Raw genomic sequence first — 144179 nt, 5'->3', positions numbered from 1 at the left:
TAAAAACTAATCAATCAAAGTAAATTCTCAATTGATTATAGTTGAAATTATTACTAACAATCAAAGTACATTATCAATTGATAGTAAAAACCATTTAATCATATGAAAGTTCCTAAATTAAATCAAAGTAGATTCTCAATTAAACCTAGAAACCCTAAAACTCATATAATCAATATGCATGTAGATTCAAACACATTATGATGCAAAAATATTTACTTTTAACAAGATAGAGAGATGAAAGACATAGAGAGAGAACAACTTAAATCAATAATCAAAATAAACAATTGCATTAACTTAACGTAACCTCATAATCCATCATGGAATTATAGCATAATAGCCCTAGATGCCTAGCTCTCCATGAATGGAGTTGAATACAAGATGAAATAAGAGAGAGAAGTAGTGAATGAATGAATGAAGTGAAGTTTCCTGGGTCTCTTTATATAGGGCTTGAATGGGCTTGGACTCTGAATATTCAGTTGACAGAATCTTTTATCTCATCTTCCAAACAACTAAAGGATTTAGATAATTATAACATTATTTGGAAGATATTTTCTGTTGATATTCTCAAATTAAATTAATTCAACAACTGAATTTTATCTTTTAGCTTTTCTAAATTTTCCAAAATTACACATAAGCCCTGAAATTTCTTCTATCTGTACTTTAGCCCCATTTTAATTTCTGAAATTGCAAGAAAGCCCCTTAGTTGACCACCCTTGACCAGATTCAAACAACATTGACCAGTTTTGACCAGAGAAAGGACGCGCCAATGAGTGCTCGCCATGTGTCAGCTCCCTTTCCACCCAAAAGTAGGGTTCTGTAGATTGGGGAAAAGGAGCTTTAGCTGTTTTGGCGCAATGCATGCTGGTTCCTGATTCGTTTTTTGTTTGCAGGTTTGGGGTTGGAGATGACGGCCTGTGCTCCGGCGAGATTTGCACGCGAGGAAGATGTTGGTGGCCGTGGAAGATTCTCGCGACGAGGGTGGTTTGTATCTACGACATGGTGGCGCGATGATAGCTGCCATGGGAGATGCGTGTTGACGGTCTGGTGCGTGGAGGCTTCTCTCGATGGTTGGGGCGATGAAGAAAAGGGAGTCGCGGTCAGGCAAGGGCTTGCATTACTGGAAGAGCGAGATGGTGTGATTGTGTTTCGCGAGTGGAGAAGATGAACGGTGGTGATGGTTGATGGTGGTTGTTCGGCGAGAAAGGAGGACGATTTGGTGGTGGCGGCATGGTTGAAGTAGCGCGGCTAGGTCTCGCGATTGACAAAGGAGACGAACGAGACTCCGACGATGGTGGTCGTGGTGGCGGGCGTGACTGATGCGCTGTGATGGTGGATGACGGTCCTTACGGCGGTGGTTGTGGATGGCACGACAGAACTCGTGGTAGAACGGCGGCTAAGGATCTGCGATTTCTGTGGAGATGCAAAGACGAACTCGCGATTCTAGTAGAGCGAGGAAGATGGTGATGTGCGTTGTCATGACGAGGATGAGAATGGTGGCCTCTTGCGGATGGCGGCTTCGCGATGAAGAAGGAGATGACAGCGAGGGAGAAACTGCCATGGTTGAGGCGCTGTGGTGGCCGGATTAGGGGGTTTCGAAAGCGGCGACCATTTCGCAAATGTAGGAGGAGCTCGCGGGTTTGCGACGGCGCCTTGCGGCATGGTGATGACGGCGGCACGGTAATGGCAGCTAGGGTTAGGTTAGGATGATGAAATTAGGGTTTCTGTTTGGAGAAGATGATGATGTGTCAAGGGTGGTGACGTGGCAACAACTGATTGGTTAATTTGGAGTGTAGAGGATTAATGACATGGCAACTTCTTGATGGTCAGATGTGTGGGTATTAGATTGTCATCTGGCATAATATGGTGGAGTCTAGTTTAGGAGGGGTGTGTATAGGAAACTTAGGGAGGTGTAATAGAAAAGGCTTAGTGTTTGGGCTTGGTTGTTGGTCTGTTTCAGAAATAGGAGTGTATGTAGGGATTTTAGGAGGTGTAAGGGTAAAGTCGGTCTGTTTGGCCCATCTATACATTATTTTCCAAATAAAACCTGATTTTGGGCCTTGAATCTGCCCATCTGTACTTATAATTTCAGCTGCACAAATAAACGTAAGAACATCCAAGAATATTTTATGCGCTAAAACTCACTTTTTACGTCTATTTAATTCCCAAATCCAACAATTCCAATCATCACAAATCCTCTTTAAATCAATCATTCAAGCACATGAATTTCATCAAAAATTTAATTTTAAAGCATAAATGTGGGCATAAATATGCACTCATCAACGACCTTGTATGGCGCAAAAGAGGGGAAGTTGGGAAAAACCGCGCACATGAAAAATTGGATCCTAACTGGGACGGACCCTTTCGCATCATAGAAGATCTGATGAATGAGGCTTATCGAGTCGAGTTGTTGAATGGGAAAGTCATCCCAAACACTTGGAATGCAACTCATCTCAAGTTTTACTTTAGTTGAATTCTGTTGTCATACTTTATTTCAATTGAACTCCTCTGTCAACATTTAATTCATTTGAATTCTTGTGTCTACATTATGCTATTTATAAAGCAAAAACAAATTTCAATCGATTGTGTCTTGCATCTCCATCTCGTGAAGTCTAGGGAACATTCTACGTAAACTCCTAGCATCAATCGTGTAGTGAAGAACGATTCCTAGTGAACTCTCACTTTCCCATGAAGTATAGGGAACGTTCTACATGAACTCCTAGCATCAACCTAGTAGTGAGGAATGATTCATAGTGAACTCTCACTCTCTCATGAAGTCTAGGAAACGTTCTATGTGAACTCCTAACGTCAACCAAGTAATGAGGAACGTTCTCCATGAACTCTCACTTTCGTTCAAGAAATTTAGGGAATGTTCTAAAAAAACTCGTAGCAACAACCGAGCAATGAAGAACGTTCCCAAGGAACGTTCATATCCTTATCAAGTCTAAGGAACGTCCTCTGTTAATTCCTAGCATCAACCAATAGGTGATGAAGGCTCTCAACGAGTCCTCCTTCTTTCACTAAGTCTAAGAAACGTTCTTAGTGAACGCTTGTCAACACAGATAATTGTTTTCACTAACAATCATGCATTTTAAGTTTCCCAATACTAAGAGTGCAAATTTCATAACCAATGTTCCCCAAATCAAAGAGTTTAAACCACACTTTCAAGATGCAACAACAATAGACACCATTGTTAGGGGCCATAAATTAGTTTATTATGTTAATCTCTTCTACAACTGCGCCCTCTACTGATGGATCCACTCCTTCTGGATCACCTGCCACGTCTACTCCTTCATCGCCTTCTTCACAACCCCTTCCTTAGTTGGTTATACTGTAATTTTTGCCTCAAGCTCGTCATTTGGAATGTCCTTTAGAGGCACCAACTGTCCTTTATATATGTCCTTCATGATATCAAAATCAGCTCCATCAGTGGACACATCGAGAAGGTATGGGATCTGCCTCATTGCCTTTTCAAAACCTAGGGAATGCTCTGCATAGATCTCCTTTTTCATTTCCTCAATTTGTATTGTTGAAAATATAATGGCTTAGTTTCAATACCAAGAGGAAGGTGAATTGGTGAAACACAACAATCAGAGTCTTTTAAAAATCTCTTTCACAAAAGGATGATCTTTCAAAAGTTTCTTGAAACGCAAGAAAAAAGACTTTGTAGTGCAGCGGAATATAATCGAATGAGTAAAGTACAAATTCGATTAAATATAACAGAGTAGGGATAGAAAGATCAAACACTGAGTTTTTATACTGGTTCGGCCAAGCCTACATCCAGTGTCCTTCCACCATAGGAAGCAAATGCACTATAATGATCAAGGTTTTTACAACAAGGCTTTTATAGAGACCTCCACGTCCAAAATATAAAATACCTCTCTAACCCTCTAATCAAAATATAGGCAGTATACAAACAGACTAGCAGAAAGAATCCCCTCTCCTACAGTCCAAACCCTTTGAGCCACCCTCAAAGTCAAGAACGCAGGACACTCTTCTTTTCCTGTAATCACAACAGGGAACCTCAATCCAATCTTCCCAAGATTATAGTCTCTGATCTCTCAGTTACACCCAATGTGCATATGTGATCAACCTTTGTACGTGCAGTTAACTTACTCTTCAAGAATCCTCAAGTAGATGATCACCACGGTCACTTCTTGTTTCTTGGAGTTCTTTCTCTCTTTTTGTAAGAATGCACTTTCTGCAAAAGATATCACAAACTGTTAGATTCACAAAAGTTCTTACAGAAATCAAATTCGCGTCAATTTATAGATAAACACAACTCTAACGCATTTTAATCGACTCAGCTACTAATGCAGTCGAATATAGCAATTCTGTTATTGTAGTTAGTAGCAATCAATGTAGTTAATTGAATGTACAATTAATGCAGTCGAATTTCATTTAATGCTTGGTCACATATTTAAAAATATAGTTGTTGTAACATTTAATACAAGCATTAATAGAATTTCAAAACTGTAACAAACTTAGTTGAATGCAGGTTGCATGTAATCGACTATATAACACAGTTAAACAAAGTTTTGAAAAACTTTCACTTTGAAAATCTCACAGCACACTTTGAAAATGGTTTGTGCAAAGACATAAGTTTTAATCGACTTACTTCATAATCAAGTCGACTTAAAACTGTTGTTTTACCACATATTATAAGTTCAACAAAAATGCATGTGGTTTTCCTTTTCTAAAACATATGTCATGCATTCACAGATAAAATCTCATGTAAAACACAGTGAATTGTAGTAATGACAGAATCAACACAAACATGTTCTCATATAATCATAATCATGAAAGTAATGAACATGTAACACATAAACAACACATAACAACACGTGTTATTAATTATGTTGTCATCATAAAAGACCAAAAGATCTGAGATTGTAGGTTCAACTAAACCAATGCTCCCCTATCAACAATCTCAACATGTATGTCTTGGGCTTGCAATTTGGAAATTAGGGCATCCCTCTCACGTCTAACGTCATGTCCAGATGTACTAAGCTTTTGCTTGAAGGAAAGTAATTTGTTCATTTGCTCCTTGATAACGGTTGAAAATACCGTTATCTGTGATGTGATTTTGATACTAAATGCACCATTTTCTACTTAGAAACTTGTTTGAAATCATGTTTTTCTGTTAAGTTGTGTGAATAAGAGAGTTAAGGTTGAACTTGATGATTTTATGACTAAATTCCCTTGTTTTGGTAGGAAATGAGATAATGTGGAAGCAGAGCTGAAGTGCCAAGGAGATGGAGTTCAGAAAGAGCTGAAAAAGCACCAGAAAGTAGGAAGGTCCGAAGCTTGAGCGCCCTTTTTGAGCCCTCAGTGCCAAAGCCTACCACACACCGCCTGGGCACCCTTTTTGGGGCGTTGAGCGCCACTTTTCCTGAAGAACCACGCCTGCTTGCCCTCCTAGTGAAGCTGAGCGCCAATTTTAGTATCGTAGCACGCCCAGGTGCCCTTTCTGAGGTGCTAAGCGCCACTTTTCCTGAACCACGCCTGCTTGCCCTCCAAGTGAAACTGAGCGCCAGTTTTAGTATCGCAGCACGCCTGGGCGCCCTAAGTGGGGCGCTGAGCGCTAGCGAGATGGGCCTGGGCTTTGTTTCTATTTTGATTCTGCTCTATTTAAAGGACCCAAATGCCCTAGGTTTTGTATCTTTGGCAGAGGAGGCGCAACAACACACTCTTCCACGCTCTGAAGGCGGATTTGGATGCTAGAGCCTCCGTCTTCAACTTTTAGGGTTTTTCTATCTCATTCTTCTCCATTGTACATCTAGTTTCACCATGACAATGGGGAACTAACTTCTATTTGTTGTTGGAGGATGATGTAACCTTGTGAACTCTCATGTATTTGAATTGATTCTTAATAATTTATGCTTTTTTCAATAACTATTAGGGTAATTCTTCTGCGATCAATGCTCGCTTTGTTTAACTCATTCATAGCGTGATGTATGAATTGCATGAGTGCCGGGAGGTTCCTTACAATTCAAGTTCTTGTAGAATTATTCCCAAGAGCAGTATTTCTCAAGGATGGGGTTTGAGTCTTGGTCGTCTTAAGCTCCTGATCTTCAGAATTAATTATTAGGAATGCTAGGAATCGTATGAACTAGTAATTAGGGATAGACTTTCTTCACCGAGGGATCGGGTTTTAAGTTATTTAGAAAGTGACGTTGACTTTAATGAAAGAAGAAGAATTCTTATATACATGAGAGTAAACTTGGTGAAATCTAACCCCAACAACATATTCATCTCATAACGTAAACATCATCTGTTCATAGTTGTGCTACTCTCCAATTGATCAAAACTACATTCATATTTAATTTTCCTTATTTGCATTCTAAACCAATGATTTCGTTCCTTTTAAGTCTTAATTAATCGAGTTATCACACGACTGTCTATTGCCGAGAGTCTCTTGGGACACGATACTTGGTCTTAGCATTTTATATTACTTGTACGATCCGGTACACTTGCCGGTGACTCAACAAGCTTTTGGCGCCGTTGTCGGGGACTCACCAATATATAAAAGAATAACTTAATGGAATCAACAACATATAAAGCCCTATACATAAAACTACTCATTACAAAAGCTTTAACACAAAAAAACAAGTCTTCATGAAGGTCTTTTTGCAAGGTGAGCACTTGATACTTCATTTAGGCATTATCAAAACTTCTATACTTCACGATTTTGCTAACAATCTCCTCCTTTTTTATGATGATCAGAACTCCTTTGATTTAAAGATTTTTGTAACCTATACTCATAATCTATAATTCATACATAACTTCAAGACGAGAAGGCATTAGTAGATAATGTAGGTGTCGGTTTTTTCTGTTTGGGTTTCTCACATGAAATTAAGATAGAATGGGTAATATTTTTTCGGCCATGCAGCATATAGAAGAGGGAAATCTTAACGGGAATTTTTGGAGGAGATAAGGGGTGGCTTTGAGACCGTATGAGAGTTTAGGATTGGTAGTATATTAGGGTGTTTTAGGAAGGGGGTTTTAGATCAAGTTTGGTAGAAAATATACCTGTAACAGAGAGGGTGGAGGCGCAAAGGAACATCTTATCAGGGAAGAGATTTTATGGTAGGCTTGGAGTTTTTGGAATATCAGGTAAGGGGAGTGGCTATAAACTATCATGTGTGTTAGTGTTGGGCGATGCTTTTGGGGTTACTCTTTGTGCTATGATTCCATTTGTGTGTGTATATATATATATATATATATATATATATATATATATATATATATATATATATATATATATATATATATATATATATATATATATATATATATATATATATATATATATATATATATATATATATATATATATATATATATATTGAGAAGCATTTTATTTGCATGGAAGTGTGTTGTCAGTAAGAGAGGAAGATGTTAGGTGAAAAGGTGTTTCAAGGTTGACCTCTGTTGAAGCGTTTACGCATAGTCTGGTGGGGTAAGTGTGGGTTTAAATATCTCATGACTTAGTATGTGAAACAGCACGTGGAGAAGGGAAAAATTTGTTATAATTTGGGATATAGCTAGGTATTTAGTTTTGTTGTTCTCGCCAGGATAGTTACATGGTATAAGTGGGCTAGGTTTTATGAATAATAAAAGTTAAGATTAGATTAAGCTAATATAAAAGGCTTATAAGATTGGGTGGTTGAGCACGACGACAAGATGAGAGGAACTTGCAGATCATCTATGAATTTCATATTGTGAGAAGTGGGTTGTTGTAGAAGTAAGGATTTGGTTTTGAGTAAGGGAGTAGTATGTTCATGCAAGGGTCCTTTTAGATATTCAGTGGGATACGTTGGAGTTATAAAGAGTTGCATGGGAGGGAGTATTAGTGTCAGACCGATGAAGTGAAGAGCAAGGGGAAAATAGGTGTGAGTTTTAGTATTATATGGAGAATAGAAAGAGAGAGTGTGTGTGATAGGGTAGCAGTGGGAAGATTAGTCATGAAAGCTGTGAGGGATGGGTAGCTAGATGTGTCTTGTGTAAGTTGTAGGTTTTGATTAAGGTGATTTGGATAAATGTATTGTAGTAAACTAAACTACCATAACTGTCTCATAACAGTTACATATATTATTTTCTTCATTCAATAATACACTTACTTTTTTGTTGTTTACCACTCTCTATGTTTACATTCTCTTTCTCTGCATAACTCCCTCACATCTTTTACAGCTCTGCATAACCCATTGCAATCCAACAGTGGTATTAAGAGCAAGGTTCTAAAACCTAGTGGCTAAGGACAAGTCGATCAAGAAAAGATGGTTGGCATGATACATAACAATCTACCTGTGTTTGACGGAAAGGGGTTCGATGATTGGTGTGTAAAAATTGATGATATTCTTGGATTTCAAGAAGTGGACGAGATAGTCAAGAAAGGCTTCAAAGAACCGTTCAAAGGATATACAGAAGAAGCAAAGCGACAACACAAGGAGAATAAAATATTGGACTGCACGGCTCGAATGCTATTGCATCAGTGTATGTCAGCTGCTATCTTCCAGAAGGTTTCGAAGGCAGTCACGACGAAGGAGGCCTGGGACATCCTACAAGAGGGCTACGACAATACGGGAAAAGTCAAGAAGATCAGGCTACAATCCCTTCAGAGACAATATGAACTCCTAGGCATGGGAGAGCAAGAACCAGTTGTTGAGTACATCGGAAGGATACAAGTGGTGGTGAACGCCATGAGAGCGTGCGACAAAGTTGTGAAAGATAAGAAAATTGTGAAGAAAATCCTCAGAATGTTAACTCCGCAGTATGACCATATAGTTGTGGCCATAAAAGAATGTAAAGATATTGAGAATATGAGAGTCGAAGAATTGCAAAACTCTCTGGAGGCACATGAACAGAGACTGATCGAAAGAGGAAATGCTGAAAAAGAGGTAAGTCAGAATTCGAATCAAGCCCTACACACTAGAAGTAATTACAAACCCAGAGGACGAGGAACTGGAAGAGGTAGAGGCCGATCACGGGGAGGTCGAACTAGAGGTAGAAATACAACTGTCCATGATCAAAGTGTTGAAGAAATTGGTAGCGAGCACAAAGATGGAAACAAGGAAGGTGGAAGACAGTCAAGAGGTAGAGGCAAGAAAGGTTTTAACAAGAAAAATGTTCAGTGTTACACATGCAATAAGTTTGGGCATTACTCTACGGAGTGTTGGCACAATAAAGTGGCAAAGAAAGATGAGGCAAAAAATCTTGCTCAAGACTCATGTGACTCAGAGTCTGATCATGTATTGTTGATGAACATTACCGAACGGGTGCTGACAGATGAGACCGAACGGGTGTTGACAGATAATGAGACCGAACGGGTGCTGACAGATGATGAGATCGAACGGGTGCTGATAGATGATGAGACCGAACGGGTGCTGATGGATGATGAGACCGAACGAGTGTTGTTTTTAAATGCAGCGGATGAACAAACTAGACGGCTGTTGAACCGAACGGGTGTTGATAAAGAAACCAGACGACTATTGAACCAAACGGGTGTTAAAGAAACCGGACGACAAATGTTGAACCAAACGGGTATTAGTAAAGAAACTAGACAAGAGTTGCACAGGTGTCAAGAAGCGGACCACGTGTTGATGTCTGTCGATGCGAGCCATGCAGAAGACGATAACTACTGGTATTTAGATACATGATGCTCTAACCACATGACAGGCAAGAGGGAATGACTGATAGACCTGGATACGAGTGTCAGAAGTAGCCTGAGATTTACCGACAACAGCGTGATCATGGTTGAAGGGGCTGGAAAGATCCTGAGCACACGCAAGGATGGCTGATCGGCTTACATGAACAACGTGATGTATGTTCCAAATATGAAGAACAATTTACTGAGTCTGGGATAGCTCTTGGAGAAAGGATACACAATGACTATGCATCAAAAGCATATAGAGGTGTTTGATGGAAGAAAACGTCTCGTGCTTAAAGCACCGCTGGCCAGAAATAGAACCTTCAAGGTGAACCTTAGTGCCACAGTTGTTTAGTGTTTATTTGCTGTTAATACCGAGGAAGAAGTGTGGTTATGGCACTATCGTTATGGCATCTAAACTTTAGAAGCTTGGGTCAATTGAAGGATAAAGAGTTGGTGAAAGGTGTTCCTGAGATTCTTCCACCGAAGAAGGTTTGTGAAGGATGTGTTGTTGGGAAGCAGACCAGGAAGCAATTCAAGAAGTCAGCACACAAGAGAGTAAAGCAATCTCTGGAAGTGGTTTATTCTGACGTTTGCAGACCCTTCGAACAAGAATCAATCGAAGGTAATAAATACTTTCTTATCTTTGTTGATGAATGGACCAGAAAGATCTGGATTCATTTGATTAAGGAAAAGAAGGATGTTTACTCGTGTTTTGTCAAATTTGGTGCTATGGTGGAGAGACAATCCGGTCTGCATATCAAGACCCTCAGAACTGATGGTGGAGGAGATTTCAACTCCCACGAAATGAATAGGTTTTGTAGTGATAATGGTATAGTGCATGAGGTGATAGCTCCGTATACGCCCCAACACAGTGGTCTGGCCGAATGGAGGAACAGGACGCTGCTCGACATGACCAAATGCATGATAAAGGGCAAGAGGTTGTATCAACAACAACATATCTTCTAAACAGAAGTCCCACGAGAGCTTTAGCAAACTGCACACCAGAAGAAGCCTGGTTAGGTATTAAGCCATCTATAAATCACTTGAAAATTTTTGGTTCAGTATGTTACAGGCACATTCCAGACGCAAGAAGGAAGAAGTTGGATGACAAAAGTGAATCCTTTATCTTCATCGGGTATCACCCCACAGGCGCGTACAGGTTATACAATCCTGAGAATAAGCAAATTTTGATAAGTAGAGATGTGATTGTGGACGAGGAAGCCACATTCGAATGGAGAAAGACTGAGACAGATCAGAAATCTGAAGTTGAGACAAACAAGAAGTCTGTAATTGTTCCAAGCTGGCTTGAAGATAGTATTTCTGGTGGTGTTGAACAGGCTGAGAAACGTGATGAGGTCAATAACAGAAGATCACAGAGGATGAGATTTCCTTCCTCATGACTAGCTAAGTATTTGTTGACAGTGACGATGCAGATCTTGGTGGTCAAGCACATCTCACATTCCTAGCCGATGCAGAAGCTATTCCCTGGAAGCAAGCGCTTGATAGAAATATCAAGAATACTCTTAAGCTTCAAAGAATCATAAGCTTATTATTGCAAGATGAGAGAAAATTGTAAGAGTCTATTAGATTGAATTGTTTTGTAAGCAAATTCTCTTTATGAGAGTAATCGTCTGATGTTTTGTAAGCAATATGATTGATTGTATATTCTAAAGGGAATTCAAACACCTAACGCTTAACTCACTCGGTTAAACGATAACTAAATGGGTTTTCCTAATAGAAACCATGAGTGGTTTAAACTCAACTAGACAGTGTATTGGGAAGATACTAGGAATGTCTAAGGATAATAGGAGTTGTGAAGAATACTGCACAACTAGGAGTGGGTGAAGCTCATTTAATAGTCACGGTAATAGGGGTTACCAAGTTGACTAGGACAATCAAGAGTGGGTCAAACTCAACTAGATAGTGTATTGGGAAGATATCGGGAGTGTTTAAGGATACCAAGAGTGGTGAAGAATATTGCACAACTAGGAGTAGATGAAACTCGGTTCTAGTCATGGTAACATGCATTACTAGGTTGATTAGGAAAATCAGGATTGGGTTAAACTCAACTAGACAATGTATCAGGAAGATACCATGAGTATTTAGGGATATTAGAAGTGGTGAAGAATACTACACAACCAGGAGTGGGTGAAACACAGTTCTATTCATAGTAACGATGGTTATTGGGTATGATTAGGGTAACCAAGAGTGGTGAGAATAAGCATATGTACGTCATTGAAAATCTAGTAGAATCCTCTAAGATATCTTAGAGGAGAACTGAATGTAGCTCAGTTGAGTGAACAAGTATAAAATATAGGTGTGCCTAGTATTTTAAATCTACATTCTTTCTAGTCTCAATTGTAGCTTATACTTGCAAAGCAGCAAACAACTAACACACACATTCATCATTAGACGCAACTTAAGAGTTACTTCCTCTAAATGCTACAAAATAATAGCTAAATAATCAAGCTATAAATGCTTTTGTAAAGATGGTGTCTTAGGAATCAGGGGATTAGCAACTCATGAGGATCAACCAATCTCTATCAAAGGTTGTCGAATATCAGTGCCGAAAATATTTCCAGAAATTCTATTCAACGCCCTCTTTCTAGTGTTTCTTATTACTTCACTAGTGGTGCTAAGAGTGACGGTAGTAGTGTCTCTAACGACGACAACGACAATTGTAGTGGGTAGGGGCGACGAAATATTTTTCCAAAAAACCTTAGGCGCTAGATACCATGTTAAGTTTATAGAGGATGAGGTTCACTACGGAGACACAACACCAACAACATCTGAGCTCAACTGCAAAAGGGATTGACACCACTCTCTACCCAAAATCTAAAGACAATGAGTTAATGGGTCTTCACCTTTATATAGTGCTCCACTTTCTCATTTCTACCTAATGTGGGACTTAGACTCACACTTGGAATTCTAACAATCACCACTTATTAGGTTTATAGAGGAGGAGGTTCACGCAGCAGACACAACACCAATGAGACCTAAACTCAACCCCGTAAGGGAATGACATCACTCTCTACCTGAAACATTAAGGCAATGGGTTAATAGGTCTTCACCTTTACATAGTGCTTCACTTTCTCATTTCTACCCAATTTTGCACTTAGACTCACACTTGGAATTCTAACAATCTCCCCATTCAAGGGTAAGTCCCTTCCACATTAGTACACTCCCCCTCCAACGGAAACATTCTCAACTAGGAGTACCCGTTATCATACCATTATTCATCTTAATGGGACACACTTACCTATAACCCTTTACTTGGAAGACTTTTGATATAGAGACCATTGTACTTGTGTGAGCACTGATACCACTTGTTAAATATAGTGAAAACTATGCATGAGATTAATCTCTTTTATGTTGAATATAAACATAGGGTACTCTATTTATAATAGAAAAAATTTAGGCTAAGCCTAAAATACAAATAAGGAATAATAAACAACTAACTAAAGATAAGATAAAGATAATATATTTAACACTGATCTTTTGTTCATTAATCTTCCATTGCTTGATTAAAGCATTAAGGATTATTTGTGTGTATAGTTCTTCATAAATCATAAGACTTCATTTAAGTTTAGTTTCAACACTTTCATATTTAAGATCAATATGAACATTTATGGCGAAATGATTTTCCTAAGAGTTTTCAATGTTCAAATGTCTCTATGAAAACGAAACTTTGCAAGCTACATCTGTTAGGACTAAATTCAGATAGGATTAATCTTATATAAGTGATGTTTGCACATTTCTATATTGAGAATAAAATTTGATCATTTATGATTTAAATAATTTTTGATAAAAAATATTTGGTTATCTGAAATAATATTTAATCTACATGTTTGCGATCCTAGAGGAAACTTTGATAGGTATAGTTTTGATTAGATTTGATTTATTCCAATATTAATCAAAATGATATAACCAATGAACATGTTAAAAAACTTATTTTAACATGTTTTCATACTCAAAGCTCATTTTACCTTGTTGGAACAAATCATAGTTAAAACAACATCTTAAAAAACAATAATCAACCAATAAAGCCAAACGTAAATACTTAATGAGTGCATAAAATCAGACTCATCAAGCCACCACCAACTCTCAATATTTTCCTAGCCTATGCACATAGTGCCACCATCCAAATCCAAATAGCATAATAAAAAAATTAATAAGAATATAATAATAATACTAGTTGATAATAATATTCCACTGTATTAGTATATTGTTAGTTTTAAAGCATAAGGGATATTACATTACTTAGTGTTATAACAAATGTAATATATATATTTCTTTTTTTCTCTTTTTTATCCACTCGACATGCTATTGTAAATCATTGTAATTGTTTTCACATTTTACACAAGTAGCATTTACATCAGCTTTTTAACTATTGTATCAACTTATAAACAACGAATGTGAATTTTTTTTATCATTAGTTATCTAAGGATTTATCATTCGTTTATTTTCTAAACGGATCTTGAACTAAGTAATTACATGTCAGTTAATTTCTTATGGTCTCACTCATTTCAAATATATGCAAGTGAGATTTTTATTTATACTTCAGTCATTTTCGTGCTTATATAACTAAAGTTTTATTCTTTTGCCTCTTGGAATAATATAAAAAGTACATAGGTCTTAATTAACCAAATAAGCGTCAATTAATTCATTTAGTATTTAGTTTCTCAATTGTTTCAAATATATAAAAGTGAAATTCTATTTATACCTCACTCGTTCCAAACATATAGACTTGAAGTTTTTTTATTTTATATCGCACATATTCCAAGAATATACATATGAAGTTTTACTCTTTTACCTAAACAAGTGGTTATGAGAATTAAGAAAACTCACAACAAATATAATTAGAAAATAAGATTTAATTATCAATAAGTGTTCTAAAATAATCCAAAGAACAAAAATTAAAACTAAAAAATAATAGGTAAAATAAACTGTATTGAAAAAAATAAAAAATAACACTTTAACGACACATAATCTCATAATTAACTACAAAATCAACCTAGAAGGTTTAGCCTTCCATGTGAAAGACAACATAAGAAAATAATATAAATGATGAAATATGTTTTTCAAATATTGTTGTCAACTTTATGTATTTTTCTTTTATGAGTTTGTAGTACTTTATAAATGATGAATGGGTAGTTGATATGATTAAAAGTTTTGATAATATTTCTTTTCTTTTGTGTGCTGTGGCTCTCTTGCAATGATACATTTCAATACGAGTATAGATGAGTAAGGTGTTGAACTACCTTTAGTAGAAGGCAAGGACACTGCAGAGTGATTGTTTATGTTTTAGATAGTTGATTGTTTAGTAGTTTCTCGTCTATTGACAAACTTGTATAATTTCTTTGTGTTCTTGCACATGTACCATGTTAATATGGTTATTACACTGGAGAACTATATCAATATTTTTTTTCTTTCTATTTATCTATTTATTATGCATTATCAAAATTTTTAATAATTTTATATTATTAAATGAGATATTACAGCAAAAAGTATTATAATATGCCTCACAAGAAATTTCTAAATTAATTATAATAAAAAATAAAAAATTATTATTATTTTATGTTAAAATTAGTTTATACAAAATTAATTTAGACTTTTTACTAAATTTTCCAAAATTTTATTTTTATACTACTAAGAAGTTAATCTTCACCTATAAAATAATTAACTTTATTTATTTTTTAATTTAAAAATGTTCACGAGTTTATCAATGCTTGTTTTTGGTTTCTAGGTATTCAATATTACATTATTTTAGCTTATAATAATCTTTTACTTGTTAGCTTTGTAGTGTGTTTAGTTTTGTTTGCAAAACGCCAAGTTGGATATATATTTTTAAACAACAATTATTCTATTATGTCTAATAACTTGCAGAAACCTCTCATTTTAGTTGTCTCCAGTACACAGTCCGAAGAAGCTTAACATTGGAGTGAGTAAATAAACTGATGATAGCATCACATAACAAAATAAGAACTAATGATATTTTAACTAACATTAATTATAATTTTTCAATTAATATTAATAAAAATATTTTTTATGTATTAGAATTAAGATTCATTTATTCTGTTATTTTACTAATGTAAATTAAAGCTTTAAATTCATGTTAAAATAAATTATTTTATAGCTCTTGGAAACATATAGGTTAAAGTGAATCAATGTTAGATGAATTTGAATATTAAATAGAATTAGATTATATGGAATGAGGAGAGACATTGGGAGTTGCACAGCGGATGATTTTCTTCGGGATTTTCTTGTACTTTCTATAAGATGGGAAAAGATTGTACTGCTCTGATTTTCCACGCCATCATCAACTGTACAACCAAATCAAAACCTTCGTACTATTTAGTTCAACAAATCTTACCATTAAATTTTAGCTAAAATTATGTTAAATGATTGACTGTTTTATTGTTAAAATATATATTTGTGACACTTTTGATATGCTTCGTCTTTTTTTTTTTTAATTTCAAAGCTCAATTTATAATTATTTAATTATTTTAAGATTATAATTAGTTTCAATATTAGAATATATATATATATATATATAATTACTTTTTTTATTACTTAACGATTAAATATTGCTTTTTTATTATGTAAATTTGAGTATTTTTAAAAGTATTTATTCAGATAAATTTGTATTAATAATTGAAATTTATTCTTAAATTTATTTACTATAAAAATATACACTTTTGATATGGTGTATGTTAGGAATTTGCTTTTTAATTAAAAATATTTCTTTTAAATTAGTATCACAAACTAAATGGAGTGATGATAAATATCCATCTAAATTGGAGTTGGGATATGAGAAATAGAGTAAAAGATTTTGTCTCTGATTAGGAATAAACAACCAATTAAGAGCATGCTGATGAACTTCCTGAACGAGTTTCAATCAGCACAAAAATGTATTTTTTTACTATTGAACAAGCCTTTCAATATGAGTTATATGTTGATATAGATCATTCGTGTCTGGTTGCAATAGGACGACAAATGAAATAAGGTTAACCATTTATGGTGTTCCTATACAACAAGATTTATAACATTTTATTTGTGTTTCCCAAAAGATACAATAAAATATTGGGTAGATGGCGGGAAACGATGAAGCCTGGTTGCTTTATAGATTGAGTAGTTGCATAATGGACAAACACACCGCCACCTTTTACTCCAACAGCTCCCAAACCCTTTCTCACGGTTACTTCTTTTGCCTTTTTCTCTCTTTTCATTTTTGCATTTTCTCAGACTTTGGTTTAACTTTAGTAATCTCAGGAAAATTTTAGGAGAATGGAGTACGTTTTAGTTCTCCCTGCCCAGAAAGAAGGAAATGTGATCGCATCGGAAAAGAAGAGAAGATCCAACAAGCGTGAGTTTCACGGTGGAAGAGAACTCTCCCTCGGTTCTGTTGAAAATAATTTCACGGTGGATGGAATTATTAAGTCCAAGAGGAAGAAGAAAGTGGATGATAATAAGATGCAGAAGTCTGCCAAAGCCAGGAACTTCTTATTCAAGAAGAAGCGTGAGCCAAAAGGTGACATCAAAGAGATTATTAATCCTTATTCACATTTTTATCGCTCTCAACTTGGATTTATTGAAAATAATTTGCTGGTACATGAAAAGATTAAGATGTGTGAGCCTCAGAGTGATTGCATGGAGATTATTGATCCAGAAAATATGAATGCAAATGATATTAATGCTTGTGTTAATTCCAAGAAATTAGAAAAAAATCTTTCTGCCTCTGAGAAGTGGAATGAGGCTTACAAAAGAGTGTCTCCTGATTGTATATGGAAGCCTCCACGGTCTGAGACGATTCTCATTCAAGAGGATCATGCTCATGATCCTTGGAGAGTTTTGGTGATTTGTATGCTTCTCAACCGGACTTCTGGTAGACAGGTATCAATTATTTGCGTAATATTTCACAGCATCTGTAATCTTAGATTTTTTGTATATTTAGTTTTCATTTTAGCCCTTTGTTTTATTCTTGGCCTGAGGCAGGCACGATATACCATGCTTTTATATCTATCTATTTGGTGGAACAAAAATGTTTCCAGCTCTTATATCAGTAGTTGTTATATGGTATCAGTGTCATTCATGCTATTGCCTTTCTATGATTTTTCTCTGTGGGGTTACTATTACCATGAAAATTGCCATTAGAACCAGTGGTTATTGGCTGAGATGAACTGCTGCTTTTGTTGTAAACAACCTCATGCATTTGAGGTTTCGTTTCAATTAAGAAGGACCATTAGGTGTAGAGTAAATGTTGAAATTAGATCTATATATACTGATGGATTATTTCTGCAAAATGTAGACAAGAGAGATTGTGTCAGACTTCTTCAAGTTATGTCCGGATGCGAAATCTTGCACACAAGTTGCAAGAAAGGAAATAGAAGAGACAATAAAGACTCTAGGTTTTCAACACAAAAGAGCAAAAATGGTACAACGTCTCTCTAGGGAATACTTGGACGAAAGCTGGACTCACGTAACTCAATTGCATGGAGTTGGAAAGTAAGTCATCTTTGAGTGCACTAGTTTTTTCATTATTTAGGGAGTGAGTATTTTATATGTAGTAATTACATACTACCTTGATTGTGTGTCAAATTTTAGAATGATTATATGAATGCATCATAGTAAGTGTAATTTGTATCGGTGATTTGATCTCTGTGTGTGTGTATATATATATATATATATATATATATATATATATATATATATATATATATATATGTGTGTGTGTTTTATTGCTTGTGTTGTTGATGATACTCTGGCTCTTTCTTAATCAGGTATGCAGCAGATGCATATGCTATATTTGTTAATGGGAAGTGGGATAGAGTGAAACCTGCAGATCACATGTTGAACTATTATTGGGAATTCCTCCATAAAATCTATCAAGCATGAATGGGAAAGACTTGGGATCATGGAATGAAATTTCTAATTTTTCTGCCTTTTCTTTTGGTACAAGTTAGAAGAGGGTTTTCCCTGTCTTGAGGAACAATGTGCTAAACATGCCCTACGACATTTTGCATAGGACTTTTTATTTTACAGATAACTATGTATGCACATCACTGTAACTAAACTGATCAAATTCAGTTTCTTTTTGGATCAAGTTATTTTTCATTTTAAAATGTACAAAATTATGCTTCTTAATCGTACTAAATCTTTATCTATAATAATATATATATATATATATATATATATATATATATATATATATATATATATATATATATATATATCTTTATGTAATATGATATTTTAGTCAAACTGAAATCTTAAGACACTTTTATCATTTGTTGTAATTTAATGTAAATTATTTTCTTAATTTAATTAAAAAGAAACCTTTTTTAAAGAGAAATAGGAGTTTCTTTAAATTGTTCCTATTAGAATATTGAACTAGGTAGTTTCTTTCTGCTTCCCATGTTTTCGACATGCACCTCAGTTTTGATAATACCAAACTTAATCATGTGGTAATAGTTTTAGGAAGCGAAAATACTTACAGTGTTGTTATTGTGTTTTGGTAGTGCTGTATTTATGGTGATTGTTGGTGGTTGGTGTTTTCTGGTGTCCTGTTCTTGGTGGTGATTAGTGGTGAGAGCGGATAATGATGTACATGTGAGTTTTGGTTGCTTTTTTTATTTTCTGTTTTACTTCCGGAAGTGCATTTTGAAACCTTCCAATTTATAGAATCTAGAAGTTTTTAATTTTGTTTTTACATGTTCTGAATTGCAGAATCCAAAATATAAAACATATTATGAATTGTATTGATGTCGTAGTACTTTGTCTTCATTTGAGTATTAATTTCTCTATGCATCACACGAGTATTTTAGCTATCAACTTAATTTCTCTTGAGATTAAGAACTCTCAGTTTGAATAACGATGAGAATAGCACTCTCAATGCAAAATAATACAATTTAAGCCAACAAGATAAACTTTAGGCTTGTGAAGGATATTATAATGGTGAAGCGCTCAATGTGGTGTATTTTAGATTTTACCGTATAAGTTCAATATTTTCTTTCTTTCTCTTTTATATTTTATTATCGTGGTCCTTTCTTTCAGAGTAATAAGGATATTTGGTATAGTTCTTATGAATTTCACCATTGAGTGCTTTGTTGATTGTTGAATATAGTGAAAACTATTTACGAAATTTATCTTCTTTGTGTTGAATATACACACAGAGTACTATCTTTATAGTAGAAGAAATATGGGCTAAGTCCAAAATACAAATAAGGAATAATAACGAACTAAAGATAAAATAAAGATAATATATATAATACTCTCCCTCAAGTTCATGTATACAAATCTTATGTACCAAACTTGTTACAAATATAATTAATTCTCAATCCCGTAAAGATTTAGTGAAAATATCTACTAACTGATCATTTGAAGTAACAAACTCAGTCTTGATATCTCTAGATACAATCCTCTCTCGAATGAAAGGACAGTTCATCTTAATGTATTTGGTTCTCTCATGAAAGATGAGATTAGAACTAATATAAGCGTCATTTGAGTGACATTTCCAAATTATAACTCTCTAAACAAGTGTTTAAGACAAACAAACTCACAAGTACTTGAGAACAACATTTCTAATACACTCCCACTTTTTATACACCCCCACTTTTTACTAATAACACAACACTAAGGAAGACACCTATTTTTAATATATCCATTTTTTCCTCTAAGTACACTTCCTTTCTAACAACTTGTCCAAATAAGATCCATTGTACCACTTTAACTAAAAAAACATATTTTCTCTCACCTAGGTGGGCCCCACGCGGGTCCACCTCCAAACTCATCTTCATTCTCTTTTTTACAAAATTTCCTCTTTTACGTAACATCCACCTAATAGGTTGTAACCCGCGAGTTAACTCGGCTCACCACGGATTTGAGCCGAGTTGGGTTTGAAAAAAATGTAATTTTTTTTATGCGGGCTAGTATTCAACCCGGTTCACTTAGAACCTGCCTCACCGGGTTGAACCCGTGGTGAGCCGGGTTGGCTCACCAACCCACCTAATTTAATTTAACTATTTATTATTTTGTGTTTCACTATTATTAATTAACATTTTTTTTATTATATTGTAGACAGTGATAAAGAAAGAAGATGTTTAAAGAGAGAAAAATATTATAGATTTATCTATTTAAGACTCTAATATTATAAAGGACAAGTGAGACAAAAATTAACAATATTAAAAACTTATTTGTTCGCCTTTTGTACATGTTTCTGGATTACGCTTGGATTGTATAATACTTTTTTTGTTTTTGAATTGTCTTTGGAGTTTAACATCGTTTTAGAGTAACATTTATTTAGATTTGAATTAATTTTTTTTTAATTTTTTTATTTTAAAAAAACTTATAATTAAATGAGTTAGTGAGCCAACCCGTTTAACCCACCAACCCGTGGTGGGGAGAGGCGGGTTTGAATTTTTTCAGCTTACTAATAAGTGAGCCGGGTTGAGTTGACTCACTAAATGACCAACCCATGGTGGACCGGGTCGAGTCGGGTCGAGCTAGTTACCTGTTTTGACAGCTCTACATCCACCTTTCTTCCTCTTTATTCTTCTTTTTTTTTAAAACAAATTTACAACGAAAACACTCTCTCTCCAATATTTTCTTTTACGTATCCACTCTCTCTCGTCTTCCCCTCACATCTTTTTTTTTTCATCATTCATAAAGCTAATTCACTCATTACTCTATCTTATTTATTTTAACTTTGGAAACACTTCTTTAACAATGTTTTCTTGACACAGTTTTGACAACGCCACGTAGCGGTTGTCCATTGGCTGACGTTTAAAAAAATAAAATTGATCAGGCAAGGGTATTATGGGAAGAAAAAATACGAAATTTCATTTCGCGCTTTCGCTTTTTCTTTCATTTACATTTCGCAGTTTCGCTTTCGCCTGACCTCTCGTGTTCCCTCATCTCTCTCAGTTCTCTTATCTTTCTGGTGTTCAAAGACTAACCTTCCCGCTAAACCCTAAAGACTCACATTCTCATTATCTTGTACGTCCGTCTTCTCCAGCATTGACGTTTTCTTCTTTCGCGCGAAGCGTAACCATCTTCTCCAGCATTGACGTTTTCTTCTTTCGTGAACCCTAACCATCTTCTCGACCCTTGTTGTTTTGTTGATGTTATAACTGCAGGTCCAATGGAAACCCTCTTCTTCGTCTCCCTCCACCATTTTCACTTTGTCTAGAGCATTGCTTTCACTCTCACGGGGCTTCCTCTTGATTGAAAGAAATTTTTCACTCGAGTTGCAACTTGTACATGTTTTTTATATACAAAAGATCATGATTATAAATGTTGGGTAATATGTACTGATAATATATTATATGAATAAAATTTCAATTTTGATCTAGTACCATTCTCTACTAGTATTGTTCGACCATATATATTGAAACTTTTCTTTGGTTATGGGTGTTTGGTACAAAAATCGATTTTGTAAGCGACTTTGATAGGCCTAAGTGTTGGTGCCTAAAAAAAGGATCCAATTCAATTGAGTGTTGGTGCCTAAAAAAAGAATCACATCACACAGGTGCCTAAAAAAACATCAAATTCAATTACGTAAAATTTCTTTAGCTACTTATGTGCCCACAATAGGCTCCTACAGGACAAGTTTTTTGTACAAAACCAGATTTTTGTTCGTGTAATCATTTACAGGATCCTTGTAATCGATTACAATGCCCAAAAAGGCCTACACATGATTACCAAGGCATAATTTGAAAGCTCTTTGAGTCTAGATTCCAACAAAACAAGAATCAACTCATTTGGAGTTCGGTGGAGAAAATTATGAGCAAAACAACCGGCAAATATCAGATTTGGCAGAAATATATAAAGCGTTAACTTTAAGGAATAAACTGTACCTACTCAGATGTCCAAAAATTACAAAGTAGTAGTCATTTTAAAGGTTGTTTATTCTATTTTCTAATAAAAAAAGAGTCACATCATTTGGAGGTCGGTGGGAAAAGTTATCATTAAAATAGCGAGCAAAGGTCAAAGTTGACAACATGTTAACTTGGTCATGACACCAACATTGGGTCTTTCCTCTACCAAAGACTGCCCAAAACCCAATTTTCAGGCTCTACTCACACTTAAACATTAAAAAGAACTCTCATCCATTCAAGAAATATGAAAAAATAATGTAAACTTTTTTTGGCTACTTATGTGCTCACAGCTGGCTCCTACAACACAAGTTTTTGTACAAAACCAGATTTTTTGTTCGTGTAATAGTTTACAGGGTCCTTGTAATCGATTACAATGCCCAAAAAGGCCTACACTTGATTACCAAACCATAATTTGAAAGCTCTTTGAGTCTAGATTCCAACAAAACAAGAATCAACTCATTTGGAGCTCGGTGGAGAAACTTATGAGCAAAAACAACCAACAAAGGTTAGAGTTGGCAGGAATATATAAAGAGTTAACTTTAAGGAATAAACTGTACCTACTCAGATATCCAAAAATTACAAATTAGTAGTCATTGGAAAGTGTTTTGAGTCTAGTTTCTTATACAAAAAGAATCACATCATTTGGAGGTCGGTGGGAAAAGTTATCATTAAAATAGCCAACAAAGGTCAAAGTTGACATCATCTTAACTTGGTCATGACACCAACATTGGGTCTGTCCTCCACCAAGGACTACCCAAAACCTAGTTTTTAGGCTCTACTCACACTTAAACGTTAAGAAGAACTCTCATACATTCAAGAAATATTAAAAAATTACGTAAAATGTCTTTTACTACTTATGTGCCCACAGCTGACTCCTGCAGTTCACCTACCTTGGTTCAAAAACATATATGGGCTTTGACCTTTGCTAACTATTTTAATCATAACTTTTCCCACAGACCACCAAATGATGTGATTCTTTTTTTATTAGAAAGTAGACTCACAAAGCTTTCAAATGACTACAAATTTGTAATTTTTGGACATATGAGTAGGTACAGTTAATTCCCTAAAGTTAAAGTTTTATATATTCTTACCACCTCTCACCTTTGCTGGTTGTTTTGCTTTTAACTTTCTTCACCGAACTCAAAATGACTTGATTCTTTTTTCATTACAAAATAAACTCAAAAATATTTCGAATGACTAATAATTTGTAATTTTCGCTTCTAAACTAAGAAAATGAAACAACACTTGAAAGTAAACTCATTTAAGAAGCTTACGAAAACGTTTTTTTTTTGGGAAATTAACTATATCTAGTACAGTGGTCTAAGAATCAACTCATTTGAAGTTTTGTGAAGAAAGTTATGAGCAAAATTATCAACAAAGGTCAGAGTTGGAAGGAATATGTAAAATGTTAACTTTAAGGAATTAACTGCACCTACTCAGATGTCCAAAAATCACAAATTAGTAGTCATTGTAAATAGTTTTAAGTCTATTTTCTAATAAAAAAAGAATCACATCATTTGGAGGTCTGTGGGAAAAGTTATGATTAAAATAATCAGCAAAGGTCAAAGTTGACAGCATGTTATCTTAGTCAAATTGCCTTTGGTTACTTATGTGCCCACAGTTGGCTCTTGCAGCACAAGTTTTTGTACAAAACCGGATTTTTGTTCGTGTAATCGTTTACAAGGCCCTTGTAGTCGATTACAAGGCACAAAATGGCCTACACTTGTTTCAGGACTTGAACCAACTTGGCCTTGATACCAACATTGGGTCTTTCCTTCACCATGGACGGCCAAAACCTCAGTTTTCTTCCCCTAGTCACACTTAAACACTAAAAACAACTCTCATCCACTGAAGAATTATGAAAAAATAACATAAAATGTCTTTGGCTACCTGTGTAGCAACAATTGGCTCCTGCAACATAGGATTTTGTACAAAACCAAAACTTTATTCGTGTAATCGTTTACCTCATTGTAATTTATTACAAGAGGCAAAATAGGCAATGCATGCCATAGATGCAATGAAAATTGGTGATATCATTATTCATGGATGGTAGTCAATTGCATTGGCTACTTTGTTTACTCACATTCCAAACAACGACATATCTGACAATGACAATAACAAAGACATTAAAACTTCAATTAACATTAACAATAACCAACTGAAGTAAAGTTTCATCTTTTATTTCATTAAAAAAATGGGGTACAATAAACTTATTTGTTCATCTATGTACAATTTTGTATTCCTTTCTATAACAATTCAATACAAAAATCACTCGTGTTTCTTTATATTTCCTGTGTATGGGGTTCTAAGCGCCTTGTTCTTGTAAAACGAAACTGGAAAACGAAACTCAATGCAGAAAACGAAACTCAACTTAGAAACGAAATTCAAATTGGAAAACGAAATCAAAACAGAAACGCAAAAGCTCATAGAAACGAAATGGGGTAAAACTAAATGCGGAAAATGTAATGGCAACACCACAAAGACAATCCAGAACAGTAAAATGAAATTCCATCAATCTGAAAATGAGTTCATAAACAAGATGAAATGAGGAAAAGAGAGAAAACAAAAACCTAATGAAGAGCTCTCTATTGTTCACATCCAAGCTTCTAAAACAAAAAGTGATAGAATGAAAATGCTTAGGGTGGCTACTGCTCCATGGGCAAAAGACTCTAGATCAGCCCCCAAAAATAGGCCCTTCCAAATCTACCAAAAAATGGGCCCAAAACTTAAATTTGGTCCAATAATTAAAATCTGGTCCAGAAAATACATTAAAATAAAATAAAATCTGATAAACAAATCTGAGGTGGATAAATGACGTGGCCACTCTCTTTATGTTCCAAAATGATTTCTTAAAATTTCCCTAAAAATAATAATGGAAATAAAAAAGTCCACATATTAAAATTAATTAAAATATTAATTACTCGTCAAATTAAGCCTAAATATCAAAATTGAGGAAATATTGATCAAATTAAGCACAATTTCCTAATTAAATCTAGTACAAGAAGCTAAGTAAATAGGAGAAAATATGGACTCATCACTCCTTCTTTTGGCCTGAACCTTGTTTTAATTTTCAAACCAGGAAAAAACAGATCATTTAGGTCGCACAAGAGAAATTTTCCCAAACTCTTCTCTGTTCCATTTATCTCAAGTGAATTAGAAGCTTCAAGCTTCTTTCTTCTCTTTTCCTCGCAACAACGCACTTGGAGGATCATCGATGGCGTTGCGAGCACGGCGAGAGGGTGGCGAGGCCATTCTTCCTTTCTTTTTTTTTTATGTGTGGCGGAGTTTCGCAGGATCGAGAGTGAACTCCTTTCTCGTGGCGCGGGAGGGCGCGACAGTTGTAGATTGGTGGTGATGATAGTTGTAGATTGGTGGTGATAAGGCGCTGGAATTTCGATTCACAATGCTTCCTCCTTGACGACGAGTGCTCCAACATCTTCACGGTGAATTGAAATCGCATCTGGTTCGCAACCTTCAGGTGTTGTTTGAATGGGGTTTTTGTTTCTTATTTGCAGGTTTTGGTGTCGTGATGGGGTTAGGGGTTGAAATGGGGATTTTGGGTTTTTCGGTTAGGAAATTTTGTGTTCTTGATTATTTAGCATTTTGCGATTGAGGTTGATTGTGGTGTTTGGGGTTTTCCTTTTCTTGTGATTCAATTTTGTAATTTGGGGGTTTAAATGGTGGATTCTGATTTGGAGAATTTATCGATCGAGAGTTTTGTTCTTATGTTCTTGGTCATTTTGAGGTTGGGTTGGAATAGTTGGTTGCGTTGGGGTCCAATTCAAAGCATCAAGGTGGGTGGTGGGCGTGGGCAACAAAACTGGTCCAATTGAAGTGGAGGCCTCTTTATTGTGGAGCTCTCTTGTAACCGTGGTAGTGAGTTGTGTTGGTTTAGGTAGTAGCGAGGAGAGGTTTGGGCCTGGTTGTACTTTCAATTAGGGCCTTGCTTTGCAAAAAATGAAATAGTGGAACAAGCTTAAATAAAATTAATTAAAAACAAAAAATAATTATAATAATAAGAGTTTAATTGGGCTAGCATAACATGGCCTGTAGACCTAAATTAATTTGAGATGATAACACCTTTCCCTATTTAAGTCTGAAGAGACTTAACACAAGAGTGAGGTAAAGAAACAGATGATAACACCTTTCCCTATTTAAGTATTCTTTGATGCAAACTGCACTTACATTCTTAAATTTTTGCAATAATATTAATTTGTTTGCTTGTTCCCCAAGAAAGGGTTGTGCAGCTTTTTCTAGCGGCAGTCCATTTGATCCTTTTGAATAGAACGACAAAGTTTATGCCTTTTATGAGGTTTTAAAATCTTCAGATTCACTATTGCTCTCTTTTCATTTGTTAACAGTGTAACATCATATCATATCAGATTCCTTTCTTGTTAACACAGGCTTGCATTTTCTTAGGCTTTGGTTTGACTTTAGTAATCTCAATAAAATTTTAAAGAATTGAGTACGTTTTACCTCTGCCTACCCAGAAAGAACCAAATGTGATCGAATCGGAAAGGAAGAAAGGGTCCAACAAGCGTGAGCCTCATCAAGGTGACATCGAGGAGAAGTTGCAGGAAAATGAGTGAGTGTTGGGGTGTACCTGAGTGTGTGGTTGATGAGCATGAGAGTGGGAGGATAGGTCTATTCGCTGTACCTAGTAAATCCTAGTTTTAATCTACGAATAGGTTTTGGTTGTTCGGGTATTGAACCCTCCTTGTGTAGGGTGATTGTGGTTTCCTTATCCTTGTATGACATGATGACATGTTCCTTAGCTGGATTGTAGGACTACTCGAACATATCTATACAAATTGGGCTATAGGAGCAGCTACAATCGGTGAGGTAGGGTACAAGGGTGTGACTAATTCTTTCCACTATGGTGTTATGGTATCTAAGCAGGCTCATGGTGGTGATCATGATGGGGTTAATCATGATGGAGATACACATGTTGATGAGTATGGTGATGATAGAGCTTCAGGGAAATACTATGTTGGTAGTAATGATATGATGTGGTATAGTTGGCATAAATACTACTGAGTATATACTGTTAATTTTGGTATGTGATGTTAGTGAAATTGAGGATCAAGGATAGAGTATTAAGTATTCAGATATGTTTGATTTGTTATGTTTTGAGGATTAAGAATCGTGTTGTAATTACTTATGTGTATGAGGGTGTTTGATTATGGTTGATATAATAAAAATGTTTGTAACTTGTGTGATTTATTATGGTGGAAATAATCAGTATATATGAATATTGTTCTTATGATTGTCTTACCGGTAGTTTACCCCATACGTGTTTGTGTTTGTGTTTGTGAATGAAATTATCAACGATGATCGTATAATGTGTTATATGTGAGTAGATAATGTTATAAATGTTCTAGAGGTGTGATTGACTTGAGAGAGGATGGGGAAAAACCTTGGAATTCAATTAAAACTATTTTGTTTTACATGTTAAGACAATATAATTGGAGTATTTCCTTCATTATTATATTACTCGAATGTAATTGGATAAGTTTTTTTTAACTACGTTTCCACGTTATGATATATTACTCCTTAGGCATTTGTGTCTAGGCTATCCAACATCTTATGTGACTAAATTTTCACTTTCAGGCCCAATATTTTAATGAATTTACCACATTTATATGTCATATAACTGGCCACCAAAGTTAGTACTTTAAGAGATCAAACATCTTTTTATATCATTTTTTAATGAATGTAACACAAACATGACATTAGGGAAGTCTAATGTAAAAAAAGGTATATAATGTGGGGGTTATATATATCTAACAACAAGAAGACAATTTTATTTATGATAAAGTCACCAATCATTTTTTTTACGTTGGTTGATTTGTGGCCTGACGTTGAACATAGAAAAGCACATTTCACACTATTAAAATGTGATACTTTTTTATATTGGTTTTGGAACTACTATACTTTCTATACCGTTTATATCTATTTCAATTTTAAAAATGGCATAAAATGTCTTTTTAACCTATATAAAAGATCATCTAATGGCTACATGGGAATAAATTAAAAGAATCATAATAAAGTGACTAAGACATTTCTCCCTTATATATATATATATATATATATATATATATATAGGCTTAATAGCATTGATGGTCCATATTTTCATCAGGTTTGTTCGAAATGGTCCTAGTTTTTCTTTTTTGTTCAATGTTATCCTAAAGAATGTAATTTATGTTCAATTTAGTTTTTTTTGCAGACGACGTTTAAATCGTTAATGGCCCACTGTCCAGCTCTGCAAAACCCAAATGAGATGACATTTAATTGCTACGGTGGACACTTTAAGACGTAGTGAGGTGGATTTTATGTTTTTTGAAAGTGTATTTCTGATATTTAATGAAACCCATCACTCTTCTTCTCTCCCCTATATTAACCAGACCCCAATCCTCTTGTCTCTTCCGCTTCAGCTTCTCAAACTCGAGCTCACCACCTCAAACACTGGCAAAATGCTCCCTCAATCGCCACAACCCAAGTCTACCCCAAAAGCTATGGTGGTTACTCCATAGATCTCAACTTTGGAATCCCACCCCAAACCTCCCCCTTCATTCTCAACATAGGAAGTAGCCTCATCTGGTTCCCCTACACTCCCTGCTACATCTACTCCTACTTTCTCTTCCCAAACATTGACCCACCAAAAATTTCCTCCACCGCCAAACTCCTCGGTTGTAAAACCCCAAAAACTGAGATTAAAAGCCTTCAAATGCACATTTTTTTCAATGTTTTGATATATGGGTATTGGTCTAACGTTTTTCCTAGAAGTTCCAAAACAAGAACTGGGTTTTGTGAGGATCCTGGTGATTTTTTAATTGAAGAAACAAAGTCCTGTAACTTGGGAAATTAGTGAATCAAGAAAACAATTGGTTATTTAATTTTTTTTTGTATTTTAATAATTGGTTATTTATTTTTTTATATTAATTAATAATAAGATTGGTCTTTCAATTTTTCTTCATATATTTTTTTTTACTTCTTTTACTTTTACCTAAATCATTGTTAACTTGATTTTAATAAATTAATTGATATACTTTGATCATTTCAGCCATTAAAAAAATACGATACATTAATGTTAATAAATAATAGTTTGAATTATACTATTTATTTTTCAACACATATTTTATATTCGGTATGTATAAAAGTCCTCGAAACATTATTTGCTAAACACTTGCAATGATCATAGTTTACTTATCGTGTTTAAATAAATAATTAAAATTATTTAATAGCTAAAATTTTAGTAATAATTTATTTTCATATACATTTTCTTTTTAGATAGTTAACTATAAATAATTCTAAAATTTTCAGAGTAAGGTTATCCTGTTATATTTTTTTTTTCTAATTAATTAAAAAATGTAGTTTATCATTAGTTATAAACAAAATAAATTGTAGAAGAAAATAAAAAAGAATTCTAACGTTTTATATAAAATTTGGTTCCCACCAGTTTCCTTATACCAAAATCACCCTTTTGACAATTACACGCGCAAAAAATAATGGCCCAATTTGTTAACTTTCCTGGAAACTTCACATCTTTCATCAATCTTTATTTAACAACTCTCTCATCTGTCTTCTGCTTCAACCATCATCTCCTCTCTCTCAACAACAACACTTGTTCAGTCTTCCTTTTCTTCTCTCTTTGCTAGGGTGTTATTGACCATGGACAACATGACTTCTGGAAATTCAGTGACCAGTTGAGGCTTGTATCTGGTTTGGCCAATCTGTCTCTCAATGATTTTTCCATTTGGAGCAACAACTATAGCTCTAAGAGGCTCGATCAGAGGAGAAACTTTGATGTGAGTGCCACTTATTTCATCAACAACAACTCCTCAATGTCTCATGATTGAAGTTACAAGGTTAAAAACAAGAGTTTTCTATCTTATTAGGAGAAGAATGATGGTATGTATTTTAAGAAGGAAAATGTTGTGTTGACAGCATGAAAGATGAAAAACCTTGGCAACAGCGAGTTGGGAACGACCATTTGAAGGTGTCGAAACCTTGGCAGCGGCATTAAAAAAACCTTAATATCAGAAATACAATTTTAAAAAACCAAAAATCCACCTCACTATGGCTTAAAGTGTCCAGATCATCAGTTAAATGACATGTCATTCACTGATTGCACAGTTGGACACTGTGCCGTTAACGATTTAAACGCCGTCTACAAAAAGGACTAAATTGAACATAAATTACAATCTTTAGGACAAATTTGAACAAAAAAAAACTAGGACCATTTCGAATAAACTTGACGATCATCAGTGCTATTTAGCCTATATATATATATATATATATATATATATATGAGTCTAGTAGCTTCTTTATCTTAATAAAAATTTCATATTTGAGAAAATACATACTCTTTTCATTCCTATACTGCTTCATTGTTGGATCTAAGTTTTTTTTTTATCCGTAACATATTACAAACCCAAAGAACTTAAAATTTCAAAATTTTTTCACACTATTAGTTAAATATGAAAAAATAACACATTGGACGAATACAAGAGAATAATATAAAATCTTCCAAATACAAGATACCATTATTTTTCCAATGAAAACACTTACATTCAATTGAAAGTACATAATCACACAATAATATAAATAGCAGAAACAATCATCAAATAGAAATCCTTATTCATGAATATTATTTATAACATTGACCAATACTATTGTTTTCCATCAAATGGCAGAGCTTCCTTGGAAACATTGTCCAAATGTCCAACCTATTGAAACACTCAAATAGCACCATGGTGATGAACTTCCTTGAGTAACCGATAGAAATCATTATAAGATGATCCTCCCAAACCAGTGGCTTGTATTGCTTTCTTTTTCCATTCTACACACTTTTGCCTCATCTTGTTCCCCTTTTCTCCCATTATCATTTCTTTCACAAGTGTTGTCACCTCCTCTCTTTTCACATCATCTTTAAGATCCATTCCTATTCCCCAATCTGTGCATATGTACCTGCAATTTGTTTGTTGTTCAGCAAAGAATGGCCAACCGATCATAGGCACACCCCCACATATGCCTTCAACCGTAGAATTCCAGCCACAATGAGTTAGAAAAACCCCAACTGATGGATGAGAAAGCACTTCATCTTGTGCGCACCAACTTGTTATGTATACTCTACCCTTCACCTCATCTAACAAATCTTCTGGCAAAGGTGTAGACTCACCCATTACAAGATCTGGTCTTTTGATCCACAAAACTGGTAGATTACTATTTGCTAATCCCCAAGCAAATTCTTTCAGGTGATTCTCTGACATTACAGTGATACTTCCATAATTCACATAAATCACTGATGAAGGCTGCCATTGATCCAACCATTTGATACATTCTAAGTCGTGTTTCCACAGATTTGACCCACTGGCCGTAAAGCCATTATCTTTATCAGGAAAATGCCTTCCTAACAACTGAAGTGGACCGATGTTGTATATGTTTGGGTTAATGGCCATTAGAGCATTAAGGACTTCGTCTTCCAATTCTTGGAATGTGTTAATTATGATTGAAGATGACCTCATACATGTTTTTGCCTCTAAACCAAAGCAAACGAAATTGGTTTCATCAAGAGTTGTAGTTCTCACAAAACTTGGAAGATCTCTTATTCTCATATTTTTCATTCCAGCTATCCAATCCAGATTTTTGTCCAAAGACCCATCCCTGGTGAAACTTTCGTCTGAAACATTCAAAACAGAATTAGCTTTCGTCTCAAACATTTTAACTCTTTACAATTCACTTTCTTTTTTTTATGGGAAATATTTTTTTATACTAGATACACCATTCACAATTTACTTTTAAAATTATTTTCATCATTAAAAAAATTAACTTTATATTTATAAAAAAAGAAAGAAATTAAAAAGTAAAATAGTAAATGTAAATTGTGTCTAAAAATTTATTAGATGTAGGTTTTTTATATATACATCAAAGAGATCAAAATAATAGTATTTTTTTTATATTTATTCATCATCTTTTTGTGTAAATATATTTTTGGGTAAAGAGATCAAAATTGAGAGTACTACTTCTACTAACTACATATCATAAAAGAAATCTTTTAAAATATTATATATAGGGTTATCTGTGACATTATCTAAAGAAGTAAGAAAAAGTAAAATGAAATACCGTTTTATAATGTTAAAAAGTTAACTTATTCATGAGATAAAAATAAAACGATAAATTACAAATGAATTTATCTATAAAATATTCTTTTTGTAATTTTTTTTCCTCTTCAAGTTGTTATTATCCAAAACCAACGTATGGAGTAAATCATGTATAAAGTTCATTGAGATTGACCGTATGAACTAATAGTATAATGGTATTTTACCGTTTATCATACCTTGAAATTACTCTGACTGTTGAAAAAGTGTGACATTATATTTTTTTTTTAACTTTAATATATTTTTGTTGCTTTGAAAATCATTTTCTTTTTTGTATCCTTATTTGATAAAGACAAATATGCTTTCCAATGTCTGTATGTCATTACAAACATATCACTGTCAAAAACTCATAATAAAAGATTTTCTTTGTAAGAAAATAAATACCGAGTACATAAGAGAACATGTCTTAAAGTACAACTATAATGAAAATTATATATTGCTCATGTTTTAAACACGCTAGAACCAGTTGGACAAATAGCTTATTTAATTATTTAAAAATATCATATTTTTATCTAAATATTGTTGCTATAGTTTATGTGTATAAATATATTTATATTTAAACATTAAGATAATGTAATTAAGTTTATCCAATATTATTTTATATGTTTTTCTTTTGTAAAGAAAATGTTATACTCTTGTTAAGAGTTGAAAAAAAACACATAAAATAAAAATATTTTAATTTTAATTTTTCAATTTTCCCTATTCTCACACTACATAAAAAAAGAATAGAAACTCGATATTATGTAAAAACAAATATAGTATTCCAATGATATACTTATAAAATATACATAGAAGATATATGTTATCAAATATTTTTTTAAATCTTTAATTAAATTTTATTTATTCATCAAATCATATTTTTAAATCCTTAATTAATTTTTATTTGAATAAATGATATTTGCTGACTACACAGAGTTTCACATTAAAAACATTTTATACAAAATATCTTAAATCTTTTATTTTTTAATTATATCATATTATTTATTATTGAGCTGAATAAAGTATGGTGCCTATTAAATCTACTTTTATCACTAATTTTATATTAATTCTGAAAAAAATACGATTTGAAAATCGATGCAAAATTAATTAATAAATATTCAAGTTACCAAAAAAGAATTTAAATTCCAGTTTAATATATAAATTTTTGATTTTTTTATCTAAAATTAATTATAATTTTAATTATCTAAATTTATAATGCATTTTAATTGATTCCATCATTCCAATTTTATAGATTTGCTCATTTTTTGGCAAGATGGGACAATTACTAATATGGAGGGAAAAATCCATCAATTTCAATGGATTTTCATTATCTATGTTAAAAAGATATATCGCTATATGAATAAAACATAAATGAATAACCAAATACAATTTGTAAGAACAAAAGTAATTATTAAAAACAGAATACAAAAGTTATAAAAATAAATTAGAATTAAGGAACGTGTATTGTTGTATATATTATAAATCGAGAAATAAATATTGTAAGAATGTAATTATTAAAAACAAAATACATATATATATTTTTTAAGAATTAAGAAACATATTTGTCGTGTATATTTTAAATCCGGCGTACAGTATCACTATATAGAGTGATTTGTTTGTTTTGTTAGAATGATAATCAGAAAATTTTAGTCAAATAATATCAATAAAATATAAATGAATAACAAAATACAGCATGGATGAATATTGTAAGAACAAAAAGTAATTATTAAACAAAAATACAAAATTTATAATTTTTTTAAGAATTAAGAAACATACCTTGTGGTGAATATATATTAAAAAAAAAGTAATTATTAAATTTTTTTCTTAAGAATTAAGATTCATATATTGTCCTGTATATTTTACATATCTAGGATAGAATAGCACGTGATAAAAGAATTAGTTTGTTTGTTAGTCAAAAGAGGAAAAGAAAGAGACACAATGACCTTGGAAAGGAATGATGCCTCTCTTGACAACCTCATCAAACTGCAAGTAGCCAAGTAAGCCACAAGCTGAGGCTGTCCAAAACTGTTGCTCAGCGATGTCGAGTTCCTTTGCCACCTTCCCAGCAAACCCCATCAGTCCATCATACATAATAGAGGTAACCAAGGGCACTTCGTGTGAAGCATTGAGTCTCTTCACAAGCTCTTTCAGAGGCTCAAAACAATGTTTAGCAGTCGAATCACACAGTGCTGCGATGCTTTGTGTTGCATCTTTCTCAGATGGGGACAAGCCATCTGGTATTGTCTCAAATTGAAAACCAGGTTGTCCCTTCACGAATTCTTCTCCAAGAGACTTTACCAAACGCTTGTGATTGAACTCGGTGTTCACAAAGGTTATGTGAAAACCAGAGCAAAGAAGAAGTTTGCTTAGTTGCATGAAAGGGATCACGTGGCCCTGTGCTGGGAACGGCACGCAGACCACATGGCCCTTTTCAGAATTTGAAATGCTCATTTTTTCCTTCTCTTTTCTAAGCTCAAAACTAGAGAAGATGAGACTTGGCTGTGCTGATCACTCCTTGAGCTACCTTATTTATATGTGAGGAAAATGTATGAATTGTTAAATTAAACTTTAAAATTTATTTAAGAAAACTTTAATTTGTATCAGTGTAGCTTTGTCGAAGTACTTTCTAACTATCCTAACAATCCTACCTATTTATAATTATAATGATGTCAATAACTAACTAGTACACACCTTTTCTCAATTATTTGAATGGGACATTCTCCAAACAGTAACAGAAAAGGTTCTTTCAATTATTGATTCTAATATCATGTGATGTTTATGATTTTCTTTTTCATTTTCCTATAAAATGTTATTCTCGTCTAAAGATTTCCTTTTAATCTATACTATTTTCACTTTTCTTTTACCTGGAGATAGAGCATGAACTTTTGGATAAGTAACGAGATATTAATAATGGCTTGATTATTTCTTTTATATGAAAAAAACCTTCTTATGTGGAGAGAGAAGATCCACCTATAAAAGTGTAAAAACTATAATAAAATAAAATATATGATAAAATAAAATAAATTAGTTTGGTGTGGATTTGTGATAAAATTATTGGTAGATAAATATCAATGCAAAATTTGTAGCTTAGTGGTAGAAGTGTGAGATTTTAAGTTAAAAGCCTGGGGTTTGATCGAGTGGGGGCACATGGAGTTAAGCATGTTTTTATTTTATTTATTAATTGAACGGGTAGAGCCCATAGGGTTTAAGTTTTTTTTACCCACGCATGGTGGTGCCCACGGTGTAAATGAGTCCAGAGAAGTGTTATTTAAAAGCTAGACAAACTTAAATTGGGTCTTAAAAAAAAAGGAGAGTGGCTTACAAAAAGGTATGTAGTAGGCAGTATGGTTAAACATGAAAACAAAAAACGAAAAACAAAAGTGAGTGTAAATCTGTATATGTAACAGGTTTTTTTAAAGATAAAGGAGCAGAGATTATTGTTGAAATATCTGAAAAACTCTAGAAGGGAGGATTCAATAGTGTTAATGGAAAACGTTTTTGCAATCCTTTTTATGTAGCACGCTGTTGAGTTCTTGAAATATTCTTTTTAAAAGCTTAGATGTTTGACTTGAGATATATGTATAAAATAAGTTTGTCGTACTATTCAGAACACTAGTACAGTCAGGGGAAACGACAGCGGTTATTTTTGTCTATAGGCAGCGGTTTTCGAACCGAGACATATTCAGGCGAGGCAAAAAGTCTAATACTTTTGGCCTCGGTTGAGAACCGAGGCATAAAAAGAGAGGATTTTGCCTCGGTTCAGCCTTAACCGAAGCAGTAAAGTTTTTGGTTTTTTTAATTTTTTTTTCGTAGGACTTTATGCCTCGGTTCCCTTGAACCGAGGCAGTATGTCCCACTCTACTGTCTCGGTTGTAGCTGGAACCGAGGCAGTAGACTTTTTTTTCTCATTCGCAAGACTTTCTGCTTCGGGTGTGACCATAACCGAGGCCATAAGGGGTCTTTTTACTTCGGTTATGACCTGAACCGAGGCATATATCCTTGTTTTTTTTAAAAAAATGAGGTCTGTTTCTGCAACATTCCCAACCACAAAAACAGACCTGCATATATTTTTATAGGCAGAACAATCCAAAATAATGCAGAAACGTATATTTTAAATGAAAATTATATTAAAACATAAATATATTGAATGGAATCATAAATCAACTTCTTAGAAGCATAAATCAATCCAATGTAATCATAAATCAAGTTTCCAACATAAATCAATGCAATGTACAAAGTTAAACTTATAATAATGTAGAAAAGCATAAAACAACTTAGAAACATAAACTTAGAACTTACTATATTCTAATATCTACTACATACTATTATATAAATGAATTACATATTTCGCAAGTGTTTTCCTCACAAGTTGAATTGACTTCTCTGGAATTGGAGCAGTCCTATTAAATCTCTGCATAAAACACAATGATTTCAATTAGTGTATATGAAATCCAAACTATAGAGAAAATAAAATTCAAACATAAATATTACCGTTTCCCATCCACTGGTGTAATGTGCACGAATGATGGTCATCATCCAAAACATAACGTAGTAACCACATTCATATGACCCCATTTGTCTATTACACTACAATATATCATCATAATTATAAAATGTTAAGTAACATCATTTGAATGGAACCAAATGTAACAAAGTATGGACTAAAATACCAAACCTTAAGGGCAACCCATGCAAGCTTTTTAGCTGTAGCAGTAGATCTCCCAGATAACATCATATGTGTTGCAAGGGAACTATTAAAAAAAATTCCTTTAGCATACATTTATATAATAAAAAAGTCGAAACATTGAGATTCTTACCAATCTACTACATGTCTAAGAGGGCTGGGAGGAGACTTCTGCAATGAACAAAACCAGACAGCAGTGTTCTTCGGTATGGAGATCACAAGTAGCTGCCAATGACACCTGAAATTGGTAATAACTTAATTGTCATATACCAAAATTAATGGAAAACGTTTTTGCAATCCTTTTTGTGTAGCACGCTCTTGAGTTCTTGAAATATTCTTTGTAAAAGCTTAGATGCTTGACTTGATACATATGTATAAAATAAGTTTGTTATACTATTCAGAAAAGGAAATAAAGAAAAAAGTCTAAATAAAAATATTAAAAACAAAAAACATAAAATAAGAATTTAATTGGGTTTGTTGGGCTTGTGTAAGAACTGAGAATTTATAAAGAAAATTGGAGAAAGTCAGGTGAATGCACTGGATTGGACCGTTCGGTTTACAGAAGTGGTACATAAATGAAAGTTTCAAATTTCGTTCCATTCTCTCCATGCACCCTCTCTCTCCAAAATTTTGATCTCCTCTTTGTCAATACCAAATTTCGTCCGGATTGATTTTTTGGCTTTACTGTAGTTTATTATATTATTTACTTATTTTTATTTTTATCTTTTATTTTCGTTTTTTATCTTTTATTTATTTATTTATTGTTATTTATTTATTTATTTCTTTTCTCATTATTTTTTTTTATTATTATTTCTGTATTATCCTAGTTTTATTTACATATATTATCTTATTTTTCTCCATATATATGTATATATATTTTTCTTACATTTTTATTATTTTATTTTTATTTTATATTTTTTATTTTATTTTCATCTTTACTTTTACCTATTTAAAGTTTATTTTGCTTAATATAATTAATACGGTTAAAAGAAAAAAAAGAAGAAAAAAGATACGAGAAAAGAGAGAATGTTTTCGGGTTGGGGGACAAAAATCAGTGTGTGTGCTGGAGGGGAAGGCAAAAACGGTTCTCTGCAGAGAGTGAGTGGTGGCAGAGGCGTTAGGGGCGTACGAAATTGGTACAAGGTAATCTGGCGCATACGGAATGGGAAAAGAAAAAAGCACAGAAAAGCAAGGGGTGCCTTCATCTTGGTGGATCATCCATTGCTGAGGGCATATTATTCACAAAAAAAAGAGAGGAGAGTGCAAGGGTTGGAAGAGCGGAGGAAAGGTGGAAGCAAGTCCACAGTAGAGGAAGGAAGGGGCTACTCGTTCATTGAAGGTAAGTATCCCTAACTTATATTAGCTGCATCCATAGCCATTACTGATGTATGAATTTTTGGTCATTTGTTTCATTCACTGTTTCATTCACTTCCACCCAATATCACCCCTTATTCACGCTCGCCTCACCTTAATGCGAGTTGTGACGCTCCATTATCTTCCTTCGGTTTCTGACCGAATAGACTGCTACTCGTAGAGCTTTTGCTCCAGCTTCTATTTGCATCTACATCATCAACAAAAGCACACTTCACTTTCTTCATTCTCTCCCATCATCTTCAACCCATGCACTTCGAGCCTTTGCTCTTCCTCTACCAACGCCGCTTAACCTCTGAATAACCGAACCCGTTGGAGCTCACCTCATCACTACGTTACGAAGTGGTCTTGCCACAACGGTTCGAGCTCTCGGCTATCTCCAGCGAGACCACCACTCCAACACCATAAACATGGCTTTGCTGTATCCCTTCACCCGAAAAGCAGAGAATCAAATACAGCAACCACAAACTAAGTCAGACCATGAAATTATGCCTCTTTCCATCTCCAACCATCAAATGAATTTGAATCAGTAGAATGGTTACTCACCAGAAAATCACACAGCAGAAAGAAAAATAACAAAACAATATCTTCATCTTCACATAACTATTCCATTCACCCATTGGAACCTCCATCCCAACTCACGCATAACACCATCCTCAACTTGCATTACACAAAGCCACCGAGATTAGCACCAATCACCAAGAACAATGACCAATTTCCAGCACCCAAACACAAGCTCGTACTTTACCTTCACTGAATCAAAGCCAAAATTTGCCACTGTGCCATCCATCATCGCCTTCAACCATTCAACACCAATCTCCACTTTCATTCATTCTTGTCCAATCTAAGAAGAGGCACACACAGCCACTTTCCTCCTCATTCGAAAGTTATAAAGGACCTCATTAACCTCACCGGCAGTGGCTGGTCTCGGTGGGATCAGGAAGAACTCATCCCAGGGAGTGCATTTTTGTCGTTCACGAGAAGGGAAAGAGAGGGTTGGACGCCATGAACGGCGGTAGCTCCGGTAGAAGGTGATGGCGCGACGGCGTTGAGTTCTTGCGGCCTGGGCTGTTGAGGGGGAACCCGGTGGCACGATGATGGAAGAGACGAGGGCGTTGTCGCGATGGTCATGGGGGTTGGCGGTCCTGGTGGCGCTTGCGATGAAGGCGGACGACGCGATTTTAGGGCTTGGGGGGCGTTTCTGTGGCGGCGGCTCATGACGACGGCGGAAGAGAAGTGGCGGCAGGCGGTGCCCAAGGTGGAAAAGCCTCAACCCTAGGCTAGTGCAAGAGAAACGAGAGAGAGAAGGCAGTGGCGCCGCAGTCGGCCATGGTTCCGGTGGCGCCTGAGGTCGCCGTCGACGCCGAGACCGGTGGAGGGTGGTGGCGCGATGGATGATTCAAAGAATCAGTGGCGCGGTGGCCGTCTGGGCGGAGGTGAGCGCCTCTGGTTTGCTTGTTCAGAGAGAAAGAGACCCTGGGTCTCATTCGAATGAAGTGGCGTGATGCAGAGAATGGGAGAACCCCTAAGGGTTTCCTGAGCCGCTGAAGAACGAAAAGGCCTTGGGCCTGTTGCTGACCCAGCCCCTTTGCGCAACTCCCATTCTTCACCCGCGCACCCCCATACATCCTCGGGCCAGTGCTGGGCCAAGCCCAAAATAAAAATCAAACAAAGTTGTTTCTGCACCCCTTTTATTAGTATTTCGCCCCCCCCCCCTTTCCGTCTGGGCTTAGGCCCAGTCCGCTGTTAGAAATAAATTTGGTTTAGGCACCCCTGTTCTCACTTTCACACCACCTTTTAGCTTGGGTTTAGGCCCAGTCTGTTTATAAAAGGAAAAGTGGTTTGGACACCCCATTTTTTTCATTTAGGCACACCCATTTTTTTTTTTTTATTTTCTTTATTATTTATTTATTCATTTACTATTTTATTTCATTTTGTTTTGTTTCCCATTTATCTTATTTCATTTGTTTTTTTATTTTAAATATCTACCTATTTTAAAAAATATATATATATATATATATAATACATAAAAATAAAATATATATATATATATATATATATATATGTATAAATAATAACAAAAATATGTTTTAAAGGTTAAGCATATGTGTGACCGCTCGCGTCGTCCTTGTGTTAAAAACCTTTTCTTCTTTCTTAAATAAAAATTACAAAAATATGTTTTAAAGGTTAAGCACATGTGTGACCGCTCGCGTACTCCTTGTGCTAAAAACCTTTTCTTCTTTCTTAAATAAAAAATTACAAAAATATGTTTTAAAGGTTAAGCACACATGTGACCGCTCGTGTCGTCCTTGTGCTTAAGACCTTTTCTTCTTTCTTAACTAAAAATAACAAAAGTATGTATTAAAGGTTAAGCACACATGTGGCCGCTCGCGTCGTCCTTGTGCTAAAAAACCTTTTCTTTTTCTTTTAGTAAAAATAACAAAATATGTTTTAAAGGTTGAACACTCGTGTGATCGTCTGCATCGTCCCAGTGTTCAATACCTTTCTCTCTTATTTAAATAATTAAATGAGGATATGGATGCTCATGCGATCGTCCGCATTAGCCTAGTACTTAATATCCTTGATATTAAAAAAAAATTAATTAAATAATGGTATGAGTACTCGTGTGACCGTCCGCGTCGGCCTAGTGCTCATTACCTTCTTTTTCTCGAAAATATTAAAAAACATAAAAAATTTAAAAACATCTGCTTTTTTTACAAACAACAAACAATCTTTTAACCTAGAACTACGTGATCCTTGATTCCCCATCAAAAGTGGAGATACGTAGGACCAAGGTTAGTCCTTGTCAGGTTCACTTCCCTATAATCCAAAAGCATTTCCAAACAAAATTCTCAAACAATTTTCTAAACAAAATTTCCAACACAGTTTCTAAAAGAACTACATTACCCTGATTTCTCATTTTGAACGAGAATACGTAGGAGCAAGGTCAATCCTTGTCGGGCCCAAAAAACTAAAAAAATATATTTTGTTTCTTTAGAGTTTTATTTTAGGGGATAGTTAAAAATTTTGAAAACCACATCACATTCGCCTATTTAGTTAAAGGTACTGCCTTCGGGCAGACGCTGTAGGGTGCTAATACCTTCCCTACACGTAATCGACTCCCGAACCCAAAATCTGGTTTTCGTGGACCGTGTCTTATCATTTTATGGTTTTTTCATAGTTTCTCAGAATAAACTATGGTGGCGACTCCAAATCTCTTTTTCTAAAACCCGTCTTTTTTGGATCGTCGTCCCGTCGCGATTCCGGTTGCGACACTCTTTTCTCCTCCTTCTCTCTAAAAATCTCTCATCTTACTTCATCTACTTTCCAATCAGACCAAGCTTAGGTAATCTTGAAGTCAAAAACATATTTTTTTACTGATCAAAGCCTTGTTTAGAGCTGGTAAGTCTCCATTTCTTGAGCTCTTGAGAGATTCCAAAACCTTTTGACACATGCAAGTGAAGTGTTTGGTTGCATGTGTTCATCAACTTCCTCTCCCCATTTCTGATCATAAATCTGGTCTTTTGGTGGGTTTATTCTTATCAATCGGTGAATTTTAGGTTCCTAGGAATTTCTAGTGGTGAGCGAGTTCTGCAGTTGTTGAGCTTTCGGTTCGGTCAAAGAGGTAAGGGAAGCTAGTTAATTTAATTGTGATTTTCTATGTATGAAATTACTGTTTGGATGGTTGCATGTGTGTGACTGGAATGTTTGATTGAATTGTGTTGAATTTATGAATGCTGGAATCTGTGAACTGGTTGGAGTTTCTCTGCATAAGTGTTGGTCTGTTCTGATCTTAAGGAAGAGGGTATGCGAAAATGAGAGTTTGGGGTTGGGAGTGAAATCTGGCATGGGACTCTTTGGGATGATGTTAGAACAATTTTAGGTACCTTCGGATAGGCGTAAATTGGTATATGAATCATGTTTGGAGAATTTGAACTTGGGAAGTTGCAGTAAATTGGTGAAGATAGTTGTTGATCATAATTATGCAGATCGCCGAGTGTCATTCATTAACCTTTCGGCTTTCTTCTTGTGTTTGGTCTTAACTGAGTTCTAATTCTGTAGAACTTTTCAATTAATGATCGATCGGTCTTGTGATAGTATTTAATTGAATAAAAGCGATCGGTCTTAGTGGGGTGTGTGGTCTCTTCGTAGCAATCGGTCTTAGTGGGGTGTGTGGCCTCTTGTAGCGATCAGTCTTATATGTGGTTTATTAGTAGCGCTCGGTCTTGTGTTAGTGTTCGATCTCGTACATGTACTGGTTTAAATGCATTTGGTCTCTCATGTGTCTTACCTGTTAATGACAGTTCGATGATATTTTAGTAATCAGTATCAAGTCTAAGTGTTCGGCCTAAGCTATACGTGTTCGGCCTAAGCCATAACCGTTCGGTCTTGTTCTTAGGTAGTGAGAGAACGATCAGTATCCAACATTCATAGGATGTTCAGTATTTTTCATATATGTTTGGTTATTTCTGTTCGGCTTATATTTATATTTATTCCGATGTGTTATGTTAATCGATTGTTCCAATTGCTTTGGTGGTTGATGTATGCATTATCATAATGGTGTCAAATTGAAAGTTTGGTATGATGTTCCAACTACTATGAAAGAGAATTCCAAGGAGGAATGTCTTAGTGATTGGTTATCAAGGTGGTGATAAAGTATGAATATGGACAGCGAAATCCACGACGTTCATGCTGACATTCTAATGATTACCAAGTCTCAAGTAGAGATGGGTAAATCATGTCGTGAGAATAGCAAGAGGCTCTAGTCTAAGGGGGGACACCTTAGGTGAGGGATAACGGGTTAACCTCGTGCGATAGCTGATGGGTTTCCAATTACTACATCAACGAGTGCACGAACGTCCAAAGCTACATATTCATACAATCTGGTTGGTCCAGTCAATTAGTCGGTCTTTGCCTGAATTAATGTGTTTGACTCTTACCTGTTTGAGTAGTTGGTCATTGCATGATTTAAATGTTTTGTTGTTACATGCTTATGTAATTGTTTTGTTTGTAGGATTAATATGATTAATTAAATTACAATACCTTACAATTCTTTTCTGTCTTGTCATGTTGTCCGATCGATTTTTCCTTTGGAATGATCATCCGACGGGTGTGAGCAGAAGGAGAAGAGGTCTCGGTGGACCAAGCTCTGGAAGGAGAGGATCCACCAGTTTAATATAGACGTTCGTTCTTTTACCTATTTTAGTTCTAGATTAGGTTTCTGTTTAAAGTTTTAATTTTATAGTTGTTTTGGGATAATTGTACTATTAACACTTTATTATTAAGTGGATAACTGGTCTATCATATCATTTCATGTAAATATTCTACTATGTAGTGTATACTATATTTTGGGATGTTACATTAATGGTATCAGAGCAGTTATTTCCTTAGAAATCTTGTAGGTTATGAGTATGCTATGCTTGTGTTGTGTACTTCGTGTTCGGTTTAGATAATGTCCTTGTCTTCTTGAGTTAGACTGATGGTTCTTTCTCTCTGTATGATCAGAGATGGCATCTAGGTCTCCTCTTTCGTCCCCAGCCACAAATTCTAATGCACCATATTTGATGCGGATGATGGAGTCGGTACTTACAGCAATGCAACAACAGAACGCTGCATTAGTTCAACAGAATACTATAGCATTACAGCATTTGGAAACTGCCAGGTTATCAACTGAGGTGCCCCAGAGGCAATATGTGGATTTGATGGCAAGCGGTAGAGCTACAGCTGGACCATCTACTTCTTTTGCTACTCATCAGCAAGAGTGGAGTTTAGAGAGTTTCCTTCTGCATCATCTGGCTAAGTTCAGTGGGAAGTGTAGTCCAGATGAGGCCGACCAGTGGTTCAGGGACATGGAGAGAATTTTTAATGCAAAGCGGTGTCCGGACGAAAATAGATTAGCTTTTTCTGAGTACTTGTTAACTGAGGAAGCCAATCATTGGTGGAGTAGTATGAGAATGTTATTGGAGGGCAGCAGTACTCCCATATCTTGGGAAGTATTCAAACAAAAGTTCTATACCGAATACTTTCCTAGCAGTGTTCGGTTTGCAAAGGAAGTGGAGTTTCTAGAGTTGGTTCAGGGGAATATGTCTATGTCTGAGTATGTCGATCGGTTCAAGCATCTCTTGAGGTTTCATACATTGGCAATGAATGAAGAATGGCAGTGTAGAAAATTTGAGAATGGATTGAGAGGTGACATTAAACTGTTAGTCATAGGTTTTTGTATCTAGGAGTTTCCGGTTTTGGTAGAGAGGGCTAGAGTCTTGGAAAAGACTAAGATGGAAGTGGAGAATAAACAAAGGCAACAATCACGAGTTGGAGGACCGAGCATATCTAGGGGCAATTCAGGTCCAAGGAGGGCTCCTTATTCTCGGTCTTCTTTTTCTTCTGGGTCTAGGGGTTCTTCTTCGCAGTCATCCAGTTCCAGTGGTCAATTAGGGCAGTATAGGCAATTGAGTTGTTATAACTGTAGGAGGCCTCATATGAAGATAGTTTGTCCCCAACTGAGAGAATTCAGGAAGTGCAATCGGTGTGGAAGGGAAGGTGATAGAAGCGTTCCCAATCTTCAAAACTAGACCGCTCCTTGAAGCAGAAAGTGGCAGCGGAGTGAAGAAGTGGTTGGTGAAGGCAATGCATGGTAGGTGTTTGTGAAAATGTCTGCTGCGGTTTTGGGAGTGTGTATGCAGTGGCTCTAACTCAGAAAGCCTTCCAAGAGGGAAGGAAACTAGAGCATAAGTGTGCTAAAGTGGCACAATGCAATGAACCCGAGAGAAGTGGCTGGAAATTCAATTTGGCAGCAATTCACTATATCACTCAAGTTGGTTCTTACTGTCGGAACAATCGGTACCGTTATAGAGTCGCGCAACGGAATAAAATATAGAAAGCGGAAAGCGTGTTCGGTCAAACTTGTAATAAGATTGTCCGTTTTAGAAAAACAATTTTCTTAGAGAAAATTTATCAAACAGTTAATGTGCTAAAAGTTTAAAGAGTGTAGAGTTCAAGAAAATCAACACAGAAAATTTATCCTTGTTCGAATCAAAAGATTCTACGTCCAGTCGTTAATCACTATGAATAGTGATTAACCTTTTTTTTTTTACTAAAATATGGTTTGAAGATTACAATCAGATAATCAAAATAAGCAAAGAATAGAAAACACCTTCCTTCAACAAACGAACGGAAGAACCTGCTCAGCCAACTTGAAGAGAACCGCTCCGACCTTTTTGATCATAAGCAAAACGTAAAATAGTGGAAAAAACTCCACCTCAAATTTTTCTCCCCCTCAACAAAAGAATTGATGCATTTCAAAACAGAAATAAAATTGAAATTTCATAACAGGAAAGAATATAATACCTCATGGAATATAAGAGAAACAAAAATTCAACTCTAATTAAGAAGTACAAACAATATTAATTAATCCATTGTAGAGATAAAAACAAGATATCTAACAAACTCATATATCTTCCCCTGAATGTAATAATCCCCTTTTAAAAATAGACTCTAAAAAAATTTTAAAAAAAGGTTTTTTCTTCTTTTTACGCCGTGACTTAAGATAATCAATTATTACTTTAAATAATCGATTATGTGCGAGCCAAATTGTCAAAATCCAAATTTTTGAGGACGAGATAATCGATTATTTACGTTAATTTCTGAAAAACATAAATTTGGGCCAAATTTTCAACTTAAGACACATCTAACATTCATAAATTATTTCAAAACTCTTAAAAAATACCAGGATACCATAGAGTCTTCTTTTCCTTTTGAAAAATTAACCTGCAAAACAAAACAATAGAGTTTTGGTCCCCATAATCTCATTTGGGTCCTTTGGGGTTAGAGACAATTTACTTTATAACAGGAATCCAAGCATATTTTCCATTTGGAACATCAAAATGTTTAATTCTACATTTGTTAGAAGTGTGCCCCTTTTTCATACAATAAAAGCATGTGACAACATTTGGGTTTCTATAAGACACAGTTCCTTTTTCAACCCATACCCTACGAGTTCTTTTAATTTGGTTCTTACTTTTAAAAACACTTTTATTTTTATAAACCTTTTTAACAGTTATAGGCATTTCAACATTATTATTTCCAGTTGCAACTTCAAGAAGACTTTCAAGAATATCAATATCAAGCATATGACTCTTACATGAAAGACATTCAACAGGATGTTCAACTGATGGAAACCCATTTAGGGCAGTCCATTCAAAGGAGTATCAACTTAAGTTAAGGCTAAGAAAGGGAAGTGAAGAAGGACTGTTAAAGACTCTTTCTTAATTTTCTTTCTCTAAGTCTTAGTAGGATTCTTTTTAATATGTTTATATGTGTTTTGTAGGGTCTAATAAAGCTAGGAGATCATGGATCAATAAGCCAACAAACTTGATAAATCAAGAAGCAAGCCAAATCTTCACTTAGAGGAATGTTGGAATCTTCACTTGGATGCATAGCAAGCTGCTTTGGAAGCCCACATGAGTCACATTCCAACCAGCAGCTTGGTTGAAGTTGAAGAAAGCCTAGTGCTCAGCAGATGAGGGTTTGCGCCCAGCGTCAACAAATGCACCAGTTGCCACTCACGTTTCTTCACCAGCTTCTTGTTTGATAGGCCACGTAGCCACTCACGTTTTCTTTCCACTTGCACAGCTGGCCCTTGCATCATAGCTAACGTAGCTAAGTGTAGGCGTGAACCAGGAGCTTTGTTTCTCCTTTAAATACCTTGCTCCATTGCTTGTAACCGGCACCTTTGATTTGAATGAAGAATTGTTTTCTGTTGATGCTGTCCAGAACTTTCTTCTTATTGAAGGTCACTGAGAGAGAGAGCCTGAGAGTTTCCTCTAGCCTCTCTCCCTAGCTAGGCTTCCATTCCTAGCATTTCTCTACTCATTCCGTATCATATTTCAGCACCTAAACCACTTCCCTCATTCCATTTTCTCCATCACCGATTCATCTGTTTTCTTCACCGCATCACTGTTTGATTCAATCCTCTTTTGCCTCAACCTTATCTTCATCACTGAATCATCAACTCTCCTTCAATCCAGTCACCAAACACTGTTTGAAGAGTGGGTTCCAGAGTTTATGCTTCCTCCGGTCATAATCATCATAATTCATCTTCTTCCGCTGCAACAAAATGATGTTCATCCTCCTTTCCAGTTCAGATTCCAGAAGTTCCTTGGAGAAGTTTCGTTGATTCCATCTTGCACCAGAATCAGCTGGATCCTTCTTCATCTAATGCCTTCTCATATTTAATTCGCAATTCTTTAAATTCCTTTTTCAAATTTTTATGAGCAGCATTCAATTTTTCAGATTCATCAAACAATTCAAGAAAAGTTTTTTGCAAATCAAATTCACTAGATTCAGAATTAGAACAACTTACTTGGCTTGCAGTATCATCAGTATTTACCATCAAACACAAGTTTGCTTCTTCATCAGAATCACTTGAACTACTTGAGTCATTATCAACCCAAGCAATGTGGACCTTCTTCTTTTTGTGAAATTTCTTGATAATTGGACAAACGGCTTTTATATGGCCTATTTCACCACATCCATAACATTTAAAGCTTGATGAGGAGCCTTGATTGTCCTTCTTTTTCTTCAAGAGTTGGCTTTTAGATGATTCATTGTTGGCCATTAAGCATAGATTTTCTTGCTTATTTGAATTGTTTGAGCTTGAGGAGCTTGAATCAGACAACGTCAACTTAACAACATCTGTGACTTTATCATGAGTAACTCTTAAAAATTCCCACATTTCCTGAGCACTTTCATAAACAGAAACTTTGAAAAAATCATCAAGGGTTAGTGCAGCTAAAATTATGTTCCTAGCCCTAACATCATATTGTGCCATTCTATTTTCATCCATAGTCCACTGTAAAAATGGTTTTTCTACCTGCATATTATTTACTAAAATAGTGGGAGCAATTGGTCCATTCATAACAACTTCCCAAATACCCCTGTCAATAGACTTCAAAAATATTTGCATTCTAATTTTCCAAAAAGCATAATTTTCCCCCGTAAACAAAGGAGGTCTATCAATAGAAGCACCCTCAGCATAAACTTGGTTATGACCGCCCATTTTCGAAAAATTTGAAAAACTATCAAAGAAAGCTCTGATACCAATTGTCGGAACAATCGGTACCGTTATAGAGTCGCGCAGCGGAATAAAATATAGAAAGCGGAAAGCGTGTTCGGTCAAACTTGTAATAAGATGGTCCGTTTTAGAAAAACAATTTTCTTAGAGAAAATTTATCAAACAGTTAATGTGCTAAAAGTTTAAAGAGTGTAGAGTTCAAGAAAATCAACACAGAAAATTTATCCTGGTTCGAATCAAAAGATTCTACGTCCAGTCGTTAATCACTATGAATAGTGATTAACCTTTTTTTTTAAACTAAAATATGGTTTGAAGATTACAATCAGATAATCAAAATAAGCAAAGAATAGAAAACACCTTCCTTCAACAAACGAACGGAAGAACCTGCTTAGCCAACTTGAAGAGAACCGCTCCGACCTTTGACACATAAAACGCGAGCTTCTCCTATTCACAAGACCAGGCAAGAGCACTCTATCACTTTGAGAACTTCCTCAGACAAACTGTATTCTCAAAATGGCATAGATCCTTTTCACTCACAGAGAGCTTCCCTTAGGCACAAAGCTCTAATACTCTCAATTGAAAAGTCTTTTCTAAGAGTTGTGAAGACCTCTATTTATAAGCCTAGTTTCGTGTAGAGTCAAAAACTAAAAAGACATCTCCCAACTGCCACTAATAATCGATTATCATAAGTGATAATCGATTATTTGTGTCCGTTATGGGGTTTTCAAAAAAGTGATAATCAATTATCCTGAGCAATAATCGATTATTCCAGAGACTTGGACATAATTAAATGAAACAGTGATAATCAATTATTCTGTGTAATAATCGATTATTTGCGCGAGCAACTCTCTTCTAAATTGGCTCGTGATAATCGATTATTCCTCTTGATAATCGATTATTTGTGCAATGACTTACTAAATACGAAAACTTCTAATAGTTTTTACATCATTACATTTTATCCTATACATTTGTTTCTACAAAATGCGTTTAACAAAGATGCACTTAGAGTCTTCAATTCTTTAGCTTTTATCATCATCAAAATTTCACAGTAGCTTCAAGATACCAATGCTCCTCATTGGTAACACTTACAAGAGATCAAGCTCTCTTTTATAGATGAAGAAGAGCTATGATCCGTGCAAAGTAAGCTGCATATTTACAATGTGTATATGCTAAATCACATCTGTAGGAGCTGTTGAATCTGGTAATTACATGTGCTGAAAAAGCTAATGAGCGTGAGCTGCATTTTCAAGTGTGATGCATGAAGAATGTGCTTCAAAGAGGGGAAGCTACGGATAGCTGTGTTTCATGTGGAAGATGTGGAAAATGTTGACACCTGGTTGTGTTCCATGTGGAAAACGTGCTTCAAAGATGAAAAACTACACGGCTGGCTTGAAAAGTGCACTCTTCTTAGCCTCTTTTGCTTGGCAAGCTTCCTAGGATCCTTCCAACCTTTATTGTCCTACAAAACAATGGAATTAGTTAAAAAGAACATGCTAAGACTTAGAAAGAAAAGATTAAGTCCTTATTCAACCTTCCTTTCTTAATCTTAGTGTTAAGTTGATACTTCTTTGGATGGGAAGTCCCTAGAGGGGTTACCATCAGAAGGTCATAGGGAGAGGGATTGTCAAGTGGGTGGAAGAGCAGTTGTTTAGCACCGTTCGGGTGGGAGGTTTCAGCCGAGAGGAGGTGCCATACCTCAAGCGTCAGGAAGGGTGTATGCTATGTCAGGGGCAGAAGCGATCAATTCAGGTAATCTTATTATCAGTAAATGCTTGTTGTATGGTAAAGAATGTGTAATATCTTTTGATTCGGGGGCAACACATTCTTTTATTTCTGAGGCTTGTGTTGAAAGGTTGGGGTTGATTGGGGGAGAGTTACAGTTTGGTGTCTACCCCAACAACTGGTTTAGTTAGGACATCTTTGTTGTGTGATAGATGTCTAATTGAGGTTGAGGGACATCGGTTCAAGGTAAATCTTATTTGTTTACCTTTGCAAGGATTAGAAGTAATTCTAGGAATGGATTGGTTGTCTACCAATAGGATTCTTATAGACTATGGAGAGAAGAAGTTGGTATTTCCTGAGAGGGAAGAAGTTGTGTCCTTGTCTTCTGGGCAGTTGAAGCAGGACTTGTTGGAGGGAGCATGTTGCTTTCTGATGTTGTTTCACTTGGAAGCTATTCTGAGTGAGAAAAGTGTAGACCGTTCGGTAGTGGAGTGGACCGTTCGATAGCTAGTGGTATAGATCGAATGATAGTAAGAGAATTTTTGGATGTGTTTCCTGAGTAGGTGCCTGGGTTGCCTCCTCAGCTAGAATTTGAGTTCTCTATTGATTTGAAGCCAGGAGCTGGAATAATATCAATAACCCTTTATAGAATGGCTCTAGCGGAGTTGGCGAAACTGAAGAAGCATATTGAGGAATTGTTGGATAAGCAGTTTATCAGACCGAGCGTTTCACCGTGGGGTGCACCTGTTTTGTTGGAGAAAAAGAAGGATGACAATTTTTGGCTTTGCGTGGACTATAGGCAGTTAAATAAGTTAACCATTAAGAATAAGTACACGTTGCCTAGGATTGATGACTTGATGGATCAACTGCATGGAGCTGTAGTGTTCTCTAAGATAGATCTAAGATCAGGTTATCATCAAATTTTGGTCACGTCAGAAGACGTTCAGAAGACCGCTTTCAGGTGTTGGTATGGTCATTATGAGTATGTGGTGATGTCGTTCGGTGTTACTAACGCTCCGGCCATATTCATTGACTACATGAATCGCATCTTCCGATCGTTCTCAGACAAATTTGTAGTGGTCTTCATTGATGATATTCTGATCTACTTCAGCACGAAAGTGGAGCATGAAGAGCATCTGAGGGCAGTACTCAATGTGTTGAGAAAAAAATAAGTTGTATGCTAAGTTGTCTAAGTGTGACTTTTGGATGAAGGAAGTACAATTCTTGGGGCATGTGGTTTCGGTCGGTGGTATTTTGGTAGATCCTACAAAGGTGCAGGCGGTGCTTCAGTGGGAGAGACCCAATTCGGTCACTAAAGTCAGAAGTTTTGTTGGATTGGAAGGCTATTATCGACACTTCATTGAAGGTTTTTCAATGATTGTAGCACCATTGACTCGGTTAACAAGGGTCAACCTTTTGCTTGGACTGATCGTTGCGAAGATAGTTTTCAAGAGTGGAAGCAAAAGTTTATTAGTGCTCCTGTATTGATAATCCCTGACACATGTAAACCTTTTGAGGTTTTCTATGATGCCTCTTATCAGGGATTAGGATGCGTTTTGATGCAGTAAGGAAAGGTTGTGGCTTATGCTTCAAGGCAATTAAAGATACATGAGAGGAATTATCCCACTCATGACTTGGACTTCGAAGCAGTGGTGTTTGCCTTGAAGATTTGGAGGCATTATCTGTATGGTGCTCGATTTCAGGTGTTTAGTGATCACTAGAGCTTGAAGTATCTCTTTGATCAGAAGGAGATGAACATAAGGCAGAGAAGATGGATGAAATTCATAAAGGATTATGAATTTGATCTACTTTACCATCCTGGAAAGGCTAATGTGGTGGCTGACGCATTAAGTAGAAAAATCGTGCATATGTCGACAATGATGGTACGAGAATTGGAATTGGTAGAAAGTTTTCGAAATTTGAAACTACAAGTGGAGTTAGAACCGAAAGGTATTATGTGCAGCCCCTTAGTGGTGGAAAATGAACTTTTGAACCGAATCCGAGAGAAGCAGTGGGCAGATGCTGAGCAACCAAAATTAAGAGGATTGATCGGTAGTGAACAAGGGAAGGATTTTGCTTTGGGACTGAACGATATTTTGCAGTTCAGAGGAAGAACTTGTGTTCCTAATGATGGGGAAATTAAGAGATTGATTCTTGAGGAAGGGCATCAAAGTCGTTTTAGCATGCATCCAGGCATGACTAAAATGTCTCAAGATCTCAAGGAATCATTTTGGTGGTCAGGCATTAAAGCAGATGTTGCTTGGTTTTCCTGTCTGACATGTCAAAAAGCTAAGGTAGAGCATCAGAGGCCGGGAGGTTTATTGCAGATATTGGAGATTCCTTAGTCGAAATGGGATAGCATCGTTATGAACTTCGTCACTCACCTTCCCCGTTCGGTCAGAGGTCATGATACCATATGGGTTGTTGTGGATAGGTTGACTAAGAGTGCTCACTTCTTGGCCATTAACTTGAGAATGTCAATGACGAAACTGGCTCAGTTATACATTAGAGAAATAGTGAGGTTGCATGGGGTGTCGTCCAGTATTGTTTCAGATAGAGACCCTCAGTTTACTTCTAGATTTTGGCAGTCTTTGTAGGGCGAGTTGGGCAGTCGGTTTTAGATGAGTTCGGCTTATCATCCTCAAACGGACGGTCAATGAGAAAGAACAATCCAAACACTAAAGGATTTGTTAAGGACTTGTGTTTTGGATCATTTGGGAGTCTAGGATGAAATTTTGATGTTAGTAGAATTCACTTACAATAATAGTTACCAGTCTAGTATTGGCATGACACCTTTTGAAGCTCTTTATGGAAGACGTTGTAGGACTCCACTTTGTTGGTTTAAGGATGGAGAATCTGTTTTGACTGGGTCGAAATTGATTCAGCAAGCGACTGAGAAAGTAAAGTTGATTCAAGAGAGGTTTAGAACAGTTCAGAGTAGGCATAAATCTTATGTTGACCGAAGATAGAAGCCTTTAGAATTTGTTGTAGGAGATCATGTGTTAGAGTTGGAAGACTTGCAAGTTAGGGAAGATCGTTCGGTTGTTATGCAGCCGGAGCCAAACTAAGCAACTTAGAGGAAAATCCACTAGTCTAGTTAAGGTTGTTTGGGATAAAAGGATAAGTGATTCTACTTGGGAATTGGAAGATGTCATGAGGGAGTTATACCCTCATCTGTTCTCTGGTAAGTCTAATTTTCGAGGACGAAAATTCTTGTTGTTGGGGAGAATGTAAGAACCGAGAATTTATAAAAAAAATTGGAGAAAGCCAAGTGTATGTACTGGATTGGACCGTTCGGTTTTCAGAAGTGGTACATAAAGGAAAGTTTCAAATTTCGTTCCATTCTCTGCATGCACCATCTCTCTCCAAAATTATAATCTCCTCTTTTCTCCTCATTCTCTCTAAAAATTTCTCATCTTACTTCATCTACTTTCCAATCAGACCAAGCTTAGGTAATCTTGAAGTCAAAAACATCTTTTTCCACCGATCAAAGCCTTGTTTAGAGCTAGTAAGTCTCGACTTCTTGAGCTCTTGTGAGATTCCATAACTTTTTGACACATGCAAGTCAAGTTTTTGGTTGCATGTGTTCATCAACTTCCTCACCCCATTTCTAATCATATATCTGGTCTTTTGGTGGGTCTATTCTTATCAATTGGTGAATTTTAGGTTCTTAGGAATTTCTGGTGGTGAGCGAGTTTTGCAATTGTTGAGCTTGTGGTTCGGTCAAAGAGATAACGGAAGCTAGTTAATTTAATTATGTTTTTCTATGTATAAAACTACTATTTGGATGGTTGTAAGTGTGTGACTTGAATGTTTGATTGAATTGTGTTGAATTTATGAATGCTGGAACCTGTGAACTGGTTGGAGTTTCTCTGCATAAGTGTTGGTCTTTTCTGATCTTAAGGAAGTAGGTATGCGAAAATGAGAGTTTGGGGTTGCGAGTGAAATCTGGCATGAGACTCTTTGGGATGATGTTAGAACGATTTTAGGTACCTTCGGATAGGCTTAAATTGGTATATGAATCATGTTTGGAGAATTTGAAGTTGGGATGTTGTAGTAAATTAGTGAAGATAGTTGTTGATCATAATTATGCAGATCGCCGAGTTTCATTCATTAACCTTTCGGCTTTCTTCTTGTGTTTGGTCTTAACTGAGTTCTGCTTCTGTAGAACTTTTCAGTTAATGACCAATCGGTGTTATGCTAGTATTTAATTTAATAATAGCGATCGGTCTTAGTGGGGTGTGTGGTCTCTTCGTAGCGATCGGTCTTAGTGGGGTGTGTGGCCTCTTTGTAGCTATCGATCTTAGAGGGGTCTTAGTTCCGATTGCTTTGATGGTTGATGTATGCATTATCATATTGGTGTCAAATTGAAAGTATGGTATGATGTTCCAACTGCTATGAAAGTGAATTCCAAGGAGGAATTTCTTAGTGATTGGTTATCAAGGTGGTGGTAAAGTATTAATATGGACAGCGAAATCCACTGCGTTCATCCTGACATTCTAATGATTACCAAGTCTCAAGTAGAGATGGATAAGTCATGTCGTGAGAATAGCAGGAGGCCCTAGTCTAAGGGGGGGACACCTTAGGTGAGGGATAACAAGCTAACCTCGTGCGGCAGCTGATGGGTTTCTAGTTACTACACCCACGAGTGCACGAACGGCCAACGCTAGATATTCATACAATCTGGATGGTCAAGTTAAGTAGTCGGTCTTTGCCTGAATTAATGAGTTCGGTTCTTACCTATTTGAGTAGTCGGTCATTGCATGATTTAAATGTTTGGCTATTACATGCTTATGTAATTATTTTATTTGTAGGATTAATATGATTAATTTAATTACATTTGCTTACCCTTGTGTTCTGTCTTGTCATGTTGTCCGGTCAGTTTTTCCTTTGCAATGATCATCTGATGGGTGTGAGCAGAAGGAGAAGAGGTCTCGATGGAGCAAGCTCTAGAAGGAGAGGATCCACCAGTTTAATACAAATGTTAATTCTTTTACCTATTTTAGTACTAGATTAGGTTTCTGTTTAAAGTTTTATTTTTATAGTTATTTTGGGATAAATAGTATTATTAACACTTTATTATTTTGGTAAATATTCTACTATGTAGTGTATACTATATTTTGGGATGTTACAACTTGCAAGGTTAGAAATGGATTTTTGAGCAAAGATGCAGATTTAGGTTAGAAATGGATTTTTGAGTAAAGATGCAGATTTGTGTTGGAGAGTTGCTCCCTCCACCACCCCAAATGCTCCCTACACTTTCCCATTATTTTTTTATTCCAAAACTACCTTTTTTACTTTAACTTTTTACCTTTTTACTTTTTTATGAAAACTCTAAATCTCTACTTGTCATTTTCACTCTCACAGTCGCCAAGCCCCACACCTCCCCAACTCTCTCTTTCTCTCCACTCCAGATCTGTTTCTTCTCAACTCATTCTTCATATCCGTTCCCACTTCTTTTAATTTTTTCTTCTCCATTTGTGTCTCTTTTGGTTGTGTTTTCTTGGTGCGGTGGTGGTGCGGTGTTGGTGCAGTGTTGGTGCGGTGTTGGTGCGGTGGTGGTTCGTTGGTGGTGCTTCATTCGTGGGTGCGTCTACTGTGCAGTTTGGTCTACGAGAGGTTGGTTCAAATTAAATTTTCTAGTATTATTTCATTTGAATGTATTCAAATATAGTTTGTGTGTTGTATGTTTGGTATCTGGTGGTTGCATTTTCTCTCAGAGCGTTTTCACTCAACCATATCAGCTTGTTTGTGCGTGTTTGCTTAATAGCTTTTGGTTTTTTTCAGTAACACAACTGCCAACTTTGGGACTTATTATGAAATTAGCTTGATCTTCAGATTTTAGCCCTTTACTCCGCAATCCAATGATATTCTCTTTCATTGGAAAAGAAATTTGATCCTTCATCAATGCGTTTTAAAACAAAGCTTTTTCCCTTCCAATTTTACTTTGAGAATATATTTGTCATCTAAATCTTTAATCAAACAACTTTTCTTTTCAAAGAAAACTTTTTTAACCTTTCTCAAGTAGTTATCTAACACAACAATTCTTTATCAATTTTAAGAACATACATTATTCCCTATTTTCTTGGATACAGTAAGCAGTACAAAAGTGAAGCTTTTGGAGTGTAATGCTTCGCATGATTGGGTTGGAAAAAGCAAAGAAAGAGTTAGCAGGAATCATCCAGAAGGGTATAGACTTCATCAGAAAATAAATGTGACTAGGAAAAAATAGTTTCTACTTCTTTTAAATAAGGACCTTCTTAAACGAATGTCAACATCCGTGAACGGATATCGACATCAGTTTGTTCTTCAATGGATGTCGATATTCGTTCACGGATGATGACATCTGTTTAAGAATCCAACTTATATTCACATTCGTTTAAATATTATTGAACGGTAAAAGAGGAATGAGGAGATGCAAGAAGCATTCTGTGATGGTGGAGGGAGTAACTCTCTTTGTGTTGGGTTAACCAATTGGGTCGTAAAGATCCATTATTGGGAAGTTTTGAAATTGATAATAATAAGAGAAAGAGAATTGTAAATAAATACTTACCTTCTAAAATTAAAAAGGGAATTTGGGAAAAAAATTAGTTAAAAAGAATGCGAAATAAAATTAATTAGAAATGAAATTGGAAATGAAATTAATGGTCTGAAAAGGAAAATAATGAAGTCTTAATAATTAATAGTTTGAAAAGGAAAATAATGTAGTCTTAATAATTAATGGTTTGAAAAGAAATAATAAAGTTTTAGGTGATTTAATATCAAAATTGCATCACAGATAACTGTATATTCAACCGTTATCAATTAGATAGAAGAAGAGGGTGTTCTTACTACTGGTCTTGTTGTTTATTGCATATATTAGATCAGAGGGTTAAAGAGGTGTTTTATATTTTTGACGTGAGGTCTCTATAAAAATCTTGTTGTAAAAACCTTGATCTTTATAGTGCATTTGGTTGGAAGGATACTGGATGTAGGCTTGGTCGAACCAGTATAAAAACACAACGTTTGAATTTTTTGATCCCTACTCTCTTTTATTCATTCGATTAAGTTCTTTGCATATTCGATTAAGTTTCTACAGCATTGTTATTCATTTACCTTGCGATTCAAGAAAAGTGTAAAGGCATCACATTTTGTGAAAAAGATTTTAAAAGCTTTTCAATCGATTAATCTGCGTCAGGATTTGGTTTTTCTATATAAATTAGACTTGAGACTTGTTTCATTAACTATTTTAATTGGCATATACTGACTTTCTTTCTGACTTTTGAGTACAGGGTTTCTCAAGAACTGTTCTTGGAGGATTTCAAGCTTAATTGGTGTTCAAGCAATCAAGAATTCATTTATGATCAAGTGAACTTCACATGTACTGATATATCTGCACTACATGAGTGTTTTCCAATCACTTTATCTTTGATTCTACGATGTGTAGCACATGTGCGGGTTAGGTCAGGTTAGAGATTGAGAGTTTTCATCTCTTGTATTGGATGAGAGTGAGTGTTTCCTCTCCTATTTGTGTTGTAATCTGATTTAAGGGTGGTGAGGATAACAATTAAGGGTTTCATTGTATTCTCGACTCAAATTTCATATAGTGGATTGCCTCTCAACTCAGGTTGTTGGGAGAAGACTAGGTGTAAGCTTGTTTAAAAGCTAAACCAGTATAAATCTTTGTGTTCTTTAATCTTTCTTTCATCTTTCTTTACTTAGTTAATTAATTTAATCTTTGGTTATTGATTTCAAGATTCAAGAACTTTTTAAAGATTTGAAAAAGATTTTCGAAAAAGGTTTAAATCAAATTCACCCCCCACCCTCTCTTGAATTGAGATATAAAGGCTTTTATTTCTAACAGCAAATAATCAAGACCGCAACTAGTCAATCTAAGCATAGCATGAAAAATGAAGAAATATGGCTAAGCCAAGAAGATGGAACCGACAACAAAAATTAGATCTTGCACTTTTCTCTATTTTTTTCTACTAAAAGGGCATTGACTATTGACAAATTTTCATGATTAAAGATAATTTGTGGAATATATATCTTAAGATATTTTATTTGATATTGTTAAATAATTACCAATTTAAATATATCAATGAATAAAAAAAGATAATATTTGTCAAATTTTTTTTAATCTAGCAAATATCTTCTCAAATACTTTTAGATCTCCACAGCAATCAAATATATCTTGAATATATTGGATTATTTAGAAGATAATGGGAGGATATTACATTATCATAAAGAAGATTACAAGAACAAAAAAAACTTAAAATAAAACTCAATCCAATTTTTATATAGAGACTTGGGGAAACACATTAGGGGAGCTTAGGAACCCTTTAGGGGTTCAAATTTCATCCTCTCTCTCTCTTCTCTCATGGTCTCCACCCTCTCTTCTATTTTCATGTTATTTTTACATTCCATGGAGTTTTAAACTTCTAGGGTTCATTCTGCTATAATTTTTTAACTGGATTCTAAGGTTAGATGAATAAATTTGTTTGTTCTTTTGATTCTTGTTGTGATTTATTTTTATCTATCTCTTTTGCTTCTTAATCTAGTAAAAGTAATGATTTTTATATTATAGCAATTTAACATGATGTTAAATCTACATAACATATCAACCATATGAGACCAAGGGTTTTTATTTTTAATTAAGAATTTAGTTTGAATAAAGTTAGAACTTTCATGTCATTGAATGAGTTTTTGTCAATAATTGAGAATGTACTTTGACTAAAGGTGAAAACTTTAACAAGAATTAATCAAGAGGTAAAAAAATAGACATGATTAGGCATAGTAATATTTAATTAAGAATGTACTTTGGTTAAATTTACTATAATTAATTTACAAAGTTCTTGCTTTTAATTGAAAATGTATTTTGGTCAACAGTTAGAACGCCAACAAATTAATTAAGAATTTACATTGATTAATTTGAAAATCTGAGACAATAATTAATTAAATAATAATCTTTAGATAACCAATGATGAATCCTGTTTTGAAAAAGTAGTGTAATCAACCTATTTTCTTTATCATTGTTTTTATCTTTTTAAATCTCTTTATACATTTCTTTATTTCCATCTTTTGTTACTTTGTTCTTTAATCTTTTATTTATCTTTATCTTTTTCATTATTTTACTAAATGTTTTGTATATTTTTTATAAGAATTAATTTGTTAATAATCAATTTTGTATTTGTTAGGAGACGATTTAGGGTTGAATTTACCCTTTCTATTTATCACTGACCGGTACAAAAAGTGTCCTCCAATATTACATTTTTGCCATGGTTTCATTTTCTATAAGTAAATGGTATAGAAAAGTGACTTTCTATAGTGGAACCAGTATAAAAAATCTTTGTAATTTATTACAGTATGTCACTTTCTATACCGGTTTTGGATGCAACCAATATAAAAATCTTTATAGTTCATTACAGTTTTGTCATCACATATCTTTTTATACTTAATTGGATTTTAAGTATAAAATATCGTTATAAAAATTCTATTTTACATTTGACATTTTTGTATCCAAATTGATGTTGAACAATATGATACACCTAATTAATAAAAAAACTAATAAAAAATTAATTAGATGTACCAAAAATAAAATATCAACTTTTGAAAAACTAAAAACTTTTAGCTAAAAACTAACAACTAAAATATTATAATTAGTTTTATTGGTACGAGACTGTATTTCCTACAAATAACTATTAATAACTAAAAGTACAAAATAGAACTCAAATAATTACATTTTAATGTCTATAATAACAAGTAGATGAGACAACTAGATGTACTGACTCAATAACTGTATGGTAAAAGGTTCCAACTGAATTAATTCCATACAGCACTTCCTTTCGGCCCCATACACGATCGCTCCCCAACCAGATCCCTTGCATAGATCCTGTCCAGGATTTGCATACATATAACTAACTATTTGTCATGTTATTTTATAATAAGAATAACATCAAATCAAAGTATTATTTTTCATTATACAAGGCAACTATATATACATTTAAATCACTGTTCAAAACCTATGTGTCATAGTTTCCTCCCTTGAACATTAAATTTTTATTAAGCTTTCGTCCCGAAATGTTTGGTGATTCAATAATAATTTTCTCTTAATGAAAAGTTAATTATATTGTTGCAGAGGATTGGGATCCGACGAAAATTTCATCTTTACTTGGGAAGTTCTGTCTCTTTGTGGTATAACAGTAATTAACGTACTTTTATCAGTACAAACCTAATTAATGTGTGTGGGGTCCCAGTTTTTATTGGTGAGTGTGGAATAACACCTTGTCTACGTATTCCGGTAGTTCAACAACTCTAAATGCAGCTTGAAAAAAAGAGTATTACTCTCTTTAGTTTAACTTCAAAAGTAAGTTTGGAACTTTTGCCTTTCCTTTCTTGTTTTTAAATTTTTATAGAAGATAAGGATATTATGTAAGACCTGATTATACTGATATCATGTTTAAATAATTATTGTTGATAACAAATATTTATCTTATAAAGATTTTACTTGTAATTTTTAATATCTAAAGTATTCTTTATTTTATGTATTCATCCTTCTTAAATTTAGTAAGGATTATGTTAAAAACGTTTAAAGTCAACATCAACAAACAATAAATATAATAATTAATAAACATTCATATTTCATAAAATATATTATTTATGTTATTATTAATGAATCTTTATTTAAATAAGTCTAAATCTATTAATTCAAATATCTATTAATTTTTTAATTATTATAACTAATTATTATAAATAGGCGACTTAATAGTTTAACACATTTAATCAGGAAGAGCTCCTATACTAATATCAACGAAGAATACGTAATTATATATATCGAAGAATACTTGATCATTTATACCATAATACTTTATCATATACAAGTGTGATTCTTTTTTCAGTATTTCTTGTAACAATAAGACTTAACTTCTTTTCAATGTAGTCTCGAAAAAGTTTGATGATAAATAATATAAATGTAACTCATTAATATATTTAGGATAAATGTTGATATAATTATAAAATTTACATCTAGAGATAATTAAATCCCTCGAAACTGACGTGTGTTATCAAAAGTGTCTTTACTTGTGCATTGTTTTAAACGTGAGTTTCTAATAAATGTGTGAATTGGTTGTTTTTTTAATATAAAGTAGAGAATTAAATCAGTGGACGTCATGAGAACGTGAGGTGTAAGTAATATCTTTTGAAAAAGCAATGTGTCCATATAGATGCAGAATTTGAATATGTCAAAATAATACGTAGCAGAATATTAAATTGTCACCGCTTGACTTTCTCATATATAGTACAACACGAGTAGGTCCTACTGCAACTGTTTGCAAGTAAACTACCAATTAAACTAGAACATGAAAAAGAAGTTTATTTTTTACCGACAATCCTTTTTTCTACATAAAATTGCTATTGAAAAAAGAAATTAACGCAAGAAATCTTATGCAAAATAAAATAAAATAATAAATATTCTATAAACTAATTACGAGTAAAAAATAAAAATATAAAGAAGTTATATAAATTGACTTATGTTAAAATATTTATTAAAAAGGCTTCGTTCAAAAACCGCAAAAATATTTCTTCAAGCCGCCCCTAGTTGGGAATATTTCAAACAAATACTCCGAGACGTGAAATCCTTTACCAATCAAGATCAATGTCTCTCATAATAAATTTAAAAGAAAAAATCAGTGTTCAAATTTATCTAAATAAAATCACGTTAGATTTCATTAATCTTTCAAATTTAAAAAAAAAAAACAATAGATTCAAGGAATTTGGTTATCAATATCAATATCCGAAGATAACATCAATTTATAATAGCATTTTTTAAGAATTTTTATCTTTAGTAAACCATTTTTGTAAAACAAAATTAAATTAAAGTTTAAATATTAAGATGATATTAAAATCTATCTTTATAAAAACTTACAAGGATTTCGTTATTTGAAAAATCAAACAACTTTCACAATTTGTCTGTAATTAAGCCACGTGGATCATCTTTGCTCCAATATAAAGGAACCCAACTCTAACCGTAGACAGTAGTCATAAACCAAAAACTTGTTGTAATTGTAAGTTGGGAGAGATCATTTTAGGTTGCAAAATAAGATTAACCATGTTGACATTGAGAAACTCACATGTGCATCTAATAAGTGTCCTGAATAGTTCATCTTTCCCGCTATGTATAGGTGGGGAAGATACTCACAATAGCCATATAAATTGGTGGTTCTTGAAGCAGCGTAAACTCTCTTTTCCTACAGAGAGAAAGGTTCATAGGTGCATGAAAGTTGTAATGGCAAGCAGTTCCAAAAACACGAAAACCATGACAACTTCTCAAACTGTGAAGGCCCTTGTCACTGTGAAGCAAAGAAGTGGTGGATTGCTTGGGAATCTCGTTAATGGCGGTCTTGATGGCATCAAGGACTTGGTTGGGAAAACTCTCGTTTTGGAGCTTGTCAGCGATGAGCTTGATCCAAGTATGTTCTGTTTCTCCATTTGCATCCATGTTTTTCTTCAACTTATACAAAAGTCTTCATTTTTATACACATTTTTAACATTTTCATGTTTTCTTTCTTTTCTTTCATAATATTGTATTATATATAGTAAAAGAAAACTGTTCATGCACATTATCTAATTGCACTTCTGTTGTTGGAAGTCCCACATCGACTAGAGATAAGGCCAATTTATAATATATAAGTGAGGTGCAAACCTCACCTTACAAGCCGGTTTTGTGGGGTTGAGTTAGGCTTAAACCCACTTTCTAATATCTGTTTCTACCATGTTTTATTCTTCATTAGCTGCAATACAAATAGGTTTCAAACATACAATTCTTTATGTAATAAGCATGTTTAATAAACTTGTTTATGAGTATTTAAGGGATATTCATAAGCTGTAAATAATGTTTTTGAGAAACTATTGTTTTTCGAAAGAAATTTTATCCAAATAATACACATGAATATTTTTTTTATATCTATTTATGTATTGTCATAAGACCTACAATGAATTATTGTATATATAAAACAAAATCAAACTATAGTGAATCGTACTAGGTAAGATGTCATCCAACACGTGAGAATAAGGCCAATATATTTTTGGGATCACTCGTAAATTCCACTTAATAAAATAAAAGTAAACTGTTGAGAATAAATTTGAAGAAATTTTTTGATTAGTATTTATATATTCGTGAATATAGTCACTCTCACAATTGTATTTTTGCCACTTGTAATGTGCCACTTGTCCACATGATAGATAACGTGGGGTTCTTGTTTCCTTACTGGATATCACCCTATCCAGGAGGAAAGAAAAGTCAAATTTTCCATATAATCGTTAAAATGGAATTATATATAAAATAAATATATAATATAATAATTGGGTTTTATGCTGTGCAAATTATTCATCTTATGGACGAGATACATTCTAACTTATTATAACAGTTTAAACTAAATTAAAAATAATATTTTTCTTCTTTCTTATCACGAACGAGTATTATATTATACATATTCAAATTTAAATTAACAAATGCGCATAACTTATAATAATTGACTTCTTACTATCTCGGCAACACTAGAAGTGATTTAATCTTTTTATTTAAAAAAAAGAAAATAGTTATGCTTATATTTTAACAAAATGATGTGAAGACAAAATGCAATAATTATTTACCAGCAAAAGTTTGAAGATATTGTTGGTTGAATGTATTCATTTCGTACATAAATAAAGTTCTAAACACAAAAATGAATGGATTTCAACACGCTGACTCCAAAATTAATAGTCGTACGATTTGATATAAATTGCCACTTGAAAAAAGTGTGGCTTTTAAATAAAGAGTGAAATGTTTTAAGCAATATATGGTTGAATTAGAGTTTTAAAAAAATAATTACATGAAAATAATATATTAAAATCAAATATATTTTTGGTCTCTGTAATTTTGGTTTTGTTTTTGGTTCCCGTAAAATGAAAAAAAAAATATTTTTAATATTTTAGACATAAGATAAGGAATGCAAGACATACTTTACTCTTATATAATTTTCAATGATCTGTGATATATATGTTAATGTGGTTACTAAACTTTAACATCGTCTAACCCTAAATGAAGAAACAAAGACAGAGAGAAAGACAGGAGAGAGTAATGTGCACAAGATTGGGTCAACAGAGGATGAGGTGCAATATGAGGTGAGATTTGAGTTACCAGAAACTTTTGGGAATGTGGGCGCTGTTTTGGTACACAATGAGGACCACAATGAGATCTTCCTAAAGAACATAGTTCTTGATGGCCTTCCTAGTGGCTCTCTGCACTTTGCCTGTGATTCATGGATTCAGCCAACCACTCATACTTCTCATAAGAGAATCTTCTTTGCTAACAAGGTCAGACTAAACACGCTTCTCTGCACTTTGTTTCAGTGTTTTAAAGTTTGATATTGGATTAAATAATGTATGTATATGCATGGAACAGTTGTACTTGCCATCAGAAACACCAAGTGGATTAAGAAAGTTGAGGGAAGAGGAATTGGTGGCAATAAGAGGAAATGGAGAAGGAGAACGAAAAAGCAGTGATAGAATTTACGACTATGATGTTTACAATGATCTTGGAGACCCTGACAATAACATTGACCTCAAAAGGCCTGTTCTTGGTGGCTCCAAGCAATACCCATACCCAAGACGCTGTCGCACAGGTCGAAATCCATCAAAAGCAGGTTGTTTAACTATTTTTTCTATCTCACTTTTTTATTCTTTTTGTTTTTATAAGCAAGTATCATATAGAATTGTTGTAGTAACCTAAATCATCATACATAGATAACAAAAATTAAAATAACTCATAAATAAGATTTACTGATGAATAAATTAAAGAAATCCTCCATCTTACATACAACACTCAAGACTCAAAATAAATAATTCTACCATATTATTTGTTGTTGTTAATTAATTTTTAAATATAAATTTGAGTGTTTTTTAATGAGTTTATTAAATTTGTTTAGTTTCATACGCAGTGAAATATTTTTCAGTTTTGAATTGAAATTAAGTTTTTATCATTTAACTTTGTTAATAGCCATTATATTATCTGCTGTAACATCTCAAAAATATAGCAATAAACTATATAATAGAATAATCACATTAATAATAATCCAGATCACTCTTACACTAGAGTCGAGCGTACGCTCATGGCCAAACGGCCTTACAGAAGGAGTTACAAATTTAAGTCGTACAAGATAAGCAAACTTGACCGAACGGTTTACAAAAGAAAATACCGAACGATCATACTTAAACAAAGGGAAGGTGATCGAACGACCACCTTACTATAACTAGACAAAGGACAGAACGTCCTACTGTTCGATCTTTACCTCAACTTCTTCCAAATTTTATTCTTCTAGCGCCACTTCCAGCAGCTCGTCTCCTTCTACTCACATCCACACAGATGATCATTGCAATGACAAGGTCGGACATACAAAACCAGACGACACAGGAAAACACAGGGTAAACTTATATAATTTAATTCATATATACACATACATTTTACTCAATCAAACACGTACGATATATTTCATCCTATGTTTCATATAAATCATAATACTAGACTAACTCGTCCGGACTATATGAAATCTGTGTAGCTACAGGCGTTTGTGCACCCGGGTGATGTAGTAACTGGGATGCCCTCAACAACTGCCACCCGAGGTTAGTCCTATCTGTCCAAAGTACTCCTAAGGACTAGGACTTCCTGCCGTTCCCACACATGGCCTACCCTCTTCTACATGAAGACGAGTACCCACGGAACATCAAGATGAACCGCCAGCTTAGCAATTCCCACAGTCATACTTTACAAATTCAATATTCAAACATGAGTCGTTCCTCCCCGGAACGCTCGTTCATAATTCCAACACATTTCATTCATATCATATTCTCCTCATCTTCCATTATCAATCATCTCAGTCTCGTCTTCATTATCAATCATTTAAATTTCCTCTATGTTCAAAGATTTATAAAGACACTAGATACCGAACGTTCAATCCTCACTCAGAACGAGGACGAACACATGGAACGAGATAGAGAGGTCTCCATTTCCAGAATAGAATAAGACCGAGAGGGTTACGGTCGGTTTGAGAGAGAAACCGAGTGTAATAAATATAGCAAGAAACGAATGAACCGACCGTTCATTACCAAGTGAATCAATTATATGAACTGACTCGTGATAGCTCTAATCGAACGCTGAAAAGGCCTCGCCAAGTGTTACGACTCTAGGCCGGAATCAATCGATACAGACACATCAAGACATTTAAGTAATAATACTTAAAAGAATTTACATGAAGAAATCGAACACTTATGAATATTTAACTTAGTTGAATTTACATCAAGATATCTAAATGTCAGTCAATGACCGAGCACGGTAGAGAAGAAAATTCTATTGAAGTCAGACGAACACTATTTTTCATCAATATAGATTATATAAGAAACGAGTACGAGCGCTTGGTGTAAGACCGAGCACTACTCAATACGAGCGCTTGGTGTAAGACCGAGCACTAATAAACTTATAATAAAAGGCTTGATAAATAGAATAAGATACTATCGAAGTAGTGTTTACGAACAACGAGAATATACCATTACATATATATATATATATATATATATATATATATATATAAATTTAGTTTATCACAGGATACCCAGATACAACTATGCTTGGCCGAACGCTCAAGCATAGTATTATCACACGAGGACGCTCGTCCTCAACTAGAATTCTCTCCAAATGAAAGAATCCCATTTCAACTCTGTTTACCAGAAGAACCGAACGGTCGAAGACCGTTCAATAACGAACGTACACTTTCATGTGAGAAATTTCATATTCAGAATTAATTTATATCTGTCTCATTTCTTAACATATATTTTCATAACTTTATTCATTCATATCAAAATCAACTTTCATACTTCATACAATCCATATCATATAAGTTTCATATATTTCATACATTATAACATAACTCAGCCATATTTCATTTCCACTCCTTAAATAAACGAACGTTCATTCAATCCAATCATATCAACCATCATGTATCAAAATCATTCAGTCAACTAACGAACGTTCATACAGTACAACAACATACAAATTAAATTAAATAAGCTTCCCTTACCTCTGAGCGTGACCGAATGTTCCCAGACGCAGAAATACGATTTCACCACTACAGGTTCTTCTATCGTCAACGCTCGACAATTCAAACTACACCAAGTGACAACCCGACACTATCAGAATCGCTCATTTTAAGAATGGTGATCAACACATGAACCCAGAACTGGGTTTGCATGTTTAGGAAAAACAAACAACAGAGCGAAGACTTACCAGTCAGCTTCACAAACCGAACGGTTTATCTGAAGCTCTTGACACCGGAAGTGCTTCTACGGTGCCGGAATAGTGATGGGAGAAGAGAAAGTGAGTATTTTCTCAGAGAGAAGATGAAGAGGATGTAGAGAGAAGGAGGAGAGAATGAGATTCTTCAGAAATCTGAAAAAAGGGTGCATGCAGAGAGTGGGGTAGATTTTCTGAAAATCCAAGATTTGCTTCACACTTCAAAACGGATGTCCCCTCATCTATCGACACCTATTTTCCACTAACTGATTTTCGGATTCTCTTCGCTTAACACCTAGCGTTCGTCATCTGAGTGTCAAGCCTCCCTCTTGACACGTGAATTCCACTAACGATACGTGGGTGGATTTTACTGGTTTTGACATCTGCCATCTTATTTTTTTCATGTATTAATATATAAAGTTTGTTATCAATGTAGATTTATATTATAGTTAATGTAAAAATATGTTGAATAATAGAGGAATGTCATTGTCAACTATATTCATGACGGTGATATAACAATTATTCTTTGTTTGTTATAAGTGATAATAAGGAAGTTACCGACATTTTCCAATATATTTTTGATTAAAAATAAGGTTTAATAGGTTCGGAGGTCCCTATATTTGCGGGTTCGTTTCAATTGGGTCCTCCAATTTTGGAAGTGATCAATTGGGTCCTTAATTTGGTCAATTTGATTCAATAATAACTTTTCCGTTAAATAGAGTTAACGACGTTAACTTTTTTAATATGTGGCAAGCTGAGTCATCTTGATGTCACTGTTTGAGCTGTCCAACGTATCATTCTCTGTATATACACAAATTTTCCTTCATGACCAACATATCCAACAACATATACCAAATTCTGATTCCTCAGTTGCTAACACATAGGAAAATGATTGAAATTCTTACGAATATTCAGTTGATAGCTCCTCTCTTCCTCTTCCTTTCCCTCCTCCTTCCCCTCATCATCTTCTTCTACTCCTCACGTTTCAACAACAAACAGGCTGCTCCAAATAAACAAATCGTTACTATCCCATCATATCCACTCATTGGCTCCTGCTTAGCCATTAAACGCACCGACAACCGCCGTCTTCAGTGGGAATCTGATATAGTCCAAATCTCACCCGCCAACACCTTCACCTTCCACCGCCCACTGGGTCACCTCCAAGTCTTCACTGGCAACCCTGCCAACATCGAGCACATTCTCAAGACCCGCTTCTCCAACTACCAAAAGGGCAATATCGTCATTAGTACGCTCTCCGACTTCCTCGGCACGGGGATATTCAACTCCGATGGCAACACATGGAAGTTCTAAAGACAACTCGCAAGCCACGAATTCAATACAAAGTCTCTCCGCAAGTTTGTGGAGCAAGTGGTGGATGCCGAACTCTCCCACCACCTCATCCGCATCATGGCTTCAGCGGCACAACAAGACCAAATCCTCGATTTCCAAGACATCCTTTAACGCTTCGCCTTCGATAACATATGCAAAATCGCCTTTGGATTCGACGCAAACTACCTGACGCCATCGGTTGAACGGAGCAAGTTCACGGTGGCGTACGAAGAAGCGTTACAAGGACGAGCCCTAATTTCTCTAATTTCCCCAATTTTGCAAATACGAGCTACCTGACCCCAAAATAGGAAACATTGTTTTGGTTTAATGAGTTATAATTATATTTCGAAAATTCATTTATTCATATTTCAATGCAGAGTGAGGGCCAGGAGGCGGCGTAGATGGTCCGCCAGAGGTTGTGATCGGTGCAGAGACGGCGGAGGTGGAGGGTGGCGGAGGATGCGGAGGCGAGGGTGGGGCCGTCGAGGCGATTAAGGATGTGGGATCGAATGATGTCGGGGTGGAGAGTGGTGATGTCAGAAGAAGAAAAAGAAGAAGCGGCGTCCATGGATGGCATGAGAAGAGAAAGTAAGAATAGTGAGAAAATAGAAATTTTGAAAGAGTTGTATGCTTACTTGGTTGGGGTTGCACTGAGAAGGATAAGGATTATAGATACGATGTTGGTCATGAAGGAAAATTTGTGTATATACAGAGAATGATACGTTGGACAACTATAACAGTGCCATCAAGATGACTCAGCTTGTCACATATTAAAAAAGTTAACGTCGTTAACTGCATTTAACGGAAAGGTTATTATTGAATCAAATTGACAAAATTAAGGACCCAATTGATCATTTCCAAAATTGGAGGACCCAATTGAAACGAACCCGCAAATATAGGGACCTCCGAACCTATTAAACCTAAAAATAACAATTATTTGCTATTTTAAACTGCAATATTAATGACAAGAATGTCTAATAAACTTTAACTTCATAAAAAATTTAAAATTTAATTAAATAATATTTATTATAATATCTCTTGATTAAAAATAAAAAAGTAAAAATATTGTCGTTTTTATGTAACCATATTTAACAAGTTACCCTCCACCTCCAAAGTAATCATTATATCTTCCTAGCTATTTTACCAAATGGAATATATTACTTTTGCATGAAATACATTTAGTGTTATTATCTTTGAATACCTAGAGCTCTTTGAAATGGAGATTATGCATTTTCGCTCATCCAACGAGGCTGTAGAATTTTACTAAACCAAGAGTGTACTCCTAACCAATATGTTTAGGCATTCCACTAATTTATTAAGTGAAAACACACGCAAATTATAATTTGACAAATCTAACCCGCTCACACAACCCATTAAAATCACCATAAGTGAAAAAAGAACTATATTTTGTCTTCTTAAAATTATAGTTGACAATTTGTTATAAATCACACATTTTTCTTCCTAAAATGTTAATCATATTCCGCCATTTCTTATAACTCTGGCCATATATATATATATATATATATATATATATATATATATATATATATATATATATATATATATATATATATATATATATATATATATATATATATATATATTTCCTCCCGACCAACCCCTATGTTGCCCTCTCTCAATTTTCCCAATAACTTTTTTTTTTCCTTTTTGTTATTGTCTAATATATAATTTTAATTGAAGTAAGCAAATTGAAGTATGTTTATTGTGTTTGTGTCTGGTCCACAATGCTTCTGTAAGCTATAATAATATGAGTGGGTTAAGAGTTTTCGGTAAAATAATATGTTTACATTGTTATATATTAAGATTGAGAAAATCGTCTGCTTGTTTACTATTTATTAATTTATTAATAAATAAATTCATCTACAGTCATTTCAAAAATATTTAAAATAGGTTGTTTAATCTCTAATTAACTAGAAAATAACTTGTTTAAAGACCAGAGTTGCCGTTTTTCTCTGAGAAAATTTTGTTTCAATTGCTCCAATACTGCTTAGTTTTTGAAGGACTACTACTAACACTTACTTCCCCTTCTTTTACATATTTTCATCATTATAAGATTGTTACAGATTTTCGTCTAATTTTATTTTTGGTTTTTGATTGTTGTTACATAGATCCGTTGTCTGAAAAGAAAGGATCAAACTTCTATGTTCCTCGCGATGAGGTGTTTTCTGACATAAAGCAAACACAGTTCACAACAACTACAGTATCCTCAGGCATAAGTTTGGTTTTGGAGTCCTTAGATGCAATTCTGTCTGACCAAGATCTTGGATTTGTGAGCTTTGAAGACATAGACACGCTCTACAAAGAGGGATTCCATTTGCCACAGCTTCAAGCCAATGGATTGAATGTGCTTCAAAGGGTAATTCCAAAGTTACTCAGTGTTGTCAATGATAAACAGAACCTTCTACGTTTTGATGCCCCAGAAGCATTTAAAAGTAAGTTCACTTTACTTTCATAACAAGAAATAAAGCTTCTCGCATAATTACTTGCTTTAAACTTATTTTTGTGCAATATACTACATAGATTTGATATTCCAGATGCTGTATTTAATATGACACAATGTACTAATCATCTTTACTGGGAAATCATGTAAGCTAGAGTTTCCAACACATTCCTATATGTAAAAGATAAAGAAACTATAGAGTTTTCTACATTTATATGATTGTGTCATTGGAAATTGCAGGGGATAGATTCTTTTGGTTATCAGATGAACAATTTGCAAGGGAAACTTTGGCAGGTGTCAACCCCTATAGCATCCAAGTGGTCAAGGCAAGAGTAGAACAAAATAATTGGTTTTTGCTTCTAGTATAATACACACTGAAATGTTCTTCAATAATTTGTTCTCATTTTATTCATTCTGCAGGAGTGGCCCTTGAAAAGTAAATTAGATCCCCAAATCTATGGTTCACCAGAATCAGCAATCACTAGAGAAGTCATTGAGCCGCAAATAATTGGTTATTGCACAATTGAAGAGGTAGCAAAGCATCATTGACTTAAACTAAATTAGACTGTGTTATGATTAAAAGTAATACTTAGTTTGGATACATGCATGCAGGCTATTGAACAGAAGAAGTTATTTATGTTAGACTACCATGATTTATTCTTACCATATGTAAGCAAAGTGAGAGAGATTAAGGGAACCACATTATATGGATCACGGACTCTATTCTTCCTCACTGAACAAGGAACATTGAAACCATTAGCTATTGAGCTCACAAGACCAGCTATGGAAGGCAAGCCACAATGGAAGGAGGTCTTCAAACCATCTTCTCATTCCTCTTCTCATCCAACCAATCTCTGGCTTTGGAGGCTGGCCAAACTTCATGTTCTTGCCCAAGATTCAGGTTATCATGAACTTGTGAGCCATTGGTGAGTGCAGTAATGTTATTGCCTTTTGCCATTCATAATAATGACACAATGATCAAACCAATTAGTTGGTATGGGAAGTTTCAAGAGTCTGTAATCGATTCTAATTTTGTATGCATAAATTGTTCAATTTCGTAGGTTAAGAACTCATTGTGCTGTAGAACCCTTCATCATTGCAACGCATAGGCAACTTAGCATCATGCATCCAATCTACAGATTACTGCATCCACACATGAGATATACCATGGAGATCAATTCCCTCGCTCGTGAGGTGCTTATCAGCGCAAATGGGGTCATTGAAAGTTCGTTCACTCCAAGAAAATATTCTATGGAAATAAGTTCTGTGGCATATGATCAACTTTGGCAGTTTGATTTGCAAGCACTTCCCAATGATCTTATTTCCAGGTAAAGTTCATAGAAAATGCTATTCATTTGAAAGCAATCTTTCTCCATTTATAGAATAAAGTATTAGTTTCATTATGTTTACTTCTTTTTGTAAAGCCACATTACTCACCTATTGATGTTAATTTTGGTCTTCTATGATCTGTTGTCAGAGGAATGGCTGTGGCTGATCCAAATGCACCACATGGCCTAAAGCTAACAATTGAAGACTACCCTTTTGCCAATGATGGTCTTCTTATATGGGATGCCATCAAAGAATGGGTAACTGAGTATGTTAACCATTACTATCCAACCCCAAGCACGGTGGAGTCTGATCAAGAGCTCCAAGCATGGTGGACAGAAATTCGAACAGTGGGTCATGGAGACAAAGCCAAAGAACAATGGTGGCCAAATCTCAAAACACCAAAAGACCTTACAGAGATCGTTACAACTATAGCTTGGGTAGCTTCTGCGCATCATGCAGCTGTTAACTTTGCCCAATATGCTTATGGAGGCTATTTCCCTAATCGACCAACAATTGCTAGAAATAACATTCCTACAGAAGACCCTTCTAAGGAAGAGTTGGAAAAACTGATAAATAGCCCTGAGAAAATATTTCTGGAGTGTTTACCATCACAAATTCAATCAACCTTGGTGATGGTTGTTTTGAATTTGTTATCGGATCATTCTCCAGATGAGGAGTATATTGGACAATACGTGGAACAATCATGGGTTGAGAATCCAACTATAAAGTCGGCCTTTGAAAGGTTTAGTACGAAATTGAAGGAGATTGAAGGTATCATAGACTCAAGAAATGCAGATACTAATTTGAAGAATAGGAATGGTGCTGGGGTGGTGCCATATGAGCTAATGAAGCCATTCTCAGGGCCTGGAGTTACTGGAAAGGGAGTTCCATATAGCATATCAATTTGACGATTGTGCTTCTTATATATATGCATAATATCCTATACTAGCTTTATTTTTTTCACAAATAAAAATTATGAAGCATTTGGGTGCTTGAACTCGTGTACAAAGCACAACTTTATACTTGGAGCAGCTATATTACATTTATACATAGGTTAATAATCATTTAAACTTTTTATCCAAAATAATATAATGTCATAATAATGTGTTAGTTGGAATCTATAATAAAATATTCACATTGGCTATTCATCTCCCACATTTTGCATAGTAAGGAAATGGTTTATTAGGTACGTTCTCAGTTACTTCTTAGTTTAGAAATATTCTTGCGAGGTTATTGTGAAATAAAGGTGCTTATGGATTGAATTTTTCCAAATTTAGTTCAAATTTAACAAAATTTGGATTTTCTTTACTCAACTTAAATTAGATTAAATATAAATTGAATCCATTTTGTCAATTTAATATATTTGACTATTAAGTCTATTAGACATTGGTCGGTAATGACATACTTTTTAACTATGACCCAAACATATTCAAGAAGTATTAGAGTCATTTATGCAAGGTAAAATAAAGTTCTTTCTCTTAGGTCATCATGGAGCACCTCTAGTAGATTAGGAATATTTAAATCTTATATTAAGGGTCAAGTAGTGTAAGATTTCTTTTTAGGCCTTGTATTAAAGGCCAAGTAGTGTAGGGTTTTTGAACAATCTAGCTTAAGTTGTAAGGCAATATTTGTGTCTAGCTTAAGCTAATCTTTGGGTGATTAGTTTTGTAACCCTATGTTGGTGGAGGGTGTTCCACATGAGACATGGTGGCCACATGAAAAGCTGATGGAATACCATTTGGTAGACACATTGGACCTCTCACTAGAGCAAAAGCAAAGAGGATGGAAGAGAAAGACATATCTCAAAGAACTCTACTTCTATGGAAGATAGAGTACTAGTTCTTCCTTCTTTTCTCGTAAAGCTTGTAAATATATACATATGTTTATTTTACGCCTTGTATTTGGTCAACGACCATTGCTAAGTCTTTCTTAAGCATCACTAGAATTTAGGGCTGATTAATGGACCTTAGCGCCATTTTTGAACCAAAGATAAGGGTGGAGTGTCACTTTTGAGTGTCTTTTGGCTTGCTTAAGCCTTAAGGTACTTAGTGAAGTACTTGAAAAACACCATAAGGGGGTGGACGAGTTGAATAGTGTTAATGGAAAATTTTCGCAACCCTTATGATATAGCACATTATCAAGCTCTTGAAATTTTTGTTTTAAATGATTGAAAGCTCGACTTAATAGATTTGTATAATAACAATTTTTAACGTGCTACTCAAAATGTAGATACTACAGCGTTTTGTTAAGAACTTCCTTTATGAATAAGATCGTTTAGCTCAAAAGATTCTTATGTTTAGAAATAAAGCACGACTACAGGTTTTCACAAGAGGATCGTTTAGGTACGAGAAGAGATAATTGCACAAGAGATTTTATACTGATTCGCTCCAACTAAGCTACATCTAGTCTCCTTTGCAGAGTGTTCTACTATAATCTTCACACGATTACAAATGAGTACTAGCACTACTCCTGGTACTCAACAACCCCGTCGAGATTTCCTTTGAGTATTAGCACCACTCCTTGTACTTAACAACCTGTTGAGATTTTCTTTGAGTATTAACACCACTCTTGGTACTCAGAAACCTTAGTCGAGTTTTCTTTGAGTATTCGCACCACTCCTAGTACTCAACAACCTTAGTCGAGATTTCCTTTGAGCATTTGAACCACTATTGGTACTTAGCAACCTTGCTAAGATTCCTTAACTCAAACAGAGTTCAGTTGTAAGTATTTTAATTCTCTTCAGAATTGCAATCAACAATTGCTTACAAGTAGTTTAGACTATATCTTTCGCAGAGAGGATTTGATTACAATACAAAGCAGTCTAAACACTCACAAGTGTTTCTCTCTTTTCTCTTACAACAATAAGCAATATGACAATGAAGTACGAGAGTATCTCTTTCTCTTTTTCTCTTCTCTTCTCTTCAGCTCAGATATCTTTTTTTTCTTGAGCTCTTTCTCTTTTGCTTCTTAGTATGAATATTTCATTATAAGCTTTTATGCTCTTATGTTATCCTCTTGATTTTTCTCTTGAGAGATCTTCTATTATAGGTTTAATGAATATTTGTCCGTTAGACTAAGCTTGTAGCCGTGATACTCGTGCTTTCTCTTTCTTCTTTGCACAACAACTGTTGGGTAATTCAACTTGTCAGAGCAGACATGCTTTTTTAGTCCTTTGCTTGAAGCAGCTTGTATAATCTTTTTAGACTTTGCTCCAAGTGAGGAACATTCCATGAATATGTCCTTTGTCTATAACGTCCACTTTTTTATATTTGATCTGTAGCATTGTGGATGCGTGTAGAATAGCTTATTTGTAAGATTATAGTAAATTATGCATCACTTGTACAAAAACAACGTACAACGTTGAATATCTTTGGCTTTTAACGACGTATTCACGTTCGACGTCATATCGTGAGACGTAATTTTGACGTTGAACACCTACAGCTCGACGTTACGCCTTTATATCCACGTCTACTGTATAGAGTTCGACGTCTAATATCTGAATAACTAGTTATATTCAACGAAAGATTTGACGTCAAATGTAAGGGGAGAGACGTAAAGTTGACGTCAAGGACAAAGATGTATGACGTAAAGTTGACGTCCATTTATGTAGGTCGACGTTACTTGTTGTTTAAGACTCGTCGGATATTAAAGTGCCGGACGTTTAATATTTGAATAAATATTTATATTTATAGCAAAATTTGGCGTAATTTGAATGAAATAATGTAAAGCTGACATAACTTGGACGTCGAAGTTAGCCGAATGACGTCATGTTTTGTTGATATACAGGTCGAGTAGCAAAGAAAGGATGTCTAATATTTGAATAAATATTTATATTTAAATGAAGAGGCTTGACGTAAGTTTAAGGTTGAAGTGGTTTATGCTTGATCTTACATTTTGATCGTTACATTCACTGTATTATACGAACGCCAAATAGTTCTTTGTGCGACGTTAAGATTCAATATGAATGTCGAATGGTGTATAGTTCGACGTCACGTTTTGTTTTTTTTTTAAATTTGGTTCGTTATAAGTCATTTTACCAAACCTGAAATACAAAAACGAGTTCTCCAATTCATATATTCACATAATTAATTAATTTAAACCATGCTATCATCAATTCCAATTAAATAGTAAAACTAAAAGATGCTAATGCTATCATCAAAACTTAAAAGAATCCAGTTTTCCATTCATCTATTCACAATATTCATCTATTCATAGCTTAAACGATGTTATTATCAATTCATGCATTCAAAAAGCTGCACAAGTAAAACTAAAAGCTAAGCAAATGCTACTATCATCAAAGGAAAAACCTAAAGCTATAGCTATTTAAAATGTTTATTCAAATATAGTGCCCATTCCTCTCTTATCATTTTTATTATTACATTTGACAATGTAGAGGTAGTGTTGAACCGCTGCAAAATCAAGGAAACTTTACTATTATATTCATTTTAATGTAAAAAGTTTATTGATATTCGTAAGATTTTCAAATGTAAATTTAAACCTCAATCCAATCTCCTATGATTTCTGCTCGGATGATTGCCTTCATCCATGACATGATGTAGTAGCCACATGCCCAGGAATCATTCTGCTTCTTACACTAAATATGTGAAAGAACTTAGTCAAATGTAATAGTTTAAATTTGACTACGAAAATTAATGGTTAAAGATCAACGAATTCCAACCTTAGGATATATAATTTCAATTTGTTGTCCTCTGGTCCTAGCCATAACTCTAAACAAATTTGAAACATTAGAAAGATAAGTTAATATATTAATATCATCATGGATTGGTATGAATGAATGTAATACTTACGATTATAACAAGGACTTCAACTCCGATTTCATCTTCCTATGAAGAGAACAAAACCATACAACTTGTGCTTTTTTTGGAATGATCACCATTAGTTTCCAATGTCCCTTATCATGTACCAAAAAGTAGTAGTTTATTGATTAAAATTTGATAAAAGTTGACAATATTGGAAAACACATATGCATCAATGTATGGCGCGATATACATCTCTCTATTAGACTCAGTCATCCATGTTTGCATATATGATTTTCTGGACTCTAATGTGTTTCCAGATGGTTGAATGGTCTGAGGTTCAAGAAAGCCATAAATTAACACTCGACCTTATTCCACTACGACGGTATCCATGTACCTATAACAATAAAGTTAAGTATATTTATTAAAAAGTAATAATACTAATATACAAATTGGAAAATAAAAATTAAAAAACTTACATGCACCATAGTTGTATGCATGAAATGTTCAACATTGTTTCTCCACCAATGATCTCAAATGCATCATTGAAAGCAATATACAATGGAATATGGCACTCGAGGCCAAATGTTCTTAACTCCCACACCAGCTCTATCGGTCCTTTTCTCAACTTATTTAATCTCGATGTCAATATGGATAAAGGATCATCATCGTCTTCTGCTTCCTCATGAGCCTCACACAAGTTGAGGCATTGGTTGTTTCTCAAGACGATAGACCTGCAAGTCACATTTACAAAAGTTAGGAATCATTTAATTATAACTTGGAGATTAAAGATAATAAAAATAAGAATATAATACCGCTGGTTGGCCAAAATATGGCATGATCATAGCCTTAGACCAAGCTATAAATGTGTCTAAGGCCTCCCCCACAAATTGGATTTCAGATGTAGGTACTGGCACGAGAGCCTACAGGTCTCTAACATCATCAATCGTTACTCGCGCGTGAGTGGGCAATAAAGGAGCACCATGAATGGTTTGGCCTCTTGCAATCTGTCGTCCCAGCTCCACTACGCGCGGAGGATCCTCATCAACCAAAAACTCATACTGAATAGTGTAATCAGTATGATCTGCAGTAGAGCATGAGCTTTTAGTGCTCATACGAGGTGCGGTAGGATCATCTGTGGGGACGTCCTTCTGCTATTGCTGTTGTTGTTGCTGTTGCTGTTGTTGGGAGATCATCGCAAGTTTTTCTTCGAGCGTTCTTAAGCTTTCATTCATGAGCTCCTCTATCTCGACTTGCACTTGTTACCTGAGGCTACTAAGCACTTACCGACTCACGACTTTTGTGCTTTTTGGTTTAGGGCCAAAGTAGTCCCTCAATCCAATAGCTCCTCCAACAGTACGCACACGACCTGTGTAAGACCCATAAAAAAAAAATAAATATATATATATATATATATATATATATATATATATATATATATATATATATTTATAGTAGTAAATTTTAGTATTTTATTAGTAATAATAATTTTAATGGATATAAAATTGTAAATTTTGGATATAAAATTATAGTAATTTTAGAAGGAGAGGTTCAAATTTTTGGTAACTTATTTAGTAAAATTTTTTTAATGGAATAGTAAAAAGTAAATAGTAAATAGTAAAAAGTAAATAGTAAAAATAAATTTTCAGCATTAAGATTCCTTAGCATGGAAGAAAGTAGTAGGTAGAAATTAGGATCAGATTTGGTGAGAAAATGATTGAAATATTATTTTTAAATAATATTAAAATAATAAATAATATTAAAATATTAATGAATAGTAAATTTTTTTTTACTATAAATAGCCATGGGAGGGAAGGGTATTTTGCACTAAGAAAAGAGGAATCAAGTGAGAGCTTGAGAAATAGAGAAGAAAGAGTTAGGGAGAAATTTTTAGTTGCAAGAAGAGTAGAGGTTCTGAAGGGTTTCGGGGAAACAAATTCGGAGCAGGAGATTAAGTCTGGAATAGAGGTAAGGGGAGCTAATCTTTCTTGTATATGATTTTTATCCATGTTATGATAATGAATATGAGTTATGAGTATGTTAAAATTTTGGTAATGGTAGTTATCTATTCACTTATATAAATTTAGTTTTCATGATTATAATTTTCTTATTTTCAAGTTAGTATGGTAAAAATTTTCTTTTAATTATTTTGACTGTTGGATTTAGCTAAAATTTTAATATATGAATCTTAAGACCTATTTCTTCACTTTGACCGTTGGGATTTGTAATTAGAAGTCTGTACTTAGAGAAATAAATCCTGCATGTTTGAGTAAATTAATTACCCCTGTAGATCTATTACTGAGTCATCTCGGTAAAATATATATTACGACTTATTTGACCGTTAGATCAACTTGAAAATTTTATATATGATTCCTAAGATATATTAATACACTTTGACCGATCGGATTATAAATTGAAAGTCTATGTTTGGAGAAAATAATTTTTAAGTTTTGAAAAATCTGATGAACACTATATTTCTGTTCTTAAGTTATTATGGTAAACATTTCATATATATTTTATTTACCGTTAGATTGAGCCCAAAATTTAGTATGTAATTCATAAGACATATTAAGTCATTTTGACCGTTCAGATTTGAAATTAAATGTCTGTGATTAGGGAAATTAGTTCCGCATTTTGAGTATAACCAAAAACCACTTAAAATTCTGCACCTGAATTACCTCGGTAAAACCTCAATATCTATCTAGTTAACCGTTGGATCAACCTGAAATTTTAATATGTAATTTATAACAAATAGTGAATTATTGTGACCATTCAGATTTGAAATCGGAGTTACAGATTTATAGATATTAATTTCGTATCTTCTCAGGGATCTCAATATTGCTTAATTTCTATTTTTTGATATCTATATTAACTTTCGGTGTTAATATTATATGCTATTGTTTTAAATCTGTAAATAAGAAATTTGTTAAAAACTAGTTGAGGAACGCTTTGGCTAAGGAAAGATTTGGTACTTAAGTTGTCCATTGTGACGCACCTCTCTTTCCTGGAAGTATACTCGACGAGTTTTTAACTTAAATCCTATTGAACAGATTATGTACTGTTAAATTATTGTGTAATATATCTTGTTGGAATATATTCAGTTTGTATGATTTCTGAAATAATTGGACTTTATTAGATTTGAATTTATGCATCTGAATATGATTGTGAATTATAATGATGTGATTTATGTGGAGAGTATGTGAATGTATGCGATATAGTCAATTTGTATGACTTTTGGGATGGATGGACGTGATGCATATTGGTGTATGCATTCTGATTTGGTGTTTGATGCATATTGGTGTATGCATGATGCATATTGGTGTATGCATGATGCATATTGGTGTATGCATGATGCATATTGGTGTATGCATTCTGATTTGGTGTTTGATATATATTGATGCATGCAATGTGGTTTAGTGTGTAACTCATATTTGTTTATGTAATTTGATCTGGTATAGTGAGCATAGTATGGTTTGATATCGAGGTATGTTTATTGTATTGAATTGTTAGCTCACCCTTACATGTGTGTGCATGTGAATGCGATGATCGTATAATGCGTGATATTATACGGGAGCAGATGAAGGAATGTCGTCTGAAGCAATACCAATGAAGAAAGAGATCGAAGATAAGTTAGAAGGATTCAAGTTATACTTAGGAGTTTATAGTTGAAATCTGAGTTTAAAATATGTATATCAACTGTGAATTTTTAAGTGTGAGATTACGGGATGTTACCGTAAATGTAATAATATGAATTATCCAATGTGAGATATTGGGATGTTACATTAATGGTATCAGAGCAGTTCGTCCTTAGGATGACCTCTGTGTTGTGGGTCTTCCGTGTTTTCTCTGTGAAGAATTGAGTCTAAATGGTATAATTTACCATTTCCTCCAAATCTAGGTAGTAGAGTATTGTGTCTAACTACTCATGACTTTTACCATAGATGATTTTCCTTTCTTAATTCTGAGGGTTTGAGGAAAGATATTAGAATTAGTTAAAGCCTTGATAGGGAAATATAATACTAGAGTTTAAGTTTCAAAGGATGAGTGAAGATGTTGGTGTTTAGAAGTAAAATTTTTAGAAGTTTCTAGAACAAAAATTAATAGATCAGATATCTTACGTTTCACAAAAAGGAGTTGAGTTCAAAGGCTAGATTTAGAGAAGCTTTGGATAAGCATGAATGTAGCAAGGTTTGAGAAATCAGTTTGGTTTAGTATATCAATAACGTTAAAAGTCAGAAGTGAAGGAAGTGTTGATGAGAAACGGAATGACATTGTGTGAGATTGGTAACATGGATTGATGTATCAGTGATGATTGGAATCTGAAGAAAGAAAATGGTGGAAGATTTGAAGAGAAAGTTTAAAAAAAAAAAAAAAAAAAAAGGATAGGAATACTGAAGTAGATTAAGAATAAATCAAATATTAGACGAAGAAGAGTAGATGAGAAGTTATATAAGGAATAAAGAGGATTGAGAGAAAGTTTAATAGGAGGAGAAATTTATAAGTTAAGAGGACACGAGATCTTTTATTAGAAGGATTTTAAGCTAAATGGATGATTAAAAGGAGATGGTTAGATTTTTTTAGTAAATGTATTAGAGATAAGATTTGAGAGTATGTGAGTGTGGTATGAGGAGTAGTGGAGAAAATCCAGGTACGAAAATTTTGGCTTTCGACTTATGCAAATATTTGGTATTTTTATGATAGGATTAAAATGTCATGATTTATGGTTGTAAATTTTATTGATTTTGGAATATTAAAGTTAGTAGAGGTAGTGTAGGTTGAATTGATATTATTATGAACATGACAAGATAAGGAAGAAGAAGAGTTTGGAAATAGATAAAAAGGAGGGTTGCAATGTGATTAGGGAATTTGGAATAATTAAGAAGTTGTAGGTTGTGATTGGAGAAATTTCATCAGGTATAGTTATATGGTAGTATTCAAACCTCAATAGTGATGTAAAGGATGGGTAAAGATTTATATGTCGCACCTTGATCTCTATCCAGTGATGTGTATGAGTGAACTTGTTTATACTTACTTTTAGTTCGCATAAGATAAAAATTTGAGATTTGGTTAACACTAAATATCCTTGGGATATGGTTTTGATCTCGGGGAGCACATTATAATTGAGGTTGCGTTGTGGTTGATTGCCTGATAATCTCTATAGACGAGTGGTAGGAAGTAACATGGTGGTTAAATGGTTGGGAAGGTGTACTTGCCTGAAAAAGTTCTTGAATAGAGTGGTAGGAAGGGATACTTGGCACAATGGTTTTGTGCTATGACATCTTTTGATGACCCATTAATTCTTTATATCTATGGGAGTTATTTCAAGTATTAGAGGATTAATTAGTGTAACCATTAAGCTATATTTTAATGTTATAGGATGGATTTAACTTATATGGCATACATAGTTTATTTAAATGGGTAGGTGCAGTACTGATAAGGAAGCTAGTTAGTTTTAAATTCGGCCTTATTGATATAAGTGGTTTCATAAATTATAACATTGTTGATTGAGTGATCTGTTGAGTCTTATCAAAGATACGCAGTTGTTAGGTACTGGGTTACGGATAACATTAAGTTTGTGGATTCATATTAGGTTAGGATGTGGGAAGGTATTTTGAGGACACAATTTATATTCCTAAGATTTAGAGTTTATAAGTTAATTCTTGAAGAATGTTTTAACTTAGGCTAGTAATGGTTGCTAGGAAAATAATTAAATAAAGGTTGAGGTAATTTGGAGTATAATCTTGAAAGAAGCTTGATTATTCTAGTTTTGTTAAGTATTTCAGAAGTGTTTATCAGGTGAAGAAAATAGTGGTTCAACATTTAGTGTGAGTTAAATAAAGGATGAGGACAAGTATTTTAGGGATGTCTGACCAATGCAAGTGAAGGATAGATATTGCAGTCTAGGGTATGATCGAAAGGATAGTTTGGTCATGTTACAATATGTTTTTAGAAGTTTATGGTCTTCAAGAATTGTGAGTTGATTGTTGAACATTAAGTGTAGTTAAGGGTGAATGCAATATTACCAAGAATCAGATAAGTTCATCAAGGACGAGTGAAGGAAATGATGCATAATCTTAAGTGTGGAAGAGTTTCTATGGATGTTATAAAGCATACTCAATATAAGTATTATTTTTGGACAAGTCCTTGTTAAATGGGTATAGAAAAGAAAACATAAGGATGAATTGTTTAGTAATAGTGTTTTGGACTCCGTGTAATCATCAGAGTAATTAGAAATTTTACGGAAAATAGAAGTATAGGGTAAGGTGGAGCAATCTAGTATAAAATTTTGGTAATCATAAGTGGCTTTTGGAGGCGTACGATTTCTAGGAGTAGAAACTGTATTAAATAATGGAAAGTTGTTACGGAAAAAGAATGATTCTTAGAGTTTAACAGGGTCATGGAAGTCTTAAATAGGGATCTATAAGGAGAATCACTTTCTTGTTATAGTAGGAATGAAAAGTTTTATGGAATCTTGTGATTAATAGTTTATGAGTGATGAGTTCTTTTAAAACATTAATGAATTATTTTGAGACTAGTGAGGTATGTTTAATGGTGGTTTTCATGGGGCTAAAAGAGTCAAGTAAAAGTGTTTTGAAGGTTTATGATTTTAATTTTTTTCGTGAATACATTTCAAATTTGACATGCTAGAAATTTGATGCACAAAATAAGTAGAGTAAATGAATTTACAAGGAAACTAGGAGATAAGGTGAAATAATCATAACTTTAATTCGAATTTTTGAATTTTCGAGGACGAAAATTTTTTTGTGTTGGGGAGAATGTAAGACCCATAAAAAAAAAATAAATATATATATATATATATATATATATATATATTTATAGTAGTAAATTTTAGTATTTTATTAGTAATAATAATTTTAATGGATATAAAATTGTAAATTTTGGATATAAAATTATAGTAATTTTAGAAGGAGAGGTTCAAATTTTTGGTAACTTATTTAGTAAAATTTTTTTAATGGAATAGTAAAAAGTAAATAGTAAATAGTAAAAAGTAAATAGTAAAAATAAATTTTCAGCATTAAGATTCCTTAGCATGGAAGAAAGTAGTAGGTAGAAATTAGGATCAGATTTGGTGAGAAAATGATTGAAATATTATTTTTAAATAATATTAAAATAATAAATAATATTAAAATATTAATGAATAGTAAATTTTTTTTTACTATAAATAGCCATGGGAGGGAAGGGTATTTTGCACTAAGAAAAGAGGAATCAAGTGAGAGCTTGAGAAATAGAGAAGAAAGAGTTAGGGAGAAATTTTTAGTTGCAAGAAGAGTAGAGGTTCTGAAGGGTTTCGGGGAAACAAATTCGGAGCAGGAGATTAAGTCTGGAATAGAGGTAAGGGGAGCTAATCTTTCTTGTATATGATTTTTATCCATGTTATGATAATGAATATGAGTTATGAGTATGTTAAAATTTTGGTAATGGTAGTTATCTATTCACTTATATAAATTTAGTTTTCATGATTATAATTTTCTTATTTTCAAGTTAGTATGGTAAAAATTTTCTTTTAATTATTTTGACCGTTGGATTTAGCTAAAATTTTAATATATGAATCTTAAGACCTATTTCTTCACTTTGACCGTTGGGATTTGTAATTAGAAGTCTGTACTTAGAGAAATAAATCCTGCATGTTTGAGTAAATTAATTACCCCTGTAGATCTATTACTGAGTCATCTCGGTAAAATATATATTACGACTTATTTGACCGTTAGATCAACTTGAAAATTTTATATATGATTCCTAAGATATATTAATACACTTTGACCGATCGGATTATAAATTGAAAGTCTATGTTTGGAGAAAATAATTTTTAAGTTTTGAAAAATCTGATGAACACTATATTTCTGTTCTTAAGTTATTATGGTAAACATTTCATATATATTTTATTTACCGTTAGATTGAGCCCAAAATTTAGTATGTAATTCATAAGACATATTAAGTCATTTTGACCGTTCAGATTTGAAATTAAATGTCTGTGATTAGGGAAATTAGTTCCGCATTTTGAGTATAACCAAAAACCACTTAAAATTCTGCACCTGAATTACCTCGGTAAAACCTCAATATCTATCTAGTTAACCGTTGGATCAACCTGAAATTTTAATATGTAATTTATAACAAATAGTGAATTATTGTGACCATTCAGATTTGAAATCGGAGTTACAGATTTATAGATATTAATTTCGTATCTTCTCAGGGATCTCAATATTGCTTAATTTCTATTTTTTGATATCTATATTAACTTTCGGTGTTAATATTATATGCTATTGTTTTAAATCTGTAAATAAGAAATTTGTTAAAAACTAGTTGAGGAACGCTTTGGCTAAGGAAAGATTTGGTACTTAAGTTGTCCATTGTGACGCACCTCTCTTTCCTGGAAGTATACTCGACGAGTTTTTAACTTAAATCCTATTGAACAGATTATGTACTGTTAAATTATTGTGTAATATATCTTGTTGGAATATATTCAGTTTGTATGATTTCTGAAATAATTGGACTTTATTAGATTTGAATTTATGCATCTGAATATGATTGTGAATTATAATGATGTGATTTATGTGGAGAGTATGTGAATGTATGCGATATAGTCAATTTGTATGACTTTTGGGATGGATGGACGTGATGCATATTGGTGTATGCATTCTGATTTGGTGTTTGATGCATATTGGTGTATGCATGATGCATATTGGTGTATGCATGATGCATATTGGTGTATGCATGATGCATATTGGTGTATGCATGATGCATATTGGTGTATGCATTCTGATTTGGTGTTTGATATATATTGATGCATGCAATGTGGTTTAGTGTGTAACTCATATTTGTTTATGTAATTTGATCTGGTATAGTGAGCATAGTATGGTTTGATATCGAGGTATGTTTATTGTATTGAATTGTTAGCTCACCCTTACATGTGTGTGCATGTGAATGCGATGATCGTATAATGCGTGATATTATACGGGAGCAGATGAAGGAATGTCGTCTGAAGCAATACCAATGAAGAAAGAGATCGAAGATAAGTTAGAAGGATTCAAGTTATACTTAGGAGTTTATAGTTGAAATCTGAGTTTAAAATATGTATATCAACTGTGAATTTTTAAGTGTGAGATTACGGGATGTTACCGTAAATGTAATAATATGAATTATCCAATGTGAGATATTGGGATGTTACAACCTGGACGGTCTAGCCGACCTGTGGCTACTACTAGGAGGTCCTTCCTACCTTGTGCCACAAATGTGCCTTGAGTCTATTGCTCAACCAACTCATCCTGCATAATGAAGTTAGACACATAAAAAAGTTTGTTACATAATTTTTTAACAATGAAGTATGGTAATTAGTTAAAAGTTTCCACTTACAATTCTCTAGGATATCTCCTGAGCAGACTAGGATGTCATCTGGCCATTGGACTTGGTCCATGAAGCCTTCCATAGAGATTTATTACTTTTCACTGAATGATGTTTGAACATCGACTACGGCTGGGCTTCGACGTTCCTACAGATGTACCGCTATTTCATGATATAATGTACATCATTATTTCACCTATAAATATAGCTTGAATTTTGCGTAATCCCTTGGCTCCTATTTCCCTGTTGAACATATTAGGATTCATGTTTTTTTATTTCCTATGTATTTTCTTTTCCTTAGATTTCAAAGCACTTCTGTTCCTTAAATTGCAATTTGCTAACTTGTATTTGAAAGTGGCACATTCATCATCATTTCATATGAAGGTGCCCTTTCAAATTCAAGTACAGAAATGGTTAAGATATCTTACTGAAAGGGAAGTGCTTAGGAAAAAGAAATATGGTTCACAATATGTTTAATGTACGTCTATCTCTTAGCCCGTTGACGTTATCGGTTCATCTATAAATGTAGCTTGCATTTCACGTAACCCCTTGTCTCCTGTTTCCGTATTGAACATATTAGGATTCATGTTTTTTATGTCCTTAGCATTTTCCTTCCCGTAGATCTCGAAACATGTCTGTTCTTCAAATTTCAATTTGCTCACTTGAATTTCAAAGTGCCGCATTCAGGCCTCAGTTAATATGAAGGTGGCCTTTGAAATTCAAGTTAACAAAATGCTTTTTATAGTACAAAAATGGTTAAGTTATCTTACTGAAAGGGAATTGATGAGGAAAAAGAAATATGGTTCACAATATATTTAATGCTGAAACAACTTTGAGAACTAAAATAAATTTATAAAAAAGTTGTTCAACTTCATCATTTGGCAATATATGATTCTTTTTTTAAATTGTCCTGGAGTTATTTTCTACCGTTATATTTCAGAGCTATCTGATTTCTTAGGGTGGAAACATCTTCAAGACAATTAAAAATAAGAGTTTACTTACGCAATTGAAGTCGAACTCTTGTCCCGTTCAACGTAAAGAAATATTGAATGTTTTTAAATTTCATGAGCGTTAACATTTTCCTCTGGATTTCCACCATTCCTTGAACGTTAACAAAGAAATGTCTTTGTTTAGTGGAGGAATGAATGGAAAACCAAAAGAAAAAGTCATTCAAATTGTACTACTTGAAACGAAATCCAAATCTCTTTACTTATTTCTTTGGATTTCTATAGCTCCTTCATGCATCACCCAAACTTTGGTGACCTTGAAAGAGCTATGAGAAAACCAAAAAGAAAATGTTAACAGAGTGACAAGTTACACCTAAATTTTGACTAGATCAAGGATCCATAATTGTATTTAAAGAAATGGACTTGATCTTTGACGTCAACTTTTACAATATTCGACATAACATTCCTTTTTTCTTATTTTTTATCTTTTAAAACGTCGACGTTTTTGAGAGTGTGACGTAAAAAAACTTCAAGGATTTAAAAAATTCCATAATAGCATTAAACATAGTAAAAATATGAAAATATAACCACGAAAAGTATATATTAAAATTTCAAACAGAGTTCAAACATAGAAAAATATACTAAAATATATTAAAATATTACATTAATTTCAGAAAAATAAACTAAAATGGACACTTCTTCCTAATCTGAGTCAGATGTCTCCATAGACTCATCTTCTGTTGTGTCGTCTTCATCATCAGATTCACTTGTTGAGGGAGTTTTGAGAGCACTGTCTTCATCTAACTTCTTGTGAATCAAGATCAGAGATTTTTCAACTTTTGAAACTCTTGTTGAAGGCCTTCGAAATTGATCCACAACAAATCTTTCAAACTCAGTGTGTGGAGTGAAGGTAGAAGGAGTTTCGTCAACATCCTTGAACACCCAGCCATCTTTTGTTTTCTTTAGACCATTAAAGGTCAATGTCGCTTTTCCTATTTCATTTGATTAGGTGCAACCAAATTTTTTTCCACCAGTAAGATCAACTTGATGATGCTTCAATACACTGTTGATAAAAACACCATATGGCAGAATATGTCCACGACGACTTGCAATTTCAATCATGTGCTCACTCATAACAGCAACCCAATTGGTTGGTATCCGGGTTTTTATGGCATGAACCAAAAAAAAATCTTTAGTAGTTAGACGATCACGTATACATCTTCCAACTGGTGAGGGTGTTCTACTCCAACTTAAAGATGAGTGATGAAACATTTTGTAACATAGTCAAGGGGTTGATATAAAGTTGATCAAAGAGGTTTGGATTGGGATTGTTGTTTTTCAACCGATCAGGAAAGAAGGCTATCTCTTTCAAATATGGATTGGTCATCAAGGACTTACTGGATTCACCATGATAAAAAATGATGATCATCAACAAGTCTATCCCATCTCTGAATCTTGGAGTGGAAACAAAACAAATTTGACAAAAACTGAAGAAGATGAGTAGGCTAGATGGTTATGCGGTGAAAATAGATTGTATGTCAGAATCGCTCAAAATGATACTTGGGACTCAAGTAAATTGAAAGCTGACACAGTCATTGACAAAAGACTCTAAGGATTGAAAAATTACCGATAAAAATGGAAAGGAAGGTGATGTGAACAACAAGAAAGGGATTAACAATAATTCTGCAACAGAAGAATATGGATTTTCGTTATTTGATTTTAATTTTGTAATCAATGGCTTCTTAAGCCATCTTTTGTTTTGCTGGTTGTAATCATCTTTTGAATATTAATGAAATTCTCTTTTGGCAAACATTAGTGAATGGTGATTGAATTGGCCCAAAGTATATGTCTCTGTTTCTCTTTTGGCAAACATTCTCTTTTGGCAAACATTAGTGAATGGTGATTGAATGGTGATTCTCTTTTACATAAAGCAACCCATACCCATCAATGTATGGCCCAAAGTATATGTCTCTGTTTGACTCAGCAATCGATGTTTCCAAATGCTTTTGTTTGCTCTCAATTGTGTTACCAGAAGGTTGGATGGTCTGAGGTTCAACAAATCCGTACATGGAAGACCGACCTTGGTCCACAATGACTGTGTCCATGTACCTAAAACAACAAAGTTAAGTTGTTAGAAACTAAGAATGTAAATAAGTTTAATATGGAAGACAAAATTAACTATCTTACATGCACCATAGTTGAAAGATGGAAATATTCAACATCCTGTGTTCACCAATGATCTCCAGTGCATTATTGAATGTGATATATACTAGGACACGGGGGGGATGCCAAATACTCTATTATCCCAGTACAATTCTACTGGTCCTGTGTTCAACCTGGGTAATTTTGTCATGAGCTTTGCTAGAGGATCATCCTCCGCTTCAGCCAGGTCATCATCTTCATCTATGACTGGCTCATGCATCGGATGCTTCTGGGGACGTATGAACTGAACATAAATATTTCAAAGTTATCAATATATATTTTTAAATTTAACATACAAAGACTAATAATAAAAATATTATACTTGTGGTGTTGCAATGTGTGACATGATCAATGCTTTAGGCCAAGCTATAAATGTTCCTATGGCCTCCCCCACAAATTGAATATTTGAAGTAGGTACAGGCACCTGAGCCTAGGATCCCGAACCTCGTCAACCGTCACACGCACGTGGTGGGGTAATAGGAAAACACCATGAACAGTCTGCCCTTCCTCAAGTACTCGTCTAACAGCCACAATGTGTGAAGGATCCCCATCAACCAACAGCTCATACTGACCACTATACTCAGTAGGGTCTACAACAAAGCATGATCCCCTAGTTTTGACCCTAGGTGGTGTGGGAGCTTCAGTGGGCAACCCCATGGTGGGCTGCGTCATGGAATGCAACTTCTCTTCAAGCGCTCTTTGAATTTCTTTTTGTTCTTGTAGTTGCTCCATGAATCGTTGCTCCATTGATCTCATGCTTTGGTTGAGCCTTTCCTCCCACTGAAGATCCATCTTCCTCAATGCCTCCTGACTCATGGATTGAGTGTTTTTTTGTGCAGGGCCAAAGTAGGCACGAAGACCAATCGCCCCAGGAACTCCACGTACACGTCCTGCGTGCTCGGGCTTTCTAATGTTCGTTGTTAGAATGTCGTCCCTACCTTGGCCAACAAATGTTCCTTGAGTTTGCTGCTTAACCAACTCATCCTGCATATAAAAAAAACTTTGTAAGAATGAAAATGCGATGATAAATACACAATCAAACAATGCTTTGGTTTGAACTTACAATTTTTTGTGGGATCAAGGCAGTTGAGGAAGATGTCATTCTCCCATCAGATTTAATACGAGCAGCCTTCCACAGCTCGTACCTAGCAGGTGTAGGTGCTAGGTCGAGGGACTCAAGTCCTAAGGCCTTCACTCGAGTCTTCCTCATCTTTTTCTCAAGTTTTGCATAACCACCTTGTGATAACACGTGTAGTGCATCATTTAGCCTTTGCCTTTCTTGGGCGGCTAAGTCTTGGATGTGTTTGATTAAGACAACGAACACAAGGACAAAAATATGTCACGTTCACAAACTTAGCATTTTGTTCAACATATTGCAAGAACTCCATACTATGTTCGTTCATCTAGCTTCACTGATGCGACGTTCATTCATATAGCTTCGATCCATACTATATTTGTAATATACTTCATCAGTTTCAATTTTTTAACTCTCACAAGATTAGGCCCTACCCATTCAGAAAAATTATTTTTCATAATTTGCTAAGACACATGCAAAGAAGTCTACATCATAAATTTAATAAGATTTCGGCAGCATTTCGCATTGGTATCCGATATACACGAAATAAGAGTAGTCAAAGATGACCACAATCAAATATGCATCCGGAGAACAATACAAATATTGAACCGAAATTTTATCAATCTTATCCATAAACTCCAATGTACATGTTATAGCTAATTATGAAAAATAATTTTCCCAAACTGTCGAATCGGACAATTCAAAATTTAACACAAACGATTAAAAGATTAGTCGTTTGTGTTAAATATCAAACGGGAACTGAGTTTTACTCAATTAGATACTAATAATCTAACATACCAATCATAACAACAAAACAAAACTTTATCACATGCATATTCAAAAGCCAATAACATGCATACGCAAAAACCAATAACGTGCATACACAAAAGTCAATAACATGTATATATCCAAAAGCCAACAACATGCAAATTCAAAAGTTAATAACATGCATATTCGGAAGTTAATAACATGCATATCCAAATGCCAAAAACATGCATACCGAAAAGCCAATAACATGCATAGACAGAAACTTTTAAACAAGAATGTTAACCTTCTTAACCGATTACAAACGTAGTGGAGGAATTGGAGGAGTGGAAAACGCAAAAAAACGCTGCCCAAAACGCAAGAAATCGCCACCCAAGGAAACGAGAAAAACTGCACCAAAACATAGCGAAAACTCATTTTAATCAGTTCAAATAGAAGATAATCCATGAAAGACTAATTTAATCGGAGTAAAAGTAAGTTTAAACAGTCCAAAAGAGAACAAATGAACCTGAAAATGCAAAGTCGTGAGACAAAACGTGAGGAGGAAGATGATGAATAGTGCGCGTAACTGCCCCGAGTTCGCGCAAATGTAATAAAACAGCCTTAGACGTCGGGGCCCTCCCCCATCGGACGTCTATAGAGACATCATACGTCTGACATATGGGGCCCGTACGTCTATGTGTATTTGAAAAATTAATTTTGGTGGAGGCTATATACGTCCGATATATGGAGCCCAGACGTCTATAGGGACATCAGACGTCCGACATGGGGGCCCGAACGTCTAAAGCAATGGAACAGGGAAACTTTTCACCTATCTGTCAGGTCATTAGGAGTCTAACATAGGGGCCCGAACGTCTATAGAGACATCAGACGTTTGACATAGGGGCCCGAACGTCTACACTACGAAATAAAATGACTTTTGGTATTCTTTGCCACCATCAGACGTCCGACATAGGGGCCCGGACGTCTAAAGCAATGGAACATGGAACCTTTTCACCTACCTGTCAAGTCTTTAGGCATTCGGCATATGGGCCCAGACGTCGATAAAGACATCAGACATCCGACATAGGGGCTTGGACGTCTACACTACGAAATAAAATGACTTTTGGTATTCTTTGCCACCATCAGACGTCCGACATAGGGGCCCAAACGTCTATAAAGACATCAAACGTCAGGGACCACCTCGGTCGGATGTCTACAACATTAACTTATTTACAGAAGTGCCACCGGTCATTTTTTACGTGGGATATTCGAGGGTCAGACGTCTAAAGGGTGACGTTAAAGGCCTTTTATGCACTAATGTTACTCCCTTTTTAATTCTTTTCCTTTTAAATCAACAATAAACATCCAATTCCTTGGGCATGTGACGTATTATTCGTTATCCGAACCCAAAGGTCGCTCCCTTTTTTTATTTTTCCTTTTTAAATTCAAATAGAACGTCCAACTCTAGGGGGCTTCGACGTGAATGGTTGTGAGCATTAATGTTGTGCTATTACGAGAGGTTTTAAATTGACTCTATAAATATTATCCTTAACTCTATACAATTGCATAGTTTGATCGTTTTTGAATGATTCATTTTTTAAGTTTTCCTGGAGTTGTTTTCTCCGAAATCAGATCCACTGATTCTATAGAAAACAACTTCAAGAAACTTAAAGATTGAATCATAGATACAATGAGACGTCTACTTAATGATGATAATGTTGATAGTAAGAACCGAAGAGATTGACATCAATCATTGGCACCACTCAACGTCTACTTTATATTGGAAAACGCAGTTGGTTGGACTTGATAAATGTTGTGTTAGAAACGAAGAGATCCACGTCATATACTGACACCACTCGACGTCTAGGTATACGGGAAAACGTAGTTGGTTGGGCTTGTAAATGTTGTGTTAAAACAAAGAGATACACGTAAAATATTGACACCACGCGACGCCCACGTTATTTGGGAAATACATAGGGACGTCGTTTTCCTTCAGTATTCAACGTAAAATTATTTGAAGGATTTCTAAAAGAAATCCAATTTTACAAAACGTAGGTTCATAAATGGAAACGAAACAAAGAAAAAACATAATAACACTAAACATAGGAAAAAAATGGAAATCAAAGGACGAAAAGATCCACGGGATTGTTAAAATGTAGAAGGATTTTTGTGAATGGAGGTTGTAGCGTTTGGAAAGGGTGCAAAATCCAAATCTCTCAACCTTTTTCTTTTGATTTCTATCACTCTTTCAAGCTCTTCACCATGAAAAAGAATCTAAGCACAAGGAAATTACTTGCATTTGTGAACTTGAAAGAGATGATAGAAAAACAAAGAAAAGCATAATAACACTAAACATACGAAAAAAATGAAAATCTAACCACGAAAAGATCCATGGGATAGTTAAAATATAGAAGGACTTTGGTTAATGGAGGTTGTAGCGTTTTGAAAGGGTGCGAAATCCAAATGTATCAACCTCTTCTTTGTGTTTCTATCACTCGTTCAAGCTTTTCAACAGGACAAACAATCAAAACCACAAAGAAATGACTCATTTTTGTCACCTTGAAAGAACAGATTCACGTCAATTATTAACAAAATTGGACGTCTGCTATAGAGTCTGTTTTAAATTCATAAGTGTTAACATTTTCCTTTGGTTTTCTACGATGCCTTAATCATTAACAAAGAAATGTCTTCGTTTAGTAGAGGAATTGATAACAAACCAAAGGAAAAAGTTAACATGAATTTGGTTACGGAAGTTCTGTAGTTTAGTGAAGGAGGAGTAGCTTTTTGAAAGGATGCAAAATCCAAATATATCAACCTTTTCCTTTGGTTTTCTATACTCCTTCAACCATTTTTGTGTCCTTGAAGGAGATAATAGAAAACAAAAAGAAAAAAAATAACAGATGGAGTTCATAGCAGAAATTTTATAAATGGATGTCTACAGGTTATCTAAGGCTCCGAAACTGTATTTATAGAAAAAAAGAATGACTGTTGGGAAATGCCTAAAATCGGGTGACCCTTGGCTTCAATAATAAAAGGTAGTTCGAAGGCAAAGGTCGCTCCTTTTTTTCTTTTTCCTTTTTAAATTTCCATAGAACGTCGAACTCTAGGGGACTTCGACGTGAAAGGTTTGTGAGAATTCATTTTGTGTTGTTACCAGAGGTTTTGAATTGACTCTATAAATATAATGCGTAACTCTATACAATTGCACAATTTGGTCTTTGTTGAATAATTCATTTTTTAAGTTTTCCTGAAGTTGTTTTATCCGATGGTGTAAAGAAAAAATTAAAAACATAATTTCTGGCATAAAAAAGTCGAACGCAAAGAAGAATCTCAATAATAAAAGAGAAAAAATAATAAAAAAGGAACTAAATAATAAAACGTCGAAGCCAGTATAAAATGACGTTTTATGGGTTGATTTAAAAGAAAAACAAAAGTATAATTGTTGGCTGTAATATACAATGTCCTTCTTTTGTTACGGTGGACGTCATATTAATTAAATCAATATTTAATATTTATTTATTTTGTATTGGACGTCAGTTGTTTCCTTGTGGACGTTATGTGATTACGACCATCACGTCCAACCCCAACTCGCACGACGTTCTATATTGGTTTAAACATCGAGCCCATAAAGTTGGAAACGTTCTGTTCGGTGTATAAGAGAAAAGAAATAAAGAATAAAGAAGGGATTCACTTGCTGGCATATAAAACATCGCATATTTGTCATGGTTGACGTCAAATGTGGGTAGGAGTAATATTGACGGGAAGCAAACCACTATTTCGGTATTTTTTTATTTTGAATTAAACGTCAGATGTTTTTTAAGTTGACGTTATGTGATTCTAAGGTCATTGTTTTACGTCAATCTGGGCCTTATTTGACGTTAATACATTTTAGACGGCGAACTGTTTTAGTAAATGACGTGGAGCGATTAAATTTATTTACGAAAAAGCCATTGATCATTTTTAACGTTGGATATTGAGTGGTTGGACGTTGAACGCGTGACGTTATACACGATTTTTGCACTAGTGCATGCAACAAATACGACTTTTCTTATCACTTTTGTTGTTTTTGAACGTTGAGCATTTTATGTCATTTAATGCTTGCTCAGAACAACAAAGTGCGTTTTGAATTTCTACCGTTAGGTAGCATTTTGCAATTAAGTTATTTTCTGAAGATACCAAGCGTATATGTATTCTTCATTATAGGATGAGGTACTTGTTGAGGTCATTGTAACACCCAAATTTTTGGGATGAGTAAAAATTGAAATTTTAAAATATAATATCATTGCAGAAATCCAAATTCCATATAACTCTTTACAATCAACCAAAAATAGATCATAATTCCAATTATTACAAAATAAAATTTCCAAAAAATAGTTTATTTTAAATAAACTAGCAAATTTCCCCAACTCTCTCAATTTGCTCGTCATGTTATACTACATTTGAATTATTTGCATGATCATCTGCTCCCGTATAACAATCATCGCAGGTGGAACCACAACCACAAACTGAGGATCAATCATAATAAGAATAATAATATAGCTAACAAATGCTAAATATTCATCACAATTATAAACACAATAACAACACACCAATAACTTAAATTCGATCACACCTCCTCATCACAAATCAGTAATCTATTTCCTATACACTACTATACCACCTAATCATCATAACCAATTCAGTACGAGTCACACGACATCTTTTTCCCATATCAGACGATCAAAGAGAACATTTTTCCTACATCACATAGCCAATAAAGAACCTCTTTCCTGCATCACACGACCAACAAAGTCATCAGTACCCAAATCATCCTCTTTCCGCATCACACGGATGAAGAGAACCTCTTTCCTGCATTGCACGACCAAAAGAGTCATCCATACTTAAAGTCGAATTTTTAAGAAGATCAAATGTTTATTTCAAACTATTATGAAAGTTTGACGTGGGCCATAATGTACTACAAATCTTGCACGCTAAAATGTAGGAAAGGAAAACTAAAGTTAAAACGTTTTCTATACAAGACCACAAATAGTAAGAAGAAAATTTAATCACTAATACATTTAAGAGTACTATTCTTTAAATGGATACACTATAAGGAATTCCTTTCGCAGTGAGTCCAGATTCTGAAAATGGTTTCAATAGCTCATAAGGTACTACTCCAACACCATGTCTATTTTTCAAATTGCTATCTTTATTTCTTGAGTCTATGATGCCTTCGATTTCCTTCAGTCTCCTATTGAACCTTTCAAAGGCAGCCTTTATGGTTGGGTCCTGAGCCCATGATGGATTCATGAATTGCCCAATATATTCTTCATCTGTGGAATGGTATGATAATACGTTAAAAACTAACATCATTGTTGTTGCTTGGATTTGTGATGGAAAACTCTCCAAAAGAGTTTGCTCAGGTTTGTTTAGAAAATTTTCCCACTCTTCCTTTGTAGGGTCTTCTGTTGGCATTTTGTTTCTTATAATATTAGGTCGATTAGGAAAATAGCCCGCATAAGTATATTGGCCAAAGTTCACAGCTGCATGATGAGCAGATGCTATCCAAGCTATGGTGGTGATGATGTCAATAAGGTCTTCTGGTGTTTTAAGATTAGGCCACCATGGTTCCTCAGATTTGTCTCCATGACCAACTGTCCTAATTTCTGTCCACCATGCTTGGAGCTCTTGGTCGGATTGTATGATGCTTGGGGTTGGATAGTAATGGTTGACATAGTCACTGACCCACTGTTTGATGGCATCCCATATAAGAAGACCATCATTAGCAAAAGGGTAGTCTTCAATTGTTAGCTTTAGGCCATGTGGTGCATTAGGGTCTACTTCTGCCATTCCTCTGAAGAGAAATTAGTTAGAAATGTAGATGAATGCTTTATGCAATTCTAAACTGACAAACACTAGAAAATCAATAAGCATCTCTATTTTTATTTACCTATCAATAAGATCGTTAGGAAGTGCTTGCAAATCGAACTGCCAAAGTTGATCATATGCTACCGAGCTTAACTCCATTGAGTATTTGTTAGGTGAAAATGATTTTTCAATGATCCCATTTGCATTTATAAGAATTTCACGAGCAAATGCATTGATAGGAAGAGTATATCTCAGATGTGGATGCAGTAATTTGTAAATTGGATGCATGGCGCTAAGTTGCCTATTTGTTGCAATGACAAATGGTTCCATGACAGCATGAGCTCTTAACCTGAAAAAAATTGACAAGTTAGATAGAGTAAGTTAGCATCTTTTATGGTGGGTTTTTCATTAGAGAAATAGATATTTGAATCTTTTATTTTATATACTGTTGTTCATACTCATTCGTTCTCAATGTAGAACAAGCTTAAACATGGAATCCTAACATCGTAAAACTTTCAACTTTTCACTGCTTATTTACCTGATTAAGTCAACATATGTGAAGCTGCAAGGTATAAAGAGAATGAATGACATGCTTATATATACTCACCAATGATTTAGAAGTTCATGAGTACCAGCATCATGAGCAAGAACATGAGCTTTGGCAAGCCTCCAAAGCCAGAGATTGGTTGAATGAGAAATTGAATGAGAAGCAGGTGTGAAGACTTGCTTCCATTGTGGCTTACCATCCATAGGTGGCCTTGTGAGTTCAATAGCCAGTGGCTTCAATGTGCCTTGTTTGGTGAGGAAGAATAGCGTCCTTGACCCATAGAGCGTGGTTCCCTCAATCTCTCTCACTTTGCTTACGTATGGTAAGAATAAATCATGATAGTCTAACATGTACAACTTCTTCTCTCTAATGGCCTACATGTATTCAAAGGAAACAACTTTTACGCAACATTCTAAGTTTAACAAAGTGAAGAATGTTGGTTTTATACCTCTTCTATTGTGCCATAACCAATTATTTGTGGCTCTATGACTTCTGCAGTGAAAGCTGATTCTGGTGGACCATAGATTTGGGATTCATGTTTACTTCTCAGAGGCCATTCCTACATATACCAAGAACAAAACATTGAGAGCATAGATTGAATGATGAACATATGTAACAAATTATATATTGTAACTCCTCTTGCCTTGACCAATCGGATGTTTTGTGGGTTCGCTCCAGCCAAAGTCTCCCTAGCAAACTCCTCATCTGAAAACCAAAAGAATCTGTCCCCTGCATTTCCCAAACTCACAATCATCAAGAGAAACTTTTTCACTTTGTTGTATCATTCGGTGTTAGGTAAATTATATTTCAACTACTTGAACTTTGGATCACTACAGTATCCCGAGTTCCCAATAATGGTGATAGACACATAAACTTGGATTCACCTCTCATTCTATTTACTAGTTTCATTTTGGTATTTAAGGAAAAAAAGGTTGGATATATTTTTTATTCTCAAATTATAAAAATAATATATGTTTCATCTTTAAATTAAATTATAAAATATTTACTTTTAATATTTTATGAAAATAATATAATATATTTTCTTCAACATACAAGAAGTGAAATAAATTATAATATAATATTCAAACGTTATTTTGTTAGAAATAACAATTTTTTCATCGTAATTCAAGCTTCTAACATTATAAAATTTTGTATTAAAAATTATGCCTTTTTTCTTTTGATCAAGACATAGCTTACTCTACTAACAATTCTTTTGGTTCACTAGTGTTTTCAAGGTGCTAACGGTACACATGCAATCATTTGTGCTTTATATTTCACTTTTTGAGATGTTTTTATGTGTTTTTTTCTATCTGAATTGATCTTAAAATATTACATCACATTATATTTTCCAACATTATCACCAATAAAATTATCTCTCTACCATTTTTGTCTTTCACTGTCGAAAAAAAAAATATTCCCAACTTGGGTGGATTTTGCATCTTGAGAAAAATAAAGGACCATTTCGGCAAATAAGTCAATAAAATATAGTAAAACTAACAAACAAGATAAATGACAAAAGCATAAATAACTTGAATTAAATGAAGGATCTTTTTTGCAAAAAATAAACAAAAAAAAATTAGTGAAATTATCAAATAAAGATGAATGACAATTTTGAGTGAGTTAATCATTGACTTGCTTCCAAAATTTTGAAATTATCTTCCACCCATTCAACATGATAAGAGGTTGACCATGCATTGGGAAGATGTTGCTCTCACTAATAAGATGATATCACTCTAAAAACTAATAAGATGATATCACTCTAAAAGATTTCTTACCACTGAAAGTATCTTATGTGTATATAAACCTATGTACATCTCTTATTTTATCCGATACGGGACTTTATTTGTACCCAACACAATAATATTGTGTTTTTTAAGAAAAATAGTCCATGGCATTAACAACGTAAATCCTCTAATGACAAAACATTGATTAAAGTTTATGCATTTATTGAATATTAGAGGTAGATTTGTATAAAAACTTTGTAAAATGCAATACTCTAACATGATATGTAAAGCAAGTAATTCAATAAGCAATTATTCAACAAAAAGAAACTTAAAAATAAGCACTTGTAGTATGACTATATAAATGTTCTTACTTTTAACTGTTTCTGGGGTATCAAAGCGCAGAAGGTTCTGGCTATCATTAGCAACCTTGATCAACCTGGGAATTAAACTTTGGAGGAAATTTAGACCACTGTCTTTAAGAGCTGGCAAGTGAAAACCTTCTTTGTAGATCGTGTCTATGTCTTCGAAGCTTCGAAATCCAAGATCTTGGTCAGTGAGAATTGCATCTAAGGATTCTAAAACTGCACTGATTCCTGAGCTTATTGTGTTCATTGTGAACTGTGACTCTTTTGTATCAGAAAATGCATCGTCACGAGGAACGTAGAAGCTTGAACTTCTCTTCTCAGTAGATGGGTCTGGAAAACAAAAATTAATAAAAACAAAAGGTAATGTGATTTTAATATTGTTTCAGGTTACAAAATTGAGTTATTCAGTTGATATAATCTAAGTTAAGTTGAGATATCCAACAACATTAAAATATGAATCTAGTAAAATGAGAAAAAGTAACCTGAATCAGTGTGCTTTCGACCAGTGCGACACCTTCTTGGATATGGATATTGTTTGGAGGCACCAAGAACAGGTCTTTTGAGGTTAAGGTTAGAATCAGGATCTGCAAGATCATTGTAGACATCATAATCGTATATTCTGTCAGAGCTCTTGCGTTCTCCTTCTCCATTTCCTCTTAGTTGATTCAAGGCTTCTTCTCTCAACCTTCTCAATCCTCTTGGTGTTTGTGACGGCAAATATGACTATTATATATTCCACAAAATTACTGTCAAGTTTAAACCAAAGAAAGGAATGCACCTTATGACATGATTTTTCTAAAACTATTTTTTGGTAGGTGAAATTCATGAAGCTTAAAATGACATGTTTTTTTATACTAACCTTGTCAGTAAAGAATACTCTCTTGACAGGAGTGTGATGGTTTGGTTGAAGCCATGAATTACATGTGACATGCAAAGGGCCATCTGGGAAGCCATCCAACACTATGCTCTTCAAAAACATCTCCTTGCTGAGTTCATTTTCAACCAAAACAGCGCCCACTTTCCCGAACTCTTCTTCTAACTTAAACGTTGCCTCATACTGCACCTCATCATTCTCTTCTTTACTCTTCTGTGCATCACCTTTTTTTGTCTTTTTCTCTAACTTTGTTTCTTCGTTCGTCAAAAACAGACATAAAAAATTAATGTTTATAGATTTTTCTTACATATTATTCATATTTCTTTTATTTTTATGTCATTAAATACTGTTGGAGGATTTGGAAAAGAAAAATGAAGAATAGAGAGTCTGTTATTGAACTGAAGTGTAATGGAATGTTTATATACAAAGTGTATGAGAAAATAGTATATCAGAAAACAATAAAACTGTCTAAACTGAAAACTAGTAAGCTATTAAAGTTGTTTGACTTGACTTTCCAATAAATATTTAACTCCATATTTAGATTTCTAACAGTAAACTTTACAAACAGAAATAGGAGAAGTAATAAAAACTTACTCGAATCTAGATCATTGCTGAGAAGCTCCAAAACAAGAGTTTTCCCGATGAAGTGTTCAATCCCTTGAACACCACCTTCAACAAGATTTGTTAGGAGTCCACCACCACTTTGCTTCACGGTCACAGTGACCTTCACTTTCCTCCATTTAGGGTTGATGTTGGACATGCCACTTTTTTCCTCCATCACAGCTTTCACAAACCCTAAAAGAAAGTTTACCTTATAACTCAAGAACCGACAACTGTGAGTGCATTTATAGCTTAAAAACAAGGGAGAAAGTGCGCTATTTATAATGGAATCGATTCTTAATTAGCTTCATGTGTGCTGTTATTTCTGGGGGATATGGTGGTTCCCCCAACGTAACAAATACACCACCTACTGTATTAACTCTGAAACGTGCCTTTGGGCTTTCTCCTGCCTTCTAAAATGGACCCCTCAACAACCATGCTTACGTACAAAATTCAAATAAATAGCCATAAAAAGTAGGTTTTCCCTATTAGTAAGATAATGAATTACTTCACTCATCATTTGCCTGTTATTGATGACTTTGAATTCCCCTTTTTCGGTCACTATGAGTGTGGGTTTAAATTTCTCACATGCAATTTTCTTTTTCACACTTGGTAGATGTTTCTTTCCAGATAAATATGGCGAAACACTGTTGAGAAGACGTAATGAGTTGTATTATTTGCTATTTTAGTGTGTTTAGTAATTGTTCAGATCAGCTTTTGTTTACAATTAAAGTGTTTATTAGCGTCTTACACTTTGATATTAGAGTATTATAAATCATCGTTTTGTTGATTAAATATAATTGTCTTCTTCGACTTAGTCTTTCACGTATCAAAAAATAATTCTTAGAAAAAAATTAAAATGACTTTTATGTTGTTATTTCCTCAGCTAATGAATCGTTTTAAAATACGTTAGGTACGTTGGTTGAATTTATGTTTTTCTTTATCAACATTATAATTATTAGGTTAAATATAGCAAATATGATTATATTTTATTTTTAATATAAATAAAGAAAATAATTTGGATTTAATTTTAATTTGGTTAATTTTGTTTCAACTTAATTTATTGTTAATGGATAGTTATTAGTGAATAAAAATCAACAATTAATATTTTAAAAAATGATTAAAATTTATAAAATAACAAATTAAAAGTAAAGACTCCCTTTAAATTGCGTGCACAATATCATCAATTAGTGGTTATTAGTTTTTTTTCTAACAAAACACAATTAATTATTAATAAAGACCAAATATCTATCTAATTACTTTAATTATAAATGAAGTTTCAATAAAATTCAAATTTTCTGTACTAATTTTATTTTTATTATATTAAAAACGAAATATGCCAACATGTATTATACAGAAGAACCTATTTATTTATTTTAAAAGTATTTAAAATATTTTAAGAAAAAAAAAACTAACTAGAGAAGAATAAAATTAAAAGTAATATTAAAAATGATAAAATTAAAAAGAAGAAAATAAAAATTTTAAAAGAATTGTGTAAAAGACAAAGCATTTAAGAGAATTTAATAAGAATTTATATTTCCTTGTAAGGCTAAGTTAAGTTATAGACAAGTAAGGTCCCTCGTGTTAACAGGTATCACTGCTTAATAATTTTTAATAGTATTATAATAATCAAATCCAATTCCTGCTATATCTTATTTATGACTTACACGAGACAATTTCAAAGTAAGTAAACATCCAAACTTAAACTTTAATATCATTTTGACCAAATAGGCCTCTGATAGGAAAAAAAAAAATCAAAATTGAAGATTGTTTTCTCCTCTTTCGTGAATACTTAAATCTTCCAAATCGGATGAGTATAGTTTTAGTTATCACTTGCAGAAAATAGACACATGATATTAGGTAAAACATTGAAAATTAGTATTCTACTTAGTCTCATATTTAGTAATTTGGTTCTCTTTTTCTCTAAGCCAATCCATACATTTAGTAATTTGGTTCTCTTCTTCTAAGCCAATCCATATAACAAGTATTTCTCTAAACTTTGAAAATTATAATGTTTCTATAATTGAGAGAATCTTTAAAACGTTGGGAATATTTCTATTATAAGATAGGGGAAAATAAGGGTTTTAAAATAAAGTAATTTTGAGATTTTAGATTTTTGTTTGGAAATTAGTATTCTTGAGTGTATATTTTGTTAGAACATATATGTTATGTTATTTATATTTTTGTCTAAGGAGAAAATAGGCTTTTATCTTTATTTTGTTGGTGTTAAAATTAAATAAAGGTATGTAGGAAGTAAAAGAGTTTGAATTAAAATAAAAAGGATAGAAAACATGAGATAGAAGGGAATTAAGGTTTTAGATAGAGTTGGCTTTAAAAATACATATTATAATAAGAGATAAAATGTTAAAGATATAGTGGAGTTGAGTTATAAATATTACGATATAGAGGAAGGGCGAATGATGTTTAGAAATCCTAAAAACTCAAAATCAAAGAGAAAAACATAGGAGATAGACGTTTGCAAGAAAAGAAAAAGAACAATAGAAAACCTTTAGTGCAATGGAACATTGATGGTGTTTTGGAAGTATAGAAAAAGCCTTAGGATTGGCCAAGGTATGAGGAACCTTACCTATGTTTGTTTACTGTTGTATATTGTATGTGTTCTTGGTTATTCGGATTAATAATCCTTCTTTGATATATGTTTATATGATTATGATTATGGTTGTATGTTGTTATTGTTGGATAAGGGTTTGTGTATGCATGGGCATAAGATTTATGTAATACTTGTGTTGTGTTTTCCCTATGAATGTATTATGTATGTTTTGTTGGGTTATCCTGATACGCTATCGTTGAAACTATCAAATTAATATTACTTTTTAAGGCAACTTCATTATTGCCAAGTAGTATTAAAGAAACTAGATAGGGTTAAAGTAACCCTGAGTCGTCTCCCAACGAATACGCAATTGCTTGTCAATATTTGAATCTTATGAGTGCAATGCTCAAGAATAAAAGTGAGAAACTATGCTAATAGATTTAATGTAATGTTTGAAGAACAAAGAGGAAACTTAGAAACAATGATGAAATAGACTAATTCCACTGCTTTTCCAAGATATATTCATCATCGGTTAGCCAAAAATCATTGTTCAATTGATTATTGTTCAAGTTTCAAATTAATTAAAGTACATTCTTAATTAATTTAAGGATGATCATGCAGTTAACCAAAGTAGATTTTCAATCAAATGTAAGACCTTTCTAGATTATTCACAATGAATTCAACCAAAGTGCATTCTGAATCAAATTCTATTGTGTTTAATCATGTCTATTCTTAAATCTCCTAATCAAATTAAAAGGTAATTAATCAAAGTAAAGCCTCAATTAATTATAGTTGAAATTATTACCACCAATCAAAGTACATTCTCAATTGATAGCAAAAACCCGTTTAATGATATGAAAGTTCCTAAATTTAATCAAAGTAGATTCTCAACCAAACCTAGAAACCCTTGAACTCATATGATTAATATGCATGTAGATTCAAACACCTTATGATAAAAAATCATTGCTTTTAATATGATTGAGAGATGAAAGACATAGAAAGAGAGCAACTCAAATCAATAATCAAAAGAAACAATTGCATTAATTCAACTTAACCTCAAAATCCATAGTGAAATTACAGTGGAATAGCCCTAGAAGCTTAGCCTTCCATGAATGGAGTGAAACACATGATGAAATAAAAGTGAGAGAAGTGGTGGATGCTTGCTTCCCGTGGAGGAGTCTAAGAGAATGAATGAGTTATGTCTTTTTGCCTCCCCTGGGTCTCTTTATATAGGCTTGATTGGGCTTGGACTCTGAATCTTCTGTTGATAAAATCTTTTATCTTATATCTAATATATTCCAAATATTCAACATATTTAATCGGTTTTTAAGAATATTTGATAATATATTTTCTAGATTCAAAAATATTTGGCGAATATTATCTTTTGATATTTATTGATATAGTTAAATAAGGTAATTATTTAACAATCTCAAATAAAATATCTTAAGATATATTTTCTCCAAATTATCTTTTAAAATATCTAATAGATTTAAACTTGCCCAAAATTACAATTCAACCCTTTTTATTTTATTCAAAATTGCACAAAAGTCCAGAAATTTCCTCTAATTGCCCTTTAGTCTTTTTTTTCTTGTCAAAATTGCAATTCAAACTTTAATTCCAGCTGCACCAACAAACATTAGACTCTCCAAAATAATTTATGCATTTAAAATCAAATTTTAAGTCTCTCTAATTCCCAAACTCCGATAAAGCCAATCATGCAAAATCTTATTCAAATCAATCATTTAAGCACAATTATTCCTCTAAAATTTTGAAATTAAATCTAAAATGTGGGTATAAATATGCACTCATCATATCCCAACAAAGGGTTTGATGCTAAGAGAGAATAAAGTTATGATGCTCAGGAGTTTTCATGCAAATATATGTTGTAAGTGTTGAGTTATTGAGTTCCTTTCCTATGTGGAGAATAAGCCAAACAATGTGGACCATTATGTCTCACTTTGATTTAGTGGAGATGTGTTAGATTAGTAGGGCATATTAGAGTCATTTGAAGAGAGGGAAAAGCGAAGTGAGAGAGAAAGGAAGAGAAGACGTCATTCCCACATAACATAAAATCTACACTGGTGTTTTTGTTGTTATGAAGTCTTTCACCGTTGGACCAAACTTATTTTTGGACAATGGGTTCCAGACGTATGGTTCTTCATTCTGACTGCTCGGATTGTCAATCAGAGGTGTAGTTTGGGAGAAAGCAACCTCACATTAGTAGCTCTGTTTTGGAGAATTTTTTCATCATTGTGAAGTCGTTCATGGTTGGATCGGACTACTTTTTGGACAGTGAATTCCAGACTTATGGTTCTTCATTCTGACTATTCGAATTGTCAATCGGAGATGTAGTTTGGGAAAAAATAGCTTCACATCAGCAACTCTGTTTTGGAGAATTTTCATCTTCTTGGTTCTCATTTATAAGCATTATGCTTAGTTAATTTGGCTGATTGAAAACCTTATTTAGTGTATTTCTTGATTCAAGTGATGTATTAAATGTGTTTAAGTATGTTTACATGGGTATGTGATGCTTGAATGCATGTATGATGTGTTAATTATGTTTCCACGTGATCTAGGATTGATGTATGTATGTTTGAATGCTTGAATCATGTCCAGGATGTATTTCAGTTCGACAATAATAAATTATCAATAGTTATAATCAATTACATGCGTGTTGGTTTTTAGTGTGGTTTTGAGAATAATCGATTATCTGGGATGATAATCGTTTATCCCTTCTTGCGAGATGCTTCTAAGTAAATTTGACTGAGATAATCAATTATCTTAAGTAATAATCGATTATCACAGTGCATTTTGGTGAAAAATGGTGAATTTGATGAAGAATGGACATGAACCAAGCTTGACGAGCTGTGGAACATGATGATAATCAGACATTGAGGTTAGTGGTTATCTTTAGGGTCAGTTTGAATTGTTGTTGAGAGTGGAGCATGAGTGAGTATTAAGGATGTACCTGAGTATGTGATTGATGAGAATGAGAGTAGAGGATAAGTCTACTTGTTGTACCTCGTAAATCTTGGTTCTATCTATGGATAGGTAATTCCTTTTGCCTTGTGTGCATTGGAAGGAGATGATTTATAGGGGAGGCTACATATGTCCTGTAGGGGGAGGCTACAGGTGAGATGTAGGAGCAACTACATTCGATGAGGTAGGGTAAAAGAGTGAGATGAACTCTTTCCACTATGTTATTATGGTATGGTGATGCTCATGATGTTGTTCATGACTGTGATAGTCATGATGGTGATTTGAAGTTGAGGGCAGGAAGCACAAAGTTTCTTGAATCTTTCCCAATACTCACTAAGATTTTTTCTATCTCTCCGTCTTATATCTTGGATTTCTCTTTGGATGGTTGATAACGCAGGAAAATATTTTTTAAGAAAGAATCTTTCTATAGTTTCCCAATTCGTAATTCGTGCAGAGAGATAATATCATCACTCTTGAGTTGTTCCTTGAAGAGTAAAAGGAAAAGCTCTCATTTTAAGGCTCTCTATTGTGATCCATGGAGATCTAAAATTTTCACACAATATGTGGAACTGTCTTAAGTGTTTGTGTGGATTTTCCCTTGACAACCCATTGAATTTAGGTAAGGTATTTAATAAGTCAGGTCTCAACTCCCACTCCTCATTACCGATAACTGTGTTGTGGGAGATGGCTAACTGTCGAATATTTCTTTGCCACATTCTCTTTGGGTTAGGATCACGTGAAAGATCAGAGGATATATTTCTGGCTAGAGATAATGATTGTGGTATGGCTTCAGATGTAGGAAGTGTTTCCTCTTCTTTTTCTTTCTTTTGTACTTTTATTCTTGTTTTAGAGAAAGAATTCAAATAAGAAATAAGTAAGACTTTGTTTGGGTCCACTCCCAGGAAAGAGGGTGTGTCACAATGGACAACTTAACAGCCAAGTATTTCCTAACTAGAGTATATTCAAAATAGCCTCAAATGTTTCTCAAGCGAAATTCTTAATTAAACCAAGAACAATTTTTTTTGCCACAATAAGAAAAACTAAAGACTACAAAATAATTCAAACTAAATTAAATGTATATACATTAAGAAAAAAATATAAACAAATGAAAATTAAAATAAAAAATAAGAATCAAAATATTCAAAATACTAACCGTATTTCCTAGCAACGACACCAAATTTGATACGCTGTTGTTGAAGCTATCAAATTAATACTACTTTTCAAAGCAATTTCAGTATTTTCAACTAGTATTCAAGAAAGTAGATAGGGTTAAAGTAACCCTGAGTCGTCTCCCAATGAATATAGAACTGCTTTTCAATATTTGATTGTTATGAATGCTATACAATGCTCAAGAATAAAATTGAGAAACTATGCTAATGAAGTTAATGTATGAAGAATGTTTGAAGAACAAATAGGAAACTTAGAAACAATTATGACGAAATAGGCTAATTTCACTGCTTTTCCAAGATAGATTCATCATCGGTTGTCCACAGATCATTGTTTAATTGATTATTGTTCAAGTTTCAAATTAATTAAAGTACATTCTTAATTAGTTTGAGGTTGATCATGCAGTTAACCAAAGTAGATTCTCAATCAAATGCAAGACTTTTCTAGATTATAATCAATGAGTTCAACCAAAGTACATTCTCAATCAAATCCTATTGTGTTTAATCATGTTTATTCTTAAATCTCCTAACCAAATTAAAAGTTAATTAATCAAAGTAAATTCTCAATTAATTATAGTTAAAATTATTTTCACCAATAAAAGCACATTCTGAATTGATAGGAAAAACCCGTTTAATCATATGAAAGTTCCTAAAATCAATCAAAGTAGATTCTCAATTAAACCTAGAAACACTGAAACTCATATGATTAATGTACATATAGATTCAAACACCTTATGATGCAAAAATCATTGCTTTTAATATGATTAAGAGATGAAAAACATACAAGAAGAATAGTCAAATTAATAAAACTAATTTAGACTAAAAGAAAAATTTACATGTGATTATTAGATATATATATATATATATATATATATATATATATATATATATATATATATATTGTCAACACCCAATTTCGTCCGGATAACTAAATAATATAGGTCTTTCTTTTTTATTGTATCTTATTTTATTTTATGTATTTTTATATAATTTAAATTCTGTTTTTATTATTATTTTATTTTGTTTTTTTTATTATTTGATTTGATTTTCTATATTATTATTTAAAAAAAAACAAAAGAAAAAGAAAAAAAAGGAAGCAGGACACGCCCAGGTACACTCGCACCCAATTCTGAAAAAGAAAAAAAGAGAAAATGTTCCTCCCTCACGCACACTGACACACGCTCCCTAGCTCTCCACCCCTCTGCTCCTCTGACCCGTAACCACCCTAACAAACATCACACACATCCACTGATTTTTCTTGGTCCCTTAAGCCAAAAGAGATCACTCGTCCATTCTCTCATCAACACCTACTAACCAACGCAACTCGGCCCTCCCAACCAATCCATTTTCTCTCCTCCTCTCACGTCTCACTCTCTCCAATTACACCACCGCGCTGCGTCGCTGTTTAGGTTTTCTTCTCTCAACCGAGCTCCTCTCTAGATTTTACTCACTCCGACGACAACCACCACTTCCCGACCAACCACCACTTCCCGACCAATCACCACCTCAACCCATCCTCCATATTCACACACTTCCTCACACTACCTTCTGTTTCTTCCTCAGATCTAATCTTATCAGGATTTTGAATCCTCTCCAAGCAAACACCATCTCCAATATCATCATCTTCATCTCCAACACCACGGCAGCACTCACCATCTTCGTTTTTCTTCTTCATCCATCATATCCAACACCTGAGATCAATCATACCTCCCTGCCATCACTTCACAGGCATTTTTGTTTATCCACACCAAACCTGCAAGAAATATAAGAAGCAACCCAACGAATCCATTTTTCAACTTTAATCATCATTTTCTCATAATCCAATCAACCCACAGAACATAACAAATCCAGCCCCTCACACTCATATGCGCACACCACGGGCTTACTGTTTCCCAGTAGACAAAATATCAAACGAAAAAAGATGATGAAGAGGGAGAGTGATGCTGGCGGTACCAATCAGGAACCGAAGTCCGGCGAGGACAACGGTGGCCAGCTTTTCATCGACGGTGGCTGTTTTTGCTCATGACACTGGTAGTGTCTTGGTTCAACACGTCTGGACTCGCTCTTGCGGTGTTCGACGGGGAAGGGAAAGAGCTCCAGTGACGGTCGGCGATGGTCTTGACGGTGGGCGACCGAGCTAGCGATGGTCTCGGCGGTGGACGGCTGCGCTCGCAACACCTTGGGCCACAACTTGCAGTGTTTGATTTCAGTGGAAGGGAAGAAGATAATCATCTCCTCGCGCGTAAAGGGGAGAAGCAGGTAGGAGGACCCGATACGGCGGCTAGCAATCCCTCCGGCAGTGAGCATCGGCGTTGGCAGTGGTGGCATCCTAGGTTGTTTGGTGGTGGAGCTGAGGCGGTTGCCGGCGTGGATCGCGTGCACCGGCAGCGAATCTGGGCCGTGCGAGAATAAGACTGGAAGAAGTGGTGGCGCAGTGGTTGGTTTCGGTGGAAGCGGTGGCCGGCGATGAATGGGAGCGCTTTTCTCTCACGCGCGAAGAGAAGAAGAAGAAGGGGAACCTTGTGTTGTGGCCAGCAATGGCTCCGGTGGCGAATGTCGTCGTTGACGACGCCGCGAACTACGGTTAGCGGCGGCCGGTTTGTGTGGAGGCTGAGTCATGGTCGTGGGTGGCAGAGGTGAGTGTCTCTGTTTTCTTTCATTCAGAGGAGAGGACCCTGGGTCTCAGCGCTGCTTACACAAATGAGCCGAAGCTAGTAGAACCCCTAATGGGTTTCTGGTTGGGGATGAATGGCTTTGGGCTTAGCATGGGCTGCCTCCTTTCTTCCTGTTGAGATACAATTCCTAATCACACCCCTTGCCATATGGGCTGAAACCCATTTTGTTTCTGCAAGTAAAAAAGAATTGGACCTGGACACACATTTCGGGATGCACCTCCATTTTCATCTTTACACCTTGGCAGATTCAAAGTTGGAAAAAAAGGAGCCTCAACTTTACTCCGCACCTCTGGTTTTTAATCTCTACACCCCTATTCTTGTTGGGCTGTTTCTCTTGCTTCATTTTTATGCTTTTGTTTCTTTATTTTTATTAGTATTTGTTTGGTTATTAGTTTTTACTGTATGTAACCCCTTTGTATGATAACCCCACTCCTAGATCTTGTCTTTTATTTTTATTTTGGTTTATTTGTTGCACTTTAAACACGAAAAAAGACGATAATAAAAAATAATAATAAATAATAATAATAACAAAAAATACGTTTTGAAGGTTAAGCACACGTGTGACCGCTCGCGTCGTCCTTGTGCTAAAAACCTTTTCTTCTTTCTTAAATAAAAATTACAAAAAATATGTTTTAAAGGTTAAACACACGTGTGACCGCCCGCGTCGTCCTTGTGCTAGAAACCTTTTCTTCTTTCCTAATAAAGGTAAAAATAATGTTTTAAAGGTTAAGCACACGTGTGACCGCTCGCGTCGTTCTTGTGCTAGAGACTTTTTCTCTTTCTTCTAAAATAAAAATAAAAACATTTTAAAGGTTTAAGCACACGTGGGATCACGCGCATCGTTCTTGTGCTAAAAACCTCTTCTTCTTTCTTATAAAAATTACAAAAAATATGTATTTTAAAGGTTTAAGCACACGTGTGACCGCTCGCGTCGTTTTTGTGCTAAAAATATCTTCTTCTTTCTTATAAAAAATTACAAAAATATATTTTAAAGGTTAAGCACACGTGTGACTGCTCGTGTCGTCCTTGTGCTAAAAACCTCTTCTCCTTTCTTATATAAAAATTACAAAAATACGTTTAAAGGTTGAACGCTCGTGTGATCGTCCGCATCGTCCTAGTGTTCAATACCTTTCTCTCTTATTTACGTATTATTAAATGAGGATATGGGTGCTCGTGCGATCGTTCGCATCAGCCACTACAAAAAAGTAGGGCATTACCGAAGGCCAGAAGCCCTCGGAAAATGCCAAAAGCCGTCGATAATGGACGTTTACCGAAGGCCTATCGACGGCCAAAAATCCTTCGGTAAATCCCTTGTCGCTAACCATTACCGAGGGCTTCTGCCCTTCGGTAATTACCGAGGGTCAGAAGCCTTCGGTAATTACCGAAGGGCGAAAGCCTTCGGTAATTTCCGAAGGGCAGAAGCCCTCGGTAATGAGCATTCGAGGGTATTTACCGAAGGGCGGAAGCCTTCGGTAATGGCCAGACGAGGGCATTTACCGAAGGGCAAAAGCCTTCGGTAAAATGCAGAGCAGGTTTTAGAGAAATGGTTTTCCCTCTGCAACCCAGACCTGTATAACAAATTTAATTTACAAACAGACCTGCATAACAATTTTCAAACACATACAAACATGCATAATGTGCATCTCAAAGATCCAATCAATGATCAATATCCAAGGCACATCAAATAATCCACAGGACATCCATTAATGTATAAATAATGTATTTATAGTTCAAACATAAAACAATGTAACACAAGGATGTTGTAACATCCAAAGTCTGTAAGTACATCTAACATTGAAATGATATCAACTCAAAATGTTCTAATATCCAAATGTTTGTCTAACAAGTAATAAGAAAATGAAACCTAATAATGTACATAACTATCATCAGAATGATTTTCATCATCCTGCTCCTCTATTGATGGCTGGACTGGTGTGGGTTGGACTGATGAGGGTTGGACTGATGAGGGTTGGACTGAAGTGGGCTGCTGAGTGGCAGCAGGTGATGAGGACGGTCGTGATTGGGTGGGAGGGATATTTTGTACGTCCTGTGAGGTTTGAGGCAAGACAGTCATGACCAGGGCCTTAAAATTTGAAAACTCTGCTCTGAGATCAGTGAGCTCCTGGTCACGTTGATGGAGTTCCTGCCTGAGTTGAAGAACCTCGTCAGGAGTACTGGTGGAAGAAGAAGGCTGGTGCTTCAGAGTACCTCCTCTGGATGCTGTATAGTTTGCAGCAAGCTGTCCCGCACCATACACTCGTCCCTTTTTCTTCCCACCAACGGTGTCGATCCAGCACTGCGTCCTACGGATGTCATCATCTGCATTACTGGCATCATCCGGTGTAGGAGCTGACTCATGTTCAGATCTAACCTGTGAAAGTCTCGTAGAAAAGTCTTCCTGTTGAAACATTAAAAGCAATGTCAGAGAACGACAGTATAACAGAAATAAAAAATTAGTAATAGTGTTATTTGCTTACATGAGTCTTCCGAGATCTTTCATCAACAAATTCATTAGTTCCCTTCCGAACATGAGTCTGTGCAAAGACCTCATCAACATGGACCGCCCGTCCTAGAGCCTGTGCCTGTAACATAATTAAGAATTACAAGCGTACATATGAAATACAATATACATAACTTGTGTATGAAAGAAAAAGTTATGTAATGAGATTATACCATACGAATGGCATGCTCATGAATGGTGATCGACCCACCAGTATGCAGGGTGCCACCCCTTTCAGACGCTCTGTTCCGCTGGGCTTTGGCACACTTATTGCGGAACTCTACTGTATTCCAATGGGCCAGTAAAGAGTTCCAAATGTGCTCACCCAGCCAGTTAGGGCGCTGTGCTGCATTCCGGGCATCCCTAAACATCTCTGACAGCCGATGAGATGCTTTCATGTGGAAATTTCTGTGTATCTGAGTTTCATGTTCAGGTTTCCACTGCACCTTCATCTGTAACATTAAAGAGAACAAACATTGATTACAGAACATACTAAAATATTCCCAACATTAGTGTAATAGATTGCTCACCTGAAAGCGCTGCCAGAATGGCTTCCTGTCGTCCTTAGGTATTGCTCCCCAAGTAGGCCATGGAGTTAAAAACTGTTGCTTTATTGAACGTGTGATGGCCTGGGAAGCAACCCTAGATGGAATAAACCTGCATAACAAAACTCATTTCAATTACAATATGGTTTAAACATCAAATGATATCAACAGATTATAAACTTACCCTTTACCATAGGGCTCAATCCATGGTCGATCATGGAGGGGCGGGTCAAGATCTTCAGCATCACCACTTGAATCTGGATCACCAAGTGGTGTGACGGTCTCAGAAGGAGGTACAGAAGATGAGGAAGGTATAGAAGTAGGGTCAGAGAGAGGAGTGGGGGTAATAACAATAGGGGGAGGAGTGGGGGTGGCAATAATAGGAGGAGGAAGAGGGTCTGTGGCAGGGGTTGTAGAAGGGTGTGCTGGAGGAGGAGGAGAAGGGTCTACTGCAGTGGTAGTAGAAGGGTGTACTGCAGGAGGAGGAGGAGTGGGGTCTACTGCTGGTGTAGGAGTCTGTATAATAGGGGTAGGAGGAGGCCCCACAGATGATGAACTACCGGGAGCAGGGGTAGGTAGTCTAGCAGGCACCCTAAGTACATACTTTGGTGTCTGCCGTTGCCTCTTTGTAGGCCTTGCTACCCCTTTTCCTTTATCAGGACGCTCTGAACCTTGTCCTGTCATTACTGCATTGAAATGGTTACAAACAAAGCGAATAAATATAAATAAATAAAGAAGGATGAATTGTTTTCAAAGTCAATGTACAAGTAATTGCATACAACTTAAAGATGGTATTTTAGATAATGGTAATGAAATGATAGTCCAATTTGCTACAATAGATGTTCAACATTCAATCATCGTCATCATGATCATCATCTTCATCTTCATCTTCATCATCGTCTTCTTCTTCTTGTTCTTCTTCTTCATCGTCATCATCATCATCATCATCTTCTTCTTCTTCTTCATTTGCTTCTTCTTCTTCTTCTTCTTCTTCTTCTTCTTCCTCTTGTTCTTCATCACCTTGTACTGTTGCTTCTAATTCATCTCCATCACCATCAGGGTCGACCAATGCGGTTATACGTTCAACTTCGATAATTTCTTGTGGTTGTGACATTTGGTCAAGTTGGTAGGCTACATCTTCCTCAACTTCATTTGAGTCTATGCGACCTCTAGGCTTCGTTTGTATTGCTACGGCCCAACCACGCTTGTCAATATTGCGAAATGGTGGATATGACACATAATAAACCTGTCTCACATTAGATGGTAGAATGAAAGGATCAAAAGGCCCATATCTTAATCTCTGGTTCAGTTCGACAATATTAAAGCGTGGATCGACTCTAGTACCAGCTCTAGAAGGATCAAACCATTCACAATAGAAGAGTACCACTCTGTTTGGAGAAGTAGTGCTGTTGTACTCTAACTCATATATTTTATGAATGATGCCGTAGAAATCATCATAAGACCCCTCTGTTAGGCCCTTGACATACACGCCACAATTTGATGTTTTCTTTCCTTTAGACCATTCATGTGTATGGAATTTGTAACCATTGATGAAGTAAGTGTGCCATTCTTTGACACATCTCATTGGCCAATTGGAGAGATGTCTTAACTCTTGAACCGTGGGAGTTAATGCCTGATTAAAAACCTACAAAGGTAGTAACAAAATTATAAAAGCAATGGTCAAATTTACCTTGCTCTAAACGTAGGAAAAACTACGGACCTGATTTCTAAACCAATGCGGAAACTCTGAGTGTATTCTAGCAGAAGTGTTTCCTTCTGCGACTTGCTCAGCCACAACAAATGAGCTGGTACAAATGAAATTCATTAGTGTATAACAATTAAACCGTTTGATAGATTAGAGATGGATGATGACATACTCAAGGTACGGCTTTACTTCACTGCAATTGATCAAGACATGGACATGAGCAGAGTTTAATTCAGCATCAGTTAACCAGTGAGTGAATTCTTTCCCTGCGTGACGGCCTGTTTGTCGAAAAACTGATAATGCACCTTCACGTCGTTCAACTTGCCATTGCATTTCATTTCTGACATGAGTGGGGGACAACATGAAGTTCTTGAAATAATGTGAACAAAAATAAGTTGTCTCTCTGTGCAAGTAAGCTGCACAAATTGAGCCTTCCACTCTAGCTTTATTTTTAACTGAGCGTTTGGATTCTCCCATAAACCTTTCAAAGGGATACATCCACCTGTACTGCACGGGTCCCCCAAGCCAAGCTTCATATGCAAGATGTATTGCAATGTGCTCCATTGAATCAAAGAATGCAGGAGGGAATATTCTTTCCAATTTGCAGAGAATAATCGGGATATTTTCATCCATCTTTTTAAGGGAATCTTCCTTTAGTGTCGTGCAACACAAATCTTTAAAGAAGTTACTGATTTCTATAAGTGGATGTAACACGTGTGTTGGCAAACAACTGAACGCAAGAGGGATGAAAGTCTCCATGAATACATGACAATCATGACTCTTCAACCCTTGAATAGTACCGTTCTGAACATTGGCACATCTGGACAAGTTAGAAGCATATCCATCTGGCATTCTAAGCTCCTTGATCCATGCACACACTATTCTTGTCTCGTCTTTTGACATGGTGTAATTTGCTTTTGGTTTAAATAATCGGCCGTTACCTTGTGCCTTCAACTCTAAGTCTTTTCGTCCACAATACAAAGGTAAATCTTTTCTTGCTTTCTCATTATCTTTTGTCTTACCTTTAACATCCATGACTGTGTTGAAGACATTGTCAAAGAAATTTTTTTCTGTGTGCATGACATCGATGTTGTGTCTTAGCAAGTTGTCCTTCCAATAGGGAAGTTCCCAGAATATGCTTCTTTTAGTCCAATTATGCCATTCCCCAAACCCTTCTAGCCTATTCTGACCAGATTCAGTCACTTTTGGATAGTCTTTCACTCTTCTCCACACGTGTGATCCAGTCAACTTTGGCGGGGGCATATCCGTTTCAAGTTGTCCTTTTCGAAATGCCTTTTTGTTTCTTCTAAAGGGGTGATCAATGGGCAAGAACCGTCGATGGCAGTCAAACCAACTACTTTTCCGGCCATGACTCAATTGGAATGACTTTGTATGTTCCATGCAATGTGGACAAGCTAATCGACCATGTGTGCTCCAACCAGATAACATGCCGTACGCTGGGAAGTCATTAATAGTCCACATCAAGGCTGCCCTCATAAGGAAATTTTGCCTCCTTGAAACGTCATACGTCCAAACACCATTCCATAACTTCTTCAAATCATCAATCAAAGGCTCCAAGTAAACATCAATCAATGATTTGGGATTAGATGGACCTGGTATTATACACGATAAAAACATGTAAGGCTTTGTCATGCACATCTCAGGTGGTAGATTGTATGGGGTAACTATCACGGGCCAACATGAATACGGTGATGCAGACGCCTGAATGTACGGGGTAAACCCATCAGAGCATAAACCAAGTCTGACGTTACGCGGTTCACTACCAAAGGATGGATGTTTACGATTGAAGTGCTTCCAAGCTTCACCATCAGAAGGATGACGCAAAAGTCCCGGAGTTTTGTTACCATCATGCCATGTCATGTGTTCTGCTGTTTGCATTGAAGTAAACAATCTTTGTAATCTTGGAATTATAGGTAAGTAGAACATGGACTTTAATGGAATTGGTTTTTTTTGCCTCCGTCCAGCATGCATTGTCTGATATCGAGGTGAGCCACAGAACTTGCATTCCACCAACATTGCATCATTTTTGCCACTGTCATTGTCATAGAATAACATACATCCATTAACACAACAATCAATCTTCTTCACATCCAATCCCAACTTTGAAACACATTTTTTGGCTTGGTAATAATTCTTCGGCATCAAATTGTTTGGTGGTGTCAAATCTAACATCAGTTTTGTATAGAAGTCCACTGCTTGAATGGGAACGTTCCAATTAGATTTGCCAGCCATGAGTCTAATGCACACTGACAATTTTGACTCAGATGAACCTTCAAATACAGGTAGATTTGCCTCTGTCAGTAAATTGTAAAACCTCTGCGTCGTTTCATTTGGAGGCTCTTCATCATGACTATCGTCTGCTTCTGCAGCATGGTGACGAAGAGCATGGTCGACCATCTCTTGCATGTAGGCAAATTGATCTATCTCACATGTATGTACAACAGTATTCGAACCTGATGCAAGCCGTTTTTCGACTGCAGTGGAGGTCGAAGGAATTTCTTCACCATGAAATGTCCAGACCGTGTAATTAGGCATGAACCCTTTTTGGTAAAGGTGAACTTTGACGACTTCATCTTTCAGAATGCTTGTACATTCGCACTTGATGCATGGACATCGAATCCCTCCATCAAGGGCATAATATTGATATCGTCGTGCCGTCTCCACGAACTCTTCAACTCCTATGACAAAAGATTCTTTCAAACCTCTCCTTCCACTATAACAACGGTCGTACATCCATCCACGATGGTTGGGAAAATGGGCCATGTTCTGTGACAAGCCAAACAAATAAAAACTTAGCCAAAACAGCAACACTCCATGTGACATAAGTAATAAACTTATTACTACTGAAGTCGAACATGGAAGGCAATTTCAACACTATGGTCATAGGCATTCAATAAGGGCATGCAAAAACAAGTCCTCAGTATTGAAATGCATTAAACATCCTAAGGGGTTGTGTAAATAAGTTGGAGGAGACAACTTATTACACCCGAAGTTCTCTTGTCTAGAGTACTTCCACATATTTTGTACGTTCTAAGTGTTTATAGTATTTTTACCCTTCTCATTTCATTGAGAATGTGTGTAGTACCATAGGATTTTAAATGACTACTTAACTTAATCAAGTTGTAGCCTAATAAATGAAAGACAATATACATGAACATACAATATAAAGATGAACATAATTTAGGCAATCAAATATCTATAGAAGCATGGATATATAATACATATAAACATAATTTACGCAATGAAATAGCTATAAAAGTATGTACTGACAATCACATTAGTTAAATCACATCAGTACTTTCCTACCTTGATTTCACTAAGTTATACTTGTTAGGATGTTTACATACCTTAGAATGAGTCTACATTAGGTGAAATGACAATTTCTCACCTTATAAGTACACTTTTATAGGTACTAAAAAATGAAAATTCTAGTGCTAATTTTGGTTTAAATTTGGAAGTGAATTAGTGATTTTCGAGTGTACTATGATTCCTTGTTGTTTCAATGTTTAAACACCTTTAAATTGATCATATAAAGTTGCTTGAATCATCGCTTAAGCTTTACAAACACTGCCAATCATTTTTGGGTTTTATAGCACACTTTTAAACTCATTTTTCTGGTGCAGTTTTCGTTTTCAGTGATGTTTGATTTTGTATACTTTGTATTTTCGAATTGTGCACTCATTTCTATCTATCTTTTATGTCTTAAGACTTGTCTAGATAGTTGTCATACTGTTTTGGTTACTACTTTAATACACTATGCATTATGACCACTTTTAGTGTATTCTCTACTAACTAGTTTTAGGTTGTAGGGTGTCATATTTTGAGTTCTAAGTTGTTTTTCTAGTGTGACTTTCTAATTAGCATTGTTTTACCATCCTAAACTTGTTAGGACAGTTTGTTTGAAGTTTCTGAGGCTAGTTTAGTGTAGTGATCAAAATTTGACCATTCTAGTCCATTTCTAGTACACCTTTTGAGGTTTCAGTTCAGATTTCTGGATTTTCAGGCTTGGAACAAGTTTGTTTGTTGATTTCATATATGTTTCAAGTATTAACAATCAGTAATACACACTGACATTCAAAATATGTGATTAAGTTCATCCAACTCTGATATTACATTATGGAGTAAAAGTTAGTTTTTGGTCTGCTGTGGTGCACACTGTTTCTGCCAGTTTTGTTGTATATAAAACTTGAGACAAGTTTCTTATGTCATATTAAGCATGTCTGAAGTGATAGTCATTACAATCAATCACAATTCTGCAAAAACAGTAGTTGATTTGATTTAAATCTGGTTTTAAGTATTGTATCAGAATTTTATGAGCTTTGCATCGTGCTGCATCTTTGCCATGTCTTAGGACAATTATTAATCTGCTAGTTCTTATTCAGCAACTACATCTAGTTGATTAGGATGTTTCTTGTACATTTCATTGAACCAGCCACCATTGAATCTGGTGTTTTTCTAATTCTGCACCAATCATTAATGCATTTTCTGCATTTTTAGTAACTGTCACAGTGATTTCATGCATCACTGTATTTCAGTGCAGTGTGACCATTTAAACAAGTTCAATTAGTCATATATTTGTTAGGTAATGGATTGCAGGGAGTTATTCCGAAGAGTCTAAATGATCTCGAAAATCTTCTTGTGTTATTTCTAGATCGTAATAGTCTTGGAGGTATTATTCAACTGGGATCTAGAAATTGTAAAATGTTGTCTATTCTGTCTCTTTCTCACAATAACTTCAGTGGGGGTATACCACCAAGCTTAGGGAATTGTACTGGCCTAATAGAGTTTTATGCTACAACCACTAACTTAGTTGGCAGTATACCGTCAACCTTAATTAGGACTCCTTAGTTGTAGGTTCTAAGTCTAAAAACTCTTACATATTTGACAATCAAATTCAAACAATTCAAAACAAAGTTTGACAAAACTCAATGTATACAGTATCATAAACTCCATTCAACATAACTTAACATTCAAAGTGGACATTCACAGCATTTTATAACAGCAGCAAATTCATGAAACAAGAATGAAAATAACATATCACATATAATCATGCAATTTCAGTTTAGGTGACCATACCTTCGCCTTTGTTATCCTTTCCTGATCAAGTATTCTTTGTAGACTCTCTTCCTCTCCTTCTGGCCACAATTGCTTTAAAAAATCACCTAAGACATCAAATTGAAGTGTATTTAAGGTTATTCATTACATTTTGTTCCATTAATTTAATAACCACAGCAACAGTTTAAGCATTACCTAATAGTATCCAAAAAGGAATAACAATTGGCATATTCAGAGTATAATATTCAGTCTATACAGTTGGCATATTCAGCCTTATAGAAGTGTATATATTTGTTTTGTATTATTTGGCATATTCAGCCCTATAGAGTTGGCATATTCAGCCTATACAGTTGGCATATTCAGCCTTATAGAAGCTAATTAGATGTTACAGTAACAAGGGAAATTACATGAAGATCTAAGGTCAAAATTGCAGTGTCTTGGACTTAAAAAATTACGAAATTACACTTAAATGAATGGATTTTAATAACCCACCAGTATGTGTCCATCTATCACTCTGATAATCCTAAAAAATTACACTATCAATGTATTTCAATCAAATTTCTGCTGTTCTGGTCCTAGAGGCAACAACAATATGCTTAATCGCCCATGTGAAGATGGCGTTGCTGCTTGACGCAGAGGTGATCAAATTTTGTTTATCATAACTAAGTGGGGCATCATCATAAGAGTGAATATTTGCTTTATTAATATGATCTCGAGCATTTCCTAGGTTACATGTCAGTGCCTACTTCGTTTCTAAACTTTACTTAATTGCCTATTCAATCTTTGGCCATCGAAGTTGTCAATTTGAAGTCTAAAATGTTCTGTTGTCCATAACCAATTATGGTGCAGTTTTTTCTATGCTTTGGTGCTAATTTCCTGTGATTTTTTAATACCTGGAAGACTTTGTGGTTCAATCCAGTACCTTCAATGTTACCAAAACAGTGTTTCTCAATCTGTTTTGAAGTAGCATAAAAATAAGTTTAAACTTTGAATCATCTACGTATATTAGAGGTTGTTTGTACTTTACTGTTGTATATCACATAACCTTTTTATTTAGACTAAAGTAACTGCAAAATCTATTGCTAGAGCAACATCTACTTAAATGTAGAGCTAAAGACACTATTGGCAATCTATATGTTAAAGAAATAAAGCTAACAAGTTAAGTAAATAAGCAAAGAATTGAATGAAATGTGAAACAGAGTCAAGAAAGAACCTAAAAGTACCTAAACAATAATTACCTAAGCTATAAACAATCTAAACAAAGCAACACAGAACAGAATGTAACCAAAAAGAATCTAAACTAAAGCTCTACAAAGTAAAACAGCAAAAGAAGAAAGAAAAGACTCTAAACCAAAGAAACAAAAGATACCTAAAACAATGAACTTAACAAAATATAAACCAATTGAAACAGATATGTAGAAAGAAGAAGAAACTTAAAACAATGCTTAAAATAAAAAGAACCTAAAAGGAATTGTAGCTAAAGACTAAAAACAGAACCTATGCAATGAAAAGAAATATTAAAACAGCAAATCCTAATTTACAACCTCAAACAGAACCTAGAAAATGAAAAGAATCTAAAATAACTACTAAGAAAATAGCAACAGAACAAGAAACTAAAAGAAGGAAGAGAAAATAGGAACAGGAAAAGAAAGACCTAAAAGAAGTTATAATAGAATCAATGAAAGTAAAAGAATCTAAGAAGTATTAACAATCAAACTTTGATTCAGAAATTGAAACAGGTTGCAAACCAGGTATTTGACTCAAAATTTTCACTCAAAAATTGCTGAAATAAGCAGAATGACAGTATAGATGGCTACCAATGGTTTAAATGCTATAGCCAGAATTTTAACAGTTTAAACATTAACCAAATAAAAAGCAGATCGCCCAACTGCTATACCAGTAATTTTGAGCTATTTCTCAAGGTGCAACCAAGGTCTTGCTTTATAAAATCATAGCTTAAATGGTCTGCACTTAGTAATGGCTCAAATCAGAGTGCAGAAATCATTTCTGAAAATAGTACAAACACCTAGAAGCTGCACCTAGAATATTTTTTGTGTGTGTGCAAGGTTTGTTTATTTATTGTTCTAATTAAACGTATATATAAACAGACATAGATGGACTGGAAGGTATGAAGCTCACCTTTGGGATAACAGCTATAGAAGGGAAGGACAATCAAGAAAAGGACGCCAAGGTGATTAAACTTCATATCAATTCATTTTGAGTTTTATTTTTGAAGTGTTTTAGGTGATATTTATTGATTGAGAGTTCTATTAACACATTTCTCTTCATCTTTTGCTTTTGTTCATACTTGTCATCAACTTTCCTTCAGTTTATTTGGGTAAGTGTTTCCATTTCAGTATATTTTCCAGCCCCTTTTCATTTTCTAACTTCCTGGAGGTAGAAAATCAAACCACACATAATTCACATTTACATAAGTTAATACAATTTTGTTTGAACAAGTTCTGATGTGGATATTGCAGACAATATCAGAAATAATAACAGTTTATGCTTTTGTTGGAAAGAGCTCCGAAATCAAATCCTTTACAAAGAACAAGGATAAGCAATATATTATAAGCAAAGGGGAGGCACTTGTGAAAGGAGTTGGAACAGGGATGTTGCAAACAGTGAGTTTCTGTTCTTAGCCTTTCATTGTATGCGTTGGAGCTGTTGTGGTCAGAGCAGGAAGAGCAACAGGAGAACACATAATAGCTGCAGTGATGAGTATTCTCTTTGGTGCCATGTAAGGAAGAAAGAAACTACCTTCAGGCTTGTTTAGAATGGAGATGTAAGGAAGAAAGAAATTATTAGTAAGTAGTGATGAAGTGCTAGAACTGAACACTCCTTGTGTATTGCAAATCACTCACTTATGCAGCACCAGACATGGAAGTATTCAATCAAGCAAAAGCTGCAGGATATGAAAGAAACATATTTTTCAGAATTTGGTTTCGTCTTAGAAAGAGGGAGCTAGTGAAGGTTTCTATTGGCCTTAAATTAAGTGTATGATAATGTTTGTTCCTGGAAATTTTTCATTGTTCCAACCCTTTACCTTTAATATTAAACAAACACAAAAATTGAGAATAAAAACATTAATTATATGGCCAATTATACACCAAAAACTAACATCTAACAACCCAAATATGAGAAAAGGAATTGTTCCATTAAAATAAGGAACTCCCACTGTTGTCTAAGATTTGAAGTTAACAGTAAGTAGTGAAATTTATCATTACCATATACAACATAAACTCCATTATGAAGCTTGTTGACCCAGTAGAGATCCAGAGTGGTACTGTTTTGGACCTCGAGATTGGAAATACCCAAATGAGTTTACAACAATTAAAGCAACTCCTACAGGGTACTGGAAGTGCACTGGAAAAGATAGCAAGGTCTACTATAAAGGCACACCTCCACATGGAGCAAAGCTGATTGGGTAATGCATAAGTATTGTCTTGATGACAAACACTGACAAGACACCACTAGATTATAGGTTTGTGTGTGTGTGTGCGAGACTAGAGGCAGACAAGAGGAATTGAGAGAAAAGATACAACAACAAAACAGAAAGACAGAACAACACAAGAGAGCAGAAGATGAGAGAAGAGAAAAACCAAACACAGAAAAGGAGCATTTCCTACTGATGGCAAATTGTACTCCTACAATTCAAAGGGAACCAAAAAGGGAAGGTTTCCAATCCTTTAATTATTCTTCAATTATGTAAAAGTCTTTGCATGATAACTTCTCTTTTAAACCAAAAAGGGAAGGTCTTCATTCCTTTAATTCTTTGCATTGACGTTCAACTACTGTGTTTGTGTGTTTTCGTTTCTAAATGACCAGTCAAGCCTTTATATAGCCTAAAGCAAACACCTAAAACTAGAAAAATAATCAACAAGACAGTAACAACTAACTAAGTACCTAAATCAAAGGTAAGAACTAACTAACTACCTATATCACATGCACACATACCATGATATCATGATCAGTTTCATAAGAACATTTTTTCTAATATACTCAAACAAAACTGAATCAAATGTCCAGGACTTTAATACATTTAAAACCTTCATACCATTTAGCAATATGGCCATAACACTACATTTCACACATGCAACATAGCTTGGAATATAAGAAAAATAGCATTGAACCTAATATGACCATAGCAGTCTCTAGTTTCAATCCTTACCAAACAAGGACCATTAATACAGGCAATGTAATTCCTAAGATCAACTCAAAACACTCTAATAATACAATCTCATTCTTTTAGTAATGCAACGACATTTTTATTCAACATTTAACCACAATTCTACACCAATGCTCACTTCATTCAGAGACAAAGAGCTTACCTCCACGCTACGACCTCCCGGGACGAAGACACCCTTCTAACACCACACTTTTTCCCTACACTGCGCTTCACTCCACCTTCAATGCACCACTACAATTGCAATAATTTTCCAAAGTGTTAAACAGATTCTCCAATGCCAACCAAAACCAATACACATATATTGAGCTTAACTCACACATGCATCACAAACAGGGCAACCACCAAAAGCTACTTAATTTAAACCAATAATTTGAACCAATAACTCACCTCTACAGTAGCGACAACCCTCGCTCTCTCCCGCAACCCTTATCAACCAATGAAAGCTACTTCGTCACACAATCCTGGATTAGTCTCCCTTCGCAACTCACGCCGGGACATCAACCCTGAGGCAGCGATGCCGTCAAACCACCGTTGTAATCAAACAGGAGCTGGAGAGCTTCAGACTCAACGGCAATGATGGTCTCAGATTGTGCACGACAGAGTGAGATAGAGATTAGGGCAGTGGAGAGTGGAAAGTAGGGAGGGAAGTCAATTTGGGGGCAGCTTTCCTCGAAAGTATTTCGGAAAATGTAAGAGGGAAATTCCAATTTTTAATTTCATTAAGTTAATCCCTATACCGACGGTCAAAACCCTTCGGTAAATCATCTGATCAATACCGAAGGGCAAAAGCCTTCGATAATGACCACGTATCATGACCGTCGCAAAATTCCTTCGGTATTAACATTTGTACCGACGGCCTCAAGGCCTTCGGTAATAATCCTTCGGTAATAATTGAATTTCTAGTAGTGAGCCTAGTACTTAATATCCTCAATATCAAAAGTTTTAAATAATGGTATGAGTACTCGTGTGACCGTCCGCGTCGGCCTAGTGCTCATTACTTTCTTTTTTCTCAAAAATACCAAAAACATAAAATCTTCAAAAATTAAAAACATCTGGCTTTTTCAAACAACAAACAATCTCTCAGCTAGAACTACGTGATCCTTGATTCTTCATCAAAAGTGGAGATACGTAGGAGCAAGGCTAGTACTTGTCAGGTTCACTTCCCAAAAATCCAAAATCATTTCAAAACAAATTTTCCAACAATTTCCAAACAAACTTCTCAAACAGTTTCAAAAGAACTACGTAACCCTGATTTCTCATTTTGAATGAGAATACGTAGGAGCAAGGTCAATCCTTGTCGGGCCCAAAAAACTAAAAAATATATATTTTGTTTATTTAGAATTTTATTTTAGGGGATAGTTAAACATTTTGAAAACCACATCATATTCGTGCATTTAATTGAAGGTACTGCCTTAGGGCAGGCGTTGTAGGGTGCTAACACCTTCCCTACACGTAACCGACTCCCGAACCCAAAATCTGGTTTTTCGTGAACTGTGTCTTATCATTTTATGGTTTTTCCATAGCTTTCCAGAATAAACTATGGTGGCGTCTCCAAATCTCTTTTCGAAACCCGTTTCTTTGGATCGTCGTTCCGTCGCGATATCGGTTGCGACAGATGGCGACTCCACTGGGGACTTTTTTTTAGAGAGTCAAGCCATTTAACTATTTGCGCGAATTCAATGTGGTTTTTCTTTATGTTTTTCTTCCCTTTTTTCTTTATTTATCTTTGATATTTGAATAATCGCATGTGAATAAATTTGCCTGTTGAATATTGAACCCTAGGGTAGAAACCATGTTTATATCTGCCTGGGAATTTTTCTGGTTGTTTTGCAGGTGAGGGTTTGGGTATGCATTGCATTCTCCCTTCACACACGCACCTTATGCATATCATGAGTGAGGCCCTATACTCGGGTCTGAGCGCAACTTAGAATTAGAGGGGTTGTGTAGTGGTGTCACTCTGGGATGTACTTCCTGTTTGGCTATCGTGAGAACCCCAGCTAGAGTCTGTTCTCTTCATTTGTGTCTTCACACCTAGTTGATTACTCGACTGTTGTGGAGATGCTATGAAGGGGGCCATAGCTCTAGTGACCGTCGAACTTTAAGTTTAGGGAACCATCCTGGTGAGATTGCATATGGTTGACCTCAAATCCGAAGCGTTGAACCTTATCTAGGGCACAAAGGGAGATGTGTGCAGCCTTATAATCCTCATTGTTTCTTAATAAAATCCAACACCTTGTACATATCTTTATACCGTTTTTATACACCTTTTTCTTTTCTTTCTTTCTTTTTCTCATGCATTTTTATGGTCTTGTCACTGGTTGTAGTCAGGAAATTATAAATTTGTGACTAAGCCTTTAAGATAAAATGGAAATTAACATGAGATCTGAAGTCAAGGGGGGTTCAAGTTCAAACATTTTAAAGGAAAGGATAGCCATTGAAGTAAGGGAGGGTAATATGGATGGCCTGAGAGAACTGCTGAAGAAAATGGAGACAACCCAAAAGGATGCATTCGGGAAGGAGTATGGGAATTTGTTAAGCCTGTTAGAGGTGGAAGTTCAAACATCGGCCATTACTCTTTTAGCCCAGTCTTATGAACCACCATTGAGATGTTTCACTTTCTGGGATTTCCAATTGGTGCCTATGGTAGAAGAATTCGAGCAAATTTTAGATATACCTCTCGAGGGAAAAATTCCCTACAACTACCTAGGGTAGTATACCCCTATCCTACAGCTAGCGAGAATCATGAAAATACACCCTATGCAATTGGAAAGTGGGTTCACAATCAAGGGCAAAGTGAGGGGTGTTCCTCAGGGATACCTAGAGGGATACTTGCATCGTTTGGATGAAGAGGAAAATAGGAAACAATTACGAACGTACTAGCTCTTATCCTCTATGGTGTCATGATCTTTTCTAATATCATGGATTTTGTCGGCTACGTCGTCATGAATGTATTTGTGGGATACAAAGTTCGCTCTAAAGGATCCAGTCAGTATTGTCCTAACTGAAGTTTCCAAGACCCTTAGTCAAGGTTATGAGCCATGCAGAAAGAAGATCTCTCGCATGAGTAAGGCAATTTTGAATGCCACATGTCACGTGGAGGAGTTGTTGCGGTGTAAACCGAAGATGAAAGGGCAAATGAATGAGTGCAACTTTGTTCAAGCTTAGAGAAGGAAACAATTTAAAAGGCATGTTTCTTGGCAGCAAAGATCGTGTATCATACACCATCGTAGGAGTTATCCTGATGCCCCCTCATAGATCTTATGAGGAATGAACCTTTGCTGAAACGCTTCATCAAGTTAGGGACGCTTGGGGCAATGTTCTTCGCTGCGAAAAAAGGCCCAAGATCATGGACTGTTAATGAAAGATTCCCTTAGCCAATGGATCGTAGAAAGAGATAAGACAATCCAGTTGTCATTCAAGTTAATCTCCCCTGACCCAAATTGTGAAAAGAAATTTCACAAGTGATGAACATTGTGAAAGCAGCAGTGGCGAAACTGGAAAATAAATGTCATCGAGCTAAGAAAAAAGAGGCATCAAGAATTGGTAATTCAGATGAAGGGGCATATTGTTGAACAAGGGCGAATGGGATGATAAGTCTCTCACAACTAGCTTCCCTCGCCAATGAAGCCATTGAAGGTGTTCCGAAGTTATTAACTAAGCTTGAGTCTATAGTGTCAATCTTCAACCCGCTTAAGGGGATTGAAACATTCCTCAATTGCTGTAGGGAACTTATCAGAGAAATGAAGAATGTTATGGCTAAAGCCTGAGATGGTTGACCAATACTTCCTATGTCTCACGTCTTGGGAACTTCTGAATGATGAACCACCTTATTGACTTTGTTTCATGTTAATTTCCAAATTACACCGGGGCAATATTTTCGCAACTTTATAATTTTTGACTAGAGAATTTGAACTACGTTGTCTTTTGTTTTTTCTTTTTTATTTTTATTCTTATTTTCTTTTTTAAAATTTGTTTTGCAAAAAACAAAAAAAAAACAAAAAAAAAAAAAACTAAAATACAGCTAAACATCCAAGATACCCTAAAGGAATCGAACCAGTTAACAAATCTTGGAGAACCAAAGAGAAGTTCAAGAAGGGATGAAAGTCGATATCCAACAATTGAAGAGACAAATGAGCCAAATCCTAAAGGCCCTAAATGCCTTACAAAGCCCTGGAGATTCGTGCGTACCACGACTACAATAGAGAGTTCAAGAGGCATAAACTTTCCCTCCTTATGGTCTTCCCCTACATTACACTTCACCATTGGGAGTGGAATTGAGGCATGTTCACACTCAAAAGGCAGAATATAACGCAGTTGAAGGAAGAAACAAGCTTAGGGCAACCACTTTCATGGTCCCTGCAGAAATGATTCAGCCCAATGTAGTGAGCAAGACAATGACAAAGCAACCCGAGTTGAAATCTTCTCCTCATGTCGTTACGCCAATGGATGTTGAGGTTGACAGATGTAAATTGGAAATGCTGGAAAAGGGCAAGAGTCATAGAAGTTGGAGGAAATTTTAACTTTGAAAATGTTGTAGGGCTATGCTTAGTCCCAAATGTGGTGATACCTCCCAAAGTATAAATGACAAGGAGAGACTGCTTGTCTTAAGACTCATCTCATAACACATGGGAAGAAAATGTTTGTTCATGCATGTGATGGAAAGTTGCTAATTCATTTGTTCCGAGAATTTGGTTGGCATGGCACCAAACTGGGGCACTCATCTTGAATCTTCGTGCATCCGGTCTTGTGGAGGATTTGGTGGATGCTTTCTTGAGGTAGTACAAGTACAATCTGGATGTAGCACCTGATAGATTGCAATTGTAGAGCGTGGTGAGAGAGTTCAAGTCGTTTAAAGAGTATGCCTAAAGGTGGAAAGAGATTCTTGCTCAAGTAGGGTATCCTATGAGTGACAAGGAGATGGTTGTCATGTTCTTTCTATGAGCATATGGTGAGTAGTGTTTCCTCAAACTTTGCAGACTTGAGGATGCTTGGAGAAAGAACTGAAATTAATGTGAGGAAAAATCCCGCACGATCCTACAATGACGGTAAATGTTAACGAGTTCCGGTCTAAGCCTAAGAAGGGAATACAAGGAAGAGTTTAACCATGTACCACCACTCAAATACCATTTGCCTACCCTCCATAAAAAATGTTTCCAAGACATAATTGGAAACCAGATCCAAACTCAACTTCTCACCAAATCGCTGGGCAGAAAGATGCTTGTGAGTTCCACTGCTATCCTTATGACTTACACGCGTTGCTACCAAGCATCCTACAAAAAGACCTTGTCTCTACTTGTCACGTGAAGCCTGTAAAACCTCCATGCTTCAAGACTTATGATGCAAATACAAAATTTGATTACCATGGAGAGGCTATCGGTCATTCCACCAAAAGTGTAGGACGTTCAAGCGAAAAGACAAACTTTAATTGATGCAAGATGGTTAAAGTTTGAAGAAATTCAACCCAACACTAAGGCAGGGCTTGAGAATGTCTCTACAGACGCCATAAAGAAATGAAGTGGGCTTTAGGACCACATAAGAAAACATAAGTCATTATACAAGTGGGTTTGATGTTGTGAAGTGTCTTGCTACCGGGGAGGTATGTGCATTGATATCGCACTTTCCTCCATGACTTTCAATGTGAACATTCACTACATGGTTTCTCCAAGTAGTGCTGGAAATCGAGTCCTGAAAGGGTATTGCGGAAAAAAGGAAAGCGAAATAAAAAAAAATGAAGGAAATCTTGAGTCACTTGTCTTTCCTGTGAATCGTCAAACTCTTGTTTTTCGAAAATAGAAAAAAGGAAAAAGTATGAATAATCAAAAAGAAAATTGGGATGTCAATTTTTTCTGAGGTCCAATGTTTAAAAATAACAATTTGATGTTTTCTTTCGAGATGTTTGCGCACGTGTTGCTTGAAAGCCTTCACCCTTCACTTTCTCTAAAATAAAGGATTTTCCCCAACAAACATTATCACTACCCTCATCAACAAGCACCTTTACACTGGGGCAGATTGGCGTGACCAAAATTACTCTCGCTTGTGCTAGTTGGGTGATCCCTGAATCCATTGAGACAAACAAAAGAACTTTCAAAAGGAGAATAAGTCCACTAGATTGAAAACCCGAAAGGGCGGTCTAGAAAGAAGGAAAAAGAAAAATGACTCATGTTGAGGTCATCTAATCGTAGAATTAATCTTTTGAAAAATAAAGCAATCAGAGTTCAAAATGATGTGTGGCCTTCTTTCTTTATCCAAAAAGCAAAACCTATAACCATTGTTACCCCGTTTGAGCCAAAAATAAATTCTTTTTCAAAATTATTCCCAAGCAAGGGTTATCATCAGTATGAGTCAACTCGAGAAGCAGACGAAGAACACTGAATGATCAAACGAGAGAATCCTTCAAAAGGGTAAACAAACAAAAACGAAAAACAAAAATAAAAAAACAAAAAATCACCAAGTGGTGATAAATGAAAAGAATGAAAAAACGAAGTTTAAGAAAAAAGCAGAGTGCTCAAAAGATCGAATAGTTGACACAATGCCAGATGATAACCCTTGTTTCAAAAAAAAAAATAATAACCGACAAGCATTCATTTGGGCCTTTAACCCTTTCTTTCGATACCTTCTAGCCCTAGCCACATTACAAGCCTAATAAAGTCCACACAGATTGAATAATTTTTGCTCAAATTTTCATAAAACTTAATTTTGCGATATGACGAAATGACTTTCAATGTGTCAAAAAAAAAAACAAAAAACAACAAAAAAAAACAAAAAAAAACAAAAAACAAAACAAAAAAAAAAGTAATGTCTCAGGAAGAAAGGATCTCTTTGCCAACTAGGCAAAAACATGCAAAAGAAAATCAGACCAATTGGGGTCATCCTTTTAACCGATCCTTTTCATGCCCACTACCTCTTCCAAACATAACCCCGTGCCAAAAACTGAGGCAACTTTGTGAGTCTCATACGAGTTTTTCATCAACCCATACCACAATAAATAAAGAAAAAAACCTGGGGCAGCTTTGTGAGTCTCCCAAGAGTTTTTTATCAACCCATAATTTCAAGACTAGGGCAGCTTTGCGAATCTCACTTGAATTTTTCATTCGAATTGTCAAAGATCCATACCCCATGTTCATATTCCCAAGCACCAAACTGGGGCAACTTTCGGGATATCCCGTTTCACTTTGACATTCACATATCACATCTCCGGCGAGGAGTGTATGGGGAATGATGCGCCCTTGTGGTTGTCCTAGTCTTCTCCAAACCATCCTAAACATCTGTCATTTTTCTCACTTGCCAGTGAATTCAAGCACGCGTGCATTGATGTCACGAAAGAAAAGTCAAAATGTAATTATCTTAAACTTTAAACCTCAAATGTATGACATTCCTAACTTTCACGAAACATTGAAAATAATGACCAGTTTGATGATTGCATGTAAGACAATTGACTAAAAAAAAAAAAAAAAAACAAAACAAAACAAAACAATTGTTTTTCATATGTGAATAACATACATGTGCATCAATCCATCAAAAAGAAAATCTTTCAGATCGAAACCCTCTTCATTCATATGAATGGTTGTCGAATCCTTCTTCAAAAATACAAAAAGAATAACATTATGGTTGTCTCTTCGAGTCATGTTGTTTCTTGTTGATCATGTTTTTTTTTTCTCTCATCTTTACACCCTGTTCACCGCTTGTAAGTTAGGGTTTCAACATTCTACCATGGTCTTTACACCTTGTTTCTCTTATCCTCATATCACGACCCTCTCTCGGGGAATAGTCACTGATGTCTTTTCAAAAATCAAATTTCTGTCAAAAAAAAAAACATTTCACAAAATTACAAATTTCAAGAATTCCAAAATTTGAAAGCCCAGTTTTACCTGGCCCCACCAAGCCCAGCTCGCTTGGCCCCAAAGCCCAGTTTTACTTGGCCCTCGAAGCCCAGTTTTTACCTGGCCCCACCAAGCCCAGTTTCCACACTGGCCATAAAGCCTAGTTTCCACACTGGCCCCCCCAAAGCCCAGATTTGTCTGGCACCCTAAGCCCAGTTTTATCTAGCACCCTTAGTTTTCTTCTTCGATATCGGCCCTCTACATGGCAATGGTCGGATTTAAATTTTTGTTCTGTGAGTTTGGCCCTCTGCAAGGCAATGGTCAAATCCAGGTTTTAGTTTTCTGTTATCGGCCCTCTGCATGGCAATGGTCGGATTTAAATTTCTGTTTTGTAAGTTTGGCCCTCTGCGAGGCAATGGTCAAATCCAGGTTTTAGTTTTCTGTTATCGGCCCTCTGCATGGCAAAGGTCGGATTTAAATTTCTGTTCTGTGAGTTTGGCCCTCTACGAGGCAATGGTCAAATCTAGGTTTTAGTTTTCTGTTATCGGCCTTCTGCATGGCAATGGTCGGATTTAAATTTCTGTTCTGTGAGTTTGGCCCTCTGCGAGGCAATGGTCAAATCCAGGTTTTAGTTTTCTGTTATCGGCCCTCTGCATGGCAATGGTCGGATTTAAATTTCTGTTCTGTGAGTTTGGCCCTCTGCGAGACAATGGTCAAATCCAGGTTTTAGTTTTCTGTTATCGGCCCTCTGCATGGCAATGGTCGGATTTAAATTTTTGTTCTGTGAGTTTGGCCCTCTGCGAGACAATGGTCAAATCCAGGTTTTAGTTTTCTGTTATCGTGCCTCTACATGGCAATGGTCGGATTTAAATTTCTGTTCTGTGAGTTTGGCCCTCTGCGAGGCAATGGTCAAATCCAGGTTTTAGTTTTTTGTTATCGGCCCTCTACATGGCAATGGTCGGATTTAAATTTCTGTTCTGTGAGTTTGGCCCTCTGCGAGGCAATGGTCAAATCCAGGTTTTAGTTTTCTGTTATCGGCCCTCTGCATGGCAATGGTCGGATTTAAATTTCTGTTCTGTGAGTTTGGTCCTCTGCGAGGCAATGGTCAAATCCAGGTTGTTGTTCTGCGATATTGGCCCTCTGCAAAGCAATGGTCAAGTCGAGATTTTAGTTTTTGTAACGGCCATCGGCTTGGCAATGGTGCAACCCAATGATCACGCTCACTACATTCATCAATAGGGTTCTTACACCCTTCACGAGGTTGTTACACCTCATTCATTTATCCATAGGGTTATGACACCCTCCATGAGGTTTGCACACCTCAATTCTGTTAGCCATGCTCATTTTTGTTTAAAATTCCCTGTTGTTCCTTGTTTCATTTTGAAATCCAGACGAATTTAGTGTTTCTTTCTTTACTTAGTCTTTACTCAGATAATACGAAAATATCAAATTTTCATATTATCTAGTAAAATCTAAGTAAAGAGGGGCAGCTGTCAACACCCAATTTCGTCCGGATAACTAAATAATATAGGTCTTTCTTTTTTATTGTATCTTATTTTATTTTATGTTTTTTTATATAATTTTAATTCTGTTTTTATTATTATTTTATTTTGTTTTTTTTTTATTATTTGATTTGATTTTCTATATTATTATTTAAAAAAAAACAAAAGAAAAAGAAAAAAAAGGAAGCAGGACACGCCCAGGTACACTCGCACCCAATTCTGAAAAAGAAAAAAAGAGAAAATGTTCCTCCCTCACGCACACTGACACACGCTCCCTAGCTCTCCACCCCTCTGCTCCTCTGACCCGTAACCACCCTAACAAACATCACACACATCCACTGATTTTTCTTGGTCCCTTAAGCCAAAAGAGATCACTCGTCCATTCTCTCATCAACACCTACTAACCAACGCAACTCGGCCCTCCCAACCAATCCATTTTCTCTCCTCCTCTCACGTCTCACTCTCTCCAATTACACCACCGTGCTGCGTCGCTGTTTAGGTTTTCTTCTCTCAACCGAGCTCCTCTCTAGATTTTACTCACTCCGACGACAACCACCACTTCCCGACCAACCACCACTTCCCGACCAATCACCACCTCAACCCATCCTCCATATTCACACACTTCCTCACACTACCTTTTGTTTCTTCCTCAAATCTAATCTTATCAGGATTTTGAATCCTATCCAAGCAAACACCATCTCCAATATCATCATCTTCATCTCCAACACCACGGCAGCACTCACCATCTTCGTTTTTCTTCTTCATTCATCATATCCAACACCCGAGATCAATCATACCTCCCTGCCATCACTTCACAGGCATTTTTGTTTGTCCACACCAAACTTGCAAGAAATATAATAAGCAACCCAACGAATCCATTTTTCAACTTTAATCATCATTTTCTCATAATCCAATCAACCCACAGAACATAACAAATCCAGCCCCTCACACTCATATGCGCACACCACGGGCTTACTGTTTCCCAGTAGACAAAATATCAAACGAAAAAAGATGATGAAGAGGGAGAGTGATGCTGGCGGCACCAATCAGGAACCGAAGTCCGTCGAGGACAACGGTGGCCAGCTTTTCATCGACGGTGGCTGTTTCTGCTCATGACACTGGCAGTGTCTTGGTTCAACACGTCTGGGCTCGCTCTTGCGGTGTTCGACGGGGAAGGGAAAGAGCGTCAGTGACGGTCGGCGATGGTCTTAACGGTGGGCGGCCGAGCTAGCGATGGTCTCGGCGGTGGACGGCTGCGCTCGCAACACCTTGGGCCACAACTTGCAGTGTTTGATTTCAGTGGAAGGGAAGAAGATAATCATCTCCTCGCGCGTAAAGGGGAGAAGCAGGTAGGAGGACCCGATACGGCGGCTAGCAATCCCTCCGGCAGTGAGCATCGGCGCTGGCAGTGGTGGCATCCTAGGTTGTTTGGTGGTGGAGCTGAGGCGGTTGCCGGCGTGGATCGCGTGCACCGGCAGCGAATCTGGGCCGTGTGAGAATAAGACTGGAAGAAGTGGTGGCGCAGTGGCTGGTTTCGGTGGAAGCGGTGGCCGGCGATGAATGGGAGCGCTTTTCTCTCACGCGCGAAGAGAAGAAGAAGAAGGGGAACCTTGTGTTGTGGCCGGCAATGGCTCCGGTGGCGAATGTCGTCGTTGACGACGCCGCGAACTACGGCTAGCGGCGGCCGATTTGTGTGGAGGCTGAGTCATGGCCGTGGGTGGCAGAGGTGAGTGTCTCTGTTTTCTTTCATTCAGAGGAGAGGACCCTGGGTCTCAGCGCTGCTTACACAAATGAGGCGAAGCTAGTAGAACCCCTAATGGGTTTCTGGTTGGGGATGAATGACTTTGGGCTTAGCATGGGCTGCCTCCTTTCTTCCTGTTGAGATACAATTCCTAATCACACCCCCTGCCATATGGGCTGAAACCCATTTTGTTTCTGCAAGTAAAATAGAATTGGACCTGGACACACATTTCGGGATGGACCTCCATTTTCATCTTTACACCTTGGCAGATTCAAAGTTGGAAAAAAAGGACTTTGACCCAAACCAAAGGAGCCTCAACTTTACTCCGCACCTCTGGTTTTTAATCTCTACACCCCTATTCTTGTTGGGCTGTTTCTCTTGCTTCATTTTTATGCTTTTGTTTCTTTATTTTTATTAGTATTTGTTTGGTTATTAGTTTTTACTGTATGTAACCCCTTTGTATGATAACCCCACTCCTAGATCTTGTCTTTTATTTTTATTTTGGTTTATTTGCTGCACTTTAAACACGAAAAAAGACGATAATAAAAAATAATAATAAATAATAATAATAACAAAAAATACGTTTTGAAGGTTAAGCACACGTGTGACCGCTCGCGTCGTCCTTGTGCTAAAAACCTTTTCTTCTTTCTTAAATAAAAATTACAAAAAATATGTTTTAAAGGTTAAGCACACGTGTGATCGCCCGCGTCGTCCTTGTGCTAGAAACCTTTTCTTCTTTCCTAATAAAGGTAAAAATAATGTTTTAAAGGTTAAGCACACGTGTGACCGCTCGCGTCGTCCTTGTGCTAGAGACTTTTTCTCTTTCTTCTAAAATAAAAATAAAAACATTTTAAAGGTTTAAGCACACGTGGGATCGCGCGCATCGTCCTTGTGCAAAAAACCTCTTCTTCTTTCTTATAAAAATTACAAAAAATATGTATTTTAAAGGTTTAAGCACACGTGTGACCGCTCGCGTCGTCTTTGTGCTAAAAATATCTTCTTCTTTCTTATAAAAAATTACAAAAATATATTTTAAAGGTTAAGCACACGTGTGACTGCTCGTGTCGTCCTTGTGCTAAAAACCTCTTCTCCTTTCTTATATAAAAATTACAAAAATACGTTTAAAGGTTGAACGCTCGTGTGATCGTCCGCATCGTCCTAGTGTTCAATACCTTTCTCTCTTATTTACGTATTATTAAATGAGGATATGGGTGCTCGTGCGATCGTTCGCATCAGCCTAGTACTTAATATCCTCAATATCAAAAGTTTTAAATAATGGTATGAGTACTCGTGTGACCGTCCGCGTCGGCCTAGTGCTCATTACTTTCTTTTTTCTCAAAAATACCAAAAACATAAAATCTTCAAAAATTAAAAACATCTGGCTTTTTCAAACAACAAACAATCTCTCAGCTAGAACTACGTGATCCTTGATTCTTCATCAAAAGTGGAGATACGTAGGAGCAAGGCTAGTACTTGTCAGGTTCACTTCCCAAAAATCCAAAATCATTTCAAAACAAATTTTCCAACAATTTCCAAACAAACTTCTCAAACAGTTTCAAAAGAACTACGTAACCCTGATTTCTCATTTTGAATGAGAATACGTAGGAGCAAGGTCAATCCTTGTCGGGCCCAAAAAACTAAAAAATATATATTTTGTTTATTTAGAATTTTATTTTAGGGGATAGTTAAACATTTTGAAAACCACATCATATTCGTGCATTTAATTGAAGGTACTGCCTTAGGGCAGGCGTTGTAGGGTGCTAACACCTTCCCTACACGTAACCGACTCCCGAACCCAAAATCTGGTTTTTCGTGAACCGTGTCTTATCATTTTATGGTTTTTCCGTAGTTTTCCAGAATAAACTATGGTGGCAACTCCAAATCTCTTTTCGAAACCCTTTTCTTTGGATCGTCGTCCCGTCGCGATATCGGTTGCGACATATATATATATATATATATATATATATATATATATATATATATATATATGTTTAAATTTATGTATAATTAGATAATATTTCATATGAAAATATGATACTATATATATATATTTTATTATTTTATAATTATATTTAAATTTATGTATAATATTTATAAATTTATAATTTAATTAGATAATATGTAATTGTTAAAAATAATTCTTATGATTTTTTCTTATTTTTCCGTGTTGCTTTATTAATATTATTTAACTAGGTTTGTTTTATACAAAAATTTAATAAAACAAGTTAACTTAATTTTTATAATTATTATTTTTTGAATATAAATAATGCATTTTAAATATTTAATTTTTATAAATTTTTAAATATTAAAATTGATATGAAAATTTTTAATAATTTTTTATATAGTTTTAAGTTTTTTTGATTTTGGTGGTTTTTTTAATTTACATTGTTAATAAATTTATAAATGTATAATTTATTGTATTAGTTTATTATTTTATAATATAATTATAAATTTTGAATGTATTGTATTAGTTTTTTATTTTTTTATAAGTGATTATAGTTTAAATGGACGAATATCTTTACGGGATGGATTCTGAAATAAATTGTACCATGCTATCAGAATTTTCATCCTTTACAATTGAGGTTGCTGAGGGAGATCTAACGAATCATTTTACAATAAATGAAATTTTTTCCTCTCGTGAAAACTTAATTGAATGGGTAAGAGGGATTGCATATGATCTAGGATTTATTGTGGTGACTATAAGGTCCGATAAAGCTACCGGTCAACCTGGGAGGAGACACAAACCCGATGTCCAACCTAGTACGTATGGCACCCAAAAATGTGAGTGTCCTTTCCATTTAAGGGGCGAGTCATTTGGTAATGGAGATGAGTGAGTATTGCAAGTGATATGTGGATACCACAACCACGATTTAGCAGAAATTTTAGTGAGGCATCCTTATGTTGGTAGGTTAAATCCTAGTAAACAAGCAATACTTGTTGATATGACTAAAACCCAAGTAACACCTGCAAATATTTTGTTGACTTTCAAACAAAATAATGATCATAATGTATCTACAATAAAACAAGTTTACAAATCAAGGTACACATATAACGATCATTGAGAGGGTCAAAAACTGAGTTGCAATAATTGATGATGATGTTGGATGGCGACAAGTACATACATAGATGTGTCGAGGATTCTGAGGTTGTGAGTGACCTCTTTTGGACACATCCTCATATAATCAACTTATTGAATGCATTTAATGTTGTTTTGTTAATGGATTCAACTTATAAAACAAATAAATATTGGTTGTTGTTGTTAGAGATTGTTGGTATGACATCTACTGGGTTGACCTACTCAACCGCATTTGCATTCTTAGATAAAAAAATTTCACTTGGACTCTTCAAAAGCTTAGAGGTTTATTTTTGACATCTGACACCGATCCACAAGTCATTGTTAACGATAAAGACTTGTCTTTGATGAATTTCATCGGCAATGTGTTTCCACAGTCATATCAGTTGTTATGTTGCTTCCATATTATAAAAAATGTCAAAGCGAAGTGCAAAATTTTAATTGATTGTGTGGAAGCATGCAATGTGTTAATGGAAGCATGGGAAAATGTCATGGATTATGAAGATGAATCTATGCTTGGTGACTGTGTGAATCGCCTTGAATACATCTGCCGTTCATGGCCTTTATTGTTTGAATATGTGAATAATACTTGGATTATTCCATACAATACTTACTTTGTAAAGGCATGGATAAACAACGCCAGGCATTTAGGGAATACAACAACGAACAAGTATGTTTTAATGTTATATTAGTTTATTGTGTATTTGAATATTTGATAATATTTCTAATTTATTTTTGTCAAGGTTGAGTTTGCTCATTGGACCTTAAAGAAATTATTGGGAAACACTATGGGAGATCTTTGTTCTTGTTGGGATGTCATTCACAACGTCATTATGTTGCAACATAATAAGATTAAAGCATCCTTCAAAAACAATCTCAATCTTATGAGTGAAGCTTATAAAGGCATAAGATACAAAAGACTTGTTGCACGAGTATCATATATGCTTTGGAACTAATAGTTGAAGAATTACAATGAGTACAAATTAGAGGTAAAGTGATGATTAAACAAAAGTTACTTGACATTGTTTGTCCTTTAATGACATCTATGATACCTCAATTGCATAAAGTTAAGATGAAGGGTTCACAAAAAAAACTTCAGAGAACAGAGGGGTCTACAAAGTGTGATCCCTCATATTTTGAGCATGTAGACACATTTCACCCAATTGAATCTTCGTCTGTGAAAAACAAATTGCAAGTTAAGAAAAAACCTATGCAATGAAAGAGAGTACCCATGATAAATCCGTTTCATCCTATTTGTCAACCATACATTGTCAATGTTGTTGATGTCGTTGTTGATGGTCACTGTGACTATAGATGCATTGTTGCGTCATTGGGGCTCGGGGAAGAATCTTGGCCCATTATACGAAATGATCTTCATAAAGAACTTTTTCAGTGGCGTGATGAATATGCAACACGAGGTGGAGGCTATGACCGACTAGAAGAGTTAAAGAGGTCTTTACTGGTGGACCCACAGTCAGCGGTACACGTTCCTATACTTGGCAACGTATTTATTATTTGTTTTATTAGTTTTATCATAACAATTTATTTTATTCGTTACAAGATAATGCAACCAAGTGGATGACATTAGGTATGCAATTGCTAATCGCTATACCGTCATCCTAGTATGTCTTTCATATAGTCAAAATTATACGATATTTTTACTACGTACCCGACCGTCTTCTAATGCAAGACAACATTGCTTAATATGTATAAGACACATTAATGACAATCATTTCGTACAGGTAATGTTATTATTATTATGTTTAATTTGAAAATAAGGTTTTTTACTATTATGGATTTTACAGGTTGAACTATAAGATGGTTGTCCTTTCCCTATGATAGATGTGATATGCTCAAGTCATTGTTATCTAGAGGCACAAATGTGGTCATATTTGTATACAAATAGGATGCAAGCATTTTCAGAGTTGATAGGCGTTACTAGTTCCTATGTTGACTTAGTAGATTCATGATGTAATGTTGTTTTAGTTCAAAAATGTAATGTAAAGAAACATTAACTATCATGCATATGTAAAATTTAATGTTGTTTTACAAAAAAAATAACAACATCAAAAGTGAGTCGAAAATAATTACATAATGGGAGACAATAAAAGTATAAAAGCTAATTCAATTTGAAGTAGATTGTCCTTCATGAACATTCCTGTCACGAACATTCCTAGTAGTTATCTTTATCCTAGTAGCTCTCGTGCATGAGTGTATCTTATTGTCCCCTCGGGAATTTCCATGCAAGAAAGCATTTGTTGTATGATAATGCTAATTCTTACCATTTTCTAAGCATCATTTTAGTAGCAAAATCAACTCCTTTCTTGCTTGTAACTTGCTTAATCCTCTCTTTTATCTTACTCTTCTAAATAAATGTGTTTTAGGCTACATTGATATAATATCATCATTAATCCCCTTATTTTGTAGCCAATATTGTCCTTGGAAGAACCTCCTAAAATTTATAGAGCTTAAGCAGCCATTAAGCAAGTAAAACAACAAAAGGGAGAATTTTGGAATATTGTTGCTGAGCTCTCTGTCACTAGAATTTTTGGCGCTGGGGTGCTATCGGGCGGCAGCTAGTCGGTTTGCTCTCTGGAATGCTGTCGCTGGGCTACCGCTGGGTTACCTCTTGAGCGGTGACGATGTTGATGTGTTAAAATTTTCTATTTATTCAAGCTTTCTCGAAGCATTTGGGGTCTTTGGTTCTTTGGAGGTGCATCTCACTTAGAGGAGAGCTTGAAGGGTTGCTAGGGCTTGTGGGAACACTCCCTTCTTCCTCTAGGGTTCTTCATCTTCTTCCATGGCCATTTTGTAAGCTTAAAGGCTCTCCATGGAAATGGAGAGCCAAACCCATCTTGTTGGGGATAGATGTAGCCTCTGAATTCTTGTGTATTTGTTGAATGATTTGATTATATATATGTCTTTTCTATCAATTGCTAGCATTCTTGTTTCCAATCTTAAAGCTTGCATGTAATAGGAATGTTCATGACATGATTTTGGGGTTTCATGGGTTATGGGGACGTAAGATGGAACCTAGAACTGAAACAAGAGTCCTTGTGGTCATTGATTCTAGGGATGGAAGATGATCCACATGTTGTCTTAAGATCCTAACTCTTTAATGCGGGTTTGCTTGTTAGATTTTCCAAGATATTGGTGTTTAATAGGGAAAACCTAGGCTCTTTTACCTAAGGGATTATGGCTAGAGTGTTTTTATGGATTGACTTTAGTAAATTGATGGAGAGATGAGATTGTATATGCACAAGAGTGAAATAGGTGAAACCTAACTTTAGCAATGTCATTTCATACCATTTGTAGTATATTCCATTTCTAAGTGCCTTCAAACACCAAAGTCCAACCATGTAATTATGTGTAAATTTATCTTTCTTGCACATGCTTGTAAATGGATGTTACATTCTTGAGTATAAATGAGTTGTTAATCGCACAATTCTCTAGTATTACGAGTCTATTGGGAAAACAATACCTAGTCTTACCATGGTTTATTACTTGAAACGATTCGGTGCACTTGCCGAACCTCTCAACATTGTAACCTTTTGGAAAATGTCTTCACTACACCTTGGATTATAACGATGACACACAATTATATAAACAATCACAACAAAATTATATAACATAAACAATGTAGGTAAGCATACCAACACACTAGACTATGAAGCTGATCTACGACTTTGCGACCCTTTATCTGGAATATCACGTCAGAGTCTGGGAGCAAGACTCGGTCGGTCTTCATCAGCAGCAACAATAATGTAAGGATGGGATGTCATCCTAAACCAAGGGAGGCAACCATCAACACAGTCAGATGGGAATCTGCCGATAAACACAGCCCTAATAACGTGATCTTGAAATGCAACCAGGCATCATCGATCGCCAATATGTCTGCATCTGCAACAACGGGTTGGTCTGGAGGGACGGATTGATGAAACCCAAACTACCTCAAACACGCTCAGGCAAATGCAAGTGTGTCACCAATCTTGATCCATCTTGAGAACATACAAATGTCGTAAAAAGGACGAGTCTCCCGATGTGACTCATACGGGTACCATATGATTGAATCATATGTCAGCGCATCCAAGTGTACCCTAACCTCTAAGAGGATGGACCCTACCTCAGTGACTCCCACTTTGCAGCACGTGGTCTGTCTTCCATGTATGAAGAGACCAGACACCTTCCCAACGTAGGGAAGTGCTCATATATCCAACTCTACAAAAAAAATATTAAAAATTATTTCATAATCCGCATTAAGACAATAAAAGAAAATCAAAGTGTGAACTAAATTTTACTTGTAAAAGAGTCAAATAACCTGCCATCTTCTTGGTCGAAGCCAAGCTGGCATCTCCTAGCTTCTCATACATATATTCTAGTGCAGAACGCCCAAGCAATATTCGTCATAAGCATGTACGTCTCTGGAGAGCAAAAGGTAAGACATGGAAATGGATGTGGTAGTCTTATTAACAAATATACTACATCTAACTAGATGCAAAAAATATGCCTGGGCAGCGTACTCCCATTACTGCTGCTCACAGTGCTCAACATAGATGTCTCAAAGCCATCTCGGTATGACTTTCACACCGTGAGCTGCATGTAACCCAACACCAGCTCTACTGCCATCCACGCCTAAAACTACTTCAAAATCTAATGCTGCCACAACTGTTGCCATCAACTTT

The 144179-nt window shown here is 35.1% G+C and overlaps 5 protein-coding genes and 2 pseudogenes across 5 annotated transcripts; 3 read left to right on the top strand and 4 right to left on the bottom strand.

The window, feature by feature from the left end:
- Positions 1–16936: 16936 nt before the first annotated feature.
- Positions 16937–18544, top strand: LOC148195749 (methyl-CpG-binding domain protein 4-like protein). The gene is made up of 3 exons (XM_088095277.1): positions 16937–17542; positions 17958–18154; positions 18430–18544. The coding sequence occupies exons 1-3, from the start codon at positions 16937–16939 to the stop codon at positions 18542–18544; spliced, it is 918 nt and encodes a 305-aa protein (XP_087951403.1).
- A 12495-nt stretch (positions 18545–31039) lies between these two features.
- On the bottom strand, positions 31040–35181 carry LOC124844822 (linamarin synthase 1-like). Its single transcript, XM_088094715.1, has 2 exons — positions 34607–35181; positions 31040–32206 (listed from the first exon to the last, which is right to left on the bottom strand). The coding sequence occupies exons 1-2, from the start codon at positions 35112–35114 to the stop codon at positions 31266–31268; spliced, it is 1449 nt and encodes a 482-aa protein (XP_087950841.1). The 5' UTR covers positions 35115–35181; the 3' UTR covers positions 31040–31265.
- Positions 35182–44225: 9044 nt separating this feature from the next.
- On the top strand, positions 44226–45290 carry LOC148195748 (uncharacterized; annotated as a pseudogene).
- A 17235-nt stretch (positions 45291–62525) lies between these two features.
- Positions 62526–74000, top strand: LOC124828293 (linoleate 13S-lipoxygenase 2-1, chloroplastic-like). The gene is made up of 9 exons (XM_047301552.2): positions 62526–62958; positions 64575–64843; positions 64932–65172; positions 71270–71593; positions 71842–71927; positions 72022–72132; positions 72214–72527; positions 72663–72929; positions 73079–74000. Exons 1-9 carry the CDS (start codon positions 62598–62600, stop codon positions 73836–73838), a joined length of 2733 nt encoding a protein of 910 aa, XP_047157508.1. The 5' UTR covers positions 62526–62597; the 3' UTR covers positions 73839–74000.
- Positions 74001–77740: 3740 nt separating this feature from the next.
- Positions 77741–90416, bottom strand: LOC148195747 (uncharacterized; annotated as a pseudogene).
- Positions 90417–96994: 6578 nt separating this feature from the next.
- Positions 96995–102213, bottom strand: LOC124822078 (linoleate 13S-lipoxygenase 2-1, chloroplastic-like). The gene is made up of 9 exons (XM_047294043.2): positions 101970–102213; positions 101361–101629; positions 100984–101224; positions 100508–100831; positions 99056–99141; positions 98861–98971; positions 98473–98786; positions 97948–98214; positions 96995–97851 (listed from the first exon to the last, which is right to left on the bottom strand). The coding sequence occupies exons 1-9, from the start codon at positions 102151–102153 to the stop codon at positions 97092–97094; spliced, it is 2556 nt and encodes an 851-aa protein (XP_047149999.2). The 5' UTR covers positions 102154–102213; the 3' UTR covers positions 96995–97091.
- A 10813-nt stretch (positions 102214–113026) lies between these two features.
- Positions 113027–118763, bottom strand: LOC148195746 (uncharacterized). The gene is made up of 6 exons (XM_088094996.1): positions 118571–118763; positions 114576–115077; positions 114377–114503; positions 114020–114298; positions 113824–113928; positions 113027–113744 (listed from the first exon to the last, which is right to left on the bottom strand). Exons 1-6 carry the CDS (start codon positions 118650–118652, stop codon positions 113211–113213), a joined length of 1629 nt encoding a protein of 542 aa, XP_087951122.1. The 5' UTR covers positions 118653–118763; the 3' UTR covers positions 113027–113210.
- Positions 118764–144179: the final 25416 nt, after the last annotated feature.

This window comes from Vigna umbellata, chromosome 7, assembly GCF_029865625.1.
Source record: "Vigna umbellata cultivar VRB3 chromosome 7, Vumbellata_1.0, whole genome shotgun sequence".
Classification (NCBI taxonomy): Eukaryota; Viridiplantae; Streptophyta; class Magnoliopsida; order Fabales; family Fabaceae; genus Vigna; species Vigna umbellata.
The sequence above is the reverse complement of the archived record's forward strand: the minus strand, read 5'-3'. Positions and strand labels throughout refer to the sequence as shown.

What these genes read in the sequence shown, in the direction of transcription:
- LOC124822078 (XM_047294043.2), bottom strand. Translation starts at nt 102,153, where the DNA reads ATGGAGGAAAAAAGTGGCATGTCCAACATCAACCCTAAATGGAGGAAA. An exon ending in GAGTATTCTTTACTGACAAG is followed by an intron (nt 101,225 to 101,360) that starts GTTAGTATAAAA and finishes AATATATAATAG; the next exon opens with TCATATTTGCCGTCACAAAC. An exon ending in TACCCCAGAAACAGTTAAAA is followed by an intron (nt 99,142 to 100,507) that starts GTAAGAACATTT and finishes TGGGAAATGCAG; the next exon opens with GGGACAGATTCTTTTGGTTT.
- LOC148195746 (XM_088094996.1), bottom strand. Translation starts at nt 118,652, where the DNA reads ATGCCTAATTACACGGTCTGGACATTTCATGGTGAAGAAATTCCTTCG. An exon ending in CGAAAAACGGCTTGCATCAG is followed by an intron (nt 115,078 to 118,570) that starts GTTCGAATACTG and finishes ATTTCAATGCAG; the next exon opens with TAATGACAGGACAAGGTTCA. An exon ending in ATTGAGCCCTATGGTAAAGG is followed by an intron (nt 114,504 to 114,575) that starts GTAAGTTTATAA and finishes TTTGTTATGCAG; the next exon opens with GTTTATTCCATCTAGGGTTG.
- LOC124844822 (XM_088094715.1), bottom strand. Translation starts at nt 35,114, where the DNA reads ATGAGCATTTCAAATTCTGAAAAGGGCCATGTGGTCTGCGTGCCGTTC. An exon ending in AGGCATCATTCCTTTCCAAG is followed by an intron (nt 32,207 to 34,606) that starts GTCATTGTGTCT and finishes TGAATGTTTCAG; the next exon opens with ACGAAAGTTTCACCAGGGAT.
- LOC148195749 (XM_088095277.1), top strand. Translation starts at nt 16,937, where the DNA reads ATGGAGTACGTTTTAGTTCTCCCTGCCCAGAAAGAAGGAAATGTGATC. An exon ending in ACCGGACTTCTGGTAGACAG is followed by an intron (nt 17,543 to 17,957) that starts GTATCAATTATT and finishes TGCAAAATGTAG; the next exon opens with ACAAGAGAGATTGTGTCAGA. An exon ending in CAATTGCATGGAGTTGGAAA is followed by an intron (nt 18,155 to 18,429) that starts GTAAGTCATCTT and finishes TTTCTTAATCAG; the next exon opens with GTATGCAGCAGATGCATATG.
- LOC124828293 (XM_047301552.2), top strand. Translation starts at nt 62,598, where the DNA reads ATGTTGACATTGAGAAACTCACATGTGCATCTAATAAGTGTCCTGAAT. An exon ending in CAGCGATGAGCTTGATCCAA is followed by an intron (nt 62,959 to 64,574) that starts GTATGTTCTGTT and finishes CCCTAAATGAAG; the next exon opens with AAACAAAGACAGAGAGAAAG. An exon ending in ATAGCATCCAAGTGGTCAAG is followed by an intron (nt 71,928 to 72,021) that starts GCAAGAGTAGAA and finishes TTCATTCTGCAG; the next exon opens with GAGTGGCCCTTGAAAAGTAA.